This window comes from Schistocerca nitens, chromosome 3 (genome assembly GCF_023898315.1).
Source record: "Schistocerca nitens isolate TAMUIC-IGC-003100 chromosome 3, iqSchNite1.1, whole genome shotgun sequence".
In the NCBI taxonomy this organism is placed as follows: Eukaryota; Metazoa; Arthropoda; class Insecta; order Orthoptera; family Acrididae; genus Schistocerca; species Schistocerca nitens.
Window position 1 is genome coordinate 779,002,171 of NC_064616.1, and position 144,179 is coordinate 779,146,349.

General features: G+C 38.1%; 1 protein-coding gene across 2 annotated transcripts; it reads right to left on the bottom strand.

Moving 5' to 3' along the window:
- Window positions 1-8,708: 8,708 nt before the first annotated feature.
- LOC126248787 (ubiquitin-conjugating enzyme E2-17 kDa) lies at window positions 8,709-98,278 on the bottom strand. Of its 2 annotated transcripts, none has more exons than XM_049950166.1 (4): window positions 98,008-98,278; window positions 79,236-79,316; window positions 47,908-48,112; window positions 8,709-9,012 (listed from the first exon to the last, which is right to left on the bottom strand). In XM_049950166.1, exons 1-4 carry the CDS (start codon window positions 98,049-98,051, stop codon window positions 8,842-8,844), a joined length of 501 nt encoding a protein of 166 aa, XP_049806123.1. In that variant the 5' UTR covers window positions 98,052-98,278; the 3' UTR covers window positions 8,709-8,841. The 2 variants fall into 2 exon arrangements, with proteins under 2 accessions (XP_049806123.1, XP_049806125.1); XM_049950168.1 differs by lacking the exon at window positions 8,709-9,012 and adding an exon at window positions 18,528-18,932 and having other exon boundaries at window positions 98,008-98,273.
- Window positions 98,279-144,179: the final 45,901 nt, after the last annotated feature.

A 144,179-nucleotide genomic window follows, 5' to 3' on the forward strand; every position in this document is an offset into this window, starting at 1 on the left:
TCTGGGTATTTTGACATTGGCCTCTCAATATATGTATTCCTTACCGTCATTTCTTGTTAACAATATTAGCTTATTCCCAAGAATAAGCACCTTTCACTCAGTTAATACCCAGCAGAAATCAAACCTGCATTTGGATCTGACTTCCTTAACTCTTGTGCAGAAAGGCGTGCAGTATACTGCTGCATCTATTTTCTCAATATGCTACCACTCGAATTCAAAAATCTTAGCAGCAATCCACGCGCTTTCAAATCGAAACTGAAGTGTTTCCTCATGGGTCACTCCTACAAGTATTCTGTCGAGGAGTTCCTTGAAAAATTAAGCTGATTCTTGTTGCATTGTTGATTGCGTTTACTTAAACTTATGGACTCACTTTTTTCGCGTTCATAAACATTTATTTTTATCTGTTATTACTTTTATGTTGTAATTTCATGTACTGACACGTTCCATGACCTTGGAGATTTGCTCCTCAATTTGGTCCTACGGAACTTGACGTGTAAGTAAGTAAATAAATAAATAAATAAATACATAAATATCTGTAGAACCATTAGCGAACTTCTGTAGAGATCAACCACTACTCTTTCCTGTTATAGATGCTGTTCAGGACAAGCTAATATGGCTTCAGGAAGTAGGCGTTATTTGACTGGTCTCAGTCATTTAATAGGTGACGCCTATGGTTGTCATTAAAAAACCTAAGGAGTGAGACCTGAGTTTCTCCCGGCATATACAATGTTCACGTAATTTACGATATAATGCAACCGACTGAAGTTGTCAACAAGCGTTGGTAGTTCAATAAATGCACATATTGTCATTTTCACGGAAAAACTGTAGCAAGTAAGCGCTGCGCAACGGAATTTACAACCAGGAGTGATGGTTTGGGGCCATTTCTTTTCGAAGCGGGATTCCTTAGGTTTTCATCCACTGCACTCTTACAGCACAGTGGTCCATCGACGACATTCTACGGCCCCTCCCTTCCCCCCCCCCCCTTGATAGGAAGCCATCCAGGGCTTATATTTCAGCAAGATATGCCCGCACGTACACGGCGAGAGTTTCTATTACTTGTCTTTGTGCTTGCCTCATGGTACCCTGGCCAACAAGGTCACTGAATCTCTCTCCAACTGAGAACATTTGGAGCAGGGCCCTCCTACCAGGACTCTGGCGATCTAACGTGCCAATGGGACAGAATTTGGCATGATATCCTCCAGGAAGCATCCAACAACTCTATCGATCAATGCCAGGCCGAATAACTGCTTCCGTAAGGCTCGAAAGTGGTCCAACTCATAACTGAGTTGCTGAATTTGTGGATCTCTCTCTCTCTTGAATAAATCATCTATTTTTTTCTAAAATTATAATCATTTGTTTGTCTGTACATGTACATGAAACCTGCCAATTCCGTCCTTTTCGGTTAATTCCTTCCTAGTGTGTCCATTTATTTGTCTTAGAGTGTATAATTGGGACACTTGAGTGGATGGGTTCACTCTGGAGCTGCAAGCCATAGGGAGAGATCACACCCAGACAGATATGTAAGTACTTTCATTCATCCACAGTTTTATGTATTTATCCATTTTTTCGTATCTTCTCAAAGTTTGCGTATTTTTTCGCCCATTTTCGTATTTTTCCATATATTCCACAATTCGTATTTTTCCATATATTCCACAATTTTGTGTGTTTTCACACAATTTTTCTTTTTTATAAGAGGGACATTTGAGTGGATTGGGTTATATCTGAAGTTGGGCTGTATTGGAAGTGGTTGCAGATTGATTCTATTTGTTAAATTACTGTTGGAAAGGCCAAATTCTCTTAACCTTCTCGTTCATCCACAAAAATTCCTTGTATGAGACTTGAATTGAGTAGACTGTGAGAGTGCCTAGCCCCCACTATTCACAGGTTCCTTTCTCTTTGCTTATGGTGCTACCACTTTTATCTTTTATTAGCTGCTTTTAGAGCTGAATGGCTTTCTTATATCTTCTCCTGAGAGTTTTCTTGCTTCATTTTGATTCAGTAGTAGCCCCATTAGTTCAACATCCATTTTTCTTTTCTGTGTGTGGTTTTTTTTATTCTTCTTTTCTCTTTGTAATCTTGCTTTATTCTTCTCCTACAGTTTCCTTTATTCTTCTCAAACAGTTTCCTTGTAACATCCTCCTCTACACTTTCTTTTTGTTGCTGCCTCATCAACACTGAACGAACCAAGGGTTCTACTCCCAGTCCCTCATTTGCTGCAGTTTCAAATGCAAGCCTAATCATTTTTCATATTTCTCCAACACTGTTGTGCTGCCCTGCTCCCTCTAATGTCTGTTAATATTTCTTGATACTGCCTTTTGATTTAAGGTGCCTCTAGGCCAGCTATGTTGTATTTTTGAAGGTCTATTGTACTTCCTTTTGAAGAACTAGATATACTTGCCACAATTCCTGCCCATGACAGATAGTGATCTAATTCTGTGTTGGTACCCCCGAGCCTTCTCACATCGCAGAGGTCCAATTTATATGTTGCATTTTTCAGTATGTGGTTTAGCACACTGTCTTTGGAGATTTCCATGTCCACTAACGGATGTTTTTATGTAGGAGCTGAGACGATGCAACAACTATATTACAAGACGTTGCAAATAAGATTAATATAACTCAGTTATCAGAACTTCTCTTGTGTTCACTATGTGGTCCGACTGTTTTGAACACCTTTCTTTCCACACATGGATCTTGAGGTCTCAAACAATTATTTTGATATCATGACTTGGAGGGACATATATTCTTTTCGGTAGTTCATAGAATAAATCTTTTTCTTTGTCCTCGGAGCATGAGCATTAACTATACTGTGATGAAAAATCTCTGCTTAATCCTCAGTTGTGAGAGCCTTGAAACTTTGGACATAAGCCAAATCATTAGGTGTTTATACTTACTGTGTACTGAGAATTATAATGTTACAAGTATGTGGGCGAATTGCTCACCCACCTAGGCCTGGTATTGAGGAGATAGGAATTTGTTGCACGGCTAAATATTAGCACACCCAGGGCACAGGACACACCACGGCCAGCTTGGTTAGTTGAGCGTTTCCATTCCACACGAGTTCAGTTGCAGAGACAATGACCACATTGCTGGAAATGGGTAAATCCCAGAGCTGGGAATTTGGGTGGCTCATGTTGCATTAGCTTTGTACCGAATACCCTGCAGGACATGGCGGCATGTCACACACTCTTAAAGATGGCCAAGTTACAGCTCTTTGAGAGCTGACAGGACCTCATATCAAGTATTAAAGGAAATCAGGATAAATTGGCAACCCTAAGAAAAATGATGCGTATCCAGTGATACAATAATATTTCAATGCCTTTAAAACTAAAAAAGTTAGTATTTCACAGTGAGCCTCTGAATTAATAACTTTTAATTCCTTCATATGATTTCAACACGATATCTCACATGATAGCATTGCACTATAGCTATCATCGTTGAAAGATACATATCGGTATCTATTTTATTTATTGATTTACGACATTTTTTTATATCTTTTTCATTATGCAAATGTCTGGCAGACCATCATATTCTCCACATTTACACAGCAAATGAACACAGCATGAATACCTCACATTTTGTCATACTTCGGTATTTATTGAACAAACAGTTTAATACTTTGCCAATAATTTTATTTAAATGTTGACTGCAAGTGCTATTGAAAACTGCAAAATTAAAAATGGTTAGTCTCATATGTTAGCAGACACTGCAATTCAAAACAGGGCCAAAATTCTGCCAAGAAGGCATAAAGAATAGTTAATATATTATTTAAGGACACTTGTCATTTAACACAAGTACACTTGCACAAGAATACTGGCTTATTTATTTACGAACTAACAATTACTTATATTATTTGTAAATGATCTGAAGTTATTGAACTTTTAAACATTTCTTTTATTTAAATATTGTTATAATATATTATTTAGTGGTCAAGGTGAGTCAGATCATGTATGTGCAGTAGAACCTGAGAATGATGTATTTTTGGTGGGGACAACCTTCAGTCAATGAGAGTTGGACAGTAGCAGAGCACTGCTGGAATAAAGTGGGGACTGGGACTTTGAGTGAAGAGCTCAAGGAAGCAATTCTGGACCCGACGTCAAGTTCTGGAAGCAGGCAGAACTGTCTGCACTTATTTGGTTGGATTCAATCATGAAGTGAATGGACATATATTGTTACCATCCTCATAACACTCAGTGTAACTTTACTGCATTTCATACAGGTATTTTCTGTCTGTACATTAACTTAATATCATAGGACCACTTTCCATTTATCTGAGATGTTCTTTCTTGAATAAAGAGTATTCAACACAATTCTCTGTTGCCTACATCAAATACAGACATTACAACAGAACCCTTGTTATTCAATTACTCATTTAACTTTTATTTTATGTTTCTGTGTATTTTATTACATCACAATTATAACTAATGCATAGAATATTTGACTGCAGGATCACAGCTAGAGATTATTATTTGCAGCAAGTTAGTTGCAGGGCATGAAAGCAGACGTGCATGACTTGACCCTATGACTACATCGAGCTATTCTTTTTAAACAGAGCCATGCATAGCCCAGGTATCTGAAGTATGAGTAATCACAAGTTAAGATGCAACTGGTTTGCTCGTACGGAATGCTGTTTAGAGAACAACTACTAAGCAGTAACCGTCAGGTAATTCTGTGCCTAATTCACATCTTTCCTTGGAGCCACAATAAAATCAGTTTGCTTCTTGTTTCTCCAGGATTCCACTTCCAGTTCAGTGTATTTCTTGGAGGGCTATGATACCAGACTTGAGAGAAAGAGAAAGAGAGAGAGAGAGAGAGAGAGAGAGAGAGAGAGAGAGAGAGAGTGTTCCATCAAATAATATTTTTTAGGCAAGCAGACAATACAAAGATTGTATGTCATGTTCCTATATAACTAACTATTTTCATTTGTTTCCTTTTGTTTTCCCATAATCCTGTCCTTTTCTGTGCTGAGTCTACTTTGTTTAATTGGTATGGCTTTTTCCATTGTAGTTTGACGAACTTTTTGTTTTTAGTGATGAGCTGTCAACTTGTCGACCAACTCCCTGCCAATTTGACTGAGATTTGTATTTCAGGTTAACTGCCCTTGGCATTTTGGCTTGATCATGCCAAAAGATAACCTCTTTCCCTATTATGCAGGACACATTTTGTCTGGCTTCTCGGTTGAGGACCGTTTGGCACTGGTGGTCCTGCTACTGCCAGCACAGACTTCTGTTTCATTGGAGCATGCAAACCCTCCTGCCTGACAATGAAGGTGTCTTAGTTAATGCAATTTCCTATGAGAGGGCCCTAGTAGCTGTTTCTTCAGAAGTTTTATAACACTGTGTACTGCAGACAGTATCTCTAATCATGAAGTGTTCTACTATGTACCTTTCTCTCCAGCGGTTGGACAATTCCTCTTTTAAACTTGAGTCACAGTTCCTCTATATGCTCCTGTCCAAAGCTAAATATTTCAATATCCTCCTTTGTACTTTTGTCTGCCCCTGTAGGTCAGTGTTCAGCATGTCTGCTGCAATGTGAAGGTTCTGGATTTGATTCCAGGTTTTTCCTTGGATGGGAGGTCTGGAACAGGCTGCAATCAGATTCGTGATGGCAACTCAGGAGCTACTGAAGCAAGAAGTAAGGCTCCAAAGTCAAGAATGCCAACAATGGCTGGGACAGTGGTGTGCTTACACCACACCCCTCCATATCGCCTCCCAATGACACTACTGGCAGTTGATGAAATGGCAGGCTGACAGTTCTGAATGGCCAGTCTGGTCTGCTTTGTACTTTGATAAACACTGTTGGTACAACTGTCTCATGGTCATTGACCCCAATTTCAATGTGAAAACCATCAAAGAGGTCAGGTCTACTTGTTGGCCGAGCGAGTTTCATTGAGCCAAGAGTTTCATTGCACTGTGATACACAATATTCTACTGTCACACTCAAGAGTAGTTGCTGACACATGCAAAGAGCAGTAGGGTCTATACATTCACATATCTGTAAGCGAGCATGGAGATCCAATAAGCAACAGTAAGCACAATGATACTCTATGCACTGATGGTAAGGGCTGTGACACACACACACACACACACACACACACACACACACACAGTGCACTAGAGCTGTGTGTTTCAGACATTACCACCCATCAAATGGAACCCATTTCACATGTACCACTAAAATGCACATGTCACAACAGGAGACTATGCTGGCATTGGTTTGTGGCATGTGGTCAGTCTTCCCGTATTGTCGCTGGAAGTTTCATCACTCCCACAATATTCTATACAACTATGAAATTGTACTACCAGAAACATACAACTTCCTATCCATCTCTGCAACACATGGTCAACCTTCCCATACTGTCACTGCATTTTTAATCACCCTTACACTATTCTGAACAATTATGAAGGGACACTATTGGTGACACACAACTTCATATCCACCTTGCACTGACTGTGATTGTTTTCCACTCTGCCAATGATTTAGCTATGTTTAATGTCATCCAAACATATTCTGCGCCACCTTGTTTTGCTACAACTACATTATTGTAAACCAAACATAAAATATTCTGTAAGAACCACTATACACAAGACCATTCCCATACATACTATAACAAGCATTCTAAGCCGTCTCACAACGTCATTCCATACAGGTCACTTGTTTATATGTTGGCGTCTCACATTTTAGCCCACAGTGTCGTCACAATAATTATTTGTATCCCTGAATTTACGAATGTGTGTGCACAATAAGATACCTATAAGTTCATGTAAATGATATTTGTTAAAAAGAGGTTTATTTTTTAAAATTTCAATAAAGCCAAGAAATTAGCAAACCCATTTGCAAATCATCATTATCAAATTGAGACTGTAGCAATACTAAGTGGGTGGTGGAGCATGCAGTAATGAAGTGGTGTCTGGAGACATTCAGTGAAGATTTTCAACTTACATTGTAGATTACTTAATAACCGACTTACAAAATGTTGAAAATTAACTTGATATTTTTGTCTGATACTGGCAAGTTTGATGTTTGTAAAACCAAGGACTGCTGTGCATGTCAATGAAAAATAAAGGTCCGGAGCAACTGCAGTAATAATTTGGTTCAAAACATGAACTGATTGCTATTGATTGCTATTTGTCAAAAACTGATAAAATATCAAGCATTTGCCCAAGTGTGAAGACAAACAGATGGTCTATTTTCCAATGTAAAAAGCCAATAGTAGCTTCCTTTCAATATTAATAAGGTAATGATTTATCACTTTCAAAAGAGAGGATACTCATAATATAGTGTGTGTCTCAGACATCTGCAAGCAGCAATCTACTATATGAGGTATGCAGAAAAACTGTTTGGGTTTAAAAGGGTAGGATGACTGTGCTGGCAGATTTAAGTTTTTAACTAGTTTGTGAGGCTTGATTTGGAGGTATGGTAGCCATAAAACGCAAAGCTTTCATTTCTGTTTCTGGTATCTCTCAATTTTAATGTTAGTAAGAGTTGTGTAGATATTCTAATTCCGTTTACATTTGAAAGTAATATTTTGATAAGAATCACCGACAGATTTTTTAATTAAAATAATCTGTTACATTATTTTCATCAGCCTATTACTGCAACTAATAAATATTCACAAGAAAACACAAAAACTGTAAAATCTGATAATATATTAAAATATCTGCAATTTGTTTACACTCATTATAATTCATGTTCCTCAAACAATACGAAGTTTCACCTGACAAGTTCTCAACAAATCAATCTTTGTACTGATAATAGAACAATTCTCTCTCTCTCTATTGGAATGAAACAGTCTAACCAAAAGTACCTGGATGCCACCTGAAAAACAGTATGCGTGGACAAAATCTGTTGCCAGTTACATGAATGTTATACTTTTAATAAGTCAGTGTAGAACATTTGTCACTGTTAAGAAGAAGAAGAAGAAGAAGAAGAAGAAGAAGAAGAAGAAGAAGAAGGAGGAGGAGGAGGAGAAAGTAAACATGGACTGACCGAAGCCCAAAACTGAGTGTAACAATTTTTGATCTCCAGAGCCTGATGACAGTACAATGTATTAACTATAAACCAACAATCGTCCACTGCTCTACCCCATGTACTCCATCACTGCAGTTTTTCACTATGGAGAGTGTTGTAAAGGTGAAGAATATGTCAAATGCGTTAGATGCCATTAAACTAATTCCCCTCCCACCCCAAAAAAGGTGCATGCGCCACACACGCAACTGATAGCAGTTTCAGGTGGTTGTCTGGGTATTTTTGCTTATATTGTTTCACATATGTGTTAAATGATTTGCCATTTGTTGTAAATCACAAAAACCTAGCAGCAGCAGTTACATAAGTAAAAAAGGAGAGAGACAGTCATATTTAATACTAAAGTGTTTGAAATCAGTTACATCCGATGGAACTCCAATAATGTTAATCACACAATTAACAAAAATTTGTAAGTAATCCACATGCATGGCTACAGTACTTAAAATCTGTAGGCAGATCAGAAAACTCAACTTATTTGTCACAACATTTTGCCCTGCACAGAAACTATCAAAAATTTAGAAACTTTTACACAGTTTAAGGAAAGAAAACAAATTGTTGCCTCCTGCACACAGTGTGAAAGCAGTTCTTACAGGTTCAAATGGCAAGAAACATATAAAAAAATAAAATTTTGAAAGACAGCAGTAGAGAGCAGTTCTCTCTATTTGAAACAAAAATACCTCTGCATATAAAAACAAAAGTGAAATTTATTTTTGTTATTCAACAAAAGAGTTACTTCATTCTCACTACATCATCATACATATAACTTTATATAGTTTGTAGACACTGGAGACACCCACATACAATGTCTTCTGTTACTCTCTAAGGTTGGCCATTGTCATCCACAGTTTCTTCTCTGCTTTCTTGGTAATTAATCCAAGACTGTTCTACTACAGCAGAAACTCTCTTCTCATATTCCCGTTTGTTTTCTTGATATAGTTGTGCAGCAACAGAATTTGCAGGAGAATTTGGATTGGGCTCATCTAAGAGAGACTAATAAAAAAAAAAAGTTCAGTTTATTCATTTGTTACTTTCATGTCACATATACATGGGAATTTGTGGTAGTATATTGCGTTAAAGAAAGACTGGTGATAATTCAGACAGCTCACAGGTAATGATATACCAACTGACTTACTTCACGCACATACACAATCATACTGCAGATCATGTCATGAAATTTTTTCAGTTTTCTTATCATTTCACCACTTACAAACATTGTTTCAAGCACATTACAATATTATGGACATACAAAAAACCAATGGGAATGAAATATCTTATCCAATCAGATACAGGTCTCTAAAGGTATTAGAAACAAGAGATTCTGCATACAACAGTTAAACAAACATTGCATTTGTTTGTGAAGTTGACATCCGGTTGCACTTACCTGGTTTATTCATCATATTCTTGCACAGTATCCCATTCGGCCACTGTCATTTCATTAATCCCAACCGTTTGGTATTAATTTCACATAAAACAGGCAGTCAGTTACACTGACGTGACAAAAGTCATCGGATACCACCTAATATCGTGTTGGACCTCCTTTTGCATGTATAGTGCAGCAACTCGACATGACATCGACTCAACAGGTTGTTGAAAGTTCTCGGTGGAAATATTGAGCCATGCTGCCTCTACAGCCATCCACAATTGCAAATGTGTGCCAGTGCAGGATTTTGTGCATCAAATGATCTCTCTATTGTTTCCCATCAATGTTTGATGGGACTCATGTCGGGTGAATTGGATGGCAAAATCATTCCCTCAAACTATTAAAAACTGTGACTCAGTGATGTGGGGCAGTGTCATCCACAAAAATTCCACTGAAGTCCATGAATGGCTGCAAATGGTCTCAAAGTAGCCAAAAATAGCCCTTTCCAGTCAATGACTGGTTCAGTTTGACCAGAGGACCCAGTCCATTCCATATGAACGCTGCTCACACCATTGTGGAGCCACCACCAGCTTACACACTGCCTTGTTGACAACTTGAGACCATGGGCTCGCAGGGTTGCACCACACTCAAACTCAAACATCAGCTTTTACCAACTGAAATCGGGACTCGCCTGACCAGACTATGGATTTTCTCCAAACAATACGGTCACGAGCCCAGGAGAGTTGCTGCAGGCGATGTCATGCTGTTAGCAAAGGCACTCTCATCAGTCATCTGTTGCCATAGCTCATTGACACCAAATTTCACTGCACTGTAGTAGCGGGTATGTTTGTCCTATGTCCCACATTGATTTCTGTGGTTATTTCACGAAGTGTTTTGTCTGTTAGCACTGACAACTCAATGCAAACAGTCCTGCTCTCAGTTAAGTGAAGACCATGTGCCACTGCATTGTCTGTGGTGAGAGATAATGCCTGAAATTTGTTGTTCTTGGCACACTCTAGACACTGCAGATATCTGAGTACTGAATTCCTTAATGACTTCTGAAATGGAATGTCATATGAATTTATCATCACCTACCATTCCATGTTCAAAGTCTGTTAATTCCTGTCATGCAATCATTATCACGTCGGACACCTTATCACATGAATCATCTGAGTACAAATGACAGCTCCGCCAATACACTGCCCTTTTATACCTTGTGTATGCGATACTATTGCTATCTGTATATGTGCATATCACTACCCCATGACTTTAGTGATCCAGTGTATTATATTTTACTTGCCAAAACCTGTCCGATTAAAAGGGATGCACATCAAAGATGCAACACAGGACACTACAAATAATGAACACACATACATATTATTCCCTCCTTCTTCCTTCCAATCATTTAACACATATTTTTTGTTTGAGTCATGTTCTAGCATCTCTCTCTCATCCCTCCCCCCCTCCTCCCCCACCACCACATGCATGCACATCCCTGAGCGAAGTGGCAGAGGCGAGACATTGACTCTATATTTGGGAGGACAGTGGTTCAAATGCCCACACAGCTATCTAGATATATGTGTTCTGCAATTTCCGTAAATCAGTTTAGGTGAATGCCTAGACGGTTCCCTCAAAGGACACAAATAATATCTTTCCCTTACCTGAGCTTGTGTTCTGTCTCAAATGACCTAGATGATGAGACATTAAACTCTAGTATCCCCACACCCCCCTCTCTGCAGACAGATGAGATTCTTCCGTGACAACATGTTTTTCTAATACATCATTAACTCCAAAATAATGGTCTGTAAAACCATTTACTTGTTTTATCACATTTAGCCTTGCAGCCTCATTCCAGAAATGGTAGTTGATATTGAGTACTTTTCATGATCCCACATGTTTGACATAGAAATGGTACCCAATCCAGCACTGACATTTTCGTGTAGCAAATATACAAACACGTCACACAAATTAGAGAACACATCAGATCAAACCAGATTTTCACTTCCATAATGGCCTTCATATTACTAACAGAACCCTGAGAGATTTTATTACGAAAGTATATCAGCAGCAAAGCGTTCTAGTGAAAGCACTGCAATATAATTACAACACTGCCATGTAATGATCGGATAGTTGCCACATCACTGAAATTTACTGCAAAATATGAAGCTAATGTAAGGACTAAAGCAGTCCTCGCACTGAAATGTGTGTTGTACAAACTCCTATACAATTACGTGCAACTAATATTACCTATGTAATGTAACTGGATAGATAAAAAAGTCTACTCACCAAGTGGCAGCAGGAGAACACACATTGAAAAAAAGTTTTACTTATGCAAGCTTTCGAAGACAGTGACTACTCCTCCCAGCACAAGGGTTGAAGGGCAAGTAAAAATGGTGAAGGAAAATGACTGGAGAGGTTTAGAAAATGGGACAGAGTTCAGAAAATTCACTCAGAACCCTTGGTCAGCGGAGACTTACTGGACAGGATGAGAAGGGAAGCCTTTCCTTCTCATCTCATCCACTAAGTCTCCCCTGACCTGGGATTCTGGGTGACTTTTCTGAACTCTAGTGCCTTTCCTGAACCTCTCCTTTTCCTTCACCACTCTTCCCTCCCTTTCAACCCTTCTGCTGGAAGCTTACATAAGTAAAACCTTTTTTTAATGTTTTTTTTTCTGTTGCCACTTTGTGAGTAGATTTTTTTATCTATCTAGTCACATTATACTGTCAAAATTGATTATTTTTGCTGTTATAATATTAGCTATGGACAATTACCAGAATGCTGTAAGTTTCAAACAACCAACAGAACCCAAATGTCTAATGAATTACCCTACTTTCAGCTTATAATAGACTCTAAAATTTGCTTTACAAATACCAAAGTTTCAACAGATGGCTTGGCGTAACTGTCCAGGAGCTGTTGATTTAGAAGTACAAACCTAAGTGTCTTAAATTTATTAGCAAAAAAATCATTATTATGGGCTTTCTACAGAATTAATTTTTTTGTTAACCAGTTTTCAACTTGCAAGGCTATCATCGGACTTTAACATACTATTGTTGTTGGAGATGATGGCCTCATAAGCCAAAAACTGGTTAACAAAACAAATTATTACTGCAGAACATACATAATATTGTGGTTTCCATTTATAATTATGAAGTTTTTGTACTATGAAGTTACAGAAGAACCAGTCTACAGGTCTTAAATTTCTTTAATTTTTTATTGGAATTCCTGTGTGACAGCTAGCGGTGATAATTGCATGTAAAAGAGCAGAACTTTACTAGTTTACTTGGTTTATAGTGTCCAACACAAAGACAATGAAATAGTCTATTCACTGCTGTTAGGAGGTGATACTAAGTTGATAGCACCAGTAATGGGGTGTATTCCATTAGTTGTGGAACTGAAGGAAACTGGAAATTATTCTAATAGTGTAACACAGCAATGGACTCACAGAAAAGAATTTGCCAAGTTATCCAAGATTTTCTCTTCATCAGATACACTACATAACTTAATCTATAACAATTATTTGTCTTCTGCCTTTAACAAACCAAATTTTAACACAATTAATAGATAGAAGAAAGATGAGAAAAAAGGCATGCTTGGGTCTGCTGTAAGTCACTTCTACACAGCTATATCTGAAAGTGCCACCAGAGCTATTAACACGTAATCATTAGTTTACAATCTAAAATTGGGAAACCATGCTTTTTATTGGGATTAACAGATAATCTCAATATCTTACTGAAGATGGTAAGCACTGTGCAAGCTGGAAAATATGATATATCTGTATATCTGTTCAAATCACACCAACTCTGCCTAACGCATTCGAAACTGATTACATATGACAGGGTGTTCAAGAAGTAATATTTGTCAAAGCTAGCAGAAAAATTCCTATAATGATATGTCCGGAAGCCAATACCTGCTGGGATATGGGTCTCAGTTCACAACCTGCGTTTTATTTACAATTGAGGCAGGATTCACAAGAGATGGCATAATAAATTACCACAATCCACACATGGGGGGAGATGCAAATCCTCAGGCAGCTGTGGAGGTGAGACATTAGGATCAAGTATGGGCAGGAATTGTCAGTGACACTCTTAGAGCCGTACACATTACCAAACAGATTAACAGGTACTGTGTACCACAGATTTCAGTTAAATTACCAGTGCAAAATTTAGTACTTTACACCTGCAGAAAGACAGTGACTGGTTTATGCACAACACGGCACCTCCTCATTTTCTACGGATCATGCGGCAGTACCTCACCTCGATGTTTCCTGGCCAATGGCTTGGTCCAGGTACTGTAGCATGGCCTTCCCAATCACCAGACGTGAATCCATTGGATTTACGGTTAAGGGAACATTTAAAGGCATAAAGGACATTTGAAACCCTCGACAACATGCAGATGTTACAGGAGCATGTGACCAATGCATCCTATGCAATCTGACTGGAGCCAGGTGTATATGAAAGAGTGCACGATTCACTTCAAAGATGGGCTGACGGCTGTGTCAGGTTGCATGGTGACCACATGCAGCACTGCCCATAGCACCTACTTCTACATTACAGACACATGGGAATGAGAGGACAGATTGGCCCATATCTCAATTGGTATTGGTTTACAGAAATATCATTACAGGAATTTTTTGTCCAGTTTTTTACAAGTACTACCTCCTGTATGAATATGTGACACTTTTTTTAAACATCCTGCGTGTGTTTGGGGGGAGGGGGCGGGGGGGCACAATACAGTTAGTCAGCAATATGTAACATTATTTGTACTCTCTAAATCAAAGCAAGCGTTTAGAAAGTAGTCAAGATGGAAATTGTAACACAAGATTATAAAAATATGTTCACATTATACAATGATGTAATCTACATCATTCAAATAATGTTCACTTCTAAGGTGCACACCAGATGATTAGTTGGCTATATATTATCTACTTACCACCAGAAAGCAAGGGGCCTACATTCAGGCAGTAGAAAGGACATAGCGCGCATCCTCTATTATAGCACCACAGCAGACTCAGTGGTTTATGTTAAAGTTGTACTCAAAACTGTAGCTAACTTAAGAGTTTTTACAGATGGCATTACTTCTCAGAGTTCAAAAGGCTTATTAATGCAGAAAGTGACCAATAACTATAACAAGATTTATTTGTTGAACCTACATACTGATACTGCAGCCAAAAATGACGCTTATGTTGTCCTAGATACCCAACCTATATTATACCAATATTTTGTAAGACAACAATAAATTATATAAAATTTGTGGAATGCATGAAGTTTCCACACAACAGATATTATTCAAAACACCAAATTAAGATGTTTAACTACACTGCAGGAATCCACAATACAAAATATACTCTCTCAGTACCTCAATATGTTATCATGTGCACTTTAATGAGTCTGACTAAACCACCATGTACAGTCATAAGAACATATAAAATGTATGGCTACTAAAGGCATGTTTGCTGTGATTATTCTGGCTTTATAGTTCTCTCTCTCTCTCTCTCTCTCTCTCTCTCTCTCTCTCTCTCTCTCTCTCTTTTAAAAAAGGAAACTATAATGAAGGAAGCAGAAGTACACACTGAGTAAGGCAAGCCTATGTATCATGTTTAAGAGATAATTTCAAATCATTTTATCACACACTTTTTTCTGATGATCGTACACATATCCTTAGCTTAAGCACGTTATCAGACAAACAGCAATGTTTGTTTTCGATAGGCAAATACATTACCAAGATAATTTGTCAAGTCATCATTGAACACAGAATTTTATTCAACTAACATCCACAGATAAAATAATTCATGTTGAGTAAAAAATACCATTGTAGCTGTATGGTTGCTTTATTTAAAAAGCATGACCAAATTTGTAATGTTAGTTACATCATCAGGTGAGGGCCTCAACAAGAAGACACTGTGAAAAATACAGGAAGTGACAATCCTGGATAAAACGAATGTCAGATCATTGCCAAAAGTGGCTGAACACAAGTGATATAAAATGTGACAACGACCAATACTTACACTTACAACATAATACTGGAACACAAAGTATATTAAACTTTTTGCTCTGATTCCTACAATTTCACTCCATTTTAAAAAACATGTTGGAGTTCATAACAGATTAATGTAGAAGGGGGGCCAATAGCCGTAACCTAAAAAGGAATATAAATAAATCATTAAAATACGATGTGTTTAGGAGAACAGAAGGAAAAAGAAAATATTGGAGAATGCTATACCATGTATTTAGTGGATCAGACGAGTGGAGTACAGGGCTGCGCCACTGCTGGCCGCAAACTAACACGGAAACATATGGCGGACCACTAGACTGGTAGTGCATGCCCAGTGGACGCTGAGTGTGAGAAAAATATTAGAAATTGGTTGCACATGAGATCTCAAAGTCAAATACTTGCAATAGAAAATCTAAAATGGATACTACTGAAAGACATAAATGGTGTGACTATTACTAATGAGGGGAAAAGAAAGAGAAAGAGAGAAAACAAAAAAAAAAAACAACACTAAAGTATCAAACTATAAATGACCAAAAAAATGGAGGGGGGGGGGGGGGAGGAGGAGGAATATAGAGAGTGAGGCAACGCATAAACAGGTAAACAGGCTGGATTATTCACCGAGATAGTCAAAATTAGCCAAGATCAATCTATGTTTCAATTCAACTTGGGTGTTGAGAGTATGACTATGAGATAGCTTTTAGGCACCGTAAAATCTATAATTTTTCTAGAACATTAAAAACATTGCCTTTACATTCTCTATGCAACACAGGAAGATTGGATGAATACTGGTAACAGAGTGAGCATCTAAACTGGTACCCAAAGCTGAGTTAAGAGTCCTGGGCAGATGAATATTCCCTAAACCTAACCTCAAATGTTCTACCTGTCTCGCCAATATATTTGTGGAGGCTGTCATTACAGAAATATATTTTTTTATGGTTTGATACTTTATGGGCCCCCTCCTTTTTCCTTTTTTCATTATTAATGTTTCCCACATTATGTCATTTATGTCTTTCAATAGTAGCCAGATAACATTTTTTTTGGCTAGTATTTGACTTTATAATCTCATGTGCACCCAATTCTTAGCAATTTTCTCACACAGTCTGCCTTAGCTCTTATGGGCATGCACCACCTAGTGGCCCACCATATGTTTCCATGTTAGTTTGCAGTCAGTTGTGGCACAGCCATGTACTCCACTCATCTCATCCACTAGTACAGGCAATGGTATTCTCTGATATTTTCTGCTGCCTTCTGTTCCCACAAAAGCACCATAGGTTCCGGCTATTAGCCCCATCGTGGGCTGTGACATGATTTTTAAAATGGAGTAAAATTCTAGGAATCAGGGAAAATGTTTAATATCATTTGTACTTCAGTATCATGTTCTAACTGTAAATACTTGTCATAGTCAAATTTTATATTACTTACATTCAGCAACTTTTGGCAATGATCCAAAATTCTTTTTATCCAAGGTTCTCACTTCCAAGTATTTTTCATGATTATTTTCTATTCAGGACGTCACCTGATGATGTAGCTAACTTTATGAAACCAGCTGTGCTTTTTAAATAAAGTAACCATACAGCTGCAGCAGTGGTTTTAACTCAACACAAGTCATTATTAAGATGTTCACACTACCTGTCCACTCATCAATTTATCAAGCAAATGTCAAAAACTAAGTCTACACTGGACAGATTGATATGTCCCTAAAAAAATAAACAATTATTCCTTGTTATTACTGAATTCTCCTGTAAGAATAGTGGGTCAAATATCTATTCTTCCATTAAATTACAACCACTCATATAAGGTACAGTTATACACACAATACTTTTAAGATATTGCTTAAAACAAGTATTTCCTTGACCGTAAAAACACCACGGAATCAAGTTCTTTTCAGTATCTGACACACGACATCACATTAACATTGCACAAATACAAAGTATTTTATGCTTCAGTGCCAGATAGCCGCCAGGTACAGTCCTTAATGGACATGAATAATATGTAGTGTGGTCTTAATTGTGGTCCCGGAAACTGCAGTTTTGGAATGTAGGTTACCTTCCACACCCACGTCCATAACCCCTCCCCCTCTCCCTTTCTCTCTCCCTATAAGTATTAAACTTTCAGCTGTGGGAACAAATTTAAGCTGCTGTAATATTTCAGTCCAACTTTGTGCAATGTTGAACATATCTCCTGACAAAAACTTGAGTCTACAAGAGCGTAACATGCTAAATATATTGCTGCAGGGTCACCTATGAATACACAGTAAATTCACCAATCTACATTTTAAAGGTATGTTTAGAAAACCTGTGACTGTCTAGCAGCTCTCATATACACCAACTTCATTACATTATTATTGTTGAGAGTTTTAACTCTGGATTGTGAATGTACAAGTATCCTCCAGAACATTTCTACTGATATATAAGGAAAACGATAAGACTGAAGAACTACAAGCACATGGCCCTTCAACTGTGTGTCACAATTAACCACAATACAATGTGGCAACTAGTTTCTTATAATTGCTTCTGTTCATGGAATAGCCAATTCTTTGTATGAAAGAAAACTCAGAACTTTGGAAGACAAATATGAATGCACATTGTCACAAAGTTTACTGCTGAATAAGTGATTTAGCACCATGACAACAATAAGAGTGTATAAAATCAGTGTAAATTTAAATGACAAGTAAAGTACCAGCACTTCATTACCATGGTTTTTTTTATTTTTTACATGATTTGGATTTCAGTTGCCTCTGAAGAAGGTATTCAGCACTACAACAGAGCCACAGCTGAACTGTGTTCTGATCTGGTTGTCAGCACAATCTAGTAATCTAGGTCATTCAGATCAATGAGGGCTCAACAAAGTGACAATTCGCAGTATTTTTTATATCATTAGGTATATATTAATAAACTTTAGATAAAAAGGTACATCTAATACAGATTATGTGATCGAACAATGAAGTAAATTTTACTTCATTTTCTAATAAACTGTTAATTCATTTGATACTAATAAATCAAAGCAATCTTTGATAAAGCAGTCAAATTGGAAATTGTAAAAAAAGATTAAAAACATATGTTCATATTACAAAATGATGTAATCTACATTTTTCAAATGATGTTCACTTTTCAGGCACACATATGTGACTTTAATGTTAAAATATTACATTAACATTGACACATACACGATCACAAAACCATTAACGAGTTTCACGTAAAAGATCACAAAAATAATTACAGTATTAGTAAATACATGTAAAGCAAAATAAAATAATAAATCAACAATGAATCAAAACCTAACTAAACATTCAGTTAAATTATTTGACTATTTCAATAAAACTGGTGACAATAAATACGTCTGAACGAGTCAGTTATAAAATTCAAGCACTCTGCAGTTTATATAAACGTTTTAAGCCACTATTAATGTCTTAAGTGGTGTCAAAAGGAGAGCACTAATCTAAAAAACTCTGTTCCACACTTGCTTTGACCCTCTTCTCATATTCTCTTCTGTTCTCTTTATAAAGTTGGGCTGCCATAGAATTTGCAGGAGAGTTTGGATTTGGATCACTTAATAGTGACTGAAATTAGAAAGAATAAATTAGTCTGTAAAAAACAAACAGCATACTATTATTACCCTGTGTGTGTGTGTGTGTGTGTGTGTGTGTGTGTGTGTGTGTGTACTTTGAAACAATGATTTTAGCTACAGCATGTGATCACATGTAGCAGAAGCTCACATTTCACCACCTTAGGAATATACTGACCTGAACACAGCAATACGTTTACCATGCCTAAAATACTTAAATTTATCTGAAATCATGTCACTATCCTGAGGATGTCAATATATATTTGCTGCCTACAAAAAACATCAACAATACACTTCAAAGTAAATGTATACTCCTGAAACAATTTCTTTCTCTGACAAATATGTATCTCAAGCTTCTAATGTTTCCTCTAGTTAACAAAGAGATATACACTTGGCTACATATGATTATGGTAATAGTGTATTAGCAGCAGTTCTTGTCCAGTGGTTATTTGAGGAAACGTACCTTGGGCGGAGTCCACACAGCATCCTGAAGACAGAAACCACTGTTTCTGTGGTACATCCACTCCATTTTCATGTTAGTTTGAACTCAGGTAATATTTGTGAGTTACAATTATATTTGCTTATCATCTAATTTTATGGACGACAGTTCTGACAGTTGCGAACCACTGACTAAAATCACTCTTCATACCTATTTTAGCAACTTAGTTACTCATAAGAAAATACCTTTCAAATGCATTTGTTGTAAAGCGTCCATGTTGATTAAGTATGTCTTGTCAAGATATACTTGAAACAGCTGCTCATGAACCACAACACTGCAATTTGACTATTCGCAATTTTTTTCTCCTCCATGATTGTATGTGGTATTTAAAATAATGAAATTGTTATACACACTGAATATGCCAAAATGGGTCTACAGGAGGAGGAGACATGCAACCACAAAAAGAAGAAGTACCAAGGATGAGAATTCTCCCTCCCCATCTCCCTTTCCCTCCCCCTTCCTCTCCCCCTCCTCCCTACCACAATGAAGCAATGTTGGCATGACAAAAAGTCAAAGACCTCAGAAAGATCCACAATTCCAAACTAATCTAAACAGAAGAAAGAAAGCTAAGGTAGAATAAATGCCATCCTTAAATGAAACTTTAACTTTGACTCTGGCCAAAGTTTGGTAGCTCAAATTTATAATTACCAAAACAATAGTGACTATAATGTGACCATTAACTATAATGTGACATTTAACTATTACATCTGTGTTGGGTGTTACTGTATTGGAAGATCTTGGGTTTTGAACAGTTTTATGTTAAGAATGCATCTGTAACTGGCATATAGAATAAAAGAGTTTTAATGTAGTCATTTGAGAATTATCAAGATTCCACTTCATATCTATTCAGGTGCCACAAAAGTATGTACAGACAAACAGACTCCAAGATGCTGAAACAAGAGTTTCAAGAGAGCTTTATTCAGGTAGGGATTGTAAGAATTTAAGATCGACTCATCCACAATGCATCAAACTACGTATATAAAAAATCTGACATAGACAATATCAAAGGGTTATCAACTACTACTCTGTTACCCCTCAGCATTGAGACTTGCTTCCATATGCCACTAAGGTTGTAGTCATAGTCCCAGTTATAGTAGCTCTTATACACATTCTGATCTCAACAGCCTCGTTTTATTATAGAATCCTGATAGTCAGTAAGCGGAACAGGATTGTTGTGATTTTTTTGTCAAACAGTTGTTTGTGAGGCTGTGTTCAGTAGATGCCAGTTTATCCAAATATCAATATTTAATACGTTGCAGTTTAGTACATTCCAAGAATGTGTATGGACCAAACAATATGGCTGCTACCAAACCTAATAGTAGTGTTACTAATTCCAGGAACCTCAAGGACAAGACTATCTCTTACAGAGTGTAAGCATCTCATCATGGGTGGGACAAAAAGCAAGTCTAATACCTCACCTGCACAGGACCCAACCATTTTACTAGAAGTAACCCCGCAGACAGGAAAGAGCTCTATATGTGGGTCATATCTCAACATTTTCATATCTTAAATAGTATTACATTAATTTCTATTCAGCACACCCATTCCCATTATTTCAAAACGTGTGCAGTGGAAGTATTCTGAATCCAGGTGGCCTGTTTCAAAAATAGTTGTAGCTTTATGAACCAACATATTTAAAACTGATCATTCTGGGCAAGCTGGTGAAAGTTCTGCACGCCAAGTCAGTATGTGTTTACTTGTAGGACACAAAACATTTAACTGACTGTCAACTTTCTTTCCCAAACCATCTATTACTATGTTCAGTCAGTTTTTACAGTGAGGTCCACAGTTTCTAACTATGGGTACCAATAACGGGATTAGACATTTGGCTTGTGTGTAGGTGGGAGAATCAAGAACACTAACTACAGGTTTCAACAAAACATTTTCATGGAATACAGATCTCATCTATGTCAGGATAATTTTAAAAGAGAATGAAACTGATTCTGTGTGTCAATTTGTCACTTTTGAGAAGATATCGTTTTACTTTACACCAAAAGAACTAAACAGTAATCAAACCAGCAGCCGGAAGACAGTAAAACTGCACAAAAAATACCAAGTTTATTTCATATGTTGCAAAATTTAGAGCCACCATTTGCTGGGACACAATTAACTGGTAAATACCACTTGATCTTCTGGAACTCCAGCATGAAAGAAAGTTAGAGAAGAGGATTGGACAGCAAAATGGGGGAAAAAATCTTTGATAATATGAAATCAGAAGTATGAACTGTTGGAACACGCACACACTGCTATTCACCACATATAACCGTAGTTCCACCTGTAATCTCACATAGGAAACTTAGGTTTGTTTCTTGACGTTTAAAAGGGGTATTTATAACAAGAAAATGATACAAAAATTTAGTTGGCATAGTGCGGTGGTAAGTAACTGACACCATAAAAAGTTTTGTGGAAAAGCATAATTTCAATGTTATTAACTGAAGTGTGTGCTCAAACTTTCAGCTGGTCAAGTATGGCATTCCTGAAAGATTAGCATTAGCGTTGCTGTTCTTCATTCTATGTGCTTTCGGCGCTAGATGACAGTACAATACTGTATGTAGACCACACTTCAGTCATACGACTCTACAAAAGAAATGGATCAACAGATTCACTAAAAATGAAAGAGACTACATTTCAGTATGAATAATGAGTCTGTAAATTAAACAACTCCGCACACATTCAAACAAAGTCAGGTACGAACACACTTGGAGCAAATATGTGCAACTGTAGGTTGTGAGGTCAGACAGGTAGAGTAGGGCAGCTCTTATAAGACAAGTTCGTAATTGTAATATCCCATCTATTACCTAACAACATGAGTATCCAACCTTGCCCGGATACGTATTTATTTCAATCTTCTTTTAGTCCACCTCCTCCTCCTCCTCCTCCTCCTCCTCCTCCTACCCCCCCCCCTCCATCTGCCCACCTACTCCTCCCTCTTCCCCCCCCCCCAATCTGCCCACCTACTCATCCCCCTTCGCCCCCTCCGTCTGCCCACCTCCTCCTTCCCCCTCTGTCTATCCACCTCCACCTTCCCCCTCCCCTCTCTCTATCCACCTCCACCTTCCCCCTCCCCTCTCTCTATCCACCTCCACCTTCCCCCTCCAGTAAGTAATGTGTATTAAGTTTGGCTGAATCCGATACAGGGGTTTAAGGAAGAACTTTTTAAACATATTTCACACATATTTCACCTGTATCTGTTGAAAATTCTGCTCTGCAGTTTTGTTTTTATGCTGCTCAATGTTTATGATATCATAGCTCCTGAACTGTGTGTTGTACAATGATATAATTTTGCAGGTACATCAAGTGATATATGTGGATACCATCTCCGAAATGTGTTGCTCATAAAAATAGTAATAAAGAAGTAATAAATTAAAAGGTTATTCCTGATGCACCAGTTTTACTGCACGAACATCAAAAATGTAGTAAGTGACAAACTTTATTTCTTTCATCTTTCTGTGAGGAGTGTTAGCGAGAAAAACTCTCAAAAACGTTTGAAATTGTGTGTAAAGTTGGTTTCAAGTTACTGAGTGCTCTCATTCTCAACATTTAAAGAAAAAAATTATTTGCTCTGATGTTAGTAGCATAAAATAACTGGACACAAACTGTCTTCAGTGTTAACGGTTTCCTTTTACAATCTGAGAGTACGTACAGTACCTGTGCGAGAAAATGCTGCACTAGCTGCACTGGAATCAATGATATTGTGAGAAAAAACATGAATTCTGATACATGAGCTGAGAATAAAGCACTTTTGAGGAAAATATGAGCTGTACACATACAGATATGAGTACTCTATTCTTGAAAAAATTACAGAACACTTGGTCTGGAACCAAAGTTGATATATTCCAAAATGGCATTTTGCATGAAATGGTCATGGAACACTTTAATGAACTCGACATGCCTCCAAATCCTTTATTTTGTTTGAGACACTTTGAGATAACAGCAGCTTACAGAGAATTACAGAGAGTTTTTAGATTTAACTTCAACCTTTCATAATGAAGCAACATGTCACAGTACCTTACCATGCTCCAGTATCTACACCTTCATGAAAAGTGGATAGTAACAGCAACTTATTCACTCAATAATGCCTAAATCAAACAATGGAAAATCTGAGATAGAATAACAACAATATGAATTAGAATAAATTGTTACTCACCACACAGAGGAGGCACTGAGTGGCTGACAAGCACATTTAAAAGAAAACTAATCTATTGGACACAGTCTTCCTTCAGATATACAAAACGAACTCCCACCCCCACCCCCACTCCCACCCCCACCCCCACCCCCACCCCCACCCCCACCCCCACTCCCACTCCCACTCCGTGAAGAATTTGAAATATCATATGGAGAAACTGCAATTTGTCATAATTGTATTCTCCAGACCTGTGTTTGTGAGACGAGGCCTGTACCCTTTTTGCAGCCAAAGCACCATTTCCGACGCACAAAAGAGAAACTTTAACACAGAATACACAATTTTAAAAGAAAACAGTTTTTTCATATTTTGTGACACAAACATTATACATATTAATATAACAGAGGGAAACATTCCACGTGGGAAAAATATATCTAAAAACAAAGATGATGTGACTTACCGAACGAAAGCGCTGGCAGGTCGATAGACACACAAACAAACACAAACATACACACAAAATTCAAGCTTTCGCAACAAACTGTTGCGTCATCAGGAAAGAGGGAAAGAGAGGGAAAGACGAAAGGATGTGGGTTTTAAGGGAGAGGGTAAGGAGTCATTACAATCCTGGGAGCGGAAAGACTTACCTTAGGGGGAAAAAAAGGACGGGTATACACTCGCGCACGCGCGCACGCACGCACGCACGCACACATATACCAATGTGTGGATGGATGTGTGTGTGTGTGTGTGTGTGTGTGTGTGTGTGTGTGTGTGTGTGTGTGTGTGTGCGCGCGCGCGCGCGTATACCCGTCCTTTTTTCCCCCTAAGGTAAGTCTTTCCGCTCCCGGGATTGGAATGACTCCTTACCTCTCCCTTAAAACCCACATCCTTTCGTCTTTCCCTCTCCTTCCTTCTTTCCTGATGACGCAACAGTTTGTTGCGAAAGCTTGAATTTTGTGTGTATGTTTGTGTTTGTTTGTGTGTCTATCGACCTGCCAGCGCTTTCGTTCGGTAAGTCACATCATCTTTGTTTTTAAACATTATACATAGTCGTTTTATAGAGTATCATACAATGAATGCTTTCACGACCAGCTGTCTTCATAGCTGGTGAATCTTCCGGGTTGTATGGTCATAGTCCATGAAACTTTATCCACTCCGATATTTCCATCTATAGATGTGATGGACATCTTCCGAGGTGCTCCTAGGTCTGCTGAATTTTGCAGACCAACAGATCAGATATTGGAGGGAGACATGAATATAGCTTATTCACTCTAAAAAGAGTTACGGCACAGCAGCTTACAGGAGTAGACCAATATTCATTTGTTTCCTGACACAACCTACTTCAGGTTTCAATAATGTGGGCAAAGATTATCCTTGTTGAACATATGAACAAATTATATTTCTGTGACCTATAACTGTGTGTGTTATGCCAGCTTTTGTTTACGAGTATGTAGACACATTGAAAGCTTCGTCACCTGCTAACTGTGGTTGATTATGTCAGCTGCACCAAAAAAAGTGTCAGCACCAAATGAGACCACTCGAAACAGCTACTCCCATCAGCCATCATACTGTAACTCTTCCTAGACTGAAGAAGTAATACCATGAAAAGGAGGCACGATAGAAGTTTATATGTGATCGGCAGAGATAATCATTGTCAAAGATCCAACTTGGATACTGATTATTTAGAGCTAGTGTCCACACATCACTAATTTCCATGGCTAAATCAAACAATGGAAATCTGAGATGGAATACAGCAATATGAATTATAATAAATTACTACTCACCACACAGAGGAGGCACTGAATGGCTGACAAGCATATTTAAAAGAAAACTAATCTATCGGACACAGTCTTCCTTCAGATATATAAAAAGAACAGAACAGAACAGAACAGAACTCTCTCTCTCTCTCTCTCTCTCTCTCTCTCTCTCTCTCTCTCTCTATCTATCTATCTATCTATCTCTCACCCCTCCCTCCCTCCCATCCACCCACCCTCCGATCTCCATCTCATCTCTAGGTGCTGTGCGTGCTTTTCTAAATGTGAAGGACAACTGTGTATAATACAGACAAGAAAATTTAGTGTAACAGAGAGAATGAAAAATAATGAGAAATCTGATTTTTTAGCAAGATAACCCAAAATCAACAGTTTTTACAAAATGTGAAATTTGGCATTTTCCCTATTCCCTGATACAAAATTTAAATCTGAGGCCAGCAGTTTACTAATATTTGTAACTTGATGGTTAGTGAATCAAAAATTGAATTTGGACTTCCTTTATCAATGTGGAAAACTGTGTACCATCAACAATGAAAATCGTGTATAGTAACTGTTGATTTCCCACGTATTTAACTTTGGCTCTAGATGTGACCTCAAACTAAGGTACCCTACTTCCAACACTCTCCATTCCATGCCGTTAGACTTTTCCGATGTAGTAATTGTTTCATTGGGTCACGGGCGTCACATCGGATAATGTTGTGGAAGTTGCACAATATTTCAACAAGACGTCTGCTCATCATCTTCAAATGCTTATTGACGTGTTGCTGCAATGGCTCGCCAATATATACACTAACTAGCTTATCAGCAGAGCTCAGCCATCTTCACTCTGTGTTTGTACAAAAGGGTACTCTGATAAACAGATCCATAACCCATTTAAACCTGTACGCACTAAAGCTCAAGAACAGCCATAAGAAACAGAGAACTCCACGAGAATGGTTTTTCTACCAAATATTGGTGGCATGTCCTTTAAGATTGGCAGGCTGTTCAAAAAACATCAAATAAAATGTGTCTTCCGACCTTCAGCGTGAGTGCAAACTATGCTGGGTTCTGTTAAAGACGACCTAGGTCTAAGGAGACCAGGGATATATAAAATCCTGTGCCAGTGTAGGAAATCATACATCGGCCAGACATGTCGCACTGTTAAGGATAGATGTGCTGAACACAGACATCACACCACACTGGGTCAGACAGAAAAGTCTGCTGTGTCTGAATACTGTCTTGACACTGGACACAGCATGAACTTACAGAGACAAAGATACTTTTGTCTGCTTCCACATACTGGGACTCTGCGATTAAAGAAGTAGTCGAAATTCATATGAGTAACGACATGATCAATAGACACACGCAATTTCAACCGAGCAACGCATGGGAACCAGCAATGGTAGTACTAAGGCATCGCCGGCCACAGACTGACGAATCCGAGTCAACACAGATGGAGAATCATAGTCCACACACTTACACTGGGCACATCGACACACTGCCTGCAAGTGAACTAGGCCGCTATTTGTGGCCACGCTTTTCCGGCATTGCAAATGATTAGCCTATTGCCCGTTTGTCCGGCAGTAGGCACTAGATGTCGCCGTGCTCTATGATTTGTCTACGATGACATTATAGCCTCAACCCTTGGCACCTATGCTTTTCTAACGAGTCAGCACATATATTGGCGAGCCATTGCAACAACATGTCAGTAAGCACCTGAAGATGATGAGCAGCTGTCTCGTCGAAATTCTGTGAACCTTTTACAACCTTATTGGAAGTGAAACCCGTGAAACAATGAAGCTATCTCCATTCCAATTACAGTTTTAGGCATGCTTTTGCACACCCTATCGTAAAAAAAAAAAAAAAAAAAAAAAAAAAAAAAAAAAAAAAAAGACGACTCATTTTTGAGAAATCTTTAATGTGGAGCATCAAACAACAGAAAAGCTTGCTTGCTTGCTTGGTTTCTTATTTGTTTCTTCTAGAGACTATTGGTCAAAGTTTTCCGTAAAAAAATTAGTAATCCCATGACTCCGTAGATTTTGGGGTACTTTGCTACTCTTTGCTTCTAGTCAGTTCCAGTGAGATGATGAATTCTACGAGCAAGTCAATGGTGTCTCAATGGATAATCTATCGAGTTCTGCAATCACTAATTTTTATACAGAAAAATTTCTAAGCCAAAATTTTATCTATTAAAATGACAAACTATTATCCATACAATATATAAACATGGGGGCCAATTTTAACAGAAAACAAGCCATGACAATTAGTGATACATGAACAACAGCTCTAAAGATTCGATAGACAAGTTTTACCTCTGAAAGATGACAGTTTGATATTTAAGTTTTACCTCTGATAAGAATTCTTTCTGTCAATAAAGTGTAAATTCTATCTACGCTCCCTTTCACAGTCTTATTGTTTTACTCTGACTCCCAACCTGTCAGTCAGCAAACCTCAGCAGAACGAAGAGCACATCAAACTAGGTCCAATACTGATGAAATGTCAGGAAGCAAAATTTCAAGAACTATAATAATACAACCCGCAAAATTGAATTATAAAACCTTATGCAGCAAAATTAATAATTAAGTCGAAAAGCGAGGGTTGGGGTTTGTAAGCGAAGGGTATCACAAGGAAAAAAAATAAAACAAGAAAAAACAGGAGCCATCCTAAGGTACAGTAAAATTGTCTGTGCATGGTGTAACAGATTTTTTCCCTATTACTTTCCGATGAGGAAACCAAAAACTGATGAGTGTCCTTAGTCTCAGATGCAAAATGCATTTTTTCCTTTTTTGCAAATGATGATAAAAAAATAAAATACTTTTTATTGATGATAGTCTTGAAGCATTCTTCCCTACAAAGAGCTAACTGTTCTTAGCAAATCTGATTATAGTAGTGCAATTCATGACATTTCCTCTACTGACCACACACACTGCACGGCTTTGTTAGTCGTGCATTATCGGCGGCAGGTATGGTCTCTAAATAATGAAAGCTGCCTTCTGTTTTTATCTTCATGGTGATTAGCACCTTGCCCTTAACAATTCCTGACTACATTTTTCTTTAAAAGAAATACCTGACACACTTTCAAGTTATGTGAATGTAAAACACATTAGCATTGTGAAAACATATTGTCACAGAAGAAGCTGAGTAGCACTGTGGTGTAGTGGTTATGATACTAAACTGTTGCATGGAGGGTCGCGAGTTCATATTCAGTTCGAGTACATTCTAAAAGCATTCACAAATGTCAAGAATCTTACTGGAATGTTCTGTAGCTGTATATATACTATATGTGTTCTGGTCGGAGGCAGTTTGCTCCGCACTCTTGTACGTGCAAGTGCTGAATAAACCTTCGTCAAGTGAAGTCAGTGTTCATCATTCATCTAATTACACCTTCTTCTATGTGACATTATTCTGGTGGAGACGCTGGGTATTGGAACCTGTGATAGTGCACATTATCGACGACACAGTGGCTCCAATCATGCCACAGAGCCGCCGTTTACGTGGCGAGAAACCCAACTTCGAGCCATATTCAACAGATCGCAATCTATCGGAGACAGAAGAAGAGGAGGATGTTACAATGACAGCAACTGTGTGCCACCACATGAGACATCCTTCTGGGTTCTCTGGTGATGATGGCCAAGATCCAAACAAGTGGCTGAAGGTATATGAGTGTATAGCCAAATTTAACAAATGGAATGACACCGTGTGCTTGGCTAACATATTTTTCTACTTGGAGGGCACTGCCAAGAAATGGTATGAGAACAACAAGGAGAAGTTCACAAGCTGGGAAGTATTCCAGTCGGAACTGCACAAGTATTTTGGTGACAGACAATGAAAGAAGTGCAAGGTTGAAGATAAAGTGCAGGACACAGCCTACAGGAGAAACTACAGCATCCAACATTCAAGACATCTTGGAGCTGTGTAAAACAGTGGATCCTAGAATGGAGGAGGAAGATAAGGTTGCACATTTCATTTCATGAAGGGTGTTGCTGAGGACATGTATCAAGCCCTACTCCTGAAGATGGTTTCCACAGCAGATGGCTTCATAAAATGGTGCCAGTATATAGAGACAATGCATCAAAAGAGAATTACACACAAGTAGTTTGAATGGCTTCCAAACGTCATATCGATGTCTGCGATGGAGGAAGCAACTGATTTCACAAGTGTTCATCAGATAGTGAGAGAGGAAGTTCAGAAGGTACTTGGATTGCACGGCAAGCAAAAAACTGAGACGCTTCAAGAGGTCATAAGGGAGGAAGTGGAACAGACATTGAACCCAATCTCATGTCCTTCATTTCCCTTTAAAATGGTGAAAAAGTGGAGACCCAAGCGAAGTTATGTTGGGCACCAAGGAAGACTGACGTCTGGAGGACCCAGGATAACCAACCAGTATGTTTCCACTGTAGACGACTGGGACATGTGGTGTGCTATTGTCGAGAAAGGCAGCAGATATTTGATGACGCCCACACTAGAAGACAGCAGACCAATCTTAGCTGACGCCAACTCCGGGACGACTAAAATGAACAAGAAGATGTGGGTGCAGGATGACGTAGGTCACCATCGCCGCAAGCTAGGCACTGGAGAGGACACTCCCCAACACACTGATCAAGGTCTACATCGCTGTTTAAAAGCTCCAGCCAATCACCTAGCCATAGCAACCTGGAAAACTAAAGGGTGCAACCACCCTTGGAGGTGAGGCCACTTTTTGTGGACTCTGGAGCATCATATTCTGTCACTTCGGAGAAGTACCATCGCCAGTTGCAGAAAACCGTATTCATCGACAACGAAACATCTCTGCTGAAGGTGGCTAATGGGAAATATGTAAAACCTACAGGAAGATGTACCATTTGTGTGGGTATAAATGGCCATACACAGTCCTTAGAATTCATTGTTTTACAAGAGTGGATGGGACTTTTTGAAAGCCTCTCAGGCAATTATAGATTGTGGTCACTAGGCGATTATGCTAGACGAATGGATGGGAAGATGCGCATCCCAGTGTGTGGAGAATGTGTGTGCTGGATGAAGTGACCATTCCTAGAGTCAGTACTAGAAAGGTAACTGTCGCATGTCATGCCATACAGCTACCCATGGATCTTTTAGTGGAATGTAAGAGAAGTATACCACTGAAGAATAACTTGGTCATCCCAGTCTCTGCCACCTCTTTTAAGAATGGCATCGGTGAACTGTGGATTGTTAACTGTCGCCGAGAACCGCATATCCTTTCAAGACACATGTGCGCAGCAAACGCTGACTCGTTAATTGAAGAACAGCTGAGCGTCACAGAAACCTCCCATGCCGAGTCTATGAGGGAAATTAGCGCTACCACTACAAGACACGATCTTCTAGCTTGACTATCACCAGAACTCACTAAGGAACAACAGAAGAAGCTACCTGCCATTCTTCAAGCCAGAGAGCATACCGTGTGTCAGCGACAGAACGTCTAATAATTCGCGACGAGGTAGAGAAAATGATGAAGAATAACATCATTTAGCATTCACAGAGCCCATGGTCGTCACCAGTGGTCCTCGTCAGGAAGAAGGATGGCAGTTGGCGCTTTTTTGTTGATTACAGGACACTTAACAAGAGAACTAAAAAGGACGTTTACCCTTTTCCACGAACTGACAATACACTAGATTGTCTGAAGGGGGCTAAGTTTTTCTCAACCATGGACATGAACTGGAGATACTGGGAAATTGAAGTAGATGAGCCTAATCATGAGAAAACTGCATTCATCACCCCTGAGGGCCTGTATGAGTTTAAGGTAATGCTGTTTGGTTTGTGTAATGCACCAGCAACTTTCGAACGGATGGTGGATAATCTTCTAAGGCACCTGAAGTGGATGATGGGTCTTTGTTATTTAGATGAAATTATAGTGTTCTCAGAGACATCTGATGAACATATAAAAAGACTGAGGGCCATTCTCAAGTGTCTCCAACAAGGCGGACTGAAACTTAATGCAGGAAAGTGTCTCTTTGGAGCAAAAGAAATCAAAATACTTGGATACCTTGTGTCAAACGAAAGTGTGCGGCCAGACCCAGAAAAGATGGGACCTGTAACAGAATTTCCTATTCCTAAAAGTATCGAGATGTGAGAAGCTTCCTCAGATTATTGCTCTTATTACCATTGTTTTATCAAAGATTTTTGTACAAAAGCCAGGCCACTCCAAGAATTGCTAAAAGCTGATGCTAAATTTATCTGGGGTGGTGCTCAACAAAGATTCTTTCTATGTGTTGCAAAAAGCTCTGACAATTGACCCTGTACTTGGTCTGTATGATGAGAGAGCGCCTACAGAACTACACACAGATGCCACACAATGGAAAAGAGAAGGTTATAGCCTATGCTTCTAGGACACTTACAAAAGCTGAGAGAAACTACTCAACTACAGAAAGAGAATGTCTTGCTGTGATCTGGGCCATGTGCAAATTTCGACAGTATCTCTATGGGAGGTCATTCACAGTTATTACAGACCATCATTTACTTTGTTGGTTGACAGGTCTTACAGATCCAACCGAACGACTCACCAGGTGGGCACTACATCTTCGAGAGTATGACATTACCATAGTGTACAAAAGTGGAAGAAAACACCAAGATGCCAACCGTCTCTCAAAAAACCCTGTGCAAGACCATCAAGACTTTGATGAAGATAGTGACTGTCTTGCTGCACTCCAGGATTTCTCTGCTGAGTAAAAGAAGGATGCCAAGATAATTATGTTTGCCTTAAATCGGTAAGAGGATGTGAAGGGACAATTTAAGATATTTAATGGATTACTTTGCAAGAAAAACTTTGATCTGTTTGGAAAGAGGTGGTTACCAGTAATTTCTAAACATATGCACTTAGATGTTCTACAGAAATTCCATGACACACCTGAGGCTGGACATTTAGGATTTATTAAGACATGCGACAGAATCCGCACGAGATTTTTCTGACCAGGTTTATTTAGGAGTGTCCGTCACTATATGTCACACTGTGGAGCGCGTCAGAGGAGAAAGGGAGTTCCTCAGAAACCACCTGGCCGACTCACACCAATTCCACTTGCCAAAATGTTTGTCCAGCGTGTTGGGATTGACCTCCTCGGACGATTTCCAATGTCTGCTAGTGGCAATAGATGGATTATTGTTTCCACTGATTATCTGACATGCTATGCCATTACAAAAGCCGTGAAAACAGCCGAAGCAGCCAAGGTAGCCAAATTCATCTTGGAAGACATTTTATTAAAAACACAGTGCCCCAAGGTCATTACATGGATTGAGGGAAAGTTTTTCAATCGCATCTTGTGACAGATAAACTGTCAATGCAACATTACTTATCACATGACGACTGCCTACCATCCGCAAACTAACAGGCTTACTGAACGCCTTAATAAGACCTTGGCCGACATGCTATCAGTGTAAATCAATGTTGAGCAGAGCTACTGGGATGAGGTGCTACCTTTCGTGACATTTGCTTACAACACTGCCGAACAAGACACCGCAGGCTTTACGTCATTTTTCCTGGTGCATGGGCATGAGGCGACTATGACAATTGACACTGTGTTTTTGTTACGTCCTGATGACGTGGACGACGACGGCATCTACGTCAGCCAGGTGTGAACCAGAGCTGAGGAAGCGTGGCTGTTAGCTCGAATCTGCACGCTGCAGGCTCAAGAAAATGATCGCTAAAGGTATGGCGCAAGCCACCGCCCTGTTGTCTACCAGGCTGGTGACCTCGTCTGGATGTTCACTCCTGTTCAGAAGGCTGGTCTCTCTGAGAAGCTCCTCAGGCACTACTTTGGACCTCGTAAGGTTGTAAGACCGTTATCTGATGTTACTTATGAAGTTGAAGATTTCGACCCCAACACAAGACGAAAGATCAGAGACACAGTCCACGTCCTTTGAATGAAGCCCTTTAAGGATCCTGCAACCCAGGGTAAATTCGAAGTTCCAGTGACAGGCAACAAGTGGAAAGGTGATGAAGAGCATAGCGGCAAAAGAAGTACTAGGGACGGACTTATCAACCGAGGTTGCAGCTACAATCTCAGCAGGGCATGGGAACCAGTACCGAGTCCAATTAAAAAGATGCTCAGCAAAGAAAACGAACAGGCGACTAGGTGGACGAGGCAATTACACCAACGCCACCACAGATGCCGACGACAGTGTCTCACCAACCACTGACACGCAGACACGGACCGCGGAGAGAACGCCTCGCAAGGGGAGGGGATTTAATACGGCTGCCCGCCCTCAGGAGCTCAGTTTGTCAGCGTACCTGACGATGGTGACATGTCTGACCACCGAAATATTGTGCCCGTTGGACACTATGGACGGGCAGTACACCCGAGGACTGTTCGAGCATGGAGTATGCAGGACCGATGACTCATTCCCAGACTAGGATGACATAACACTGAGATGCTGTTCTCTTAAGGAGGTAGCAATGTCACAGAAGAAGCTGAGTAGCACTGTGGTGTAGTGGTTATGATACTAAATTGTTGCATGGAGGGTCGCGAGTTCAAAACTTACCTGGACTCTACAATTTTAATTTCTATATTCAGTTCGAGTACATTCCAGAAGCATCCACAAAAGTCAAGAATCATTGTACTCGAATGTTCTGTAGCTGTATATATATACTGTATGTGTTCGGGCCAGAGGCAGTTCGCTCTGCACTCTTGTACATGCAAGTGCTGTATAAACCTTTGTTAAGTGAAGTTAGTGTTCATCATTCATCTAATTACACCTTCTTCCATAATATGCAGACCAATCTTTTTCACCTATCTGATAGTTCTTTGCAGAGCTGAATAACAAAGTATTTGATGGATTGAGTAACACTAGACATACCATTAATTTAGATTCAAAAAACAAGCTCACAAGACAAAATACAAGTCATCCCCTTGAAAAAGCAACCTGATTGCTTGGAAGGCTGTATACGGTGCAGAACTGGTGTCAGGGAGTTATGTGACTTCCAAGGCTGATGTAAGTGATGGCGGTAATTCATCATGCAAGCATGCATGTGCCAGTTGGTTGTATGGAATCAGCACTGCAAGATGGGTCCTTGTGGAAACATAATGGCAGAAATGAGCTAACATGTCTAGCTGTGAGTGAAGTTTCCCTGATTTATTGGTTTATCCACTCACATCGTTCAACATGTCTACAAGTAATTATGTACCACTCACAGCCATGTAACACAACATTGGGAAAGCTATCATAAGAAGTTCCTAATTGACAGGGATTGGAAACAAGTGTCACGCCTTGGCAATGAGAATCAGTTTCCAACCCAACAGTACTTACAGCTGTCAGCAGATGCAGGTTTGTCTAAATGAGTTTCCAAGCAAACATTGTCAATGGAACTGCATGCAATGGACATTTTGGAGTCCAAAACTTCACAAAAGGCATGTCTTCACATGGCCAAACAACAGAGAAACTAGAGAGTAGATGACTGAAGATATGTAATTTAGTCTAATGAGTCAATTTTTTGCATCTTTTCAAATAAGAATAGAAGGCCTCAAGATCACAAACAGCTCGATGTAGCATTTAACCCACAGTGTGTGGAGGGTGTAGTTTATGACAGTGGTGGTTCTGTACTGTTTGGGGGGTGTTTCTCGTATCACAATTTTGGCCCATCTTATTCAAGTTATTGCGAACATGAACTAGGAAATTTATTTCAACATTCTCGATGACATTTTCTACATCTTCATGAGAAGTGTGCTGTGAACATTCCTGTCTTCCAAGATGATAACAGTAGTGCTGCACACATACATTCCTGACCTGAGGAACACTGACACCCTTTTGCATTTTGACTGGCCCGTTAAATTGCCCAATCTTAATACCATAGAAAGGTGTGGTACTATCTGGAACAGTGGGTGAAATTTAGCAATCAACATCCCCACAATTAGGTAGCTCTACAAGATCCAATCATCAATGAGTGGCTTCTGCTGGGTATCATACATAAAGAAAAATGTGGACTGTCTTTCTCACTAAGCTTCTGTCACTACCAAAGTTAAAGGTGGTGTTCCATGGTATTAGCTTGATATCTCTTCGAAGTAATCAATGTTTTGTCCATTGTACTTATTAGGTGTGAAGGAAACTTTACCATTTTGGTTATGAACTTCAACAGTCTCAGAACGGTGAATATTAAAATGGCAAATACTACCATTTTGTCTCTCCACCTGCAAGCAACTACTGAGAAACCTCTCTTTTACACTTTATAAGGGATGAAAGTGGTGTAAGCTGTGAGAAAATGTAAATGTTGGGAAATTACTTTTTAAGCACATATATAAGTTGTACATTTCATGAACACATGGGCAGTTCAGACTTTTTGACAAAACATCTAGAATTCTAGTTTGATTCTATTTCTTCGAGAGAAAATTTGTATATCTGGTTTTCTAGTTCATAAATACATTCAAAAGTTTTGATATCAACATGAAAAGTTTAATAAAAAGTCCAGAAGTTATTACAAGACCTGGACATATTTTCCATATATGTGTATGAAAGCAAACTGTAGTGATGATGGCTGATTACATAAGGTAACAGACCCAATCAGATAATTACATTCTTTAACCTTCGAGTGGACGCTCAGTACCCCACTGCAGAATTTCGAGTGCTGTAGTGTAACACAGACTCCTGCAATGTGGCAGTTCCTCAGAGCCCTCAGTATTGCACTGATTCGTAAGGAAAATGGTAATGAGGCACTCCGTACCCTGCACCCTCGCTCGTGTTGTAATTATTCCTTTCTCACAATTTTGAATGTGTGTGCCATTTTCAGTTTATCTAAGCAAAATAATGAACTGTAGAAGTACCTTTTCACAACAGTATTTATTACAAAGACCAAAAAACATGCAAGTAATTTCTCTTCCCTTTGTTACGTATTTGTATCGTGAATACCTTCATTCAGGTGCTGTTTAACACTTTTGAAACAAAAGCACATTACTATCACTGCAACATGTAAGTATTTAACTGATTCCTACAGAAATTATAACTTATCACAGAAGGTCGGGTACTGAACACTCCACGTACCTACTCATGCAAAATGTCGGCATGCCTGCTCAAAGATTAAACATCATCACAAAGTTAAATGTACGTAGACACAAGGCGGTGTAATGAAATATGATTCTGTATGACATAAAGCAGAATGTGCAGTTAAATTCTAGCTGTATTTACAGGTCCCATCCTAACCAACACCATGGAAATCAGAATGTATTTTGAAAGTGGCAAAAGTCTGTGACAGTTTTGACTGTATTTAAATTGTTTGGGCTTTGTTGTTAGCTCCCTGCCTAACCATCTCTTCAAAAGTCACTAGATATTACAAAAATCTGAATACCACACCGCACTTATTATGTCTCCCTGCAAATCAAAGGTAATGCATTTAATTTTTTATGACCTCATACGCCAACAACTCCAATATACGAGGGTGGTTTGAAAAGTTCTCAGAATCACCATGAGAGGTCAGCGCTAGCGCACCGAGTTGACCACGTGATATTCATTGGACTGTTGCCTGCAAACATGTGTCACACGTGTCAAATCAGTGCTCTTGGATGAATTTAAATTTGGTCGGAAGAGTTTAGATGATCTGTGCAGTGGTCGGCCAAGATGTGTCACTACTCCAGAAATCATTGCAAAATTGCACAAAATGGTCATGGAGGATTGCCGATTGAAAGTTCGTGAATTTGTTCACGCTTGCCAGATGTCATCTGAAAGGGTATATTTTAACTGAATAATGAGATATGAAAAAATTGTTTACAAGATGGGTGCCGCGACTCTTGACATGCGCTAACACACATGCCGTCACCATGCCAAAATTACACAAACTAAGGTATGAACTGTTGCCACACCCGCCTTATTCACCTGATATGGCTCTGTCAGACTTCCACCTCCTCCCAAAACTGAAAATTTTTCTAGGTGGGCGAAGATTCACTTCAAACAAAGAATTGGTAGCTGGAGTTGACAACTATTTTGCAGGCCTGGAGGAAACTCATTTTCGAGATGGGAACAAGGCACTGGAACATTGTTGGATCAAGTGCATTAATCTACAAGGAGACTACATTCAAAAATAAAAGAAGATTCAATGATGTAAGTGCTTTTTTTCTATTCCATTCCGAGAACTTTTCAAACCACCCTCATAGTGCAATGTTTTTTGCAAGAGGCACCACATATGTGACAGTTGTAAGGTAGTTCGTATTTTATCTGGAAGAGCTCTTGTTTACAGTTGCCAACATTCCTTCCGTTCAGAATAATATCGAAGTTTTAGCCCAACCGAACACTTCCTTCAATAAAGCAACTATGAACAACACTGCACACAGTATAGTTATTATTAAGTTGGCAGCGTTTGGAGACTACACACTAGCAGCACAAACACTCCAAACTTTTAAAATCTTCTGTCTATTCAGAACTAAAAAGACGAGCTCAAAAAAGATTACTGCATAATGTTTCTCAACACAACAATTGAAAGCCAATGCATTTCCAGCATCATCATATCTCAGTTACTTTTTTTTTTTTTTTCCATCAATTGTAAAGAAACTATAATTACGATAATGCAAAGTGGGCCTGAATTAACATTCAGGACACACAGAATTTGATGGTACATGTATAAAATGTCTCAAACAGTGGGAAAACTAATTCGAGACCATGTCAGAGTTACAGATTCATAAAAATTGTTCGTTCACAGCACAGACCCTTTATCGAAGTAGGCTTCCACTAAGTGTAAAACAACTCAAGATGCATGACTCATCATTACCTTTTCCTTTGTCTTACCAAAGCATATTTATATTTTGAGAACCACACTATTGCACTCAGAGTTCATAAATTTTCACACTGTACTTGTGTTTAATGTTTCGCAGTACTGCTTGCAAAACAAGCGACTATCTCAAGACCCTAGATTCCTCTATACAGAGCTTCTAGCCTGGAAAATGATTATATCACTCATGATACTATTTAAATGGTCCACAACTAGTCTAATTTGTGAAGTCATCTGTGGATTGCAATGAGCTGTCTGTCATGACACTGCCAGAGTGTTACAGTGTAAAAAGGACTTTTACTACAGCATATGTATCCCTCCAACTGGTGAGCCAGGTTGATCTACTGCCACTTTTCTGCTTCTTGGCTTTCATATATATTTATTTGTTCAATCAATAACATAAGGAACTCTTCCGGAGGACGGAGCGGGACGGGGGGGGGGGGGGGGGGGGGGGGACATCAATAAGTGCACTGCACCAAAAATTTTGCAAGTGTAGTTTCAAACTTGCCTTCCCACAGAACACAAACGCCAATGCATCTTGAAGAATTTCACTTCCCTTGGTATTTGTGGCACCTCCTATTTGACTAACCTAATCATCCTCTTCATTGCATTCACTACCATTTGTGTCTCAGTCCTCACTACAATGCTTACTTGAAGATGGTTCTTACACATATCATCTGATAAGATCATCCCATTCCGATTCATTCACGTTAGCTATGTTTTCACATCAGCTTCTGATTATTACTACACAACTTAGAAGGAAAACTGACCACAGGTAATGACAAACACCCGTGAACCACTTAAAGCAAATACTGGAATAGCTACTTATACAGTTATTAGAAAGACATGAACTGTATGTCAAATATGCAAGCTGGGGACTGTTTGTTGACACTGACTCATCTTGTTCTTGGCATCTGAGCAGAACTTTTCACCCTGTACACCAATGACAAAACAACTCACGTCTCATTTTACCACATTTTTTCCCTTTTCTTTTCAGATTTTGATGATGGAGACCAATTACAAAATAGATAACAAATCAAACTGGATGAACCATTTAGCATGGGTTCTGGGAGCAGTCTATTCATTTTGACTGATGCAGTCAACTTTTTTTAAGTTTGGAGACAATATTATAAAAGTAGGCAAGTTTACACACTTAGTTATTACAAATAATGGTCAAAAGACATAGGAAAAACATATCAATAAAATTTGTTCCAAAGTCAGCGCATTTCTCTACCACAATAGTCGAGTACTCGGCATTGCCTGAATATGTATGTATTCTGGTCTTCTATTAGTCCACTTCCTCCAGGCCCCCAATCTCTGTCCACCTCCTCCTGCCCCTCTCTCTATCCATCTGCTCCCCATCTCTCTCTGCTCATGTTTTCCCCTCTCACGCTGTTCATCTCATCCCCTTTCCTTTCTGTATACATCTCCTCCTCTCCCCTCTCTCTGTCAATCTCTTCCCCTTTCCTTTCTCTGTCTACTTCCTCCTCCCCCTGTTCATCTCCTCCTCCCCATCTCTCTACCTGTCTCTTTCTCCTCTTCTCCCCTCTCTCTGTCCATTTTCACCTCTCCTTACTCTGTCCTCCTCCTATCTGTGCCTATCTTCTCCTTCCCCCTTAATGTCTGCCCACCTTTTCATCCTCCCTTCTCTTTCCACATTATCACACTCACCCTAAGAGGGGGCTGGTGATTCTTGCTCCTGAAGTATTTCTTTCCAGACTGCAACATGTGTACCTAATTTGATTGAAATCGTTCCAGAAGTTTAGGATGAGCTTTTTACTCACGCCTTTGAAACATTTGATGTGTGTGCATGGAAGCACACATATTTAACATATTTCACTTGTATTTGTACACACATTTCATCTGTATCTCCAGTGAATTTCTCCCTGCAGTTTCATTTTCACACAGCTTAATGTTTATGACTTATCTCCTGAAGTACGTGCGTCATACGTAAAATCGCTAAACGGGTCTAAGGCTTCCATTCAGTTCCTTTTTCTCCTGTCTGGTGTGGCAGTAGAAGATAGCAAAATGAAAGACAAAGTTTTAAACTTCACATTCATGACATTGTTCATGCCAGAGAACCATACAAACACACCATCATTTGACCATCAGGCAGACTCCCCTAAGGACGACACAGAAATTAGCATACCAGCTGTAGAGAAGTTAACTTAAAGATTTGAAAACAAATAAATCACCAGGTCCAGATGCAATCCTGGTTCAATTTTACAAAGAGTACTCTATGGAATTCGTACCTTATCTAGCTCACATTTATTGTGACTCTCCCACCCAGCACAAAGTCCCAAGCGACTGGAAAAAAGCGCAGATGACTCTAGTATGTAAGAAAGGTAAAATAACGGACCCGCAAAATTACAGACCAATATCTTTGACTTCTGTTTGTTGCAGAATCCTTGAACACATTCTCAGTTCAAATATAATAAACTTTCTTAAGGTTAAGCAGCTTATGTCCACTTATCAGCATGGTTTCAGAAAGCATCGCTCGTGCGAAACTCTGCTTGTCTTTTTTCACATGATATGCGGACAACTATGGATGAAGGGCAACAAGCAGATTCCATATTTCTAGATTTCCAGAAAGCACTTGACATGCTGACCCAATGCAGGCTGTTAACGTAGGTACAAGCATCTGGAATAAGTTCACTGATATGAGAGTGGCTCGAAACTTCTTATATAATAGAACCCAGTATGTTATCCTCGACAGCGGGTGTTCAGCAGAGACAAGAGTATCATCAGGAGTGCACGAAGGAAGTGTGATAGGGCCGCTGTTGTTCTCTGTATACATAAATGATTTGGTGGACAGGTTGGGCAGCAGTCTGTGGTCATTTGCTGATGATGCCATGGTGTATGGTAAGGTGTTGAAGTTGAGTGATTGTAGGAAGATACAAGATGACTTAGACAAAATTTTTAGTTGGTGTGGTGAATGGCAGCTAGCCCTAAATGTGGAAAAATGCAAGTTAATGTGTAGGAATAGGAAGAACAAACCTGTAATGTTCAGATATAGTATTACTAGTGTCCAGATTGACACAGTCAAGTCATTTAAATATCTGAGCGTAACGCTGCAAAGCAATGAGGTGGAGCGAACATGTGAAAACTGCGGTAGGGAAGGCAAATGGTTGACTTCGATTTATTGGAAGAACTTTAGGAAAGAGTGGTCCACCTGTTAAGGAGACCACATGTAGGACACTGTTGTGACCTATTCTTGATTACTGCTCAAGTGCTTGGGATGTGTCAGACTGAAGGAAGACATTGAAGCAATTCAGAGGAGGGCTGCTAGATTTGTTACTGGTAGGTTCGAACAAAATGTAAGTGTTACAGAGATGTTTCGAGAACTCAAATGGGAATTCCTGGAAGGAAGGTGCATTCGTTTCAGGAAACACTTGTGAAAATTTAGAGAACCGGCATTTGAAGTTGACTGCCGAACAATTCAGTGCCCCCCTCCCCCACATACATCGCGCGTAAGGACCATGAAGAGAAGGCACGAGAAATTAGGACTCATACGGAGGCATACAGACAGTCGTCTTTCCCTCACTATTTGCAAGCGGAACAAGAGGAGAAATGACAAGTAGTGGTACAAGGTACCCACCACGACACACCTTATGGTGGCCTGCAGAGTATCAATGTAGATGTACAATGAACATGACTTTGAAGGTCATCCAGTGTTATATCTGCCTACTGTCTGCAAAATGTGTTCTGAATAGAGTTAGCAGTAACAAAGTAATAAATTGAAATGTCCTGCATTCAATGTTTATGACGTCGTTTCTTCCAAACTAAGAGTGGTATAATGGTGCAATTTTTTTTAGTACATTCAGCAGTATGCATTAGTACTGTCTGAAAAACATGCCACAAATACAGATAATAGTAAAGAAATAATAAATTTAAAATTCATACTTCATGTGACAGTTTACTGCATGAACAGCGAAAATGTAGTAAGTGACAAACTTTTTCCTTCATTCATTTTGTGCGCATTGTCAGAGAGAAAAAATTTTGTAAAGGTTTGAAATTATGTGTAAAGTTTGTTGCAAGTCTCTAAGTGTTCTCCTCCTGTAATACTGGATGACTAAAATATGGGTAGTCTTGTGTTGTGGGCTACATTGTTTTTTTCACTCCCTACATTGTTTTTTTCACTCCCACTTCCTTCCCTTTGTTAGTTGGGTGGTACTCATACCCACACTGATTCTTTCCAGAAAGTAAATGATACATGTACCAAGTTTGATTGAAATCAGTCCAGTGGTTTAGTAGGAGATGTGGAACATACATACACACATTTTTATGATTTGTATGGATTATGGCCTAATTCATTGATATTTATCACACTACATCATACTATGAGAAAAGTACATATATAAAATTATATAAATATATAAAAAGGTGTGTGAAGATATGGAAGACGACTGTCACATCCAGTTTAAATTTTTTCCAGGGGCATTCCAGCAGAAATTAATTTGGAAAATTAAATTTATTGCCTGTGCCTTCATTAGATGTCTATGAAACAATTGTTTAGTTTTAAAAAAGGCCAAAGATTTGTTACACACAGTTACAGTACATGAAATAGGTGGTGACTACTACTATAGAAAAACTGAAAAGATCCCATAACATAGGTGCTTTATGTAAAAAATACACAGCACACAAAAAACTATATGATAAATAAAAATTATTGCACTGTAGCCTATATGTATAGCATAAAAGAATATTCAGAAACAAGTGATTTGGAAAGAACATACCTCAAGTAAGAAAAATTTAGAGTAGCCTGGGGTGATTTGCAGACAAAAATTTAACTTGTGCTATAATTATGAAAATTTTGGTCTCTCTAACATTTCCTTTTTGTGATAACCTCGCATGACTAACCAATATTTGGAGAAATTTTCACTATTGTCTCAAGATACTAAATGAAAAATGTAAAGGTATTTGGAAATTCCCCATTAAATGGGGAAAACTCAGATGTGGTTATTATCAAACAGCTGCTTCCTAGATTATTTAAAGGACTGTTATGAGTATCAACTGGGGCAATTGCAAGACAAAATGTATACTGGCTGAATACTCTATTGGGATATTTCTTACACAATAATTATGAAAAAATGAGCATCAAAAACCATAAACCTCTAAAACAGAAGTAGTATTTCAGAACCAGAATTTAATGTTTGTAAATTTTAAAGAGCTCTATGTGACACTTTTTCACATTGCTGTAGCTTTGATTTTCATCAGCAACGGCTTTAATATTAAAGGGGTCAATCGTAATGTTCGCTCAAACTTTTTTCGCATTGGTTTTGATCTGGCACACACTTTGTGGTAAATCTTTCTTACTGAACTGCATAAGCTCTTCTTCCTCTAGGCTCAATTACATGTCACTATCTGAAGTATCTGCAAGAACCAAGTCTCCATCTTCAGAAGATGAAATAGAAAAGTCTCTTTCAAATAACTTTTTTGACTTCTTTGTAACAGCTTTGGTTGTCTCCTTGGGCTTTTTTGCTTTATCAGGTAGCTTTTATTTTCTGAGCATACCCATCTGAAGTAATCACTACTGCAGTTACATCAACACGACTTCTTTTGTCGTCAGGCTGTGGAGAGTCTGATGATACTTTCAAGGAGCAGTTCTTTGAAACTTAACTTTTTGGGACTGTTCCTTCAGCTTCTTCATGGAAGAGTCAGACTGATGATTTGATACAACAGTATGCACAACAGCAGGCATGTGTTTTGTAGAAGGCCCAGATTCTACTGTAGCAGATCCTTGTCCAACAGAATAATTGTCTTCTGAAATATGTGTGTGTGTGGGGGGGGGGGGGGGGGGAGTGGGAGGGGGAGGAGGAGGAGGAGGAGGGGGAGGAGCAGACAGAAATTCTGAATAACAATTCAGCCTTTATCTCCATCCATATCTGCAGATGATGCAGAAGCTACATTGTTTTGATTGTCTGCTTGATGCTCTTGGCTGTTGCTGTGACTGCTGTTTGTTTCATTGTGTCTGGTCCATTTATCACAGTTAAATGTGCAACTGGATTATTTGTTGTGCCCAAGGGTTTATTACTTTGTGCAGAAAACCAGATATGATTATTAGCTTGAAGATTCTTTTATTCCACACAGTTTGAAGTATGTTGCTGAAATCAACTTTAGATACTATTCTGTTATTCTTCCTCTGCCATTATGCTAAATGTTTGTTCCACTGTGTCTTCTCAGGGATCCAAAGCAAGTTTTATCTAATAGCTGCAAGACATTGATAGGATGTGGAGGCACCTTAATGATGGGAATGTTTTCTGCTCTAGCCATCTCAAGGTGGCATTCCTTAATTTGTTGTGCAAATAGACAAAACCATTGTGTGAAAACAGCAGTGGTCATTGATCGTGTCGGTGATGTCCCAGAAAGGTTCCTTTCATCACAGCTTCACCTTCTGATCTTTTCCATGACAACTATAGGTAACTACCTCAAAAGCTATCAGCACTGGTAAGACATTTCCACTCACACTTTAACAAAATAGCACCGTTATGTTTTATCTTCCACTTCCCTGCATTAGGTGAACTGTTTTATCTCTGGAAGTTTTGCTTTAGATGGGTCTAGGCAGAAACAGGTCATGTCAAGATTGTAAATACATTCTGTATTGTCTTTTACACCAAACCCCTCCATTTTGTCTTTCAAATCATGACATTTCTTCTAGCTTGATGAAGGGGTTTGTGTTTCTTCAATGTCAAACCATGGCTTTTCTTACAGTTTTGGAACCAGTCTTCTGCTGATCTATTATTGGTAAAAGGACTATGAATACTGCACTCAGTCAATACATTTTATAGTGTCTTTCACTTCTCCATTTGTTGATCCAAATCCCCATTTTGGTGAGCTTGCTAGTTCCACTTCATCTACTGGAATAACTGGCTTACTTCCAGCTGTGCCATTGCTTATTCTTTGAGATGAGAAAATCACAAATCTTCCTTCAGTCCACATTTCCTGGCAGCACTTCTGGTGCTTACACTGGGATTTTCATTCACTTCAGTAGTCACTCTTAGTAGCTGGTCCTCTGGGTAGGATTTACCTTTCTTGCTGTATGTTTGAGGCATTTTCTACAACTGATGCTTTTTGCTTGAAATAAATCAAATTTACCTTGTAGAAGCACTCGATATGGCATATAAAAATTACCCCAAAACATATGAAAACACTTCAGTTTCTTTCAAAATTCCCTTCTCTGCCACACTATTGTCTGTAAATTTTATTTCTAGCTTGAAGAGTGTTTGATGTAGACTGAAAACACTGCAAAAAATTTAACTATTGTTGATGCACTGCAAAAATCAAAAGTTAAATTTGAAAATAATGAAATGAAAACTTTAATACAAATTTTTTGCAAAATATTCTATCTAAACCAATGCTGTTGCAAACATAATAGGAAAATAATTTTATTCAAAGTACATACTGCTGCATGAGAAAGACTGCTCAGACAGAAAAGTTATTTGGCAAAAATTTATTTTTCTGTGGGAGTGATGAAGCTGTCTGTTAATTACCTCAAATTTACCTGTCTGAAAATTACATCAGGCTACTCTAACAAAGCACAGATGCAAACTGTAACAACCATCTTTTATGTATGAATGTTTCAGCTAATGTTTTTCTCTTTCTTTCAGCGGTATGTGTGTGTGTGTGTGTGTGTGTGTGTGTGTGTGTGTGTGTGTGTGTGTGTGTGTGTGTGAGAGAGAGAGAGAGAGAGAGAGAGAGAGAGAGAGAGAGCATACAACAGATGAGGAGGCTGATGATATATCTTTCCAGACCTGATTTACTATAATATATTAGTTCAGCATCCAGTGCCTTGCGATATAAATTTTATCTAACCATTTTTGGTTACTCTTCCAGTTAATCTGTATTTCCATCACACACTGGCATTTAATATGCACTAAAGTCATTTCCATGTATTTTTTAAATTTAACTTATTTCTAACCATTCTCTCTCATTTCTCACTGATTTTAGAACCACTAATTTTGCTACCTGCATTCAGCTCTCATCCGTCCAAAATGAAATCATTTTATCTTCACCTCTATTACATAGGTACTACTTATATACACAAAGTACAGAAAGTCGTACGTTTCCTGCTTGTGTTTTTCACGGAATATTACACAAAGGCTGGTGCAACTGTATCTCACCCAGAGAAGCAATAATTTTCTGTGTATTATCACCTGACAAAATGTGTTGCATTACTCATGTTCTACTTTCAATCAACAACCTTTCCCATTTCAAGTCACTCCAACTACAAGCTTCACAACACATTCAAATACTCCAACCATTGTCTAAATTTGAAACTTCCTAGTATATTAAAACTGTGTGCCAGACTGGGACCTTTGCCTTTGCAAGAAAGTGCTATACAGATTGAGGCATTCAAGCATGACTCTTGAGATACCTTTCTCTTGCATACTTTTGGGACTAGCACTTTTGGAGGAGATGATACTGCAGAGAAATGGCTCAGCCACAGGCTAGGAGATTGTTTCGGAAAAGAGTTTCACTGTGCACTGAAATGGAACTTCCTGGCAGATTAGAACTATGAGAGACACTGGGAGTGGAACTTCCTGGGTACCCAGAACTTCTGTGAAATTTGGAAAGGTAGAAGGAGGACAGGCAGAAGTAAAAGCTGTGGTGGCAGGTTCTAAGTCATGCTTGGATAGCTCAGTCAGCAGAGCACTCATCCACAAAAGGCAAAGGTCTCACCTTCAAGTCCTGGTCCAGCAGACAGTTTCAAACTGCCAAAAAGTATCAACTCAGTGCAGACTCCACTGCAGAGTGAAAGTTCATTCTGAAACCACCTTAATTCAATACAATTTCCACTTCTTTACCCACTTTTTTTCCTTTTTCTATTGTGTTATTCTTATATCCAATATTTTGCAACTTCTGCAACTTTAAACTTAGTAATCCTTGTCTCATTGTTTTAGTGTTTACACCATCCATCTCCTTCCTAGTATCTTTTCATTAACAATTCAATTTTTAAAATATTCTGGGTTCTTATGCCATGAGCAAATGAATTTATTGGAGAAACCCAGTATTTCGTTCATATCTATGGAGAAAAAGTTCAAGGGTGGTTGTAGCTTCTATGAAGATCCAATTCACAACTTGACTCCTATTAGAATTACTCGTGCATTTAATAATCTCTAGTGTCTCTCCATATAGCCTATCTTAGTACTCACACATGGCTACCAGTACCTGAAGCTTATCAAATCGAATCTGATGGTCTCCTGGCTGCGAAGTATATCCTGCAACAGCAGATCTGTTTCTCTCCTTCCAAATTTGCTTTCTTTTCTTGTAGTCATTATTCCACTGTTCTTTTTGTAGTATACACTTACACATCCCCGCAACTACATGGATTCTTTCTTCTACTCACTCTCTTCACCCATTTTCATAATCTTAAAAGGTCTTTTGCAACAAGCATACAGTTCCACTTTTCATTGGCTTCCAAATATTGTCATTATCATCAAATAACTTCCTCACACTCATAAAATTATAGATTCCTCTCTTTTTCTGGATGAGCATTTGTTCTAATCTTAACATCTCATCTTATCTTTACTATCATACTTTCATTTATTTCAGCCCTCCTTTTTTTAAAAAAGCAAATAAAAACACTACAGGCCTTTTCCTTACTCTCTTCAAAATAGCTTCCACATCGCTTCCTTATTCCTGTTTCCCCTATTGTGGTTACATTTACTCAATCAACATATACGAGGTAGGCTAATCAAAAGATACTTTGGTATTTGTACTCTTCCCCTAGCTTCCACCTTATTTATTTCCCTTTACCCAGTATATTCTATATCACCTAACAAGAATTTAGTTTTGTGATGGTTAATAATTTTCTAGCATTTGCTTTAGTTTCCTTCCTTCATTTACTTGAGTTTGAAGGCAACAAGAGAAGTTTCAGACAATTTTAGAAATGTAGAAATTACTTACCTGGATGGAAGTAAGTATGGCTGAAACGTCATATGTGGGACTCCAACGATTCTGGAGTATGTCCAAACATATGCCACCATCTGCATACACATTCGGATGAAACATTTTGGACACAAATTTTACTGTTGGCGGTTTATTGGGATATTCTTCAGTAAATTCTATAGTTAACTTAAATGTGCCATCCTCAAATGGTGTGTCGTGTGGCCTGAAAAAGATTTTTGAGTTGTAAACAACAATTATTCAACAAATTACAGAGTTACTCTTGGCTGCCAAATGGTTCAAAACTTGTAAGCTAGTAATGAATAAGATCAGTATTTGAGAATGAGAGCTCTTAGTCACTTGAAACAAACTTTACACACAATTTCAAATCTTTACGAAAATTTTTCTCGGTACAAAAATTTCTTTTCAGACTTTTGTTGGCTGTTGTGGATGCAAATTGTAAATTCATTGGGGCTGATGTCAGCACTTATGGAAAAGAATCTGACAACTCAATATTTCAAAAATTGGCCATGGCGCAGAAAATAGCAGCAAAGAAGTTTAATATCTCTCCACCAATGAGTTTGCAAGGTGCCACTGTGATGCTACCCCATTTCTTGATTGGAGGCAAAGTCGATTGTTAGAGACTGTATGATGAAAGCATATTTTTGAAGAGTTTGTACATCACACTGAGAGAAACAAATCCAACTATAACTTATGCAGTGCTCACCTAGTGACAGACTTCTTTCGGCTGTTAAGCTATGTGTTTTGAATCTTACAGTCCTGTTGCTGTGATGTCTGACATGGTTGACGACTTGATATTACCAGTGGGTTGTTTACACGATTTGCCACGTGACGGTTACCTTAAAGAGAAAGCTAATCCACTTTATAGTGGAGTTTCTTATTAGAAAAATATTTGAAATTACAGAGAAACAACAGTTTATTCTGCAGTGAATATGGTTCTGTGGCATGACAATAGGTAGCTGTTAACATTGAATTGTAAATAATGATGTACAGAAGACAAAAAATATATACTCTTGCCTTTTTAACATACTTGTATAGCTGTCATGAACAATGCACATATGAATCTGTTCAGTAACAAATAACAGCTTTCATATACTTGTCTTATTTAACTCCAGTGCTACAGCTTTTCGGACTATTTTTCATTAAAACATTTCTGTACTCTTCATGTCCTGTGCCACAGATAAAAGAAAATTTTGCCACATTGTTCATTAACTTTTCTTCATCCTTGTCTCAAAACCTCATGAACTCACTGATGAAGATGGTATGTTTTGCCATTGGAAGCACTCTCCTGTCACTATGCAATACAGCAGAACTACTGGTCCTGAGCGGAGATGCAGTCTATTGCCAGAGGAGGTATACAGCAGCAGGTGATGCTGTCGCCACATTCCGCATGCCTCACACTGGAAACAATGGGAACCAGTGGTGTTGTCTGCGGATGGTCGGTGCAGTCTGCAGTCTTGTTTGGAATCACACATTTATTCTGACAGATATGGACTTACAGTGTGAGCGGCTTTTCGATTGTGAGGTGCTGTTGGTAACATAGGGTGTATACAGAGACAAGGAAAAAAATTCCCACATTTCCCGTTTAAGAAAGCACTTTTTCCCCATGTGAAAATACATTTCTTCCAAGGTGAAAAATACACTTCTTCCTTGATAAGTGACAGTATACTTTCCCTTCAAGCTGCAAAAATATCAATCCTTTGAATGGTAAATTTTTTATACACATGCGTAGAACTTCCCCGCACTTCAGAGAATGAATAACATTGGGTAAAAAAAGAAATAGATTTTGAAAGATCTTTGATGTGCAGCCACATTAACGTTGCATATTTTCGTATTCATATTATGAAAGTATAGAATCGAATTTCACCAAACACAGCACATCAGTTTCCAAAGCACTGAAATCAAGAATGAAATGCACATCTGTAAGCCAATCACAGCTCATGTCATCTGATCTCGCCAGCCAATGACAGCAGGTATTCAGAGAATAGGACACGTAATGTAGTCAGCTATATGGAAAGTTAATGGTTTTAATTAATGTACACAGTGTAGCTACAAGAAAAGCTAAGCTTTCACATACAATATTGGTCCTTTTGTATGTGTTACTCTTTCAGATACATCACACAAATGTGCCAGTAAAATTTTATATGACATTAATATCTGGTCTTCTGGGCTAGAAATTCCTGCAAGTGGCTGGTCCTCAATGTGTTACCGGGTAAGTTTTAAATGAGAGTCAAACGTAAAATAATTCACCGCGTGTAAAAGGAAATTTACTTTGACAGTAACGCTTTTCAAAGCACCATTCACAATAATTTCCCAAGACCTGTTAGAAATAGGTTCACATTTCAGCAGTTGCCAGAGTGTGCCAGAAAAAAGGCATTACTGCACGTGGGCAACTACGATGACGTAGAAAGCCTGTATGTTCATATATACAGGGTTGAGAAAAATTATATCACGAAATTTTAAACCTGTATAGCTGATGCCAGTAGGAACCAAAATTACTACATTGTATAGGTCAACAATTCACAATTTTTAAACTACAGAAACTCGGCACCACGCACTTTGATTGGCCTAGGGATTTCCCTGTTGCCGGATGCTCTGGACAACACATGACCGCGAATGCTTTGCCTGCCAGAGATCACAATGCATCAAAAGCGGCCCATACACTCTTGGAAGTGCGCCAGCCTTCCACTCTGGTGGCAAATCCGCCAGGGTCCTGACACATCCATTGTAGTTTCATGATAAGATGTACCAGGAACAAACCCATCAACAGCTGTTAGTTCGTGTACAGGAAGTCTTTTACAAATTGTGTCAGCCCTGAAAAGGGACTTTTTTTTAGCTTGGACATTGTTTACTTAAAGCAGGTACTCAAACTGGTACCCTCTGGCATGACACAAGTTTGGTAATGTCGAACGGTGTTTTGCCGAACACTCAAAGATTCTTGGCATAGCCCTGATGTGATTGGTGGCATCTTGAATGCAATCCATTAATTCCTCTTCGTTTCTAGGTGGTTCACATCTGGGTAGGTGAACTAGAACCTTGAAGAATCCCCACAGGAGAAAGTCCTGTGGCATGAGGTCTGGTGATTGCGGTTGCCATGTCCTACAAGCACCTCTGCCAATCGGCCAATTACCCGGCCACCTAAGAGTTCATTTAAATATCCATGCACAGCACGATCATTATGTGCAGGTGCTCCATCATGCTGCAACCTCATGCATAGCCGTTTGTCCAGGGGAACATCTTCCAGCGGGCTGGGTAGAGTTTCTTGCAAAAAGTGAAGGTAATTTGCCCTGATAAGCCAAGGAGGTAGATGGACCAGCCCAATCAGAAGGTCACCCACAATGCTTGCCCAAGTGTTGAGCAAAAATCGTGCCTGGTGTCCGTGGACATACGTGATGTGAGGATTTACGATTTACCCTTGCCCAGTAATGAACGTTTCGAGTGTTGAAAAGGCCATCCCGATGTAAGGTGCACTAGTCGATAAACAACACAATGGTGGGGAAGTCAGAATCTCGGGCGACACATTGCAGAAACCACTGGCAAAACTCTAGCTTGTGTTCATAGTCCACTACAGGATTTAGGTCTTTGACAGGGTGGGAACTAAATGGATTCTGGCTGTCATTCCTCAAAACCTCCCAGACTAACTGACAAGTGACCCCTATGTCATGCCCAACCGCTCGAGTACTTGTAGGTGCTTCCTCGAAGCGCTGGAGAACAGTCCCCTCAAATGCATTATCCCATCGTGTTCGATGTCTTCCAGCATCACCACGATATCCCGCTAACGAGCCTGTTTCGCCAAGTAGCCGGTTAATTGCTGTTAACATTTGCAGGTGTGGGTGGTGTCTTGCTGGGTACCGTTCCTCATACAACCGTCGAGCTTCATGCGCATTACCGTCAGCTAGTTCATAAACAAAAACCATATCTTGTTGTTTTTCAAATGAATACTGTGCCGCCATGCTTACTGTATGACTAAATCCAGGTGACGTGTGCGCTCCAAAGCAAAGCTTGTGTGGGAATGCCTCTGACAAGAGGTGGAGACAAATAGCAAGAGCTATCTGACACGTGTGCATATCACGTTGGGGCAGTGACGGGGCGAGGGACGTTTGTATGAGTGAACCAACAACCATAGCGCTGCACTTCAACAAACGAATGGCAACAGGGCAATCCCACGGTCAATCTGAGCACATGGCACCAAGTTTCTGTGGTTTAAAAATGGTGTGTTGTCAACATACACAACATCAGTAATTTTGGTGCCTACTGGCATCAGCTATCCAAGGTTAATATTTCTTAACACAATGTTTACATGAGGTCATAAAAGAAATAGAACATCAGAGGATACTGAAGCATCAGAATTTTGTAAACCATACTAAAATGCATGACTCAGCTTAAAATGCACAATCTTATGTCCAGATTCACAATGAAGTAGGCTCAACCTGACATTAAGCTTTTCAGTGTGGTTTTTGGGATGCAAATTTTCTTGGTGTACCAGCACTGTATTGTCCCATGTTTGGTTCTTTATTATGGCATAGTGCCAGAAGATGAAAATGTGCACTCTAAATTCAGTGAGCAGTTGAAATTATGCAATAGTGTGGAATGAAACACTTTGTTTCTAATAAATTGACTGCCTCTGTGGAAAAGATTAATAAAAGCCACATTTATTTAGCAAACCGACAAAAATAACTTCATTGTTCTGCAAGGCAATTAATGCCCGACTGCCAAAAACATGGAAATAAAACAAAATCAGGAAACTGAAACTAATAACATATTTTGAATGTATTTTAATTCACTTGACGGCACCCGGCCACAGAAATCCATTTTGTTTTCATTTGACGTGAGAAGTGTAAATGAAGAGGAAGCAGCAAAATCACTATATGTGAACATGGCTTACATGCAAACTAACCCCCTCCCCACTACAACCCCAGACTGTTCTGTGCATGTGCGAATCTAGCAGCTTGGGTCCACCAGAAAAATTTTTCCAGATAGCATCTGGCTGCTTGTTATTACTGCTGCTACAGCTAACAGCCACACTTCAAGTAGCCAGAAGCAGGAAAATGTACTACCCATATGCACCTCAACTGTGCATTCGCATGAGCCCGCTGGCAACTGCTTAAATGAACTTAACGTAAACAGTTGTGGCATCACCCTCATCAGCAGCAATTTAATGATAATAAGTATTCCATAGTCTTTGTCCTAAAGCCTTTGAAAAATTTTGCTTTTATCAGTTCTTCAAATCAAAATTACAAAAATGTAACTGATGGCTAAAACAACCAAAAATTCCCAGAATTATAAAACATTCCCGGGTTTCTCCCGGTTTCCTCCCAGATGAAAAGATTCCTGGGTTTTTCTCGAACTTCCCAGTTGTCCCGGAACGCATACACCCTGTAACAGTTCTGGTGATGAACAATGAGAAGCACATACAATGAATTATGAGCTAGATCTGAGCAGCTAATGACATTACTCATTCGTAATTTTTCTCTGCTTTGTAAATTAAGTTAACTAGTATTTTGTTTCACTTGCAACAGTTTGAACTGAGCTATCAGGTATTCAACAAGTTCTAGCAGGAACCATGTTTATAGAATTTTTTTTTTTTTTACTCCAGGCCCACCTAATAAAGAAACATTTTTGGATTTACATAAAAAATACAGTTGTTGCATATCAGGTAGACCTGAAATCCAGTAAGTTTTGGGCTATCACATCCCATTTCAACCACCATCTCATAAAAACAGGGAGGAGCGGGGAGGGGGGCATGAACAGCAGCACCCGGTCAAATATTCATGGCAATCAAGAGTGTAAGATTTACCGATTCTCACTGGCTACTGTTTACTATCACCCAACTGACTATGAACAATGATAATGAACTGCCAACACTAGCACGCAACTGAAGAGCCACAGACACCATAATTGCACTTTACATTTAATTCTTAATTTTGTGTAGACTTGAGGATCTCCTGCGTGACAGTAGGTAGTGAGATTACCTGGTAAAGATTGGTATGTTTTGTGGATGTATACTGCTGCTCTACCCTCCTCATTCAGATCACCCTTCTTGTGGCTGATGTAGCCTTTAAACACATTGTTGTCTGAATGTAATTTGTCAGTTGTATACATAGGCACATGGTTCCATCCTGTGTCAGAATCTTCAGTACTTCCACATATATCCTTAAATCATTCACATTCTATCGCACTACACAAGCCATTTATCTGAAGAAATTTTCTTTCACCATTCTTCTTCTTCTTCTTCTTCTTCTTCTTCATGTTGGACACATCGTCAGCATCTGTATGCAATTCTATTTCAGAGAAATCTTTGTTGGTTAATACTGACCACCTCCTATTTAATGGTCTTGTACTAGGTTCATTTGGACTTTGCTTTTGGGCATGGATTTTGCCTTTTCTTGTTGTAACACAGGCTATTTGGATAAAATTGAACTGGTTTGTGTAAATAGCTTTGTGGCTTGGAGTTTTCTCCTTAGTTTGGTAGTTACCTTTGCTGGAACTGGATTAGAAGCAGCTGTAAGCTTAGTAGCATGGGTATTATCACACATACATGCCTTTGTGCCAATATCTACTGCTCATGTTTACATGGCAGTATGACTTTTATAACAGTTTTTCTCTGTGTGGCAGCAATGGGAAATTGCAGGGTTTATATTCTTTTTTTGTCTTAATATATGTAATTCTCCCAGTTACATCAATTTCTTGAATTTTCTTTTCTTCTGAAAACATTGGGCAATTCCTACTCCAAGCAAGGTGATCACCTGAGCAGTTATACAGAAGTCTGCTGTTGAGCATGATGGTCCTGCTTTGTGGACATCTTTCCCACATTTGCCATTACACCCTACTGTGGTGTGACCAAATATGTATCATTTATAGCACAGCATTAGAATAGGTACATAGAGGCTTATCTTCAATCAAGCAAATCCAGCCTTAATGTGCTCTGGAAGGACAGGGGAAATGAAAGTTAAGTTTTTTGTCAGAATTTAATATTGTTAATATTGCAAAACCTGGACAAAGCATTTGGGGATGGACACCTTCCGTATCTTTAAGCATGACATGCCAAAATAGTGGGGAGAGCTTCACTCTAACCAACAACAAACACCCCATTGGTGGAGACATTGGGAGACAGTTTTAAAAGACAAACCTTTTACATTCTTGATAAATGTATAAACGTACATAAAATTAAACACTAAAGACAAAAATATAGAAAGTATTATTATGCTACATTTTGATATTTCCACAAACTACACGAGTGTTAAAAGTACTTAAGAAAATGAGCACCTCAGAACCAACTACTAGAAGAGTATCCTGGGACTGAGGAATGGTGGAAACACAACAAGGAAGCTGCTATTTGTTAGAATGCAGGGAGAAGCTGAGAGAGTGACACAGTAAAGAGGCAGGCTCAGCAGTGCATGTGTATATGGAGATGGAAGAACTAAGCTGGCATGGTGTCATCACTGTGACATCTGCCGTGACCAATCCAGACAATATATTTGGAAACTTCATTTAGCAGAGTTACAAATAATTAATACTCATTCTGGATGGGAGGTGGTTGTGCCTAAAGGTGTTTGTACCAAAGTCAAAGGCAGATGGATGTCACTCACATAACAATGTAGGAACCTTCCACAATTTCACAGTTGAAATTGTAGTCATTCAGCATCGGAGATAATTTAACAGCTGCTAATAGTCGTGTATGCAAATGTTTGTGGTTTAATAGAAGTAAGCTTCACAGATTGCTCTGAATACATTCACATTTCATAAAAATAAATAAAAATTATCAGTGGATTTCCTTTAGAACTGTTCTGGTGTTATAACAAATTACACTGAGAAGAGTTATACTAGGATTTCAGCTGCCCTTGATGTGATGAGAATGGTATAAGAACATATTACTTGTGAGAGAATACAAACTACAATAAGTGACAAGCACCACTGACTTAATTCACTACATTTAAATGTCTTTTCTTGTGCTGCAAGAAAGTAGCTCTGTCATGATAAATGTCCACTACATATCACCTGCCTTGTTTGACAGACTAATTCTGCCATAGCAAAAATCTAAAATATTTGTCAAAACAAAACTTAAAAATGGTAGTTCACATTTAATAAATGTAAGAGCTTATTTAATGTGTAGAGAGAACTTGCAGTTTTAGTGGATTTTGATTATCAGCATTGGTATATATACCAATACATGTATTGTGTTCAGTGGTTGCATCAGTCTGAAGTAAATTCATGACTGCAACTGGGAATGTTTAACAATAGTACATAGAGAGAAAACATTTAGTAACTGTTGTTAATCAATAAACCAAGATTTCTTAAGCAATATTACACCAACATGGTGCCCAGGTGATGGGACATGTGTGTACTGGGCTGTGATAGGCAGAAATAGTGAATGGCAAGTAAACCCACAGTTCTTTAAAGAATCAAACTCACGCGGAGATAAAACAACTTAAAGCATCTTATTAATTTACAAATTAGTTAATGTGTTAAATACTTTAAGCAAGTAAGTGAGAAAAAGTTTAGGAAAGGTTTGAAATTATGCTTAAAGTTTGTTTGAATTTACTAAGGCTCTCATTATGAAGCACTGGATGAATACAATTGGGGTAACTTGCACACCATGTAAAAACTAAAAATAAAAAATAAGTCAAATTTAAAAAAGCTAGATTTTCATGCATCTCAATTTTTATGGCATCATGTCTCCTGAGCTATATATTGTACAATAATATAATTTTGAAGGTACAGTCAGTGGTATATGTGGATAATGTCTACAAACTGCATTGCAAATAATCGGTAGTAAAGAAGTAATAAAACAAAACATCATGTCTGATGCTGACGTTTGACTGTATGAACTGTGAAAACATAGTACATCATGATAAACATTTTCCTTCCATCATGTTAATGAGGGTGTCAGCAAGAAAATATTTTGTGAAGGTTTGAAATTATGTGAAGTTTCTTGGAAGTCACTGAAAGTCATTGTCAAATGCTAGATGAATATAGTCTGGATACATGCACACAGTCAGTTACACTGCCTCACAACAAACACAAAGTTTGTAACTGGAATACTTGACTTATTGTGCTAAACATTTAATGTAAGACTATACCTCCTATTAATGACAGCATTTCAAATTTTTAAATTAAGTCAATAACTACATGAAATATTGAAAATCAAATTTTGTTGCTCTTGGAAGCCATTATATAGGCAACCTGCAATGGTTTAGTAATACAGATACCTGCACGGGCAAGAATATGTTTTCTTTTGTGACCTCTGCGTAACTGCAACCATTCAAGAGGTAGCCAGGGATCGCTGGGTCATTTAAATCAAAAAGTTAGCCTTCCCTTGTGCTCAGTAGTTACACACCTACTGGAATAACAACAATATGATGACGTGTGTGTGTGTGTGTGTGTGTGTGTGTGTGTGTGTGTGTGTGTGTGTGTGTGTGTGTGTGCGCGAGCGCGCGCGCGCACACCTAGCACCCAAGTCCAATCATGTAAACACACAAGTCGCATCAATTCAAGGGAACCTTTTACAAATTAGTTTTCCAGTGACAGAATATGTTTGTAACAGAAAGAATGGCAGTAGAGAGAGCAGTTTTGTGACCTTGTACTCAGGCAAATGCAGTAAAGTGTTACAAGCTCACCCTTCACTACCTTCATAATGTTTCAGAGCTCCATTACACATTACACATCCTATTATTTTTTCAGGTCAGTCATATCTATGTCCATGATATCTCACCAACTTACGACACCACTGCTGACAAAGAGAATATTGTTTTTCTACAGTTACAGCACACAGAGTCTGGTGCCTGGTTTCTGGTGAGACATAGTAGTTTCAACCAAAAACATTCCACAGTGGAGTCATTTGACTGACTTTTCAGTTCAGCAATACTTTCCAACAGTTTGTTAATTCAGAAGGAGGATACTTTCTCAAAAAAAATTGTCTACAATTAATCACAATAAAGACATTATGACACTGTTGTGCCATGTTGTAATTAGCATAGTTCGCATTTAGAGATTTGTTTTTGTGTTTGAGAGATCCCATGATGATGTCAATTACAATTGGGGATCTATATAGCCCATCTGAGCAGAGCCTGCATGCTTGGGTAAAGTTATATGTCTAAGGTATGGCAAGTTTCCCAGAGTTTGCCTGATAACGACTGCTTTGCCTCAAAAGCCACCCATTCCATTTGTGCACAGCATACCTTGAGACTGACAGTTTTGTTTTGAGCTTCATACCTTTTTCGCCATATAGAAAGTTAAGCCAACACCACATGCTCTCCAAAACATCATACAATGGTCCACTGTTGTGCTCCATAGTAGTTGTTGAAGCATGGTCAGAGCACACAGTAACAGAAGACTGGCAGTGTTTATGAGCCCAACAGTTAAGGGGGGCTCCAAGTTAAGTATGCCCGTACCCAGTGTACTGGCAGACCCCAGGAGGGAGCGTGGGGAAATCAGCTCTGCCTCCCCCCCAACCCCAGCCAATTTAGGGTAACAATGGAGAACCTTAATCCGATTGGTCAGGCAGGATTTTGAACTGCCATCCTCTCAAATGGAAGTCCTGTATCTTACAACTGTGTCATTTCGCTCAGTAATTTATCTCAATGATCAGAAAGTCTTTTTTTTTTTTTTACAAAATCAGATCAGAAATCGTCATGTTTCTTGTCGCAAAAACAAACTTATGGCAATACACACTGTTTACGAAGAGGAATTGCACCTTGAAATCTTCTAAGTAACAGTTTTTCTCTATTAACAAATGCTTCCGTTTATACTCCAAGGTATTTAAATTAGCTATTTCGAGATCAGGCAGTAGTCTTAATTGTTACTTACACATATGGACTAAGGTCTGCAGCTTCCTTCCTTCCTTTTTTACTTGCAATTCTGTGAAAGTTTTCCCTTCCCCATGTGTTTTAGTTATGTACATTACTGTTTGTTAAATTATGTTCTGGCTTTAGTTTCACAAACATGATTGCTTGCAGGATGTACATAGAGTAGATGGTAATTATTTTATATTTGAGAATTTCTTTACAAAGCACTCTCTTGTTTACCTTAGCTACCATTCCGGCTGGCTCATTTGGTAGTCTAAAAAGCCTGTGTGTGTGTATAGACTGCTGGTGCCCCACCCCGTATCTCAGTACCATCATACTGAAGATGCAGCTGTATCAGCACAAAAAAATATATTTAAATACAGGTACTGTGGATGAGGAAGGCTAAGATCCATTCCAGTACACACACACACACACACACACACACACACACACACACACACACACACACACATTTGGACTGATTTTCTTACAGATATGATGTATGGGCTCATGGAAAGAGTTTGGTGTTCCTCAACAATAATACCCAAAAAATTATGTTTTTTGTATACACATGTGCCAATGGAGGTGTAAATGGAGTAGGGAAGGTTGGGGTTAACTGAACCCAGTTAACTGGAACATCACATTAATTAACAATTGAAGAGATAAAACTATATTTTGGTACCATAAAGCTGTTGTCTTAGGTTGAATGTACTACTTGACCGTATGTGGCTACTGTATGTTAGCTAAATATGCAGATTAATATAAAAATGTGGAAACCACCAGTAAGAGTAATTTTTTCTCATATCAAACAAATTCTCCTACAATTTTAATTACTAATACTACACAATTTTGTTTGTTCAAGTTAAATTAAGTGTTTATTGCTTTATGACAGTCCATGAAATAAAAGTTGTGAATGGAGCCATTTTCCTGCTATTTTGAAGATTTCTGATAACATGAAGGTGGGAGAAAGTTGCTCATGAATGAATATAAATGAGCAATTCTAGAGGAACACCTGCCAGTGCCCCCAGAATTACCATATAAGACATCACAGCCTTTTAGGTATAGCATATCATTTGGCTTTTACTGTCTCCACCATCTTGAAAGATTTCAATGTCAATGGTATCGAAATCCAACATAGTTACCGACCAAGATTTTTTTTTGTCATCATATGTAACAGACATATCTCTAAGAAGTTCAGCAACAAATAGCAGATCACTCAATGGCAGAAGATACAAGCAAACTTGCACATGACAATGTGTACTATCTTGGGCATCAGACAAGGTCAGCAAACAGAAATTACACATCATGTAGAAGTTTAGTCATATTCTAAGACTGGTGTAAGAAAAACAAGAAATAGAAAGAAAGGAAAATCCACTGTCCTTACCAGTGAACTAGTTAAACAACAGTTAGATGCAGCAGCAGAAGACAAAAAATCAAAGCAGAGGTAAAAAAAGCATACATTCAAGGAAGTGAAGCCCTCTGTCAAATGCCAAATATTCAAAGAGAGCAGCAGCAGCTCTGCAGATGCTGGTCATGTCCAGTACATTGATTACTCTGATAGTGATTTGCACACAAGCAGTGATGAAAATATCAAAACAATGAAGAAGGGGACTTCACTGTAGTCAAAGAAGAAGGGAGAACTGCCATGAGTGCTCACTACTATGTTGCTAAAGTTACTGAAATGTACAATGACATCTAGGAAGTAATTTTTTTAGTAGAATTGTTTCTATTACAAAATTTGGAGCTGCAGAAGATGATTCCTTTGCTGCTTCAAATGAAATAATTGGTAAACTACCCAGTCCAACAAATGGCACTAGAGCTTGGTTCTTGATTGATGTCACTGGATTCATTGTGAAATAGTTTTGTTATTTCAACAATTTTTTCATTAATATAATCATAAAGGTGTGTTTAGAATTGTTACTAATGTTTCTGCAATGAATTTTTATATTTTGAGTCCTGCAATTCATTTAGTTACCCGAGGGATCCTGTCAATCCTGTCATATGGTTCAGTTAACCCAGCCATTGGGGTTAAATGATCCAAAAAGTAGGGTCAAAGTTATTTTCCACTTCTGTAAAATGTGAGACATTGCACAAATGAGAGCACCCATAGTTTTCATAGAGGGCCTATGTTTTTCTCCAGATTTGCAAATAAAAATTTAAAAGAAAACCATTCTTGAAGTAAAATTTCAAGGAAAAAAGGTACAGTTAACCATAGCTTCCCCTACAATTTATGTTCAGATTATAGCTAAGCATTAACTGTATCGTCATTATCTTCTTTTTATTTATCAGCAGTATGGTAAGTTACAGAATACTGTAACTGATTTCACTACTGTTGGCAGTAGTTTGCATATCACAGTCCCAGCTGACAAAGGATGGGTTGTCAACATAGCTCATGACCTTGCAATTTTGTGGTTCAGGTAAATCATTATCACATACAAGCAGCAGATAAGACCCTAACATACTTCCTTGACGTACACCACATTGGAGTATCCTGCAAGTTGATTTAGATGTTAGCTACTGTTCATTCTTTTTATAAGTTAACTTGACACACTGTTTCCTGTCTTTCAAACAGGAGGTAAGCAGTTGTAAGGCTACTCCTCTCACACTGTATTCTTCTAATTTATATAATGTAATGGTATGATTCAGGGTATCTAAAGCATTACACATATAAAGAAAGTGTATACTACCTTTTCTCCTTTATCCAGTCTGTTTAATATTTCATGTATAAAAGTTTCTACTACTGTTACAGTAGATCCTCGTTTTCTAAAACCATATTGTAGATTGTTGGGTGGCTTCTGTTTGATTAAATATGCCTCAAACTGATTTAATATTACTTTCTCTACAATTTGCCAAGTTCTGAAGCTAACAATATTGGCCTGTTGGGTCTTTTTTTGTTTTTTGTCAGTTCTTATTCCCTTCTTATACACTGGTAGAGTTTCAGTGACTTTCAAGAGACCAGGGAATTCCCCATGTCAGAGGGAGGTATTTATTAGGAGCATCAGAAGCTTCTTTTAGCAGCTTAGTCATTTTAGTTTGAAGTTTGAAAGGATTTCTAGGTCCTCTTCAGTAATACCATGGTTGAAAAAATATTAGCTAATGTTTCTACCTTTAAAATTTCGTACCCCATCATGTATTTCAATTGTATTAAACTTCTGTATGAATTTCTCACACACTTCTTTCATGTCATTTATTATTTCATCATTTTCTTTTAACATTAGGCTGTTGTGTTCACGATTTTGCTCTTTCCAAACTACTTATACATTATTTTCCTGGTTGTTTTACGAACACAACTGGAGTTGCTTATTTGACAGTCTAATTTATGAGCTTTAAGGTGGTCGAGGAATGTTCAGTGATTTTGCAAGGGATGATTTACAGCTTTGCTTATGTCTTTTATTAATGGACATGTTTCATTTAACATTCTACTGAATAGCTTACATAAATTTTCCCATTAACACTTTGCCGTCCGGTAACACCACAGTGGTATCATGCGCAAAATAGCGGTCATCAGCCGGCGACACCACAGTGGTGTCATGATCATAGTATCACACAGTGGCCGGTGACAGCGTTTTAGTATCTTTTTCATCGTGTTTGTGTTTTGTTTGCGTAACAGTAAGTTACACACGTAAACAAGGTTTTTGTTTTGTTTTTATAAGTACTTTTGCACTTTCATCATGGCAGATGAAAGAGACGATACGATTATTTACGATGAATGCACGAACGTCTTGTCTGACATTCTGCAAGACTTGGCCGATTGGGAAGAAGACATTGGATATGTGTCAATCCATGTGAAGTGGCCCAGTGATGGTTGTTTGACCATTTTTAAATATTTTAATTTTTTTGTATGTGATTGCCCTATATTTGAGAAGTTTAAAACAGTTTTTTTTTTTTTTTTTTTTTTTAATTTACGTTTCACCTTTACTGAATAGCGGCCATTTTCATTTGTAAGCGCGCAATGATGATCCAGTTTAGAGACATTAGCAAAAATATGAATATCTCTGCACTGGGTTAAGTTACAACATTGCAATTGACATGACTGTTTTTAGGAAAGTGTCCACTACAACATTGTCTATTATACAAAATACCCTACATTCAGAAATAACCAGTGAAAATGATCTCCGAAAGTTTGGTATCCAAATTTTCAAAAATCCACTTTTTAGGCCCAAAAATAACAAACAAGGAGTGATTTATGAGAGTCTTTTTTTCCTATACTTAGATATCATTCACTACTAGCCTCATATAGAGCAAGAACACTTACAAATGTTTCCTTAATTATTTATGAATTTTTGAAATTTGAAAATTTTCATTTTTTGTTAAGTTTGGGGTTAGTTATCTCAGGTGGGACTGAATATAAAAATATGATTTTTGCACAGTTTGTACACCTATATGACAGCAATGTACAGTACAAATTTCAACATTAATATCTGACTGAACAAAGATATGAATTTTTGAAAATGAGGAGATAATTCACATTACTTTACAACTGATCTTACGGCAGTTGCTTATTTAAATGGTTTATTGTTTCATTGTAATAAAATTTAATTGTGACACATATTTAGTTAACACTGTCACCCAGTATTCATTTAGTTTATTTATTTTTAATAATGCAATATTAAACAATAGGAGCTTTCACTTTTGTTCTATGGTAATAAAAATGCCATTTATGTTTAGGTTTATTGTCAATAAACAAGTACATTTTGTTGGGTTTGGCATTGTTGTAGTCAGTTTATTCTGAAACCTCTGTTAAGAGTTGATGTACATATTTCATCAAGAGTGTAGAATGTGTTATGTGCTTTATTCTGTGTGTAATTTGTAATTAATTTTGAGAGATTAACTGGAATGCAATAACATGGATGAATAGTGCTCTGTTGGACAGATAGCTAGTCAAGTGTGTCACAAGACAGTTTACGGTTCAGTTTCAAAAAACTTGAAAAATGTCAATGACTTTGATGAAGTTAGACAAACTTTATTTAAATTTCGAGTAAGTTCTTCTGTAACATTGGTGTTTGAGTATCATGAGAAGAAATATATTCTGAAGTACAACCACATCTTTGGAAGAAAGTGCTGTGATCCACTTAAAGTTCATAAAAAGCCTATTACTAAAGGTTTGAGATAAATAAAACTTTAACACTTGTCCTTGTTACATGAGAGTGAAACAGCTTCCCACGTGAAACATAATGTGATTCCTGGAAATTCTCTGTGCCCAAATTGTTACTCAAAAATATTTGTTGTGAATCCAGGGCCAGAATCATGTAACCTTGTTAATGTCGTTTATATTCCTAATGAGGAAACTGTTAGCATATTGGATTTTGCTTGTTCTAAGTTAGACTTATCCCCTGCTTCGAAAATAATAAAATTAAGTAGCAGAAAAAGAAAAGCAGCTATTGAAAATAAGGTACAACAAATTTCAGACAAAATTAGAAAATACTAGGAATCATGCTTTAATAATACAGATACCAACATTATTTCTAAAGAAGAAGAAAACCTACCACCAGCATCATCTGACACTGAATATTTGAGCTTAATAGAGAAATTAAAAATTAAATGTTGAGTGACATCTAAAGAGGAAAAAGTTAAAATTTTAAGTTTGCTCCCTGACTCATGGTCAAGAGAAAAAATAGTTCATAAATTCAATTCAGGGCTAAACAAACCCAAAAATTAGTGAAGAAGCAAGGCATTCTTCCATATTTAGGAAAGAAGAAAGGAGTACATATAAGTGAAGACACAATTAAAAAGATCCAGCAGTTTTCTGACGATGATGAAAACACTAGAATGTGCCCAGGTTGCAAAGACAGCAAAAGAGTTGTTATAAATGGAGTTAAAGTAACAATGCAGAAACAACTAGTGCTGTCAAATTTAAATGAACTTTATGTAGCTTTCAAAAATTCTCATCCTGAAGCAAAATTGGAAGGTCAAAATTTTGTGACCTTCGCCCTAAGTGGTGTATTTTGGCTGGATCCTCATGCCAGACAGTATTAACTTCAAACAGTGGGTCACAACTGACAGGGCAGAAATGATAACAGTGGTTAAATCTCAGGAAGAGTACTTGGAATCTTTAATAGATAACTTACAAAAACTCAAAAGTCACCACTATGTTTCTAAAATCTAAAGTTAGTTTTTGAAGGACAAAAAAGCAAAACTTCATGAAACTAAATGCATAGTGCTAGTTGATTTTGCAGAAAATTTTACATTTGTGATTCAGGATGCAATACAAGGGTACCATAGGTCAATTAACAGTCAACAGTGCATCCATTTATTCTCTACTTTAAAAATGAGAAAGATGAAGTTTGCAGTTCTTCAACTTTCATTCTAAGCAACTACTTTGAGCACAACACTTTGGCTGTACATGTGTTTCAAAAGTACGTAATAAATTACACAAAAGAAAATTTTCCCAAGGTTGAGAAGCTGATACACTTTTCAGATAGAACTGGTCGTCAGTATAAGGACAAAAAGAATTTTTCAAATCTGTGCAACCACAAAAGTAGACTTTGGGTTGGAGGCTGCACAGAACTTTTTTGCATCTTGCCGTGGTACAAATGCATGTGATGGAGTAGGAAGTACAACAAAACATAAAGTAAGTAAAGCCAACCTACAAAGACCAACCACAGACCAAATTCTCACAGTACAGGACACTGCTGTCTGCTTCACATCTCCTGTGCAGCAAGCTACGTAAAATTAAGTATTAACTGTATTTTTCTTACTTGTTGCTTCTTTTTCCATGTGTTTTTGCTTTTAGGAAGCTTTAAGTTTCGAGTACTAGTAATAGTGTTCCGTAGATTTCGTGTTTCTTTTGAATACAGTCCAGAGACAGTTAGTGCTTATTTTCATTGTTTCCAACAAGTAAGCACAGTTTAGTCAGCTATCAGCCGCCTTTAGTGAATTAGCAGTCTAGTTAAAAGTTGATTACTTACCTCTCTACAGTAAACTGTTGATTTCTTAGGATGGATAGCATGTGTGACTGCTGTATACGGACGCAGGAGGAACTGTTTGCGAACAGCTGAACATGCTGATGGCCACGGTCAGCCATCTTCAGGCTGCTGCCCCTGAGAGTAGTAGCAGTGGGGAGTCTGGTGTGTCGCATGGTACACCCCAGGTGTTATATGCTTCACCCACGGTCCCTACTGTCTAGACATCTTCGTGGGTACCGGGCGCGGTTGGGCCACCTCTCCCCAAAGGGAGTGAAGGGTTCAACGGCGTTCACGTTACACTAGGTGGAGGGTCAATGTGGAGGCTGGCCATGTGCCATCGCCCGCTCTGCCTGTGAGTGGACATGTGACCACTCCTGCAGCAAGATAGCAAGATCCGAGCAGGCACAAGGGGGGGTGTTTATGAAGTGATTGGGAGCTCCAATGTTAGGTGGGTGATTGAGCCCCTTAGGGAAATAGCGGAAAGGTCGGGGAAGAAGGCCAGTGTTCACTCTGTCTGCTTGCCGGGGGGGGGCCTCATCTGAGATGTGGAGGAGGCCCTGCCGGCGGCGATAGAGAGCACTGGGTGCACCTGACTGCAAATTGTTGCTCATGTCGGCACCAATGACTCCTGCCATCTGGGTTCAGAGGTCATCCTCAGTTCATACAGGCGGTTGGCGGAGTTGGTGAAGGCGGAAAGCCTCGCTCGCGGTGTGGAATCTGAGCTAACTATTTGTAGTATCGTTCCCAGAACCGATCGCGGTCCTCTGGTTTGGAGTCGAGTGGAAGGCTTAAACCAGAGGCTCAACACGATTCTGCGGAGATCCGGGGTGCAAATTTCTCGACCTCCGCTATCGGGTGGAGAAATGTAGGGTCCCCCTGAATAGGTCAGGCGTGCACTACATGCAGGAAGCGGTTACAAGGGTAGCAGAGTACGTGTGGAGTGCACTTGTGGGTTTTTTAGGTTAGAGAATTCCCTCCCTAGGCCCGACAAGACGCATCCTGATACGCGACAAGGTAGCAGTAGGCAAAATGCAACAGGGAATGACAATATTAATGTGGTAATAGTAAACTGCAGGAGTGTCTAAAGAAAGGTCCCAGAACTGCTCTCATTAATAAACAGCCACAATGCCCACATAATACTAGGGATGGAAAGTTGGCTAAAACAAGATGTAAACAGTAATAAAATTCTAAACTCAGATTGGAATGTATACTGCACAGACAGGCTGGACAGTGAAGGGGGAGGCGTGTTTATAGCCATAAGAAGTGCGATAGTATCTAAGGAAATTGACGGAGATCTGAAACGTGAAATAATTTGGGTGAAGTTCATGGTTAAAACAGGCTCAAACATGGTAATTGGATGTCTCTATAGGCCCCCTGGCTCGGCAGATGATGTGGCAGAATACCTAAAGGAAAATTTGGAAAATATCTCAAGTAGATTTCCGGACCATGTTATAGTTATGGGTGGAGATTTTAATTTACCAGATACAGAGTGGGAGACTCAATCGTTTATGATGGGTGGCAGGGACAAAGAAGCAAGCGAAATTTTTTTAAGTGCATTATCTGAAAACTACCTTGAGCAGTTAAACAGAGAACTGACTCGTGGTGATGATATATTAGACCTTCTGGTAAGAAACAGACCACAACTATTTGAAATGGTTAATGCAGAACAGGGAATCAGAGATCATATAGAGGTTACAGCATTGGTAAGCAGAAATATATAAAGCAGTTACTGCATCGATGATTTCAGCTGTAAATAGAAACATTAAAAAAGGTAGATGCAGTGTTTCTTGACTTCCGCAAGGCATTCGATACAGTTCCCCACAGTCGTTTAATGAACGAAGTAAGAGCATAAGGACTATCAGACCAATTGTATGACTGGATTGAAGAGTTCCTAGATAACAGAACGCAGCATGTCATTCTCAATGGAGAGAAGTCTTCCAAAGTAAGAGTGATTTCAGGTGTGCCACAGGGGAGTGTTGTAGTACCGTTGCTATTCACAATATACATAAATGACCTTGTGGATAACATCGGAAGTTCACTGAGGCTTTTTGTGGATGATGCTGTAGTATATCAAGAGGTTGTAACAATGGAAAATTGTACTGTAATGCAGGAGGATCTACAACGAATTGACGCATGATGCAGGGAATGGCAATTGAATCTCAATGTAGACAAGTGTAATGTGCTGCGAATATATAGAAAGAAAGAGCCTTTATCATTTAGCTACAATATAACAGGTCAGCAACTGGAAGCAGTTAATTCCATAAATTATCTGGGAGTAGGCATTAGGAGTGATTTAAAATGGAATGATCATATAAAGTTGATCGTCGGTAAAGCAGGTGCCAGACAGATTCATTGGACGAGTCCTAAGGAAATGCAATCCGAAAACAAAAGAAGTAGGTTACAGTACACTTGTTCACCCACTGCTTGAATATTGCTCACCAGTGTGGGATCTGTACCAGATAGGGTTGATAGAAGAGATAGAGAAGATCCAATGGAGAGCAGTGCGCTTCGTTACAGGATCATTTAGTAATCGCAAAAGCGTTACGGAGATGATAGATAAACTCAAGTGGAAGACTCTGCAAGAGAGACGCTCAGTAGCTCAGTACAGGCTTTTGTTGAAGTTTCAAGAACATACCTTCACCCAGGAGTCAAGTAGTATATTGCTCCCTCCTACGTATATATCGCAAAGAGACCATGAGGATAAAATCAGAGATATTAGAGCCCACACAGAGGCATACCGACAATCTTTCTTTCCACGAACAATATGAGACTGGAATAGAAGGGAGAACCGATAGAAGTACTCAAGGTATCCTCTGCCACACACCGTCAGGTGGCTTGCAGAGTACGGATGTGGATGTAGATTTATGTCTTTTGCGAGGATAATATTGAAGCATTACCTATTTTCTGATCAAGAAAGAAGAAGTGGTTCTGCATATGAAAACAACACGTCAAACCAGTTTTGAAAATTGTATATCAATAAAAGGAACAAGGCATTTCCACTAATTCCTTGGCATTGCAGAAAACTTAGTTCAACGCTATGTAACATCAGAAACCGAAATTTGTGAGGATCATTGTGTAAGTAAAATTACATCTCTGTCTTTAATGCTGAATGACATAGTGGCATGTGTGTATGACTGACAGTGGTGGCTTGCAGAGGTTGAAAGAATAAGTTTGGAAAACAATGATGTTTCTGTGCATTTTTACCACCCTGCTGGCCCAAGAACGTCGTTCAAAAAATCTACCAGTGACAAAGTCTGGACACCAATAAAAAATGTTTTACGGAAACTTTCAGTGCTTGAACTTACCACAGCAACTGGGAGGTCTTATTCAATATCACAGAAGTTGTCTGAAGAAATAATTGTTCTTAACATTCACCACCAGGCTTAGGAACAGTCGCACCTCTAAGGATGTTAATTGAAAATATTTATTTTACGTATGTCAAAATAATATAAATGTTAATTTCAGTAATGTTTCCACTTTTTGTATATAATTCAGTGCCTTACTTCAATAATAATTGATTATTTCCCGCCGATATCACACATGAATAGGCAATAGCCATAATATCTGTTGTAGAGTAATGTGAATTATCTCCTCATTTTCAAAAATTCATATTTTTGTTCACAGTCAGATATGAATGTTTAAATTTTTACAGTACATTTCTATCATATAGGTGTACAAATTGTGCAAAAAATCATATTTTTATATTCAGTCCCACCTGAGATAGCTAACCCCAAACTTAACAAAATTTGAAAATTTTCAAATTTCAAAAATTCATAAATAATTAAGGAAACATTTGTAAGTGTTCTTGCTTTATATGAGGCTAGTAGTGTATGATATCTAACTATAGGGGAAAAAAAAAGACTCTCATAAATCACTCCTTGTTTATTATTTTTGGGCCTAAAAAGTGGATTTTTGAAAATTTGGATACCAAACTTTTGGAGATCATTTTGACTCATTTCTGAATTTAGGGTATTTTGTATAATAGACAATATTGTAGAGGACAATTTCCTAAAAACAGTCATGTCAATTGCAATGTTGTAACTTAACCCAGTGAAGAGATATTCATATTTTTGCTAATGTCTCTAAACTGGATCATCATTGTGCGCTTACAAATGAAAATGGCCGATATTCAGTAAAGGTGAAAGGTAATTTTTTTAAAAAATTGTTTTGAACCTCTCAATTATATGGTAATCACATATAAAAAATTTAAAATATATAAAATTGGTCAAGCAACCAACTTAATTTTTATTGGACCATTTCATTTGGATTGACCCATATCAAAAAACTGAAAGTGAAGAAGAATCGTTGGAAGATAGTGAAATACATCCAAGAAGAATTCGGCGAACGCCATGATTGCCAACTGATTCGGATGAATCAGACGAAGAGGACAGATTACAATTTACTGAGGACCAATAATTAATTTGAACGATCTCCGGGTCCACACATATTTCCTAAAGATACACAGAGCATCGTGGATATCTTAGAATTATATACTGGGTTTGAACTATTTGAATATATTAGCAACGAAACCAAGAAGTATTACAGTCAAAATTGCAATAGAAGGAACCTGGATACAAAAATGCCAAATTGTTGACGTTACGGGACCCGAACTTATAAAATGGTTTGGGCTTGCTACCCTTATGGGAACTGTATAAAAGCAAGGATTGAGGATAATTGGTCAACGAATCCATTGATAGACACACCGATATTTCACAAAATGATGTCCTGCAGCAGATTCAGACAAATATCATTTTTATATTTTTCTGACAACAATAATAAACTGGAAAATTCCAACTGGTTTTTGAAAGTGCAATTCATAATTGATTATTTTTTCAAAAAGTTTAAAGAAACGTTTAATCTAAGTCAAAACATCTCAATTGATGAAGGAATGATACCGTGACGTGGACAGTTAAATTTTAAAGTTTACAATCCATCGAAAATTGCAGAATATGGCATAATCATTCAGATGCTGTGCGATTCGAGTACAGGATACATTTCCTCATTCAAGAAATATTCCGGCCCTGGACAACCTTTAGCAAAAAATGTGATGGAACTATTGACACCTCCTTATGGAAAGTGGTATCACCTCTACATGGATATTTATTGTAACAGTGTAGGACTTGCAGAGAAGTTACTTGAAAAGAAAATTCGAGTTTGTGGAACGATACGGCAAAATAGAGGATTTCCAGAAAAATTAAAGCGCGCAAAAGGTCAATGTGTTTGAAGCTTGTCTTCAACGGAAAGGTGACAAGTGGCTGGCGACAAGCCAAGTAACCTGAATTAGCAGTGCAGCTGCCAAACAAATAAATTTGTACGAGACGTGCGGACAGCAAAATGTTGATCATTCACATCAGTTGCTTTGTGTACTGATCCACATTTATCATTCCTTAATGCCATCTTAAGTTTATTGTAATCAAATTTTCTTTTTTATGCACTTCTGTGAATTGAATTGAGCCTGCTGATGTTTGACAACCAGCAAGAGATGATGTACTACGCTTAGCCACGTGTCATCCACCCTGATACCACCCACTCCGACCAAGGGCCCGACGGGCATCTCCTCCTTGGCATACGTGGGGAGTTAATGGCGCAGGCATCAGCAGAATGATTCCTGTGTGGTCAGGGGGCCACAACCAACAGGGTACATGGCAGCTCCACCAGAACAGACTGGCTACCGTGCTGGATATCAGGTGCAAACGAGCTAATAAGTCCCTCATCATCGACAGCACAGAAACAGATACTGCACAAAGGATGAAGGAAAATGCACCCAAGAGGGTCACCTCGCCCAACAGCTAGAGAATGGGTGGAAGTGCAGATCCACATCGACGAAGGATGTGAGAGGTCTCAGCACATGATGGACACTATGCACCATGTACGGGGTCCTTCCCCAATAGGCTCACTCTTCGGGAAAATTTTGAAAAATGGAGGTCAAACCCTACAGGGGACCATCTAACCCCCAGACCCGCTGGGCGGGAGGGGTGGGGATGGGGGTGGGGGGGGGGAGGGGGGTCATTACTGAAGTGGGTTTCTTGGAGGGCAATACAGACTACAAAATAATGGGAAATAAGTTGCTGCAGTTCTAGCACAAGATGGCAGTATCCATTATACTTTCGTTACAGTGCCATTGTTCTGATTAGGTATGAAGGGATCAGGAAGACCAGTCATATCCCAGTACCACTGTATGTCACTAGTGCAGACAAGGCAACATGAATGAACATTGGCTCAGAATCTATCTCTGTGGGGTGATCTGGCACCTCCAGGATCCCTGGAGTAACCTTCTCCCAATTCATCTTCCTGTTGTTCTCCTGTTTAAGCCTTGGCAGCAGCGTCAGTGGCCTCACTTCCTGTCAGACCAACGTGACCAGGAACCCACATAATCATCACATTGGTCCATGAAGAGTGAGCAAGCGACAGCTTTCCTGCACCCACTGCACTAAGGGATGGATGGTGTACAGTACACAGAGGCTTTGAAGGGCACTAAGAGAATCTCAGCAGATGACGCAACTGAGAAGCCTGTGTCGCCAGATGTACTGCATAGCCTGATACAGGTTGAAGAGCTCTGCTATAAACTGAGCAGTGTTCCAGAAGCCACAACCAAAAAACATTGGCGCCACTGATAAAGGCACACCTGACACCACAGTCAGTGCAAGAGCCATCAGTGTACACAAAGGTACTAATGTGAAGGGAAACTGAAGGCGATGGGCTGCTGCACGAAGCCAAGGTAGTGAAGGGTTCACACACACTGGGAAAGTGGCAGGTAGAGTGAAGTTTATCTGCTGGAGAAAGAGCCAAAAGTGAACTCCAGGAGGTAACAGAGAAGAGGTACACACCCCATACTGGAGATCAAAGGAGTCATCAAAGAAGGAAGCATAGGATGAGTGGCCATGCATGGCAGACAAATGGCTTGCGTATCTGCCGAGCAGAAAGTCGCAGGAGTAGCTCGGCAGCTTAGGCGTACAGACGCTCAATCGGGCTTGTGTAAAAGGCGCCAGTGGCCAAACGGATGCCACAATGGTGCATAGTATTGAGAGGGCATAAGAGGGACAGATGTAATAGACGCACAAACAAAGCACCCATAGTCTAGTTTCGAATGGACAAGGGTCTGGTACAAATGGAGGAGGGTAGTTTGATCTGCTCTCCAGGAAGTACCACTGAGTACACATAGGGCATTGAGGGACTGTATACAGCGGGCTGCCAGGTAAGATACGTGGGAGGACAAAGGAAGTTTCCTATCAAGCAAGAGCATCAGGAATTTTGTAGTTTCAATGAATGAAAGAGTGGGTGTTCACGTAGGTGGGATAGGTGTCAGCAAACAGATAGCACACAGGAAATGGTCACTCAAGTATGTGTCAGAACAGACCACTTGAGATGATGGGCAAGCTGGGCAGTGCAGAGGATAGGTCCAAATGGGAATAGGCGTCTGTGGAGTCTGAAAGGAACCTGGCTGCTCCTGTGTTAAGGCAGAAGAGGTTAACATGATTGAGAAGATCAGCCAAGAGGGCACCTCTCTTGACAGGTTCTGGGAGAACCCCAAAGGGGATGGCACACATTAAAGTCACAAAGCAGCAGGAAGGGGTTAGGTAGCTGCCCAATAAGCTGGAGTAAGTCTGCCCTGGTGACAATGAATGACGGAGGGATGTAAACAGTACAAAGGAAAAAGGTCAAGTGAGGAAGGAAAAGCCAAACTGCAACAGCTTGGAGGTGGGTAGTCAGGGAGATGGGTTGACTATGAACATCATCTCGTATGGAGCAGCATGACTCCCTCATGAGATGGAATGCCATCCTCATCCTCAGAGGGAAGGTCAAAACAGGCCGTGAAAAATGCGGGAGCTCAAAGCCGCCATGAGGATGCAATTTTATTTCCTGAAGGTAAAGAACAAGTGGACGCTGCAAATCTAAGAGCAGCCGTAAATTCTCTTTGTTGGATCAAAGATTGTAAATGTTCCATTGGAAGAGAATCATGACAAGGAAAAAATGAAGGGGAGGCTGCCGAATGCCAGCCTTTGAATACTCGCTGCTACAGGGCACAGAGGCAGGAGGATCCTGCTCCATAAGGTCTACAGAAGCGCCAGCATTCTTCTGTCGGTGCCTGTGGAGTCCAGGGCAGAAAAACTGTTAGTGGTGCGCACCAGTGACATGGAGATCAGGTGGGCGAGGGTATCACGTGGCGACACCATCATCAAAGAGGATCTGCAAGTCAGCGAGGGGGCATTTTTTGGCTTCTTAGAGCCTTTCTGGTTGGCAGAGGAAGACTCAGATGTTGGCTGGCTGGAGAGGCATAGGAAGTCTTCACGGGAGCATTACTTCTGTCCTTTCTGGGCTGCCAGTTGTGTAGCAGGTGACTTTGCCCCATAAGGCCAAAGTCTGGTGGCGCATTCCACAACTGGAGGAGGAGATGGGGACACTACCATGATGCTCGGCAATTTCACAAGTGTGATGCTAAATTTGAGGTTGCATATCTGCGTAGTCACGTCCTCCATGGAGTGAGGTGTAGCAAGAACAGTATTGTAGGTGCCAGAAGGTAGAACGCAGGGCTTCCAACTAGCCAACAACTTGCGAGCGACCAAATAAGGCACTTTTTCCTTCACCCAGATCTCCTGTACAGCCCACTTATGGGACAATCGCGGGAAGCGGCAGCATGGTTGCCATTTCAGGTCATGCAGTGGGTAGGCGGAGGCAGACAATTGCACTTGTGAGCATCCCTATGACAGGTTACAAATTTGGTTGGGTGTCTACAAATTTGGCTGGGTGTCGGCAGGATTCTCGAGTGTGGCTGTAACAATGACATTGGTAGCAGCGCATTGGGTTCGGAATATACGGTCCGACCGTGATAATTTCATAACCTGCTTTGATCTTTGATGGAAGATGCACTCTATACCAAAAGTGAGAAAAAGAATGCATGTGGACACTAAGGAGCCATCAACTTTTTTCATCACCCGATGGACTGCAATGACACCCTCATCAGAAAGTTACATTTGGATTTCTGCCTCGGTCAGACTATCAAGCAGCCTAGTGTAAATAACATCACAGGAAGACTTCAGCATTCAATGGGCCTCGACACAGACAGGATAGCCATGGAGGAGCCAAGCTACAAGCAGTAGTTGTGCTCGAGAATCAGAACTAGTCTATAAAAGCAAAGTGCTACTGCATAAACGAGTGCAAGATTTCACACTGCCAGCAACTGCATCAACACCTTTCTGAATAATAAATGGATTTACCGTGGCAAAAGACTGACAGTCTTCAGTACATGAAACCACGAGGAACTGTTGTGCAGCTGGAAGGGTCTTTCAATCATTAGCCTCTTCCATTTATATTTACATTTTGTAGCCGGTGACTGAAGATCATTGGCTCGTTGCAAGAAAATCCCCATATTTGCCAGCATCTCCAGTGGTGCACCCCTTCGAACTGGTGGCCGCCTTCAGAAGGGGGGCGCACCCACCTTAGGTGATTGTTCACACCTCAGGTCACACATCCCGAACACCTGACAGAGGGACCAATCGGCAATTTGGGAAGGTAGCAGCTCAGGCAATCACCCCTCCCTGGCCTGGCCTGTACCAGGGGGTACACGCAAACCCCATCTGTCAACCCGGGGCTGGGAATTACACATTACCCAGTCACCTGTTATGTGTCACATGGGCGAGCTGGCCTTCAGGAGCACACAGAGAGGAAGAAGAAAAAGAGGAGCCTCAAACACCTAAGTGGAAGAAGGATAGAAGAAGATGAATGAAGAAAGAAAAAAAAAGGAATGAAAAACAATGGACAGTATTCCAATATTGACTACTGAAACTGCAGAATACATTTCCAAAAACAGTCCACCCATGTTCCCCAAGGGAGAGGAAAAGAACAGCAAGAGGATAGACATGTAGCATGGAAGGGAAAAGATGCTGAAGCCTCATTTGGGGGAGGGGGGCGGGGGGGGGGGGGGGGGGGGATGGGGAAGGGATGTCCCAGGGTGACAGACATCTACACCTTGGCAAGCATAGGGACCTAGAGGTTCAAGCATCAGAAGTGTGATCCTTGTGTTGTCAGGGAGCTCTAAAGCAAAGGTACAAAATGACCCCACCATGTTGGATTGGCTACTGCATTGTCTTTTAAGTACACATGTGAGTCTGTGCAGTTATTGTGTGCAGAGTGTCAACAACATTGTAGGCGGTAAGCGCTAATTAGTGTTCTGAGCCAGTTGGTCCAAACTACAGAAAAAATTTTCAAAATGGTTGTCAAACTCAGAAAAGAGACCAAAATTACTTAGCCAAAAAATGATGCAAGGAAAATGAATGAAGATGTCAACAAAGGAAAGCAGAACCTATGGAAATAGCCAGGTCAACATCAAAGGCTGCCACCAGCAGAAAGAAAGAGAAGAAAGGATAGTCAGAGATGGGATATTGTAGCATAAGAAATGAAGTAGGTGCTGCAATAGCTTTGGGCCTCATGCTCGCAATGCATGTATTAACGAAATAGTTGTGAGCCTCCTAAAGGGATCAAAGAAAGTAAACAAAGGTAATGGAGTGTAGCCTAAGTCATGCAATGGTGAGGGGATTAGAAAAGACAGTGGGAGACTAAAAATAGCAGACAAGTTTTGCTATTTAGGCCCACATGTTCCCAAATTTGTTTTGAGTATGTTGCAGAAGTTTCACTGGGACACCCTTACAAATCCTCCATTACGTCCCCATGTGGTTTCCATATTTTTGGGGCCCTGAAGAAAGACATTCACAGTTGTCTATTTGTTTTGGACAAACAGGCACATTCTTGGGTACACTCATGGTTCCATACATAGCTGTAAACATTTTTTGTGAAGGTACTGACCAACTTGTCTCACACTGAGATAAATTTATCAACAGATAAAATTCATTTTAGTCTGTTTTATCTTGAAAATATTGGTTTCAATCACTAAGATGTATGAAAATTTTAAATTTTAATGAAAATATGCCCGCGTATGAAACAACATTAATGTCCAAGCCAGAGAATGAAAAACTGTCACAAATTTGAAGAATATCAGACAGTGCCCCAGCAGTATTGTCAGCTTCAAAAGCACATTTACTGTCTGCAGCGTTGTTTCTAAAGGAGGTCACTTCTTGTTCATTAACACACAGCATTAAAAGTCATCCTACATACTGCTTAATTGACTTTTTGGCTGCAAATTAACCAACAACAAAGGAAACCATACGAATTTCTTTCTTTTATTCACCTATTTGACACCTGACTTCATGATTTACAGTGTGATCAGGAATCACTGTTGTAATTTTCCTTAAAACAAAGTTGAACACAAAATCATTTTTGGCAATGGAATGCTTTCTAAATTATTGTGTAATCAGATACTGTATGAATTTCATGAAAATCTGCATCAAATAAGGAGTGAAGTTCAGCTTTATCCTTAGAACTAAATGTTGCCAAACTTGATTTTCTTTCTCTATTTTAGACAACCTCATAAAAGGACACTGTGTTTACAGCCTGATATTTTCCACCCAAAACTGTATGCCATACCATTCATGTGAAAACACCACCAGCTCCTTCAGCAATGCCTTTCCCACAAACTCACTAGCATGATATATAACTTTAATATTATATTGAATGTTATCACTTTAACCACACTAGGGTTTATTCTTCATTGAAGAACTATTTTAAAAATGACACACAACCTAACGAATATCAATTATTAAGAGAGAATTTTTTAACTTCTTTCGTTTATAAAAGTTTTTAAATTTATGAAAATAGTAACTTGAAGCTGATTAAAATTAGGGAATAATTAACCTTTCTCAGAGTTTCTTCAAACAATCTTTTAAGCTGTGATGGGACAAAGTTACAAAAAATTGATTTGAAAGTTTCCCCATTTGTTTTGTACTTGCAAATCATATTTGCATCAACAATGTCTTTAATATTTTCCATTAATACGAACTTATTTGTTTTATTGTGACAGGATGGGACAGTAAAATTTACATTTTTGGTTGCGTTAAAATGCACGTTTTCATTAGAGCTCAACAATGAAATTTTACCTGTTAGTAATAAAAGCACTACAGAATTTTTACAAACAAAAATGCACAAAATTGACTGGAACATACTGTAGAAAACTTTCCTTCTGAAACTGTTATTCAAGAGCTTGCCTTCTTACCAGCAGATACCTGGATTTGCATCACCAATTACAAAGAAATTACGGTGTTTTCATGTGTATTTTATACAGAGTAGACAACTTTGAACTCTTTTGCAACAACTTTACATGCAGCAGTTAAGGATTAAAAGTTTTTTTATGAGTCTAGTTTCACTTTTGGTGGAATGGCCCTAAAAGCGTCCATTGATAGGATAAGAATATGATTTGATTCTTATCTATTGCCAGAAGATAGATCATGCCTTGCACTAATCCCCAATGGTCTCCTTGGTTATGAAATTTTATTATACTGAGAACAAACAACAATATTAGTATTTCTGTGATGTGGTAAAGACAAAAAAAGCTCACTGCACAACATAAAAAAAGGATGTTAATGTGGGTCCAAGATCATAATGTATTTATGATTGTAATCTGTAATGCTTTGACATTTTCAGGCATACTTCCTAATGACTAAGTGGTCAGTATCAGTTAAAAGTGGAACTGAAAGGAACCATCTCAGCATTATCCTTCACTGATGCAGGAAAATCCACAGTAAACCTGAATGTGGATAGCTGGAATGAGATTTCGACATCACTCCTCCCAAGTGTGAGACTCGCGTTTAACCACATCCCCAGCTCATTTATTACAGTAAGATTATATGACATACTGGTCTTGCTGAAACATCCACCCACAGGTAAGCCAGGAGCAGAAGGCCTTGGACCAGACAATAGGCTCACAAACCTTACCAGTGTATTAAAAATTAGACTGGTATGATGAAAGTACAATAAGTTGAAACTGGCAGCAGTCTCCACTTTATCATCATCCGCTGTATGTGACAAGTTTTGTTATTAAGACTGGAAGAAGAACAAGACATTGCAAAATCGTGCACAAATAAGAAGAATTCTAAAAGACCTTTCATGCTACTGACTGCAAACAACAGAAAGTTACCACCACACACAAAAGTGAGAACTGAGCAATCTATTCCTCTTGCTAAAAACTGACTGACAATATGTCACCTACACAATATTAAAACAAAAAGAAATAATGTGGAAAATAGTGAGACACTGCCTCTCAAGATTTTGGGAGGGCTGCCGGTTAGCCATCTTAGTAATTTTCTCGATATGATTGGAAATATGTTAGCCATATCCTGGATGGTGTCTCTTGTTCAAACACAGCCAACTGACTGAAAACATGTGCTAAAAACCCATCTGGAAGGCTGTCTTATGGAGGCTATTCTATCTAGTAAATACATTCAGACTGGGAACTGCCTCCTCCTCCTCCTCCTCCTCCTCCTCCTCACCAGTATCAACAACAGTGTAATATCAAAATGACAGATTTTAATCAAACACACTGCTTAGCTGAAGTGCACAACATCTCAGTGTTTAAAACTGAGACACGTACACATTATGGTTCCCTAGCCCTTGGACAGGTTTAAATTTAACTTGACAGCATACTGAGTGCACTAAAATTTCGATGTTCATCAGTTTATCCTTAGAAACACATTCTAATTTTAAAAAAGGAAAAGTTTACGGTGACTGGTCTTCATTAACTGAACAAACTTACCCAAATATAACAGCATTCCAGATCAATATATTATTGTCAGTTGGAGCTCCACTTACACCAGTGGGAGGATCTTCCTGTAATCTGAAATACAAGAACAACGAACGTTAAGAGCTTTATTGAACATAGTAAGTAGCCCCCCCTCCCCAACCCAGAGTCAGTCAGAGTCAGAATGACACAGCTGCTGCATTGTTAACTCTCCATTTAATCTTTATTACTCCAAACAATATGCATATTAACCATTTTGATTGTAAGCAGTCTTAAAGGATATGATGGATTTATCAAGGAACAGACTGAATTTGGAATAAAATATGTAGCACGGCAGAGATAAATTTAAAAGAAATACCTTAAATTTGGTATGGGCTGACATGACAGGCATTTTTACAGCTAACACAACGCAAGTTTCATCTATATGTCTCTGTTTTCACCACACACCACTGGATATCCCTGAGCTTCAAATTACATCTATACTGCTAATAGACTATCCTAAAACCCAGTACCATTTGCCAATTGCATATGTAACAGCTTCCTGGGGCAACAAATATCTGACTTTCAGTTTTTCAAATAATTATTGATCTAATTTAAGAATTTAAAATGCTATCATAATCAACTCATAAAAGGAATACTCTTATGTTAAAAGTTCAACACAATAAGTATTACAGTTAGAAACAGTGCAATTGCTTTGAGGAAAATTCAGACTTTATTCATCCAGTATTTGAGAATGAGAGCACTTAACGACTTCCAACAGACTTCACGGATAATTCCAAACCATTTCTAAGTTTTTTCTCATTTACATGCTTAACATCAAACATTTAACGCATAACGCATTAACGCGGTACCTCAATTCTGTACAGAATCTGGGATTTATTAGTATCTTTCTTACGCAGAGAAACAGCAACGACTATCATCACTTCCATCATAAGTCACAAACACCCATTTGATTTATGTTGCTTACTCTTTTATGCAACTTCACCTTCTCAACCTTGTTTGTAAACTGAATGAGTACCTAATAGACTACAGTTAATGCTAGTGTAAAGAGACAAACAAATACACAAGATACTTTATGCTTACAATCACCAAACTTCATGTGCTCACTAGAGATGAATTAATATAATAAATCTGCTATCTTTTGTAATAAATTTTGCTACAGAAATCTCATTAAATTTCCACACAGAAATGCCACAAGGCCTGTAACCACAAAATCTTTATGTATTACAATCCTTTACCAAGGATTAAGTGATTGTTGAATTAGCCCAATTACAGAACATTCTTCTAGCTTGCCACTTTCCTGAAGGACAGTACCTTTATCTGGCATCTTTGCATCTGCATGTAAAATCTAGTTTGATACCTATTTATTTATACTTGGGTTACAGATAATTGCTTTATATATTCTTGCACACAATTTTTTTCTTGAAAATTCTCTTACCAAGCATAAATTTATGCAGAAATACTGAATCTTCCAATACCACACCTATACTTGGGCCAATGACATCATCATATTACCAAGCATAAATTTATGCAGAAATACTGAATCTGCCAATACCACACCTATACTTGGGGCAATGACATCATCATAAATTTGGCAGACACACCACTCATTTAAATGAAATATTCATGAAATATATGCCATAACAAGAACTACAGTTATTCTCATGATATCACATTCATTAACTCTGTCAACTAAGACTTTGGGGCTGCACTATAGAGTAGCCTTTCATGAAAAAAATTTATGTTCAAAAAATTTATGTCCGCTCTGCACATATGGCACCGCATCCTACAACAGAACTGTGTTACAGGGCAAATCTGACACCTGGCATTGTAAGGGTCAACCAACCCACATATTCTTATATACCTGTGTCATGCCAAATTATATTTTGAACTTATGTAGGATCCAATCACTTCACAGAGAAACATCAGCATGCACCAATGTGCTATTAGTCACCAATAAGTTTTCTTTTACGTATCCACCGATAACATTGGTAATCCATCAACGACTATAATGAAGCAGAAAAATTAAAATGACATTTAACAGGCAGCAAAGAGCACATCAGGGAAGTGACAGAAAAAGATCAAAACATTGTGTCTGACCATAAAAGTCTCTCTCTCTCTCTCTCTCTCTCTCTCTCTCTCTCTCTCTCTCTCTCTCTCTGTGTGTGTGTGTGTGTGTGTGTGTGTGTGTGTGTGTGTGTGTGTGTGTGTGCGCACGCGTGCGCATTTCAAAGTTACCAACCAGGAAAATCAAATATCACCAAGGCAAAAAACATTCTTACTAAAAAAAGTAACTCATTATCACAGTATCACTTTGAAACAGGCAAATAAAGACCCCTATTTTCAAATCGGGTATTCCTTTGCTCACATTATACACTTTCAACTGTGTCCAGTTGTAACTGTTTTTCATGTAATATAACTATCAATCTACCAGGCCTAAATCTGAGGAAATAACGACACACTGCAATCCTCTAGCTATCTCCCTGATGTACTCACTTTCAACAATATTCCCTCAGGAAATACTCTCAGCATAGGTATAGGATCTCAGATTCACAGTGCCTTGGTGGAAACACATCTTGGGATGGACAACACCACCTATTTGCTATAATCACAAATGAGTGGGCACATTAACTGAATTAAATTAGTGGAGATCAGAAATGATGCTATTAATTCACATGATTTTTATATTAATCTTAACCATTAATAATTGTTCGATGAAAACAAAATATTATACACAACAACATTTCAAATGTATTTTTCACTTCTGAATTAGTGACAGTCCATTATAGCGCAATCTTAACCCCTAATACTCTGACAAGTCCAACACATGGAAACAAATGAGGACCAAACATAAGCATCACAGGTCACACGCGTGGATGAAAGTCTTGTCCAAACTTCTCTTTTTATATGTCGGATAAGACTATTCAATATGCACATTATTGAAAAACAATACATAATTAGAGGAAGGAAACATATGTTTATTGCCAAAAAAAACTGCTAGAGCATCGGTCCCTCGTTCCGATTAAAATAATTCCACAAGGATGGGAGTAAAATAATCGAGACATACAAAACACAGCTGGAAGAAAGAAGAAAACCACAAGAATGACATAAGGACAACAAACACTAAAATGAACAAAATCGGACAAGTAAACCACAGAGACATACAAGAAACATGTAAAAAGAGCTCAAAACAAGAGAGCAGATTACCATGGCTGGCTGACTGTGAGAATAAAACTGAGAAGCCAGCCACTCCGCAACACATTAAAACCTCCACCCTAAAATCACTAGGGTTGAGGATACAGAGAAACAAAGGACATGCACTACAACTTAGATCAAATGATAAAACCCACCCCCACAAATAAAACATAAAACTGAAGCTGCTGTTGAGGCATTGTCGCCCAACACCGAAGGTGTGGTGCTGGGGAAGTTAAAAGTCTGCCGCAGAGCGGCTAAAAGTGGGCAGTCCAGCAAGATGTAAACGACCGTATTGGTGAGCCACACGCACACCAAGGTGGGTCCTCGCAATGGAGGAGGTAACCGTGCGTTAGCCATGTATGGCCAATGTGAAGCCGACAGAGGACAACTGATTCCCTGTGAGAGGATCGCGTGGAAGACTTCCACACATTCGTAGTCTCCTTACCCCGTAACTTGGTACAACTGGGTCCTAGGGACCTGAGAAAAATTTACATTTTCTAGCACTGCAATGTGTGCAGCAGCACTGACTTACACTCCTATGTACTCTTCCAGCATTCAGTTGGCTACCAATATTTCGGATTTATTGTACCAGATTTCATAACAATGAGTGAGGAAGATATCATCGATACTCTGAACGAACCAGTGGACAGTGACATTGATGATATAAGTGGAAGTGACAGCGACTGTGAAACTAGTGAACATGCAACTGAAAATGATGAAAGTGCTGATGACAGCATGTAGGGCAATCTACAGGTAATTATATCTATGGGAGGAATAGATTCAAATGGTCAACAACGCCCAGCATACGTGGAAGAACCCCTCAAAGCAATATCTCCTCTCCAATTCATCTTTCTGGTATATGTTTGCCCAGCTAGACACGTAAACAAAAAGACCCCTCTAGCATTTTGGGAATTACTTTTCACTGATTAAATGATTGCAGAGAGAGTACTCAGAACCAATGAAAAAATTATATCATTGCCATCCGAGTCTAAAAGAAATTCTTTTTCAAAAGTAACAGATAAAGTGGAAATAAGACCCTTATGGGTCTTTGTTATCTCTGGGGAGCCTTCAAATCAAACAATGAAGATCTGGATGATTTATATGCTACAAATGGCATGGGTAGACCAATTTGTAGAGCAACTATGTCTTCGAAACGTCTATTATTTTTATTGTGTTGTCTTCGTTTTGATGATTCAACAACCTGTGATGCCAGAAAACCCAGAGATAAACTGTACTACATCTCTTGGCTATTCAATTCATTTGTAAAAGCTACCAAGAAAACTACTTAGTCTGGAAATATGTCACCATGGACGAAATGCTTGTTGGATTCCATGGCAGATGTGCATTCAGGATGTACATTCCTTCCAAGCCACGTAAATATGGAATAAAAATATTTATCCTGGCTGATGCCAAAATGCATTACTGTTTGAATGCAGAAATTTATACTGGAAAATTAGCTGTAAACACCCCACAGCGTATGCTCATTCCAACAGCAGTTGTCTTGCGGCTGGTTGAACTAATTACAGAAAGCAACAGAAATGTGACTGGAGACAACTGGTTCTCAAGTGTAGAACTGGTTAATGAGTTGTTCAAATGCCATTTGACTTATATTAGCACTATAAGAAAGAATAAGGCTGAGCTACCATCAAACTTTTCAACAGCGAAAGACAGAAATGCGTCTTCCTCAATCTATGGATACTCTGGTTGTATAACGCTACTTTCACACATCCCAAAACAGAACAACGTAGTGAACATATCAACAATGCACCATGGTGAATGTGAGGTGAAACATAAGCCTCAAATTATATAAGACTACAATAGAACAAAAGGGGGTGTTGATGCTCTTGATGAAAAGACTAAATTACATAGCTTCCAGGAGAACAAGGCGATGGCCTATGGCAATCTTCTATACCATATTGGATATAGCTGATGTAAATGCTTTTGTTTTACTCCATCGCAAAGAAGATGATAATGATGTGACTTGTTGAGAATCCCTCGTTCAACTAGGAATAGAACTTTTAAGTGATCATATGAAAAGAAGACTGGATTCTCCATTTCTGGAAAAGATGCCAGAAATTCTATTTATGATATTTTAGGAATGAATCCTAACAAGGCACCAGGAACATCCCAAGCCCACCAAGAGGCCTCTGCTACTAAAGCTAAGATAAAACGGTGCTCAATGTGTCCATCTAAGAAAGATAGGAAAGCATCACGAGAGTGTGCCAGGTGTCTAGCACCATTAAGCTTGGAATGTTCCAGTCTTTTGCTCAAAGTGTTTAGGTGGTTTGGGCGAGTAAGAATACTGAATTTAACTGGTAAAAACAATAAATTATACAAAACCTGAGATTTTTAAGCAATTGCTGCTATTTTTTACCATTTTCATAAATGAGGTACGTATGTCATTCGACTGAAAATGTTACCATAGAATCTTCCCAGAAGCTATGCCTGCAGAAATCTTTATACTGTATTTGAACTTTTCTTTTGGGTTACAGCTTTGAAGAACAGTCCATTTGATTGTAAACGTGTAATTTCATTTATATAGGTTAATGTTTGTAGCTCATGAGCAGGACTTGACAAATGTATGTTTTTCATTTTTTGTGCTTTCTCTACTTCACTGTCTTTTTGTACAGTTTCTGAAAGATGACTAGAAATGATGAAAATAGTTTATTAGCATTAATACTACCATATTAAATAGTTAATATTTAAATTATATCAACTTTATTATTTTCTTCTAAAATCTGTTCAAAATTTATCTCGGTCCCAAGGACCCAGGTGTACCTTGTGCGTTAACATTTTTGGATGTACCAGTTAGGGATTAATGACACAGTTTGTTGTGCATACTGTTATGGCATTCTGTCTCCCAAAGCTGAAAAACCCTGCAGCATAAGGCAGAACGCAGGTCATTTTCAGAGATGCCCATCTCCAGAAGCGGTTTCCGCATAGCTTGTTTGGCCAGGCTGTCAGCAAGTTCATTACCTGGGATTCCGAGATGTCCTGGGGTATACACAAACACCACTGAATACCAAAGAAGGGTGAGGGTAGCATTGGTTGATAGCTTGTAGGCTGCTCAAGGACTAAGTACACAGGAGAAATGACTCACCACGGCAGGAGCGGATGTGCTCAAGAGCACAAAATATGGCCACCAGCACTGCAGTGAAAACCCTGCAGCCATATGGCAAGTAGTGTTGTTGAATATGTTGTCCATGAACATACGCAAAGCCTACGTTACCATCAGCCATCGAGCCACTGGTGTAAACCACTTCATGGCCCCTGTATATGTCGAGAATCAGGAGGAAGTGATAGCGGAGAGCCGCAGGGTTAAAGGAGTCCTTAGGGCCATGCAAAAGGTCCATTATAACCTGTGGCCTAGGTGTACACCATCGAGGTGTACATGAATGGAGGAGAGGAGAGGTGGTAATGGGAAGGACTCCGGTTCAGACAGAAGGGACCGGACGCGAACTGCAATCCTAATTCCTGCGGGAGATGAGCCGCTGTGGTTGGGAAAATGAGACAGTAATTTGGATGCACATGGGAACTATGAATGTGTGCAATGAAATTCATGAGCAGTTGTGCCCGCCTTACCTTCCATGGAGGGTCTCCGGCCTCCACCGGAGCACTGGTCAGCGGACTTGTTCTAAAAGCTCCCGTCACTGGGCGAACGCCACAGTGGTGCACTGGGTCGAGTAAACACAATGCTGAGGGCGCCATTGAACCCTAAACCAGACTTCCATAGTTAACGTGGGATTGAACAAGGGGTCTGTAGAGCTGCAGCAGCTTAGAACAATCTGTACTCCACTTGGTGTGGGTCAAGCAGAGGAGTGCATTGAGGTGCTGGCAGCACTTCCGCTTAAGCTGATGAGGGTGAGGCAGCCAAGTCAACTGGATGTCTAAAACCAGTCCTAAGAATTGATATGTCTCCACTACAGTGAGAGGATCATCATTAAGATAAAGTTCTGGTTCTGGATGAACGGTGCGATGTCGACAGAAATGCACGACACACGACTTCGTGGCTGAAAAATGGAAGCTGTGGGCTAGAGCACATGACTGGGCCTTATGACTGGCTCCCTGTAGGTGCCGCTCAGCAACACCAGTACTGGAGGAGCAGTACAAAATGCAGAAGTCATCCGCATACAGAGAAGGTGAGACTGACAGCCCTACAGCTGCTGCTAGACCGTTAATAGCCACTAAAAATAGAGATACATTCAATATGGAGCCCTGTGGAACGCCATTCTCCTGAATACAGGGGGAACTATGGGAGGCACCGACTTGGACACGGAGAGTATGGAGCGATAGGAAGTGCTATCCCTGTGTTATCAGGGGGTTGCCACCAAATGGGTACATGATGGCCCCATCACAATGGACTGGCAACCATGCTGGATATTGGGCGCAGAGAAATGCAATACTGTCATGGGGGTGAAAGAGGACAGGAGACAACGGAAGAAGATGACATAACCCGGAAAGTCTCCTCACCCAAACAGTTGAATTGCACGTGGAGATGCAAAGCTGTGACAAGAGGTTCAGGAGATCGAATCTAAGGGCACTATGGATAACGCATGCACCACGTAAGGCATCCTTCCCCATATTGCCTGCACTTCTGTAGAATTTGGAAAGTGGCAGGTCGAACCATAAAATGGGACCTGAACTTATAGGGCCGAAAAGTGAGAGACTCCTTTCAGTTGCCTCTTACGAGAGGCAAGAATACCTCAGGCCTATTCTAACCCCTGGACCTACAGGAGGACAGGAAAGAAAAATGAAGTTTGTGGATAACATTCTAATGCTGTCAGAGATGGCAAAGGACTTTGAAGAGCAGCTGAAAAGAGAAAAGAAGTTTTAAGGTGAATAACAAAAGTAAAAAGAGGGTAATGGAATGTAGGTGAACTAAATCAGACAATGGTGAAGGAATTATATTAGGAAGTATGATATTAAATGTAGTAGATGAGCTTTGCTATTTGGGCAGTAAAATAGCTGACAATGGCCACAATAGAGAGGACATAAAATGAAAACTGGCCCAGGTAACAGTACCTTGTACAGGTCACTTGCCAGGGTTACAACAAAATAGTCAACAGTAAGGAAAGCAGAGAAAGACCAATAGTATGGTAGAGCTGATGGGAGAGGCAGCCCTGCTCTTAGTGACATGCAAGCTGGAAATTAAAATCCAAACATCTCTGTTGCCAGATTGGGCAGTGTTTGATCAGTGTCTGTACCCCACGTTAATGACTGAGGGAAATAACACTCAGACTTCGAATCATCTTTTTACCTCTCACAGACAAATATTTAAAAATTGCTAAAATACGATAAGTATGATGTGTGATGAGAACACCAATATTATTCTAGGTGGCCAATCCATCATTCCTGATAGGAGAGCAAGCAGACATTCAGTTTCTGTGGTACCATAATGTAAATACCAGCTGGGGGATCCAGAAAACCTTTGTAATGTGAAATTCAAATTTAAAAGAAAACAAATTTGCAGTATGAACTCACTCTGCAAAGTGGGAAACTCAAGCAAATGACGAAACTTTCTGAACAGCAATAACATCCTGAAAGCAGCCATCAAAGGAACAAGCTACACTTATCACCTAACAATGGATCACAAACACTATTTTGAATGCAAACCGGCAGTTAGATTTTCCAACACAAATCTCAGAATTTGACATTCCTTTCAGAGGTGACATGCTGAAGCAATGGATAAGTAAATAAAGTTTCTGCAAATGTTATTTCAATGAAAGGAATTATTCTTATTATTACTATTTCCCGATGATCAAGTTGTGATTGCTGATAGCGAGAACACACTCCAAGGAGCTGTTCAAATTTTATGTGCAACAGCAAATTACATACTAATATTAGCATCTTCAAAGAAAACAAAAGGTATGTCTTTCAGGGGTCAGGAGCCAATTCCCAACAAAATAATAATAAATGATCAGAAAACAGAAAGTGTTAAGTTGAAAAGTCCTTAGGAAATACTATCTCATTCAAGTCAGAAATGGACAAACAAAAGAAAGTAAAAATATTTAATTACATTAGTGGAACACTCTATAAAACCCTCAGAACTAAAGTAAGGAAAGAACTCTACTTATGTTCTACAAGAGGATGACAGTACCAAGGGTGAAACCAGTCATATACTGCAACAAAAATAAATGAACAAAGAATACAAGAATCGGATATGTGACACCTAAGAAGAAGAGTAGCTGGGTACACACTAACTGACAGGACAAGGAATGCTGACATCAGAGAAGAACTGGGAGTGAAAAGCTTAAATGGGCAGTTATGTAATACAGGAGTGACTAGAAGGACCATGCCCCAAGAATGGATGATGACAGAATACCGAAATTAATGATGAATTTTTACCCAGTCTGCAGAAAATCTTTGTGTAGGCTTAGGCAAAGCCTAAGACATGCAGAAAGAAGAAGAGGATTCCAGAGTTTTAGGAACAACCTGTTCAGTTCACAGAGGTATAACCCAAAATGTTGTTGATTCGTAATACTTTAATGAAACATCCTTTTGTTTTTAACATTTAAATGCAAGAATAAATAATATACAATATTCAACTGCCATGCACCAACAAATGACAAGAAGAAGAAACAAGAAAAAGTACAAAACTTATGGGAAGTTACAGAAAACAGGCTGTCAGAAGTTCATAGAAACAATATAATGATCATGAGGGACTTCAATGCCCAACTGGGTACAGAGAAATCATTCTGAAAAGCTATTGGAAACCATCCTGCTCACATGACAACTAATACAAATGGCTCAAGATAAGTAGAGATATGCAAGTCAGTCAATCTTATAATCAAAACAACACAATTCAAAAAACCACCTACAAAGCAAAAACATCAGTATCACCAAAGCCCAAATTGGCAGAGTTCCAACCACCTCCGTGTATAATTTTCATGAAATCAAGAGTCAAGAGAGGAATGGAAGCTGATTTAAGTTCACTATCCAAGTAAGATCAACATGAGACTTAATCCAAAACGAAGTCATAAAACGAACTAGCTGGCATGTTCCACAGCCACGAGAATCATCTCATTTTTTGGATCTATAGAACAAAAACTGAATCTAATCTAATCTAATAATAAGAATCTCTATTAGCCGTTCAGTATTTTCTTATACAATGGGCTTCGTCAATAAATTCAATTGCAGTATAAAGACGGTTAGAGACTTAGTAATGAAACTTTGAAGGAAAAGGAATGTGATTTTTCAAAAGATGCTGAAGAAGTGGATACTAATGCTAACAACTTTACAGAAACAAAGATAATGCATTAGAAATAGCTCCAGGGCACAACCAACGCAAGATAAAATTATTTTGGCACAAAAGACATGCTTTGAAGAGGAGTAACTTATAACTATAAAAGAACACTAAGAACTATAATACAACAGATTATTAGAAAACATTCAACGAACAGCCTACAAAAAATGTTAGGTCCAATCAAGAATGAAGATGTCAATGAGTTGGGAGATCAAATAATGAAATATAATCATTCTACCCAACAATAACACATTAGATCCCGAAATGTGTGTTACACTCTGTGGACATCTACAGAGAACAAAGGAAGACAGATTAATAAAGCAGATACAAACACATACTACCTAAACAGGAAAACAGACAAAGGAAATGGGTGACAAAAAGTTGGATCAGAACAACAAAGTGACTGACACCTAGTTTTTTTACAGGACAGCTGCCACTGAACAAGTATGCAGTGTGCGAGTTTTGTCCCACCTTTTTTCTTGTATATAGCTGTCATATAGCTCTACTCTCAAAGCTGCTGGCTACCAGTCAGCTGCAGGTGACAGCTGTGGTCTGTAATATAACTGTTATATGTTCTGATACATTTTGTTTCTTGTGGAGTACTTTTATTTTACAGAATGTGTGAAGTTAACTGTGAAATTGCTAAGGAGAATGATAACACTATTATGATCCTACAAAACAAGCTCAACACTCCATGTTACGTTATGCTTATCCAAGTACAGATGACATACAGACTCATCAGGGGACCTCTCTCAACAAAGAAAAGTTATGACTAGAAGTCAAGAAATTCCAAGTTTTTCAGGAGGCTAAAACAAACAGAATAACAACTGGTGGGCCTTCCACACCAAGTGGTCCAGGGAAAAAATATTGGTAGCTTGACCATCTCAGAAAAAAACTGATATTTGCTGGGTGAATTCCCCAATGTTTAGTGGACTCAAAAGTATTTTTAAAAGCTTTTTCTTGTAAATAAAAAGCATTTAGTTCAGCACACACTGCTCTACAAATTAAAACCATTGTCACTGAGCTGAATGCATCCCTTGAAATAATAGCCCAAATTTATGGTCACACATTAAAAAAAAATCCATTTTTGAACACCACTTTCCACAGAAGGAGTAATTTCTAAGCCTTAATATCTTTTGTGCTATTACACTATAAGTATAGTTACTTTTTTATGGAGTATCAAATGTGAGAAGCTTACACATAAAAATACACTATTTTAAAAAACAGATTTTTTAATTTTTTTAGTTTTTTGGCCTGCAACATCTTTGGGAGCAGATAAAAATCTGAAATTACATACTTCAGTATAAATTTCAACTTTGAGATTCAGTTGGAAATTATGAAAACAAAATACAAACATGAGTCAAAAATGCATTTTTTAACCTCTGCAATAAAGTACACCAATTGTATAATTTAAACATATCTATAATACATTTTGTAACCTCTGCAATAAAGTACACCAATTATATAATTTAAACACATATATTGATATTTTTTATTGAAAATAACCCATCTAACTATATCATCTTGTTCTCATCTTGTTTGTTTTTACTACATTATTCATTGAATATCTGAGAAATTTCTTCATGAGGTGTGGGCATTTGGTTAAAAGTTTGCTCCTCACGGTTGTAAATTCCAGTGGAGACCACTTGTTCAGGTCATTTTAAACTGGCATCCAAACTTCATCCTTCTCAAATTTTTTTATGAGGTCCTTGGTTCTGGTGGATGGCAAAATTTGACATGCACATCTTGGTTTTGACAATCGATATCATCAACTTTGGCAATCCACAACTGCTCATTGTAAACACAAGTCACTATGTCTTTATTGTGAAGTGTCAGTGACACTAGTTTTCCACACTGACGAAGATCACTATCAGGAGATGGAGATAAGTGTTTAATGTCCCGTCGACAACGAGGTCATTAGAGACTGAGCGCAAGCTCGGGTGAGGGAAGGATGGGGAAGGAAATCGGCCGTGCCCTTTCAAAGGAACCATCCCGGCATTTGCCTGACGCGATTTAGGGAAATCACGGAAAACCTAAATCAGGATGGCCGGAGACGGGATTGAAGCGTCGTCCTCCCGAATGCGAGTCCAGTGTACTATCAGGAGATGCTGATGTGATCTTACACTTTAGCAAGCTGTGTGACAGGGACAAAAACAATGAAAAGATCGCGCACTTCTACTCTTCTGACAGACGTTGAGCTTTCATTCAAGGCACTGGTACAGGATTGTTGTATTTCCTTATGTTTTACAAAAATGTAGGTAATCCCTTTTTCATGTTCTTTCCAGAATTTAAAAATTTCTTGAAATGGCAAGATCTGTTTCTTCTACGTCTGTTGCGTATTAGTTTATGTAACAGCTCACTTTGTTGCACCTCCAACACCGTGACGTTTTCTTCTCACGACGTGATGTGAAACAGTGCCATTCAACATCAAGTCCAAAGTCTTCTTTGTGAAAGGAGGTGCTAATAATTTCTTTTGTTTATATTGGCCTGCAGCACCAACAGATAAGTAATTCAGTTTGTGAACTGCTGATGAAAAGCATGCTCTTCCGTAGTGTTGTGTTCCAGGTGGTCACTTATGACACAAAAACTGTGGTTCTTTAGTTTATCTTTACAACAGAACACAAATGGATGAACTGTGGCCTGTTTGTTTACCCAGTGGTGCCCTTGTACTTTGTCTTGAACAACAAAGGAATAGTTTTCCAGAAAGTAAGCAAGAACTAGGCATTCATAAACTGCCAAGGTTGGTTTTTGTCTTTGATGAACTTACCTTGTTCTTTGGCAATAAAATGTTGCATTTCTAGATTTTAAAGATTAGTTTCCGATGCTCCAAAAACTCTTCTTGTGGTTTTATGATTGTCATCACTTCCATTTTGTCTTGTGTCACCCACTGTTTGTATTCTATACTGCCAGGCATCAAATCATCTTTCTCTGATGAGCACTTGCCCGCGAAAGGCAAAGGTCCCGAGTTCGAGTCTCGGTCGGGCACACAGTTTTAATCTGCCAGGAAGTTTCATATCAGCGCACACTGCGCTCCAGAGTGAAAATCTCATTCTGGAATACTCAGAATGCCCAACTCCTTAAACAGATGTCTACAAGATAATCATGGGTGAGCAACACATATTATTCTTACAGCACATTTTTGAGCAATGAAGACTTACTTTCTTAAAGATGATTTACTTCAGGGACATTTTCCATTGGTTGGCTATGCCATCAATCCCACAAAACTTCAATTTATCCAGGAGAATACTGTGGCTCACACAATCAAATGCCTTAGACAGGTCACTGATAATACCAACTGGCACTTATTTAATGCTTGTAAAATCTGGTGAACGAACATGTAAATAGCATCCTCAGTACAGCAACCCTTCTGAAACATATAAACTGTGACTTGCTGAGGATAAATTGTTGCCAAGGAGAGATACTATTCTACAATACATCACCTTCTCAAAAATTTTGGAAATGATGTCCACAGTGAAACATGTTGGTAGTTATTGATATGTCAATTATCAGGTTTCTTAGAGGGAGGTTTAACAATGACGCACTTCAAATCTTTCTGGAAAAGTGCCTTGAGTTAGTGTTGCATTACATATTTTGGATAAGACTGGGCTTATTATATGGGAACAAACTTGTAGTACTCTATTGGAAAAATCATCAAAACCACATGAGCTTTTATTTCCGAGAGAATGTATTATTTTCTTAATTTCAGAAGAAGTTGGTGAAACATTCATATGACTGAATTTTATGAAAGTTACTTTTTCAACATACTGCTGTGATTTTTCTCTTGAACTGTTTGTCCTTATGCTTTCTATTACATTTAAGAAATGATAATTAAATATGTTTGCCATCTGTGTCATCATTTATAGCCCTTCCATTCAGTTCAATAGTGATGTTATCCTGTTCTGTGGCTGGTTGTCCAATCTATCATTTCACAACATTCCATGAAGCCTTAAGTCTTGTCAGAATTACCGATTTATGACATAATGTGCATGTTCCTCAATTCTTAATAACCTTCCTTAGTAATTTTGATTAGTTTTTGTAGTATGAAACTACAGCAGGATCCCTACTTGTTCTTGCCAAAAGATATGTTTCTCTTTTCATTCCACAAGATACTTTATACCCTCTAGTAATTCCATGGTTTTTTACATGGATGTATCATGTCCTTTCTGATTAGCTTATGGGGAAAGCTATTTTCAAATAATGATATAAAATTATCATGGAATAAATTCACTTCTATGCTAGCATTTGGTTTGTAATAAATTTCATCCCATTCTATCTCCTGAGATTCTTAAAAGCACTTGCCCTGGAGTCATTAATCATTCTGACTGACTTCCACTGAGGAGTATCCATACTGTAAGGCACTATTATTTATCATTAACTGTGCATCATGATCAGAGAGAGCATTTGTTACTAGGTAAAGAGTTATTTTCTTGCTTTGAAATTCACCAAAGAAAACATTATCAATTAGGGTTCTACTGTCTTTATCCACCCATGTTGGAAAGTTAATTACCGTGGTCAAACTGTAGGATCCAAATAAGGTTTCCAGATCATTTATCCTATCAGAATCCTTTAGAAAATTTGCTCTGAAATCACCAGACTATTAACTGCTTGCTGCTCTCCGACAGATAGCGAACTCCAACATAAGCTGCATCTATCATCAAATTTACACTCTAGTAATACAAACACAAATGTTATTGGTGCCATACACTCCTGCAAGAATACACCATTTTGGTCTCAACTCAAAAAAAAATTATCTTCCAATTTTAATGTCAGGATCTTCATTTTTGAATTCAGTGAATAGATCATTTAAATTACACGATAGTAACCTTTTTCTTTGAATTTTAGTACTGTTTTCTTTCACAGTAACATGATCTTTCTTGCCAGGCATCAAACGGCTGTTACTGCCATCTTCATAAAAGCTAATAACATTTAGAAACATTTTCACATATCAAATTACACAATTTTTTTCTTTTTTAATGCAGGTAAAGTTGCATGTTCTTTTACTGAATGCCTTGCTAATTTAATGAAACTTTCAGACACATTAAATTCATCACTAGCTTTTGCTCGATTCCAAGAATTTGGCAGTAAACTGATAACTTTATCCTCTTTGTTTGAAATATGGCATTTAGTTTTTAGCATTCCTATCAAATTATCATATTTGGTTGGTGAATTTTTCAAATTTCTATCTGGTTTAGTACAAATTTGATTCTGAAATGAAACTTCCAAATTATTTTTGACTGCAGTTTCCATTTTCTCAGTTTTTGCATTCAAGGCAAAAAGGTCTTTTTTTCTTCATTTATTTTTGTAATTTTATGAGCAGGCAATACACCTATTTCAAAAGCTGAATCTACTTTTTTCATAGTTTCTGATAATTTGCAAAATTCTTTATGCGGACCTTCACTGGACGGAAGGATTTTCCTAGTATTGAACCAATAAAAGAGCTGTAATTTTTACAATAATGATTAATGATTACTTCTCTCAGACCTTTTGTTATCAGCTTCTTATGTTTCTCAAAAGGGTCCAAACAACACTGGCCAAAAGGTGACAAATTATTATTATTTTACATATTTCATTTCATGGTACTTTAAAGTTGATTTACGCTTTGAGCCAACTCTCAAGTACAACAGTTTTTCTTCTTCACTGTAATCTAAAGGAAACATAAGCTTCATTAATAAAAACACCAATAGAACACACAGACTCCCCATACTTCAAGAGGTCATTGTTAGAGTGTGAGTGGACAGAAGACAACACACAAGACTTTGTACAGGCTCAAAGACAAGCCCATAAGACTTACAGATGCTGTCTGCTGGAACTTTCAGAAGAGGATTGTCTCAAGAAATAACTATCAGTTACTTTAATATGCTGTATTGAAATTATATAATTGATATACTTTATTCCATTAGCCTAGATATCATAGACATCGAACAACGTATTTTGAGACATCTTTGCAATTTTTTTCATAGTTTCCAACTGAAACTCAAAGTTGAAATTGATACTGAAATCTGATGGCATAAAAGTCTATTAAATGTGTCATTTTCAGATTTCTATGTAGTCTCCCACCAAAGATAGTGCAGGCAAAAAATGAAAAATCCAAAAACTCTTTTTCTTAAAAAAGTGTTTCTTTTTAAGTGTATGCTTCTCACCATTGGTACTCTATAGAAAGTAACTATACTATACAATGTTACAGCAGAATCAGTATTACTCTATGTGGAAAACTAATGTTCAAAAAATTGAGTTTTTTTAATATGTAACCAATAACTATGAGCTACTAAAAATGTACTAAGAAATACTGTCACCTAGGAGACAAAACATTTAATATATAGGTCAGAGTTTGCTGAGCTAAATGCTTTTTCTAATGGCCACCATTTTTAAATGATGAACAATAAAAAATTTTAAGTTCACTAAACCCTAGAGAATTCACCCAGCAAATATTAATTTTTTTCTGATATGGTCAAGCAACCTGTGCTGGACCATTTGGACACTGGTGAGAAATGGTCAAATGAGAGGAAAAGAGCTCACTCTGGGAAAACAGAACAGTTTTGGAGGAGGATGAAGGAAACAAAAAATAAATATTTATCTTGGCATGATTGTTAGTTACCCCATAACAAATTAAAAAAAATTAAGGAAGGGAAATAGCCTAAGTGTTAGGCAGTCTTAATAAAGAGTTCAGACAAGAGAATACAAGCTTTTGAAATGCACATTAATGAACAATATTGATGATTAGATTGTTAAATCAAATAAATAATTAGGTATCGCATCAAATTCAGGAAAGAAGAAATTTGTGGCATACCTTAACTACAAGAAGGGGTTGGTTGACAGGACACATCCTGGAGAATCAAGTAATTGTCAAATAGGTGAAGTACAGAAGTATGGACAGTAGGTAAGAACTGCAGTATGATATCAAGGGTTGTATACATTTAGAATGTTCAAATGTATGTGGGTTCCAGTAGTTACACAGATATGGTGAGCCCTGCATAGGACAGAACTGGTACACCTCTATATCTGTGAAATCTTTATATTCATCAATAATGTCCACTTAATTGAAAACATGTCCACTCCTGTTAGTATAGCATTTCATTAGATTTCCCCTTCTGTTGCAATTCTGAACATTTGAGTGTTTCAGCTACAAGTAAAACATAAACCTTAAAGTAAGAAATATATAGAACACATGCAGCTATTTTACAGCTCCTGCCAAAGAAAAAACTCCATTTAAAAATAAAAAAGTGTAAGTACAGATAAGGTCATTTGCAACACCAAACCATTGCAACATTTGTTAAAATAGACATTATGAACATATAGGGCACATATCTCAGTTTTTTGCTACTGTAAGTGAATATGTTTTGTATCTCCATATTTAGAGAAACGATACAATGTGAATAGTACCTCACAAGCAAAACTTAAATGCAAACTTCACCACTGTACTTTATTTGCATGTACAGACACAATGCCTACACAATCTTCGATTTTACTTCCATATTTCTACTTTCAAAACAGGTGGGCAATAATTTTGTCAGTGAGACAATTATTCTAATAAAAATAATGAAAGTGAATGTGAAATCTAAACACAATGGTTACTTGTCTACAAGCCACCCAGCAATTGCTACATTGGAAACCTTCTAGTCAGTCAGTCTCATGTTCCATGGTTCATGTGGATGATAAATAGCAATGATGGGGAATGAGTCACTTTAGATTCATATCACAAATTATTTTATAAATATTGTTACATATTGATCAATTACAAGTTTTTTATTCATTTATTTTAAGAAAGTGGGCCCTCAGATGTTGGTTAGTAATTTCAACCTACCATCTTTTACACATTACAATAATTGAAATTCTTCAATGGAATAAAGGGAATTGTCAAGATGAACCTTTTCCAATTTGTTTCCAAATTTTACACTGATATCGATCAGACATTTTATAAAACTGGGTAAGTGATCAAAAATTTTGGTTGCAGGATTGTGCAACCCTTTTTGTGCTAAAGACAAGCTTAATGTGGCGCAACGAATATAACTTCTTTTTGGTATTGTAATTACGTAAGCCATTGTTACTTTTGAACGTTAATGTATTATTTACAATAAACATCATGTAATACGCATACTATGAAACAAGTCAAAACTCTCAACTCATTTTGAGCAATAAAGACGCTCTTTCTTATAGATGAGTAACCCCAGAACACTGGTACTTCGTGAAAATACCTCCGACTCAACATTCGTTAATGCCAAATTACATCGATATTCCATACAATAATAAGCTAGCGCAGAAACTATTTGCAAATCGTACACCATACGTGCATGTATTGTTAGTCTGATAGAATTAATAGATGTAACTCCTAGATTTTTTTTTTTTTTTTACCTTTTAAAATCTCTCATCAACCTCCGCCTTGCAGGTGTAGACATATCTAGTACCTACAACAGAAGTCTATCAATTATAAATACTTCCTACACCGTTTCCCCACAACGTGAACTCATAAACTGACAGTGTTTCATGTCATTTGTTTACGGGTTCACAACAACCACACTACTCTGTCGCCATGGTTCGCTATAATAACAACAGTACTGCCAACACCATGTAGCGAATTTACGTAATGTTACCGTTCCGTCTATCTCCACCCTTTGATGGCGACGTCGCTTGACGTTGATTAATTACATTTCCGTTAATGTCTAGTGTGAATTGCGATGAGTTCGAGGCGTGTGTGTATGTGTGTGTGAGAGTGCGATGAATCTCTGGGTTATCAATGCTGTTATGAAAAGAGTTTTACAGACAATGCGGTTAAAATGTCTAAAACTCTACATACAGTGTACAGTATAACCCCAGTTGAAATCGCGTTCACTTTCTCCTACTCCCACTCACGTCCACGCGCACATAAACACTGTCACTCAAAAAGTAAAAGACAATAATTTTGGTCATTGTTTTCATACTTTTTAATGTAGATAATATAATGACTCATCATCTGGCTATTCACTTACATAGTACACTGATGATATACCCACCGACATAATAAATTAAAAACTGCTCACTAGTATTTTAGAGAACAAGTCGGATATTTCACAGAAATTAAAATTTGTATCACATTCGCCACATTGTTACCTAAAACAAAGGGTAGATCTCCAAGGAAATTACTCTCTGCCTGTTCTCCGATGCAGACATCAAAGGGTCGTTTGACTGGAGTAATAAGCCAAAGCTGAAGAGCAGACTATGGTCTTATTGTATCCCGTTCGTAGATGAATGAGAAAGATGTCATCTTATCTTTGAGGCCGATGCAGATGAGCTACAGCGAAGTTCTTGACTTTACTGGTAACCACTCATTATTCTTCAACACTAGCCATTCTTCTTTCCATCTAAACATGACTCAACATCCTGGTGATAGCACGCAGGGTTTGCGATAGCAAATTCAACCAGTAGGTTATTAGCACATATCTCCTTGGCTGATACATCTGCTGATTTGTTGTCCTACATTGCCATGTGCTACGGAAGCCAGCAGGACAAAACTACTGCCTGTATCATTATGAAATGGAGAAAGTAGTCTTGTAAATTCCAGATTATGTTATTTGCTGGATAAATGTGTTGTATAAATTGAAGAACACTTAAAGATTTGGAGCGGATGACAAACTAATCAGCACAAATTCACCGATGAAGTTCCAGTGAGACAATATAAATGGCATTAAATTTTGTAAATTCATTTGATAAGTCGGTGTTGACGACACGCACCAGGAAAGCCATAGAGCAGCCAGTGTGGGTCTCCTTGCTTAGACCCATCTGTGAACGCTGTTATTTAGTTGCAGTACTCACTCAAAATTTCATAAAACATCTAAATAAAAACGTATGTAGTAGTGCACACTTTCTGTACCTTACTACATCTAAAATTACTCTGGACCTCTTCACTAACCAGACTGGCAGTCGATTCTGGGAAAGTGAGAATCCTTATACTCTTAATGCACCATCATGGAATTCCACCAGGTGATGACAGGGCCCTACCCTCAGTCCAAATGGTGAGTGTAGGGTTCATCCTGTGGGTACCTGTTACCAGACTGGACCCATCAAGTCAGATAGCTTCACATATCTTGGGACAAGTAGGTCTCACTAATATACACACTTCGCACCTATAATATAGCTAATATCACACAAAAGCATTATAAAACAGGAGTGGTTTTGCTTTGTCTGCTCCCAAAGACCTGTGGCTAAAACACATCAAGACGTTTAGTACTTTCAACGTCCTTATTTTCATACTCTTGAGATTCATTAACATGACAGCCTAGAATAAAATGTGAGAATCACCAACATCACCAAAAGTTTGAAATGTTGAAGAGTGTCCCACTTTTGCATGTCCAGTTGACTGAAACTCTGACAAGTTTAACTAAAGTCAACAAGTATACATTTACACTGATAAACTGAAACTTTATGATCCTGGTGGCGTTTTGGGTACATGATGAGGTAACAAAAGTATGTAAGTGGACCAGACATGGTCGGGGGATCACTCTAGCGAAGATATGTACTGGAAATGGGGAAATCCATTGAGATAAGTAACTTTGACAAAGAGCAGATCATTATTAAGCAGAGCCTTTGAACGAGTATCTTGATAATGGGGGAGTTGGTCGAGTGTTCGCGTTCTACTGTCATGAGCATCTAGAAAAAGAGGTAGAAGGACAGTGAAACTACCACAGGCACTAAATGGTTAGACGTCCATGAGACTTGTGTGCTCTTTAAACTAGGAGAGATGGTGATCTGTGGCATCTCTACAAAAGAGCAAAATGTTGGTGCACCCACAAGTGTTTCAGAGCACACTGTTCATCATACATTGCCGAACACGAAGTTCCACAGCATACTGTTCCTACGTCTTCACATGTTGACGCAACGACATCGTCAATTACGATTGCAGTGAGTACGGAACCATCGGGATTCGACCGTCGATCAATGGAAATATATTGCCTCTTTGTGTGAAACGCATTCTTGCTACACTAGGTCGTTGGTCGTCTCCACAAACGCCGTCATCGAGGTGAACGGCGGGTCGAAAAGAGCAGCGGGCCACGTACGCAGGCTAGTGGGAGCAGCATTATGCTACTGGAGACATTCTCATGTGCTTGCATGGGACCTACGGTAGTAATAGAAGACACGCTGACAGCTGCGAACCACCTACATCCCCTCATGCTCAGAGCCAGCACCGTTCTACAGTTGTTTGAGGAGCACTGTAGTGAACTCACGTTAAGGTCTCGGCGACCAAATTTGCCTCGTGTAAATCCTATGGAATCCATCTGGGTCGCTGTCGGGCGCCATCACCGCGCACGCAAATCAGCGGCCTGTTATTTAAGCGAATCAAGTGACCTGTGCATAGACATTTAATACAACATACCTCCACAGACATACCAACAAACTGTCAGATCCCAGATATGCAGATTGAATGATATATTTCGTTTCGAAGACTGACAATCAAGCTATTGAGCAGGTGGTCATAATTTTTTCGGTCATCAGTGTATTTGTAGAAAATTTTAAATCTGTCTCTGTAGCCCACTCCTCCAGTTTCCTAACTGTTAGTTGTAACCAACTAGCTGCTGTTGCAGAGTTTGAGGAGATGCTTCTTGCTATATACGTTATAAACTACTTAAAAAAACGTTTTGCACTGCTGGAATATCTACAAATGGATATGGTCGTAGAAACAAGGGCAATAGAACGTAAAAGAACAGTCCTCATAAAACTAAAAAAGGGCCTTAATTGAGAAATAAAAACACAAAGTGACCAATATAGTAGCCAACTGTTCGAAAATGCACGTCTTTGAAGCAGTAATGTGCCGTTATCTAAGGTCCTACGCTGCATTATTCAACTACATGCATTGCAAAGTGCTTGAGTCTTCCTTGGCATACTTTCCACAAGGTATTTGTGACATTGCTGCTCAGGCACTCTTCGACAGTGTCCCTTCTAAAGTCAGTGTGTGAGGATAGTTCTTGTAACGATACACTGCAAGTGCAACTAGTCCCAAGCATGTTAATTCAGGTTCATGGTAGCAGTTACCTCAGGCCATTCGATTCAGCTGTTTCTCAACTCCTGGAGGAAAGTGTTCATGAGATGGGCATGGTGTACTCGTGCATTATCGTCTCGAAAGGCGAACCTATTACTAAATAGTTGTCTTAGGGCTGGATGACAGGTTGAATGATCCTGCCCTGATATTGCTCAGGCCTCAAATAACTCTTGATAACGACAAGGTGTCTGACATCTGTACAAGATATTGGTGTAAGACATGAGTGACCCACCTCCCAGCTGAACCCATGTGACTGCATGTCTGGAATGTACATTGGTGCCTGACCACCACTACATAGTAATAGGACAAGTGACTGGTTTTACCAACGATTGTACAGTCAATTATTTTTTTCGTTCATTCAGTTTTTTCAGTCGAATGAAACTAGTCTTTGTGACCATGTCAGCTACATGAATGTTTTTCACTCAGTCTTTGGGCTTGAGTGATTTTAGTTATACATAAACCATGACTAGTGTTGAAATTCTTCTAGAAACAAATAATGCATCTTATCTCAAGAAAAAATGAATAAAATCCTTATTCCTAAAAAAGAGTATTTTCCAAATTTATGTATTTATTTACTTAAATACGAATTTTTCGTATTTCTGGCATTAAATAAGTATTTTCTGTTGGTTTGCGAATGTCAATAACAGGTGCTACATTATAAATTTATGTTTAAATAATTTAACAGTTACTTTTTTATTTACACTTATTGAAGCTCTGTCTCTCTGTTCCTACTGGTTTGCACACACCACAAATAATCCTCTTTCAGTAAATGTTAATGTGATGTGAGCAGAAAGTACATGACACAAATTTTATGTTTGGTGACGTAATGAATATCTTTAATTAATATAGTTTCAGAATATGAATCATATTCGTAGGTACTGTACATCACATTGAATTGTATCTTGAGGATCGTTTTTCTCTAGTCATATGATCTCTTCCATTCCGAAGTCACTGAGAGTTTTGGCATTTTGATCCAGATACAAAATTGACTACTGAGTAAAGGCTTTTCATAAACATGGATGAAAACTAAAAGGTACTTATTGTCACTCAATAAAAAGTAAATATCGAAACGACAATAACAGTGACGACATGCGATAACACAGTTCAGTCAGCAATAATGTTTCAATAATGCTAAAATGATTGAATGTTTCCGCTCAGACCTGAATGCGCCAGGGCTCAGACGATTTCAGTTGCCACTCTGGCGGTTCATAGTGGCGCAAACATGGTTGCAGACTGTTTAAAATGAAGACTAGAGATATAGTTGACTGTGAAATTCAAGTATCAATGTATGAATTTGAATAGCTCTTCTTCATGCCCGCAAAATACTGTATTACTCGGAAAACCAAACTGGTAACATGGGCACAGTGGCAGCATTGTTGTATTCACATTGACATGAAGGGAGGGGAGGTAGCAACAACGTATATTCCAGTACTCTTACAATTGGAGCTTTATGATGCACTACATATCTTTAAGTGTTACTGAATGTAGTGCACATTTAGAACAAGAACAGAAACATGATGTACTGTATTTCTCACATGAGCTGCTCATGACACTTGCTGGCAGTATCTACAAAACTGCCTTCTCCGGTGATAACGCTACTTTCCATAGTGGTGTTGTTGATTTGTCGTCTGTTGTTTCAGTCAAGGATGATAACGCCAACTCTTTGTTCAAATCCATGCTTACTAATTTTACTACATTTTCGGTCTCCTCGTCCATCACAGTGCCACACCTCCAGTAGACATCACATAGTTTTTTGGTGTGATACACAGACATTCAAGTCTTCTGATGTCACAGTAGTAAAAGCTAATATACCAACTGTGAAAGCAAATTAACCACATAGGCTAGTAGATAACGCTTTTGGGTAGTAACGCTGATGTCCCAGGTTAAATTTTCAGTGATCACTTGCGAATTTATTGTGTCAGGATGGTCTGGAAGAATGTCCACACAGTCTTGTGAGGGCCGGTTGAAGTGGCCGAGCGGTTCTAGGCGCTACAGTCTGGAACCGCGCGACCGCTACGGCCGCAGGTTCGAATCCTGCCTCGGGCATGGATGTGTGTGATGTCCTTAGGTTAGTTAGGTTTAATTAGTTCTAAGTTCTAGGGGACTCATGACCTCAGCAGTTAAGTCCCATAGTGCTCAGAGCCATTTGAGTATTGTGAGGCCCAGTGAAAAGCAGTGACACTTATGCACAAGTCACCAAAATAGTGTTAAGCCAAAAGGCTTGCATTTGAGGTTACCATTCGAAAGCCGTTTCCTTTCGGCTACTAATAGAGTAGTTTTGCAGAATCAGCTGTCATTATAGGTCCCTACTTTACATCCACTGTTGCGAATGGACATTGCACCACGACACAGACACAAATTTGAATGAAGCGAACAGTGAAAGAAAACTGGCACAAGGGAGGTTTGAACAAGGCTCGCCCATGGGAAAATTCAGTACCATAACTGCTTATCCACTACGCCGTTTCTCTTCCCAGCTGCTCTATATTGCACTTCTCGTCCTTGGACTGTTCACTGTTTCTACTTTGCTTTTTTCATGATTGAGTTGTGTTCAGTTTTTGATGGGCTGTCTGCTGGGCTCTCTTACCACTAAAGCTAAGAGTGGTGTGATGGAGAGTTTCTCTTGTAAGAAGTACGCATATCGTGTCAGAAATGTTGAATGTAAAAAATAAGAAGGTTTAAAAAGGTGATAGTGAATAATAAGATCACATAGACTACCACTAAGCATGATTATTCAATAATAGTGAAATATTTAGATGGATAAATTTAATTAGAAATAGTAAACGTCAAACATAAATGGCAAAATTAAATAAAAGGGCATTAAATAAACGTGATGATGAAAGGGACATTATGAGTTATGGAAGACATACACTTCCATTGGGGGCTTATAGTTTACTGTAGATGTATTGTTAATAACATATCCATCACTAGTTTTATATATTTCATTAATCATTATAATTAGTTGTACATATTTCATTTGTTATTATCATTATTTGTATATATTTCATTTATCATTATCATCAGTATATATATATTTCATTTATCATCATCAGTTCTTGCATTATATTTAATTCATTTTCAGTGTGTGTATATTTCATTTATGATTAGTTGTATTTATTTAATTTATTATCATCACAAGTTGTATGTATTTCATTTGTGTACACTTCCGTTATATTTCATGGTGGATACCTGGATTAATTTTATCATCGTCAATATGTTATGTTTATTCAGAAATATAAGTTGTTTTTGTGTAAAAATGCGGCGCACCGATGGTGTCACGCGGTTTGTGGACTTATTTAATAGAATTTGTAAATTTCGATGAAAAATATCTAAGAATGACTATAGTCATATAAAAATTTGTCATTTTGGAGATTGGGGTCGAACATACATGTCACACCTACTGCTAGATTTAAATGACTTTTTATTAATGGTCATTACCACACTTTTTCAGTAAAACAGAATGCAAGTAGTCGGTAAAATTTAGCAATGTTCCTGTCTTCTTCACTAACCCCTAAAGGAACTTTTATACTAGACTTTGTACCGTCAATGATACTTCAGTTCAATTAGTTACATGTTAATTGCATCTGGAATAATTTAACCCACAGTAATATGTTAATCAGGTTTCGATAATGAAAACAAGAATCTGTGATTTTAATTAGTTGCAACTGTGGGTTCCTGCTGAAACATTGTGTATTGTATCAACTGAACGAAATACCTTTTAGACTTCTTTCTCAAACTTTATTATTACTTTATCGACTGAACGCAGCATGACTCGTGTCTCCCTTATCTTCATAGAAGAAACATTTACATTAGCCACCATGAGTTGCTGCTACAGTGCGTTCATCAGACGTTACCGGGCAGTGTCACCAGAGAACACCAAATTCGCATCACTTTACACCTGCAGTTGCGATTGGTCCTTGCGTCTTTCTAAGCTGCCGTACTTAGGGCTGTGAGTCATGTTGCCCTCAAATTATCCTTAGACTACTCTGCATTCACACCAAGGTTATGCCAGACAGGGCAGTGAGATCTTAGGAACATAGCATGAATCCGATGATGACTTCATGAACCTAACATGACACAAGTGCTACGATGACTGCTAATGAATATTGATAACCAGTACTAGTGGAACAGAAAGAGAGGCTGCAGAGAGACAGGATACAAAGTTATATATGCTTTATATCGAATATATTGTAAATAAATATATTTATGTTTTAATCATTATATAGTGTTTTAGAGTGTTTAACCACCTTGTTCCACAAACACACAGCAGTTACCTACACTCCTGGAAATTGAAATAAGAACACCGTGAATTCATTGTCCCAGGAAGGGGAAACTTTATTGACACATTCCTGGGGTCAGATACATCACATGATCACACTGACAGAACCACAGGCACATAGACACAGGCAACAGAGCATGCACAATGTCGGCACTAGTACAGTTTATATCCACCTTTCGCAGCAATGCAGGCTGCTATTCTCCCATGGAGACGATCGTAGAGATGCTGGATGTAGTCCTGTGGAACGGCTTGCCATGCCATTTCCACCTGGCGCCTCAGTTGGACCAGCGTTCGTGCTGGACGTGCAGACCGCGTGAGACGACGCTTCATCCAGACCCAAACATGCTCAATGGGGGACAGATCAGGAGATCTTGCTGGCCAGGGTAGTTGACTTACACCTTCTAGAGCACGTTGGGTGGCACGGGATACATGCGGACGTGCATTGTCCTGTTGGAACAGCAAGTTCCCTTGCCGGTCTAGGAATGGTAGAACGATGGGTTCGATGACGGTTTGGATGTACCGTGCACTATTCAGTGTCCCCTCGACGATCACCAGTGGTGTACGGCCAGTGTAGGAGATCGCTCCCCACACCATGATGCCGGGTGTTGGCCCTGTGTGCCTCGGTCGTATGCAGTCCTGATTGTGGCGTTCACCTGCACGGCGCCAAACACGCATACGACCATCATTGGCACCAAGGCAGAAGCGACTCTCATCGCTGAAGACGACACGTCTCCATTCGTCCCTCCATTCACGCCTGTCGCGACACCACTGGAGGCGGGCTGCACGATGTTGGGGCGTGAGCGGAAGACGGCCTAACGGTGTGCGGGACCGTAGCCCAGCTTCATGGAGACGGTTGCGAATGGTCCTCGCCGATACCCCAGGAGCAACAGTGTCCCTAATTTGCTGGGAAGTGGCGGTGCGGTCCCCTACGGCACTGCGTAGGATCCTACGGTCTTGGCGTGCATCCGTGCGTTGCTGCGGTCCGGTCCCAGGTCGACGGGTACGTGCATCTTCCGCCGACCACTGGCGACAACATCGATGTACTGTGGAGACCTCACGCCCCACGTGTTGAGCAATTCGGCGGTACGTCCACCCGGCCTCCCGCATGCCCACCATACGCCCTCGCTCAAAGTCCGTCAACTGCACATACGGTTCACGTCCACGCTGTCGCGGCATGCTACCAGTGTTAAAGACTGCGATGGAGCTCCGTATGCCACGGCAAACTGGCTGACACTGACGGCGGCGGTGCACAAATGCTGCGCAGCTAGCGCCATTCGACGGCCAACACCGCGGTTCCTGGTGTGTCCGCTGTGCCGTGCGTGTGATCATTGCTTGTACAGCCCTCTCGCAGTGTCCGGAGCAAGTATGGTGGGTCTGACACACCGGTGTCAATGTGTTCTTTTTTCCATTTCCAGGAGTGTACTTATGAATGAAGGCACCAACGTTCCTATCCTCTGTAGAAGTTGTACTAGTGTTTAAAAGGGGTGATTAATTGAACAGAGTTTGCTCATTCAGCGTTAGATATGGTGATACATACAACTGTTTCTTAATTTCTAATATATCTAACTGACTGAACTTTGTACCCTTTCCCTCAGTGTGTGGTATTTCGAGATATGTTATGTATTTGTGGTTTTCGTTTAAGCAATGTTTGGTAAAAGATGAATGTGGCTTCTTTTGTCTCTGGCTTATATGGTGATCGATTTCAGATGACCAAATAAACCTCACTTTTCAGGATGGCTGGTTGTTTACAATTTTAACTAAGTAAGCATCTACCTAATGTCTTTGGGACATAGAAAAACATAGACAGTTGCCTTTAAAATGTCACTAATCCCACTTGTGAAATTTTACCTATAATAGGTACACGTCACCATTTCCTTTCCCATCTACCTACATTGTTCACTGCGTGCAGTTAGTATCTGGCTTGCATCTTCTGTTTCTTTCATTGATAATTTTGCCGATAATATTTTATTCAGATTCACTATTTGTGGCTATAGTCTTTGTTGTACTAAGTCCCTGGTCATAGTCTTCTTGGGGCCTGGGGAAAGAAAGGGATCAGAGGATTATCTGGTGAAATGCTGCATGTTTTTAAGTTGTTGGATGTTGAGAGGAAGCTAGGATGGATGTGTCACTAAAGGAGTCGTTCCAGTAATTTTTAAAGTTTTAGTTGCTATTTTCTATATGTAAGTTGATATCTAGGAAATTAATGGTGGAACTCCCCAACCCCACAGTGCCCTTAATGATAGTATGTCACTGATTTATATTTTCCAAGAACTTCTGGAGTTATCTAGTGGAACCATTCAATATACAAAGAATATCATCGAAATATCTATACCAAAACACAACATGATTTGCCAGTGGTTCATTCTAAAGAAAATCTGTCTCTCATTAATCCATGAACATTTCTGCTGACATGGGGGATAAGGGTGAGCCCATTGCCAGACTATATGCTTTCTTATAATAGCGCCCTTGAAAGTAGAAATAATTTTGATTTACACAACATTCTACCACAACAATTAAGCTTAGATGTTCTTATGGATTAATGTTGTGTACGTATAATGATTGTGAGACAATATCTACACAAAGTTTCATAACAATCCTCGAGAATGAGCTGTGTACATTAAAAGAGACTAATTTCGAATTTGTTGGAATGCAAACATCTGTTAACTTGATAATAAATCTAAACTGTTCTTAATGCTATGTTTCCCTTTGAAGTCCACTTTTTTTATCAAGATGGTGTTACCCTTCCTTGCAATATGGTGCAATGATGCTTGTATTGCAGATACCTCTGGTTGTACTGGCATTTCTGATTTGTGGAGTTCTGGTAGGCTATGCAGCTGTGGAGCCCTAGGATTCATTTGAAGATTACTCTTACAAACTTATTCACAAAAAAATATTGGAGCACTTGTTTACTAACTGCTTAGTCTGATCGCTATATTTAGCTATTAGATCTTTCTGTAGTTTTAATAGTTGCACTGACTGGATAAATTGTTCCACTTCGCTTGAGTAATCTGTTTTCTTCAAGATCAATACAGTCCCTCCTTTATCAACTGTAGTCACAATCAGATTACTGCTTTCAATCATAGTTTTAAATTTGGAAATTTGTGGTAAGGTCTTATGGGGCCAAACTGCTGAGGTCATCGTTCCCTATGTTTACACACTACTTAATGTAACTTAAACTACTTTACGCTAAGGACGACATGCCTGAGGGAGGACTCAAACCTGCACTGGGGGGAGCCACGCAGACTGTGACAAGACGCCTCAGACCGCACAGTTACCCCGTGTGGCCATAGTTTTAAGTTTCTCCATAATAAGAACTCTATGTCCTTCCTGTACTGAAGCTGTTGTTGTGTCTGTGCCTCCGTAATATCTTCTGCACACTGTACTTTTGTAGCTATATCTTTCCACAGAACTAATTCTAGATCTATTCTTGGATAGTCTAACACTTGGAGTTTCGGTATCTTGGATGAGATGTACTTGTGGCCTTTTCAAAATAAGTTTTCTTCAGGTTCTGTTGATAAGTTCTTAATTCTATCTTAAACCGGACTGGCTCTTTTGAGGTTATACCTCTCGCCTTCACAGACAATAACTTTTCTAACTTCTTCTTTTGACAGGAAAATGCATTATAAATTATGTTTGAAACAGTTTCTATAACTTTATTGTTCAGCCTGATGAATTCACACGGCTGTAGCTTGTGAGTAAGCTGCACAAATACGAATTTCAAGTGCATACTCGTATTATCACATACCTGATACCAATTTGACATTTTTTGTCTTATCCATAGTTTTTCTGCTGACTTCTTCACATATCTCATGGAAGCTTTATTCCTTTTGATTCTGATGGTAACGTACTCTGGTGTTATTTCGAAATCCAGGCACAGCTTTTTAAACCAAAAACATTGGCATGCATTTGTCTTCCTAGGAAAGAATCACAATTAATATTGGTTGATTTGCATTCTTAATCTTTTTAATTGATTCAACTGTGGGTTCTTTGTGAAAAATGATATACTGTATTAACTCAACGAAACACTTTTTCAACCTTGTCTCACAATATTATTACTGTATGACCTTGGTTTCAGGTTGTAACCCCATTTTCTAATAAGTAACCGATCCTTAAGATAGGAAACAAGCAAATATAAACATGTCAACTTCTTAATCTGTCGTTTCTTGCCTTAAAGTATAAAAGTTACACATGTTGACAATTTTGACACAGTTGCATATGAATTTTAGAAAATTCATAAAGACAGCATTTACAATAACTATGAGCACACATACACTGATGTAAAGTTATGTGTACAGGAATGGGAATTTGAGTCACTATCTATTTATGAATGAAGGCACCAATGTTCTTCTCCTGTGAAGAGGTTGTAACATTAGCCAAAAGGTGTGAATAATTTGCCTGAGTTAGCTCACTCAATAGTAAATGTAGGGGGTACACATATGTATTTCTTAATTTCTGATATTTCTAACTGACTGAGCTTTGCACTCTTTCCCTTTAATGTAGGACTTTTAACATCGATCATGGATTTGTTGTTTTCGTTTAAGCAATGTTCAAGACTACTGTGATACGTTGTCCTGTCAAAGAAGTAAGTTAGAACAGTTATTGTCATAGAACGAAATAACAGCCAATCCAGTTTTCAGATGTAATTGTAGACTTACTAACATTAACTGTCCAAAGACCATAAGAAAAGTTAATATCAAAATGCTACAAATACGTCCCAGGCATGATAACAAAACACCAAGTTTTAGACCAAGTAAGAGTAGATCTAGACTGAGCCCTACAGAAAAATGTAGTACAGTGTATAGAAGAAATGAAGAAAGCACAGCCATAACAGCAGCTTCAATATAAGAAGAGCAATGAGTTTTCGATCATGGAGAAACTTAAAACTAGCGAAGGGTAGAAAGGTCAGTCAGTTCGAAATATTAGAAATTAAGAAACACATGTGTGTAGTCCCACATTTGCTATAGGATGAGCAAACTGAGCTCGGAACTCAGATAATGTCACAATTTCTACATAGGAGTAGAACCTTGGTGCCTTCATTAATAAATAATGATACAAATTCTCATTCCACAGCAAGTACCTCTACCCAATGGATGTTTCTTCACAGTCCTATTGTATTCTGTAAAATACATATACAACTGTGTCAAAATTGTCAACAGAGCTAACTTTTATAGTTTAAGTTACGAAACGATAGATTACAAAGTTGACTTGTTCATACCTTCTTCGTTCTCAGCTTCAGAACCAGTTATGTACTAGAAAATGGTCTTATAACCTACAACCTAGATCATACAGTAATAGCAAAGTTTGTAAAATACAGTTAAAAAAGTGATTCATTTAGTTAATATGAAGAATTAGTCAACTCAGTACATAATTAAATGTGATAATAGACTCACAGAAAACTTCACTGATTCCCACTGTAGGATAATGACAAAATTTTATTCACTAAATTAATACAAAAACTTGATACATAAAGTACAAAATATTAAAAGAAAATTGTGGTCCCTGTACCACTGAATTTTTTGTTTAAGTCCCAGATAGCAGCACCATATACGCAAATGGAAAAGTGCACCAACTACAAATGTGAAACTATAACACTATTTTGAAATATCAGAGAAACAAACAAAACAACACTATTATCTGATTATCTCAACGTTCCACTTCAGTTACTAAATGTTTAACACCTTCACTGTTTTTTGTCTTTGAGTTCTTCAGTTCTTCTATTGAGAGGCTTGGTCAGAATACCTGCTTGCTGTTGTTGACAAGGCCACCACCTTCTGCCTTTGGGAGTTCCAAGCTATGGTGGCTACATTATGTTTAACAACAAAGCTTGTGGTTGATTTTAGAATAATAGTAGGGTACCATATTCCGAAAACCCAAAAAGAGGACACTCTCAATGGGATTGATCAACATGTTTTTAGGATGGTTCTTTTCTGTATCTCAATAAGAGTTTAGAGTAAGGTAAACATTGCTGATGACATATCGTGTATAGTGGCGCTACAATGATTTTTAATAAAAAAGTAGGGTTGCTGTTCGTCTTACCTGTGGCACAGGTAAGTTGGGACGCTTTTTGGGCTTAAACAATAAAGTGCAATTGCCGTAAAACAATGACTGTCATGTTCCTTTTGAGATCCCTACTAATAAAACAATGTTTCTGTGCTATAGGTTATATTTTGAAAGCCATGAAACTTTTGTTTCAGCCTAAGAAATATGTTGATTTAATGGGTGAGGAATGTGTAATTTAGAGAAAATGTAGGTGGATGAATAAACTAGTTCGCTAAAATACGTGTACTCCACAATATTAAACTTTTAAGTAAAAATTGGTGCTGAAGAATGCACTCATTGGAGCTATGTCTAAGCATAAAATGATCGAAACATCGAATGTAAGCATATAACAAATGTAATTCGATAACATCAGTAAAAGGTATATAAACTGTGTATGATACAAGGTGAAAATAAAAATGAAAAGATTTAATTACTGAAAATAAAAAATGTGGACATTAGCAGAAACTGTAAAAAGGTTTGCAGACGCTACATTAAAAGGCGAAATTTCAGACATGTCTGCATAAATAAGGATATGTTGTAACACTAAGTAAAAGATGCTCTAGCATCTTCTGAATCACTAAAAACAGGAAAACGGATATCCCTGCTCCTTGGATAATATAAGCCAGACAGATCGTTCCAGTTTAGTACTTCAAAATTCTCTCCACTTCATTCCAGTGTGTCTTTTAGGTTTTTCGAGGTACTGACAAGCACTATGCACTGCATACGTGATATTCAGTTCTGCTTGTCATTAAAAGGTAGAGCAAGCTTCTAACAGCTTGATGGTATGGAGTATTCATAATTTTTGAGCTGAGTTCCAGCTGAGAGTACATGTGACCACAATCAGTGGGTACTGCCATGGCATTGACATTATCCATATAATACCATTGATTTAAGAAGACAGAGAGACTGCTCTATTTGCAAACCAAGATAATCGCTAGCACCACTTCTTGTTACATTAGATTCCAGCTCCAAATCATCCCGCAATAGACTAATTATTTCTCAAGACTCCAATACAATTGGTCCATCATCAATGTGAGACTGCCATTTTTGTTCACAAAAACGCTGGGATCTGCTTCTGTTGCTATCAGGCCGAATTTTTTTAACACATGGATGAATAGTTGATTCCATAGTGCAGATGTTTGTTTGATTCCATACACAGTTTTATTCCACTTGCAAACCCTTTTGGTATCATCCGGTGGCCGAGCGGTTCTAGGCGCTACAGCCTGGAACCGCGCGACCACTACGGACGCAGGTTCGAATCCTGCCTCGGGCATGGATGTGTGTGATGTCCTTAGGTTAGTTAGATTTAAGTAGTTCTAAGTTCTAGGGGACTGATGACCTCAGAAGTTAAGTCCTATAGTGCTCAGAGCCATTTGGAATCATCCTCAAAGTCTTTGGGTTGTTGATATATCTCTTGGTACTGATTTCACAGTATAAAAATGCACTTGTGTTTATCAAACTGCCTCATGCCCATAGCTTTGGATGCTATGGAACATAAAATTATTCCTATTACCATTGGACTAAAGGTTTCTGTATAGTCCATGCCATGCCTCTGTCGAAATACTCTACCAACAAGTCGAGCTTTGAATCTGTCCACAGTTCCATTTGTTTTCCTCTTCACTTTGAATACACATCTATTGTTAAATGTTTCTCGGTTTTCTGGGGGTTGAATCATGATTTAAGTTTCATTAAATGGGCATAGATTTCTTCTTGCGTGGTCCACTTGCCAGTTTTCTGACATGTCACAGTCCACTGCGTCTGGGTATAAGGCAGGTTCATGACAGTGTGTCACCTATGCAGACTTTACATTACGATTGGCATATCTAATAGGCTTATTGATTTTTGCTCTGTCTCGTGGGAAACTTCCTATTTGGTTCATAGATTTTATGCAATCCTCGTTGATATTCTATTTAGTACAATTGATTTCAGAATTTGGTTTTTCAGATAATTTGATTTCCTCTTATTCTGGCTGATTCAGGCTTTCCTCTTGAGTGGGCTATTCTTCTTGAATGGTCTCAGATATTAGGAAACATTCATCTTCTTTCTCTACAATTTTCTCAAATTGACAATCCTTGTATAATTTTCCCATGAAAGCACCAAGATAACTTGACCTTTGCGAGGAAACCAAATATGATATCTTTTTACTTCTGTATCATAACCAATCAGATAACCTTTCTCAGCTTTGGAATCCCATTTCTGCCATATCTCCTTTGGGATCTGTGTGTAAACCATCTCTCCAAATATCCTGAATTTGGACACATCACAGTCCAATGCAGTTCATAATTTGTGAGGTGATTTCCCATCAACATTGCTTGTATATGTTCTGTTCAAAGTATAAACTGTCATGTTTATGGATTCAACAAGTTATTATATTGGTAGCCAATTTGAGTGAAGCATTGTCCTTGTAGTCACAACCACAGTTCTGTTCTCACATTCAGCTGAGCTGCACCATACTGTTTGGGACTGTAGAACACTGATATTTGATCTATTATCCCATGATTCTATATTATTTTATGTAACTCTTGATTGATGAATTCTAGTCCACGGTCAGTTCTGATCACATTAATTTCATGTTCAATTTGTTTATCACTGTTGTTATGAAATAATCCAGGTGTCTTATCACTTCAGATTTATTTTCGTCCTGGGTATAGTCATCTTTTGACAAAATAAAGTACCACAAACCACCAGCTGAATTAACATGCACAGGGCCACACAAATCACTGTGAATCAGGTCACCTGTCTTTGTCGACTTCGAATCACTTTTGAGGAAGGGCAACTTGTGAATTTTGCCCACAATGCAATCCTCACATCAGTTTTTATCTTCTTCATTGCACTGACTTTGTCTATCTTTTAAAATTTTTATTACATGGGGAAAGATTTGGTGTGCAAGTCTTTTGTTTCACATTTTCTGATCTGCCTTAGGAGTTATATTTGCCTGAATAATGTCATTTTCGCTCAATAAAAGCATCATCCTGTACAATTTGTCTTCACAAACGCCCACTGCAACAACATTATCTCTCTTGAACAATCTGCATGTTGCCTTATCCTCAAGCGAGGGAAAAGATCTTCTGTCTGTGAAATAATAAGTAGTCATGTCGCTTGAAACATCATTTTTAAGTTGCACTATTGCTGCTAGAGTAAAGTTACGTTTACATTGTTTTTCTGTCTGTAAATTGAATGCAGTTTGTTCCATATGCAGCTGAAGATTCGAAATTAAAAATGTGTAGCTTTGGCTTCTCTTCAATTGCTGCTCCATCAATTTTAAGAGCTGCATTGTGCATCTTTTTCCACGTTGTAAGATTCTTTTCATATGCCTGTAAGTGTTGAAGTGTTTAGGCCGTCGTTATGTATTAGTGTAACTGTTTGGTGTATGACAGTAGACAAGATCCAAAGCTCCTACGACACTTGAGGTTACACGTAGTTGAAATCTGCAGGCCAGTCATTGCTTTGTATTTCTTCCAATGTTCCTTTCCATTATCTTAAGGTTACATTTTCACTTGCACCTGGTGGAAATAACCTCAAAGCTTCTTTCTCACCCTCGTCTTTGGTACTATTCCCAGTATTCTGTTTTATTTACATCACAAAAAACTCCTCACTCAGTGACCTCATATACGAGGCACTGCAAAACAGCACTGTTTCTCACTCTAGGATAATGAGAAAATTTCATTCAATAAACAGATACAAAAACATGATACATAATGCACACACATTATATGAAGAAGACAGTCTCTGTACCACTGAGTTCAATACGGAAGTCCCAGATAACAGGACAGTATTAGCAACTGGAAAGTGTCCAAAATACAGATGTGAAAGTACAGCACTGTTTAGGCCTATTAATATCAGAGAGACAAACAAAACCCAAAATTTTTAATTGAACATCACAACAATCCTTTCTTTCAGGAGTGCTAGTTCTGCATGGTTCACAGGAGAGTTTCTGTAAAGTTTGGAAGGTAGAAGACGAGATACTGGCAGAAGTAAAGCTGTGAGTATCAGGCGTGAGTCGTGCTTTGGTAGCTTAGATGGTAGAGCACTTGCCCGCGAAAGGCAAAGGTTCCGAGTTCGAGTCTCGGTCGGGCACACAGTTTTAATCTGCCAGGAAGTTTCATATCAGTGCACACTCCGCTGCAGAGTGAAAATCTCATTCTGGAAGATTTATATAGCTTATTTTAACTTCGGTGCACTCCGTGAGAATTCCTCATCTACCCTTGAGAGTAGGACTACACTATTGTTCAAGAATCAAGAATTAAGAATTTTATTCAGCATAGATCATTTTACAATGATATTGGCTTCGTCATACAGGATGTACTAGTACATACAGAATAAAAAAATAATGAAGTGTAAGTACATTATAGAATACATTTCAAGCATGGCAGTGTATCATATTACAGCAGGATAGCTTCTAAAAGTTAATGCAATAAGCTATACTATAATCTAATGTAATACACTATTGAATTGTTTATTGTATACACTATGTAATAATACACGATTAACAACAGCACACAATAATACGTTTAACTACAGACAACTATTAAATTCCAATATCCTCCTCAGACATCTCAAAGAATTCTTTAATGTCATAGAATGCATGATCTGACAGCCAGCTACACCACTTAATTAAAAAAAAATTATACCCTTAGACTGAACATGAACTGGCAGTTTATTGAACATTTTGAGTGCGTTAACTTTGTGGGAATTTCCTGTTCTTGCTAATATGTGGCGCTGTATTTCTAAATTACCCGTAGCCCTAGTGTTGTGTTCATGTATTTCCCCTCTGCCAATAAATTCTGAAATATTATTTTTAATATAGAGTTCAGACACATAGATGTATAAATTTATAATTGTGAGTATTCTGAGTCTGGAAAAAAAGACGACAACAGTGATCTATGACCTCTTTTATATATTATGTGTAAGACTTTTTTTTGTAATTTCAAGATGTTCTTGATGTGAGGAGAGTGCCCCCATATAATCAGACCATATGAAATATGTGACTGGAATAGCCCAATGTATGTCACCGTAAGGTATTTGAAACTCACTACCTCCCTTACTTTCAAGAGAGGGTTTGCCACCCGAGATACACTCCTGGAAATGGAAAAAAGAACACATTGACACCGGTGTGTCAGACCCACCATACTTGCTCCGGACACTGCGAGAGGGCTGTACAAGCAATGATCACACGCACGGCACAGCGGACACACCAGGAACCGCGGTGTTGGCCGTCGAATGGCGCTAGCTGCGCAGCATTTGTGCACCGCCGCCGTCAGTGTCAGCCAGTTTGCCGTGGCATACGGAGCTCCATCGCAGTCTTTAACACTGGTAGCATGCCGCGACAGCGTGGACGTGAACCGTATGTGCAGTTGACGGACTTTGAGCGAGGGCGTATAGTGGGCATGTGGGAGGCCGGGTGGACGTACTGCCGAATTGCTCAACACGTGGGGCGTGAGGTCTCCACAGTACATCGATGTTGTCGCCAGTGGTCGGCGGAAGGTGCACGTGCCCGTCGACCTGGGACCGGACCGCAGCAACGCACGGATGCACGCCAAGACCGTAGGATCCTACGCAGTGCCGTAGGGGACCGCACCGCCACTTCCCAGCAAATTAGGGACACTGTTGCTCCTGGGGTATCGGCGAGGACCATTCGCAACCGTCTCCATGAAGCTGGGCTACGGTCCCGCCCACCGTTAGGCCGTCTTCCGCTCACGCCCCAACATCGTGCAGCCCGCCTCCAGTGGTGTCGCGACAGGCGTGAATGGAGGGGCGAATGGAGACGTGTCGTCTTCAGCGATGAGAGTCGCTTCTGCCTTGGTGCCAATGATGGTCGTATGCGTGTTTGGCGCCGTGCAGGTGAGCGCCACAATCAGGACTGCATACGACCGAGGCACACAGGGCCAACACCCGGCATCGTGGTGTGGGGAGCGATCTCCTACACTGTCCGTACACCACTGGTGATCGTCGAGGGGACACTGAATAGTGCACGGTACATCCAAACCGTCATCGAACCCATCGTTCTACCATTCCTAGACCGGCAAGGGAACTTGCTGTTCCAACAGGACAATGCACGTCCGCATGTATCCCGTGCCACCCAACGTGCTCTAGAAGGTGTAAGTCAACTACCCTGGCCAGCAAGATCTCCGGATCTGTCCCCCATTGAGCATGTTTGGGACTGGATGAAGCGTCGTCTCACGCGGTCTGCACGTCCAGCACGAACGCTGGTCCAACTGAGGTGCCAGGTGGAAATGGCATGGCAAGCCGTTCGACAGGACTACATCCAGCATCTCTACGATCGTCTCCATGGGAGAATAGCAGCCTGCATTGCTGCGAAAGGTGGATATACACTGTACTAGTGCCGACATTGTGCATGCTCTGTTGCCTGTGTCTATGTGCCTGTGGTTCTGTCAGTGTGATCATGTGATGTATCTGACCCCAGGAATGTGTCAATAAAGTTTCCCCTTCCTGGGACAATGAATTCACGGTGTTCTTATTTCAATTTCCAGGAGTGTATTTGCACGACATACATGAGAGCACGTGCTTCGATATGTGCTGATGTGATAAGGAATAACACTCAATTCATGATAAGAAAATTGCAGCACTGCATTGATACCAATGGTCATCACTTTGAACACCTTCTGATTTCCATTATGCAAGAATTTAAAGTTCTGAGTGAAACGAATTGTTTTCGGTTACTTAAATAAGAATTTATCACAGCTAAAGTGCTCCCTCTCACCCCATAAAACTCTAGTTTCCCCAGTAGTAAGTCAACAGGAAGACAATTGAAAGCTTTGCTTAGGTCACATAATACCAATGATACCATGTTATTGTTTTCAAAAGCTGTTAAGGTTTGGTACACGATTTCCAAGATGGCCCCTGTTGTGTTTTTCCCTTTGCGAAAACCAAACTGATTTGCTACATAGGATATTGTGTTTTTCAAAGAAGGTGCTTATTTGTGCGTACCAGTGCCTCAAATATGTTTGAGAATATTGGAACAATGGAGACTGTTCTGTAGCTTTGAGGAAGATGTTTGTCCCCTTTTTTAAAAACTGGGACAACTTTTGATACCTTAAGTGCATCTGGAAAAACTCCAAATTCTACACATTTATTAAAAATAAAAACTACTTGTTTAATGATTGAGTGTATTGTCTTTTTAATTATGTTATTTGATAACCAATAACAGTCCATACTTTTAGAACCTGAACATTTGTACAGGACTTTTACAACATCAGCAGGTGTGAGAGCCCTCCATTGAAATACCAAGTTAACAGGCAGTGGTGTTCCAACAAGGTCCATTGCAGATGAGTTTGTTGCTTTAATACCGTTACTTATTTCTTTAACTGAGTTTAAAAAGTATTGATTTAATTTCTCAGGTTCAATCAGGGCAGTTACTATGCATTTTGGTGTAATCTCTTGTTTTATTATTTGCCATACTGCCTTGCATTTATTGGGAGCCCTTTCTATATAGTTTTAAACTGTTTGCTTTTTTGCCAGAAGAAGTTTAGCATTGTATTTTTTGCATTTTAGATATGACCTATGAATGTTCACATTATGTTCTGCTCCTTTGTTAGCGGCTTGCTTATGCATCTGCTACAGCATATGCATGTTTCCTCTAATTTTTGCTAGCTCTTCTGTAAACCAGTTAGTCATTTCTCGTGGATATCTATTTTTTTTTACTGGTGAGCAAGAATACCATAAAACTGTATACTTTTTAAAGAAGTTATCAAAGGTAATTTCAGCTTCCTTTTTCCAGACTGACAATTATATATAAAGTCCCAATCTGCACTTCCTAATCTGTCAACAACCATACTTATGTATTCTTGCTTTTGTCTTCGTGCCATTACTACTTTAGGTTCTTCAGTTTTAACAGGCTGCATCTTACAGAGTGTAAGGAGTAGTGGCTCATCATCTGCAAGTCCACTTCCTGCAAGTCTGACTGTAAAATCTTCCCTATGGAAATTTACAACAATATTGTCTATGCAGACATTCTTACGTGTGGCACAGTTGTTTGTACAATAGAGGTCTAATGATCTGAGCATATTCAAAAATGTCCTAGCAACTGGCCTCTGTGTGTTTAGTATTTCTATGTTGAAATCGCCACATATAGCAATTCTTGTTTTACTCTTCAATATCTTTTTAACTATTAATTCACATTTTTCAATAAACAAATTTACATCACCATCTGGCGACCTATGTAGACTAACTATCACTATATTTTCATTCATTACTTTTACACCACTAAACTCCCCATCTAGTTCTGAGGAGTACATAGATACATCAATTCTGGAAAACTTTATTCCTTCTTTGGCAAAAATTCCAGCACCAGCATTCTTTCTCTGTTTTCTACATATCATGTCTCATACAACATACCCTTGGGGAACAAACATATTTACTTGTTCTTGGGTTAACCAGTGCTCAGATACACATATAACATCTACATGCTCAGTGTTACATAAATGTTCTAATTCTAAAATCTTATTCCTAATACAACATATGTTAACTTGTAGAAAAGTAAGTAGTTTGTCTCTATCTGTATTTCTCTGAGAGCAATTTGACTCTATATTTGAAGTTGTAGGTTCGGTTTATGTCTTTAATCTTGATGCACTGTCATCATCTGTGTTATGATAGTCACACACCTGTTCATCCACTTGATGACTCACTTTGTTAACTGTTTTCTTCTGTGAAACCATTGCTAATACCACCAAAAATTCTGGTTGTGGTTTCTTTCTCTGGGTTGACTGCCATATTCCACCTGTTGATATTCTCATTCCTTGAGCTTGAGTTGCTATTCTTCTTTTTGCAAGTAGTTCTCTTTTCTTATATGTCGTCTTCTTTCCCGCCACATCATTTGCTGCTTCTTCTAACTTCTGCACTGATCTCTTGGGTATATTTATTTCTTGAGTAATTGTCCTCTCCACACATACAGAATTCTCTTTTAAGGATTGTGCTGTTATTTGTACTGGAGTTGTGTCAGTAACACCCTTAGACCTTTTTGAACTGCATTCTGTGTTGTGGTATGCACACTGTGTTGTGAGTCGTGTTTTATGTTGGATGCCTCAAATCTGTAGCTTTTACACATTTCTTTCTTGGCTGATTCTCGCTTCTTTAGTTCGTTTGTTGGTACACGTATATTTGTTTCCGAATACTTAAGCACCCAGCTGGCCGCGGTGGCCGTGTGGTTCTAGGTGCTGCAGTCCGGAACCGCAGGACTGCTATGGTCGCGGGTTCGATTCCTGCCTTGGGCATGGATGTGTGTGATGTCCTTAGGTTAGTTAGGTTTAAGTAGTTCTAAGTTCTAGGGGACAGATGACCTAAGATCTTAAGTCCCATAGTGCTCAGAGGCATTTGAACCATTTGAACCAACTTAAGTTCCATTCTTACTATTGTGAGTTCATTCTTTAACTTTTCGCACACACACGTTTTTAACAGGTTTGTTTTGATTTCGTCCCTATCGTCACATTCAGAACGAAAACAACCACTATGTTTCCAGCTTTTCACTCTATTCGTTGCATTTACACACGAGTAATGGAATTTCTTCTTACACTTTGCACAACTCACCGCTTTTCTTGTTGTTTTGTTACAGGAACACGGATTATTCCACGCTTCGTTACTTATTTCGTGAATAGTATTCAAATCTTCCGAACTGGTTGCGGCCATTGTGCACGAGTTAGTAACAAAAAGCAATATGTCACTGCTCTTTCAACAGATCGCCGTATTTTTAATTACTTGTAGAGAATAATTACTAATCCAGATGTACACTGTGTACCTAAAATGTATACCATTGCTTTAGTTCAACTTTGAAAGTACTACAGCCTAGATTCACTGAGAGGAGTGACTGGATAGCTCAGTGAACTAAAACACTGAAGGGTGATTTCAGTTTACAGAATGAATACATCGTTCACTTGACAGGAGAGCTATAGATTGATCCATTAAATTTCGGGTATGCAGCCGCGCAAATATTAATTCTTCCACTGATATTTCCACTCGATGAACTACAGTAACATCAAGTATTCAGCATCCACCTTTTCCTTTTGGGATTCTATTTTCAAGGAAGCTACAGAAATTAGATTAACCAATAACTTAATAAACAGAGATAACGGTTTTAATTTCGATAAGGCATGGAATCCGGCTCTTGGAGTAATGAAATTGCAGAGAACTCGTCAAGGTGTTACCACTGCCAAACATACATCGATAAGCGGATCGAATGTCCGAACGCTTTTACATCAAGTGGTGCGTGTGTAAGTGAGTGTAGGCTACCTCTCTGCTGCCTACCAGCAACTGTGACCAGTATGCACAGTACCGCCGCAGTGGAGTATATAAGGCCTCACATGGCACTTTGGCGTCAGTCTTGCGACTCACTCTGAGTATGGGTGGATGGTACGCAGCCGAAATATCAGTGGAGGAAGTAATATTTGCGTGGCTGCTTGTCCGAAATTTAATGTATCACTCATTACGTGGCGAGAAGTTAAAAATATAAAACTATAGACTGGTTTCACTTGAAAACAAAGATTGAATAATTCAGTCTATAAGCTAAACCACAATGGATTGTGTCGACTGTTTTCATTCAGTTGCTCCCACAGAGTGGTTTCACTTGAAAGGAATGACTGAATAATAATCCAACCAATACACACTACTACAACTGACTAACTTGATTATTTTCATTCGGTTGCTCCAATGGATTTTGTTTCACTCAAAAGAATGAATGAGCAATACATGAAGCTGAAAGCAACTGAATCGACTATTTGGATTTGGTTCCTTCCATAGGCTAGTTTCGCCAACAGTCTGGCTGCACTGGTAACACTGGTTCCCGTCAGTTTACTGAAGTTAAGTGCTGCTGGGTTTGGATAGCAGTTGGCTAGGTGACCGTCTGGGTCTGTCGGGTGCTGTTAGTAAGTGTGGTGCACTCAGTTATTGTATGGCTAACTGAGGAGCTACTTGACTGAAAAGTAGCCGCTCCGATTGCGAAAAGTGACAATGGCCGGGAGAGCAGTATGCTGACTACATGCCCCTCTATATCCGCATCCATTGACGCCTATAACTGAGGATGACACGACGGCTGGTCAGTACAGTTGGGCTTTCTGAGGCTTTTTCAGATGGAGTTTCTAGACTGATTTCACTCGAAAAAAATAGATGAACAATAATCTAACTTATACATAAAACTGCTACCATCTCAATAGATTGTTTTCATTCAGTTGTTCCCATAACCTGCTGTTACTCAAAAGAATGAAAGAATAGTCTAACAAATACATGATGCTACAACCGACTGAATTAAGTTTTTTAATTCAGTTGCTCCCATAGACTCGTTTCACTCGAGAGGCTGAATTAATAATTTAACTGATATGTAAAACTGCAACTGAATGAGTCGATTCTTTACAAGCAACCGACTTTACCGATTGTTCCCGTAAGTACCTCTACACCCTTCAACGTCGGTCACAAGGAGTCGGATAAATTCTGCACTTCTCATTATCTCACTGAGGACAGTCGCACGCCACTGACCCAATTTCCATTCCTGGTGATGATGATGATGATGTTTGGTTTCTGGGACGTTCAACTGCACAGTCATCAGCGCCCGTGCAAAGTCCCAATCTTTACACAGTCCAATCTAGCCACTTTCACGAATGATGATGAAAACACAAACACCCAAACCATGGGCAGAGAAAAATCTCCAACCTGGCCGGGAATCGAACCCAGGACCCCGTGATCCAGAGGCAGCAACGCTAGCCACTAGACCACGAGTTTTGGACTCCATTTCTGGTGTTCCCTTGGCGACGTCCTTTGAGCATTGACGAGGGCTGGCCCTGGACCATCCTATGGACAGACGAAGCTCATTTTTCTCTGACTGGTGAGATGAGCACACAGAATTGCCGATTGGGGTATCTTCACCTCTACTAACTGTGCATGAAGTTCCACTGTATGGTGAACGTGTCACTGTACGGTGCGGCATCATGGCTACATTCATCATTGGCCCATACTTTTTTGAACAGTTTGGCGCTCAAAGACCAAAGACGTGCAGTGTGACTGGCCAGCGTTACTGCAATATGCTTTGCCAGCATATCATACCCGTCCTACAGGAGAGAGATGCATTGAACTCAACAGTTTTCATAGACGATGGCGTCCTGTCGCACATCGCTCGTGATCGAATTATCAGCCGATCATTTCCAAATGCTTGGCCAGCACGATCACCTGATCTCACACTCTGTGATTTCTGGTTGTGGGGCTACCTGAAGGACAGGATTTACCAGGGGAACGTTCACACATGCTGATCTGAAGCGCAGCATATCGAGAGAGGTAACCAGCATACCTACATACATGCTTCTTTCTGCTGTGCAGAATGCAGTCCTGTGATTTCAGACTCTTCTGTACACTGATGGGCGCATCATATTGAACCCCTTTTGTAGCACTAATGGTACCCGTATGTAATGGTATGATTTACCATAGTAGTACATTAAAAGTGTTTCAGTTACATCCAGTCTGCATTATTTCTCTTCACCATTAATGTTACAAAGTTTGGTACTTGTACAGTAATTAGTTTCTGTGTTATAACGTGTTGAATACAGAAAGTTTAATTATAACCACACTTTATATGTCTCTTGGAGATACCAGAGAGAGCAGTGATGCATGATGTCAGGAGGCAAAGTCATACCATACTAATGAAAGTGGCTAATGGAGATTTCTGTCTCTAGAAAACGTACCTACATTACAGACGTGAGAACGGTTGCCATACACGCCAGTAGAATTGGATGTTAAATGGGTAAATCTTACGTAAGTGTGAAATAAATCCTCGAGTGTAATCTGCACACTCAAATCCATTTGTGCAGCGCACGGCACGAGTTTCAGGCATTCTGAAACATCCTATTCGAAACACTCTCGAGCTTTCAAACAGCTGCCTGAAGGTGTTTGATGACCTTTACTTTTAAACTCATCTTGCACAGTGACATGGTAGCAGAAGTCTAGCTGTTGCACTTCGATTGATTCCACATATTTCAATCATGTATATGATCTCTGTTTTGGTGCAGGTCATCCCCAGAAGGTGCTGCTCCCACCAACACTCCTTCTCCATATCAATTAAGTGATGTCAGTCAATCATTATGTGGTAATCAACAGTGTACCAGTGGATGAATGTCATGGAAAAGAACGTCGATAAGGGAAAATGTACTGTAATAAGCACCACAGTTGACAATGTTATCAATTTTCCTTAATTCCAATGCCGACTAACGACACGACAGCAGGCTTCCCAATTTCTATGTCATCGCTATACTAGCCCTCCATTACTTTGCGGGTACCATATATTAGTTTGTGAATGTAGGTACATGGCTGTGCAGTACATTCATTCAAGGCTAATTCTCGAACACATACACCAAAGTATACCTGACAGCATCCTATACCGACCTGCACATTTCTAGCACTTCGATCATAGTGTGTAATTTACAATTACGATTGCCCATCTTTCCTTAAGCGAATGGGAGTCACAGAACATTCTCGCGTTCTTAGGATAAAATTGTAGATTGAAATATCTCCCTGCATTATCTTTGAACAACAATCTCTACAACATTATCCTGGATATAATTTGCAGATGATTGGAAGTAGGACGGTACTATACCTGCACCAGTCCTACTCATGGCGCCCATCCAGGTGCACAAGATCTCTTCATATGCTGTTAACGATCGCAAGAAGATAGTCCTCTAGGTAACACACAGAATGTGCTATTGTATACGAGTCATGCTGTGTCAGCCAACAAATACCTCACAAACAGATGCTGTATTGTCTTTTAATAACATTCTACTGTATGTCTATTGAGGTAATAGTTATATATGCAAATTGAGTGCACCTCCAACCACTTAATCTACAGTTGCAGTGCGTTTGTTCTGTTTTCTATGTGTCTGTTTCTGTATATGTTTGGCAGACGGCTCCCATGACCCAGTCCTCTAGCTGGTCGATCCAGCTTCAAACAGAGAAGGCAACTCTGGATGTAACACGTCATGTATCCACATTCGAACACTAACCCGTCTGTGACGTGCTGTATTGTGTATCTGTCTCTGAACATTGCTCTGGATATAATGCATGGCGCATCCACCTGCAAAACATATCCTACACATGGCATATTGTGGATCCGCATCCCAACATCAGTCCAGATATAACACATGGCTGATGCATGCTTGAACACTAACTTGTGTCTACTCTGGGCAGAGCAGAGCCATCTGCCTCTAAATTGACAAGGATCTGAGTTAAGGGATGATAGAAAGTAGACGGACAGAGATGTGCATCAGGCCTTTGTGATTCTCAGCTCCTCATATGGATTACTGAATGATAAAATTCATAACTCAATATACTATAACCCACTCAGAAACCCATGAAACAGGTTTACTGTCAGCACTAATTTAACATATACTCACGTCCGATCTAATTTTACTACAGTATACAGTGAGTGAATTAGCATAAATCCTGCAATCAATTAGTAAAATTTACGCCGAGCAAACAGGGATAAAAGTCTGCCACAGTGTACTACCACCTAGTGTCACTGATGTCAACTTCTAGCTGAGAGGCAGGGCTAACTGAGCACACCATGAACCATGCACGTTTTTTATCAAATCCGTATGTGTTTGATCCATAAGGCAATTACGTCACGCGAGTTGCGCATGTGCTAAAGCACCTTAAAGACGTGCGCAACTGAAGGTGGGCTCCTGAACCTGTTGCCAGTTTAACAGTCTAGAGGAACAGTAGTGCAGTAATTCTGTATTCTGTAATGTTATTTTATGGGTCTCAAATGTTTCTGATACACACATGCATAACAATTTATTTATGGACACTGATTTGAATGCCAGTGACTCTTTCCAACCATGTAATTTTGTCCATCAAACTGAAAGAGATCGTTATGCAATGTTCTGTTAGACTGTATGTCTTTTTCTGTGGAGTTTAAATTGTCACTTTTTCTTTGCTGTGGTGGAAGTTTCCAAATAATGACGACATACCAGTGGTTGGTAATTTTCTCAAAAAAAGTGGAAGATTTGTAAATTTTTCGGAGATGTGAGATAAGTTAATACATCTGTCTGAACTCTGGAGTTTTCTCATCTGTGATCAGCAGCACTCCTGTAATTTTTTGCATGTCATTCGATGTCACAGAATAACGTGATGCGGGGAGAGAGATAGAGAGAGAAATGTGAACCGCATCCAGCAGCAGAATGTAAAAAAGTTATGTAGAACCTATAAAAGACTACAATTATACTCTAATTTTTTAGATCTAACTCACTTATTCTCATTAAAAAACGTACATTATACAATAAATTACTTAGAAAATTGAGAAAAATGTTTTTTTTCTCATCAATTTCACTTGTTTTAAAAAATACTTAGTTCACACAAAGGTGAACGTAATCAAATAAATTTATTATTTTTTGTAAAAGGTGCACAGCAGAAGAAATTTAAATCGTTCTCCCAAAGAATAATTCATATTACAATTTTGCTGGCCAACTGGTTCAGTGTATTTTATTATAAAAGGTGAATGTAAGGAAATAAATAAAAACTGTTCTGTTCCTTACACAAAATTTTTCTAATCGTTTCTTCATAAGCAGCCATAAGATTTTTATGAACTATCGCTTGTAGATATTTTTGGTTTCTTTTTACCTACAATTCTAACGCATTCACATGAAACATTAATTTTCTGGTAATAAGACACACATTCCTAACATATGTTACGATATCCATCTTTTTGATACTAATCTTTATAAAATTCTTCAATATTTTTATCTATACAATTACTACACTGTTTTAGTTGTTTAGTATTATCCATTTAAAAGTTATAAAATTTACTAGGAAAAAATAAACTTTTTAAAAAAATTTTCACACATCGAATTCCAGTTCCTCAAATTCATTATTCCTACTTTTATGTATCTTCATTCCTTTATGTTTCAGTTTCATCTGACTTCCTTCAACTAATCGAAAATTCCCATCAGTTATTAATTTAGAATATCTATCTGTCAAAACAGTCTTAAGCTCAGTATTAAGTTCTACACAAATTTTTTCTCCATATCTAGTATTTAAATTCTCACATCCAGTAATAATATATAAGACATTTATCTTTAATTCACTTTTTTTAATCACTTTCGAGACACTTGTGTTGTTGAGCTTCTTGATAAGAATCTCCATCTATACAGAAAATTGTTATTAGACTTCTGTACAATTTGTAATGTCCATATGCTAATGCCTCTACCTGATTTTCCAAAATATGTCTTTTATCATTATGAGGACTTAATTATTTCTTGTTTATTTCAACTGTGTACGTTTCACATACTTTGCTTTGAATCATGTAAATTTTTCTCTACTGTTCCCTATTGTTAAACAAACAATCTTTATAATCTTCTATGCTTATTCCATTTTTAACAATAGATTTCTTAAGTTCTTTAGATTTTAATCACCACCTTTATAAGCACACATTTTTGCTCTCAAACCACAAAATTATTCCATTATTTTTCCATTGCATTCGTCTTTAATTTTTCCTGGAGCTTTCTTGCTTACTTCTGGAATTCTATAAATATTATCTTTTGAATAATAACTTGTATCAGAGTAATCAATCATCCATTTCATTCTTTATAAAAATCTCCATTTTTAATATTGTAAATATAAGTTACCATATCTTGATAACAGAAATCAATATTTACTCTTTATTTCGGTTGCATTATTCTATAGTGACAATAATTCAGCAGTTCTTTAGATAAATCAAGTATCCTCATACCAACATACATGGGTTTATTGAGCACAATTTTTGTTTTATTCACATGAGTAAAAACAAGATTTTCATTAAATATAGTTCTTTCTTTGAAGTTTGGTTCAGTGATAAGTTAATGACATTTATCTCCATCTGAAATTAATTTTATATCATTTCTGTTTCTTATGTTTTCCATCGTTTTTCTACACACTGAATTATTAATGATTTTACAGCAATCTTTTACAAAATCATTTTCAGCTTTAGTTTTCATATACACATTTATATCTATATATTTCTTCAACCAATCTGATTGATTGAAGTTTAAGACTATGTATTTTTGTTACTTTCATTACAGGAGACAGATACTGTTTAAGACGTCTATAGTGAACTAGATAACTCTGTTTGTCATTCAGAGTAGTCAATAACTTGTTTCCTTTAGTTCCTGGTACATCTTAAGTTTAGCAGCAAATGGTAAATATTTATGTAAATCTTGTAATCCTTTTCGATATTCTAAATCTAGTTTAAAAATACATCCAATTTTAGGAGTACCTGATACTCCTCTTTTTTTTGTACAATCAAAATTATTGGGTTCATCCCATTCAAAATCGCCATACAGTAAGTATTGACCCATAGCATAAACGTATATATGCTAAATAATCTGTTATCTTTTTAACATCAAAATGTTTCAAATATTTATTATTTAATTTGACATATCTTTTACATCACCGTCATATTCCTCCACTCATTCACTTTCATCTGTCAAAATCATATCATAAACATGTAATAAATCAAGTGGGTCTTTAGTCATTTTCAACATACAATCCCAAGATAAACCTGGTGCTGAAAAATACCAAGACAGATCGGTACCATATGCTTTTATACAAGTTTTTCTAAAATTTTCAAAAACATAATAGTATTCCTGAAAATTTCTAATATCAAAATTTTCCTAAACTAATTTTCAATGTTTATAATCTTCATCACTTATTTCACAATCAATCACTTTATTATAAAATGCTTCTTTTGCTGGTAATTGTCTCTCTTCAAATTTTTTCCAAGAAGCCATTAATCATATAAATGTACATTTTTCTGATCATTAGACTGAATAATTCTTGTGAGTAAAATTGTCTACTGTTTCTATTCTGACTCTTTTTCAAATTTTTCTTAACTTTGTCAAGTGAAGAAGTGATAAATTTAAATGTGTCAGTAAATCTAATTATCAAATTTTCTGCCCAGTTACCAAAGTTAATGTATCTATCTTCATTATTTGGTATTAAATCTATTTCTTCTTCGTTATAACCAAGTTCTTTTACAAACACATCTACACCATATCAAGATAAATTCAAGAAATAAACTGGTAAAAATCCACGATGTCTTAACTATAAAATACAATTATTACATACTGGATATATAAAATTTTCAAGTCAGATGATCATGATGAGGAATCTTTTTATTTTTCTGTTAAGAATGACATTTACACAATGTACATTTATTCGATTTTGCAAGCTTGATTGTTCTTCCACAGTTAATGGTCTTATTTCTTGAATTACAAAATTAATTATTAAAATTTCTGCTACTTCTTGCTTTATACATTCAATAAATATCCTATGACAATTTAGCCTACTATAAACGACATGATATAATGTTCATTTAAATATTTAATACAATAACAGAATCCACTTTTTTCATGTTTTTTATATTTCATTGTATACAATTTTTCTAGATTTGGTTGGCTTTTGACCATCTTTAGGAAAAAACATTCAAAATCAGCATAAATAACAAATGAAACTATTTATATGATGATAATTTTTACTACCAACATACGAACTTTCTTTTTGCATTTCTACTTTTAATGGTTTGTGAACTAAACAGTTTGATGTGTGTTTATCTATTTTTTATGTACTTGTGAAATGGAGTAATCACAGATCACAAATAAATTATGCTTCTTCATGTTTACTAATTTGACTCAAAACAAGTCTAGATAAATTTTTGTATAACAATAATATGAATTAATTAAATCCTTGGAATAAATTTACATGTTTGTCTGACTTAATTTTCGTAATTTTTAATGGATATATTTGATAGTTTTCACCTAATGAATAAACATTAATAGATACATTAATTCTACTCTCCATTTTTGGAATGTTATCGACCAATACAGGAAATTCAAAATAATTCATATGTCTGATCAACATCACGAATTCATTTTTATTATTAATTATTATCTATAAGCTCTAATAGATATCAAAAACATTTTCGATCATTAGTTTTTGCAGTAAGATATGCATTATCATTTTATCCAGTAATTCAATGTAAGATGATCCTCACAATGAAACATATCTATTCATACCTAGTCGAAAACCAATAATTCTATTAATGACCTCATGTTGAAAATTAGACATTCTTGAAAAAAAATTTTGTTTAACTTCCTTAAATTTTTAATTAACTTCTTTCATTTGTAATTATATAGTTTTCTGTTTGGTAATTATATTGCGTAACATTTTGCATTGGTACTCACAGAAATGTTTCGAAGTAGCTTTCAATATACGATGTGTTTTTAGATTGTCTTTCACACTTTTAATTGTTATAGGTTTTATTGAAGCCAAGAAATAGTTTCTATAAATTTTTCAAAATTAATGGTTTGTATTCTGTTCACAAATGCATTACAATTAGATAATCTATAACTGTTCTTGCCTTCTCGGTTTCTCAAATAAATCAGTATAAAAATAAAATAATTTTTCATCATTTGTTCCAGTTCTTTATTTTACAAAATCATTAGTACAAAAAGGAAATATTACGTTCAATGGTATAGTTTCATTATTTTGACAAATTTCATCATCACTTAAAATTTTAAAATAAGGTAATTGTTTCCAAACATGCCCACATTGCATTAGATGAAGTCTACTAATAAATATAATTAGATCAACTTAACTTAATTTACTGTAACCTCTTACATTATTTCTTTTACAATAATCACAAAGTTGAATATCTGTGAATTTCTCCATTTGGCCTTCCTACATATTCAAAATAGAATTTATAATATTTGTAAAAAAATTTCTAATTTCGGCCAGGTGGAATACTTGTTTAATAGATATTTAAATATTTAGTACAAGATTTTTCTCCTTCCTTATTTTTCATATATTCCTAAGTACATTTTTGATATTTATTACAGTATTTATCTTTATATGATAGATTAATGTAGAAACAATCTAAATTTTTAGTCTCTTGTTAAGCTTTACATTTTTTTTCAATTTTCATCAGTTTCTTGTTTTTATTATTATTCATCATTAACAATACATTCAAATGATTTAGACTCGGAATTAGTTGTAAATGATTTTTATAATAATATTTAGCAATATCATTCCACAAACGCAAGGAAGTCGTTAACTTGTGATTTTTTCATGATATTCGTATGTACCTTGTCTACATATTGTTTTTGAACCTGCTTTAGTGTATTTCTGCGAAGTACAATTATCGATTGATTCATCCCTCTTACAATATCTTCAAAATTTTGATTTGACAAAACACTGCTCTGATTATTGTTGAACGTTCTCCATTCATATGTAAATCTAACAAAAAGTTATGTATTAAATGGAGTCGATTGTAGACCTGATCAGCGACAAAATAACATATAATAATAGGCAAGAGTTTAAGATACTTCATGTAAAAACAAATCCATGGTTTTATGGAAAACAAGTTGTTGATCTTTTCTGCTTCCTAGGAAAGCAGTTAAAGACCCTGTTTAAAAAAATTGGAAAACATATGTAAATTTCATTAGCACTGAAATGGTGCTATCTAAATATATACGAAATTCAACAAAATTTGTAAATGAATCTGGTTTATATGATTCAGTTATGAGATACAGAATGCCTTTTGCAGAAAATTTTCAAGATTGGACTTATCTAGAAATATTCGATCAATTTGAAAACATGGAGAATAATAAATGTAAAAAGAGAAAAAGGAATGTATGAAGGTCAATAACTCATTTCGAAAATTTAAACAGAATTTGAGAAGATGACATTCAAGATTTAAATGGAATAGTTAATAGAGGTATAGAAACGTTGCACAAAATAAGTGAAGTAAATATATTATTACCTCATGTTGTCCCTCAAACAGTTAATGAAAGTTTAGGACCAGCTTTTGTTGTTTGACAATGATTGTGAATATACTTATTATGCAATTCGATCACAAATATGAAGTTTACAAAAACAACTCTATACCATCCAAGATAGATATCCTAATTGTGAGGAAATGTTAAACTTAATTATAATCCTAATTCAATATTTTTTAAATCAATGAATGAAAGAAACTTTAAGAATGATTTGTTGTCACTATTATTTCAATATTTTAAATGATTAATCTGAAGGACAATTGATTATTGACATAATTACTCTTCATCAAAATTATGAATCTGCATAAGCGTTCTTAAACTGTGTCTAAGTATATTTTTAACCACGTTTCTACACAATGGACAATTAACTTTTTCTTTCAATCATTCATCAATACCTTGCGTATGCAAAATATGATTGCAATATTATTTTACACATTGATAATTTTCATTACTTAAAGATATAGAACTGTCAATGTCTTCAGATTGTTCTATTATTACACACACTTTAGATATTTTTTTTGTATAAATGATTCACTGAGCTTTTGATATTTTAAAATACACTCCCAATTTAATTGATCCTAAAATTCTATTATAAAACCTTCGGGTAATGTTAGTTCACTTGATATTTCGTCCCAATTTTATTTATCTTGAAATATATTCCCAGTTTATTTTATCTTCAAATTCTCTAATGATATATTCAGACAGGTTTTGACCACTTGAAATATCATCCCCACCAAATTTATTTTATCTTTTAATTCTTGTATAAATATTTCAGAGAAATTTAACATTGTTCCTATTGCAAACCAGTTAACTTTATCTTGGAATTCTCTTGTAAAATTTTCAGATAATTTTTGATGTAATGATATGTAATCCAGTTTACATTATCTTAATATCCTCAAATAAAATTTCGCCTCAATTTTATCTGTACTGAATCCTCTTATAACTTTTTGAGATAATTTTTGACAGCATGCTATTTTATACCTGTTTACTTTTATTATGATATTCTCACTTAAATTATTTATGGTTGCCTTATGAAATTTGTATTTAAACTATGATATTAGATTCCTAATAAATTTATCTTAGAATCCCCTCAAAAATGTTTAGATAATGTTTTATACATTGACAAAAGGTAACAATGTAATTTATCCTGAATTTCTCTAATAAAATCATCATTCAAATTTAGTTCTAGTATTAGCATACTTTCGAACTAGAAATGTTCTCATATAATCTATAGATAATTCATAATGTGCTGATATACTTTTCAATCCCCATTCTCCAAATGGATCACTATTTGTAGTATATTAAAAATTTTAATTTTGTATGTTTCAGTTGTTGTCAAATACAATTTATATAATTCCATAAATTGTAAATTTTCAAAATTAAAATTATCCTGTTTAAAAAGTTTCTCTTTTTCATTGTAGAATATCCATTAATTCGTAGTTCTTTTACGATGTCCTTTAATTATTTAGTCTAACTTTTCACTTCATTGTTGTTTTATTTTTTATGTTAAATAGCAAAAATCTAATCAAAATTATTTTTATCAAAAGGAGCAATTCTAATGAATCTCTTTAACAGGTTTGTTTATAATAGTAAGGAAATACTTGTGAGAACTCATATAGAGAATAATCCATTTTTAAAGGGAAAGATGTTGTACAAATATTGTAGTAGAAAGATACTAATGATGCACTTGTAAACATGTGGATGCTGAAGATAAATTAGAATATAATGATATTTTTAACCCTGGCGAATCACCAGGGTTAAGGGGTAATGAAAAATCATCAATACTTAACAATGAATTTGTACTACTCAGGCTAATATTTAGATCAAATGTGCCCCTTGCTGAAAAATTTACAAAATGGGTACCTAAATAATTTTTACCTTCATTTCGTAAAACTAGTCAATTTAAACTAAAATCAGCAATTGAGAATTTAGAAGTATAAAAACTAGATTTACAAATTGATAATAAATTGACTATGTGCGTTCTAAAGAAAAGAAGAGAAGAAATTCAAAACTTAAGACAACAAATTAATGAGAAAGATAAAATAATTAGAGTAATAAAACCACATGTTGTATCAACTGATAATACTGATGTGAGACATATGTCTGTTCTTTAAAAATTATTTGGTGATGATTGTGAATATGGTTATTATCTCATTGCAATACAAAGGAGTAGCTTACAAACACAGTTAAATGTAATTGTAGAAAGAAATCTGCGCTATAAAGAATTGTTTAGAACCAAGTGATAGTATTGATCTTAGACATACATTTATTCTTTTAAAATTATTTGATGATGACTTTGAATATGACTATAATGTCATTAGAATACAAATTATAAATTTACAAAGACAGTTATATGTATTATAGATAGACATCCAAACTATGAAAAAGTGTTAGGACTTCAGTATAATCCCAATTCAATAAATCTATACCAAAGAATGATAGAAAAAGGACTGTCTGCCATCATAACTATTTTAATATTATGGATGACTATACACAAGAACAATTTATTAATGACATAATAAAACTTCTTGAGACAACTTTTATAAAATTACATTACTTTAATTTACCCAACTAATATGTCAATTATCGAAACCTAACCATTTAACATATACTTTATCTCCTTTCTGTGTCAAAACTTTTTCAACAGGATATACATCAGGATTTTTTTTCTGTAATTCATATTTTAAAATTTTCCTTTAACTTCTTCAACATTTAAATCTCTTAATTCATACATCATTGGATTAGAATGAATAATAAATTCAGTTTCAAAATTTCTGTTGGCCAATTAATTGAGTATCTTTCATCACAAAAACCCTTTAAGCTTACTGATTCTAACTTTATCTCCTGTTTTAAATATCATTTTTTCATTAGATACAGCAGTTGTTGATCTATAATTCTTTTCATTAACTTCTATTGGTTTCATTTTTATAATTGAATGTCTTGTGGTATTATATTCATGAACTAGTTTTGAAACCACTTCTGTCCATTTGTAATATGCTTGTAAGTCAAACATTTTCTTTAAGTGTTCTCTTAAATATTTCAAGAACAGATGCTTTTAATTCAGTAAAAGTTGAATAATGAATAATATTACATTTTTGATTAATTATTAAAAATATTTATTATAGAAATATTTACCATTATGTGTTTGTAAATTTTTTGCATTTTTTGGTTTAAAATTTTTCAAAAAGCGTCAAGTACATACTTGCTTGTTTTATCTTGCACTAGAATAGCCAAAGAATATTTTGAAAACACACGAATAACAGTTGATAAATATTTATATCCTGTATATATTTTTGAAATTCCTTTCACATTTCTTGAATCCATTTCAAGTAAACCAGCTTGCCATAAATCATCTATACTGAGAGTACTTACATTTCTTCTTTTAAAATTTTTTCTCATTGGTTTATGTAAGTCAGTTATAATTCCTTCGCCAATGCTTAAACATTCGGCAAAAAATTTTTTTTATCAAGATTACTCTTTTCCGTTCTGAATTCTGTACAAAGATCTTCGATTCTTTGTCTGCCATTTTTAGTTGTTACTCTGTGTGGATTACGAGTTTCACCTAATTAGTTACATTTAAAAAAGTAAATATGATTCCCCATTAATGTACTTGAAAAATTTAATAAGATTTAAAATATTTCACCAAATATAATTAATTTTAAATCTTGTGTGTTTTACTTTATTCTTTAATCTTACTGTCATAATACTTGATTTATGTAATATTTTTATTGATTGGTTAGCATTACTTATTTCACACTGATTACCAAAAGCAGTTAAAGAAATATCGAAATCGGTAAATGATAAATTTTTCTATGTTTTCGCAATTGACAATAACTTTTTAAGGGTAAATACGTACTTAAAATGATGTATTTTGGTTCGCTCCCAATCATACAAGTGAATTCAATTATTTGTTTATCATATACTTTATCTTTAAGATTACTTAACTCGTTTAAATATGCAGTTAAATCTGTTTTTGAGAAATAACCTGAAAAAGCTTTTCAAGTTCCCTTTTTTCTAAAGCAATTAGTTAGAGTATTTTTATTAAGTTGATAAATCTTTTCATTAAAATCAACTTTATTGTTAATATTTTATAATTCTTCTTCATTGACGTATCGCTATATGAGTTAAAATACTTGTATGCTAAACTTTTGTAACAAGATTTTTTATTCTTTTACTACATACGGTTTGTCTGCTATATCTTTTTTATCGACTGTATCACTTACACTTACTATTCTTTCACCATTAAAACTAACATAACTCTTGTTAATATCAAAAATTTCTTTCACTTCAATACAAACTTACTTGATTATACCATTTTTTGAATCTACTGATGATTTAAGTGCTATAACTGTTTTCAGAACATTACCTAACTCATTATTAATATGTTTCATTAAATTATTGATTTTTAAAGTTAATTCTCTCTTACTTTCTTTTGGTTGTAATGAGTGAATGTCTTCAGATTGAGTATAATCTATAATATTCAAGTTATTTCCAAAAAACATCCATATATTAGGTTCAAAATACCGTTAAATTTGTAGTTACCTGAACATAGTTTTATAACAAACCGACACAAATACTACAAATTACTTTGTGTTCTTTCAATATTGTAGTATATATCATTTGCCCCTAACAGTTGACTAGTTGTTCTGATATATTACCACCAAATGAATCAAAAACTAATTTTGTTTCCTTATTCATATAATAATAAATTCAGTGAGTACCAGGCTGATCAGATGTATCTAAATTTACTATTCAAGATTAAAATATTTTTGGTTCATTAGGTAATTCATCAATGATGTGTACTCCACGAAAGTGGAGAATTTTAATTGTTTAGGAAGTTCTGTGAGATCAAAATTACTTCGTTGTTTTAGGATATATATGGATTATTTGTTGCAATTTTTTTATTCGATTCATTTCTTTTCCATTGCTAAATTATGTCTTTTTTGTTCTTCTAATCCTTATCAGCTTTCTTTTTATTTATGACTGCATTTGCAACAGCAGCTGTTCCACCAGCTAATGAACCAATGGTCATTAGATATGGCAATGCAGCTAATAGCAATGGAAGTAATCGACTTTCATGTTTTAATCCTGAACCTTCTTTCTTTTTTGATAGATATTCAGCACTTTTTTGACAACCTTTATCTGTTGTTACCTTATCTGTTTTTCCCTTTTGTGCATCAATTAAGAACTGATCAATACTACCTGGTACAATATTATCTTTAACTTTAATTTCTTTTGATTTAGTTTTGCCACTTGGTAAGAAAGTATAATCACTGCTTAAGTTATTCATTTAAACACATAAAAATTTGTAAGGGTAATATTAGTTAGAAGATGAATTCTAATTTTTTCATTATATTTTTTCAGATAGCTCCTGTCATGTAAATTATGTTAGCACTTTGAATTTTCAAAATCGGTTAATATTTGAGCGACATCGACATTTTCTCACCACTCATACATGTAAATAGCATAGGTCTTGCCTATGTGAGCCTTTTCAGGCAACTGACAGCTTGGAAATTGCAGCTTGTATTTAACCAGCAGTTTGTGCCCTCTAGATAAGATAATACTGACCTAGTGCAACAGTTTCCTCAGTGCTAGCACCAGAGGAAATGAGATAACACTGCCTGCTGGCTGTATGCTGCTTTTTCCTGTTTGCCCCATCTCGCTTACACATTCTATCTGCACCATTCACTAAGCAGTTTATAGTTTCATTCAAAGATGGCGCTGAATCAATCGACTTTTACAACAGTATGGGAATATACTTCGTTTTTGACATGCAAGTTTTTTTTTAAATCTTGCTTTGAGTTTTGTAAAGGAACATTACATGTTATTTACATTTCAGCACTTGAAATAAAATACAAAAATGTGAAGAACATAGCTTATATACATGCAAAATAAACTGACAAAATTAGCACTTGTAGAATGTACTTTGTCGTTCAGATTCCAGCTATATATGAAAACTGCAAATCGAACACATTTGCTCCCGGTGTGCCCCAGGCCAGGAGTGGGCTGGCCATCCAAGCAATGGGGATCAGCGATCATCAAGTTGCTGCTGTCTGAGCTCTGCCCCCTCAATTAAAGAAGATGGGATCAGATGTAAGAAGGACAGCTACCTGGACTTCGAATTTGACTCCGAAAAAAACCCAGAGGGTGAAATGAAATAAAGAGAGCAATATCAAAAACAATCCTCCAGGTTTCCTTTACATGGCACTGAACGTTTTTGCACTGAACTGGAGAACTAGTAAAATTTTAATATGAATATTTCTTTGTGTGAACGAAATAATTTTTTTCTTATGTTCATGTTTTGTAAAAAAATGTTCAACTCATTTTCTTACATTCACCCACTGTGAGAAAGAAATAATTATTTATGATAATTGAAACTGATAAGAAAAATATTCATTTTTCTTAATTTTCTAAGCAATTTATTATAAAATATACATGAAAATAAGTGAGTTAGACCTAAAAAATAGGACTATAGTAGTAATGTTGTATAGGTTCTAGGTAACGTTTTTACAAGATAGTGCATTTTTGGCTCACAATGTAAGACAAACAGTGAGATATCTTGGAAAAATGTGAACTAGAATCTACATAAGACTGCTACTCTAAAAGAAAATGGACTACATCTGTTTTCATTGAAACAAGACTTTTATTATCATCGTGATTGTGCTTTTTTTTTAAATAGATGCTCACATATGTTTTCTCTCTCAGAACGGCGTCCACTTACGGGGGTTCGTACCAGCAGTGTGGGGTGTGCCTCATAGCTGCAGCTGCACCTTTACACAAACAACACATGGTTGGGATAGCCATCATTTATTCTCACTTTGTTCTGTGGCCTGCTGGAGTCGCAGCCTATTGTATATGTGTAGCTTTTGTCAGCATCTATAGCACTGGACACCCACAGCCTCATGCTTGGCTGGAGATGCTGTCTCCAACTGTGGTTGGCCGAACACTGTGCTCTCAGCTATGGGAGTTGGTGCCGGATGGTGGATGGCAGTGGTGGGCGGCAGTGGACATTGGAAAAAGCGTTCTGGGGAGTTCTCTCGAATTTCGTTGTTGTTGTTCTAGGTGGGGCCAGTCTTTCTAAGAAATACATTTAACAGCTTAAGAAAGCATCCTGTTCTTGAGTCTTATGTCCATCTGTGACTGATTTCTGCAGACCAGAGACAATATATCACAGCCACCAGGTGGATCTCTTTGTGGACCATTAATGATAGCATAGAACAAGCCCGTATCCCTACCTACAAGAAGGTGAGGGAGGGATGAGGGGCGGTAGGAGGGGAGTTACGATGAGCTCTAACCTGGTTAGTCTGTGACCACACTTTGAAGTGAACACATGTGCTGCTGCCACACCTCTCTCCTGGTGCAAAATTTTGGGGTCGGTTTTTGTGCAAAATTTTGGGGTTGGTTTTTGTAGCAGTTGTGCTATTATAATGATTTTTCTCAATACCCATTACATGTGTTGGATTATGACCTGTTGTTAACGAGTGCTGTTTATTTTTACGACAACTTCTATGTGTAATTAGGACAGTGAAGCATTTTCCATCAGTTGTGGTAGCATGTATTGGCCTTCCTATACTTCAGTGATGGTTTGCTGCCCTATCCTTTCTTATTATGTATTAGTGTACAAGTTACACAGCAGTTATACCAAGGTGACACCTTGGAGGCAGTGGAATAGGGTGAAGTTGTCAAGAAGTAAAAAGAGTACCATTTATTTGAATTTTGAGTACCAGAGTATTTGTCAATCAAAGCAATGGGAGGCATCTGTAGCGAACTCTGATGTCAAAAACCAAGACACACATGTGGCCGGTAGAAAGGGTTGGTAGTGGGTGCGTGAAGTCGTCTCCTGCACTGTGGATTGCCCAGCCATTTGAGAAAGATGAACAGCTCCAGCACATGAAATATTCTCCATGAGATGCGAAATGCATCTTCAGTCCATCCCACTGTATCACCATTATTTGCTAAAAAGCATTCCTCCTATGCTTGTCCATTACTGCCTCCTTCCATTTCTCATGTAGAAGGCTATAGACTCAGTCCTCAGCTGGATGCTTACAGGTAATACACTTGACTCGTCTCTGTCCAGCACCTCGGCAGTTGAGCACATTTCCCGCCAAAAATAAAGATAGTACCTTCCACTCCAGCCTTTTCCCGCCAATTCACAAGTGGAGCACAGAGATTTATTTTAACTTGTAGGAAAAGGGATCATGATGTGTAGAGTTATTACCTATTCTGAGTACATCCGCCACTAGTTTTGAATGGAATTGTGATTTTTTTCCAGCAGGGTAACACCAGTTTATGACATCGCCAGTTTTTGAGCTGTATTGTGAATTCAGGCGTTCCTTGTGCAGGGCTATACATATAAATGTGTAATTAGGCCCGATTTTTATGATTAATTATATTTAATTATGACCGATTTTTACTTCAGTTTCCCACCCATAATAAGTGAAGTACACCAACCCTACCTTTCTCCACCGCAGGTGGACAAAGACTGACTGTTTCCCTGTGTCGGCAGGTGCACTTGGGCTCTCTGCCCAGGAGGACTGGTAATTGTGTCCTGGAAAGGGCACCCACCATTTTCAATTTCCTTCCAATTCTCAGGTGGGGTGTGGGGGTGGGACGTCAGCACAGCCCTGGGACAAAGAAATTCCCAACATTTTTGAAATACACACCATTTTTTGAATTTCGTGTCAAAATTCTAAATTCCCAGAAACAGGGCTGGTGGGGAGGGGGAGTGGTAGTGGAGGGGTGGTGAGGGGAGGTGAAGGGATTTTGGGAGGGCTAATTTCCATAATTAAGTTGATTAATTTGCATAATTGCATTGCAACATCTATCATTACAACCCTATACCAGGCTGCAGGTGGTGGGGGGGGGGGGGAAGAAATTTGGCAACAGTGCAAACTGCAATTGTATTGGCTTTGCTCTCCTACTATGGCTGAGATACAATGGAGAGATGTATGGCAGGTAGTTGCCATCAAGTCTAAGATAAAGTAGACCAAAGTCAAGAGTGAGAGAAGGGTGCATGTTGTTGTGCTGGAAGATGTGGCAGAGTAGCAGGATACCTGAGCCAAAGCATGTGTTATCACGGTACCGGTACGTCAGTACAGACTCCAGAGTTCTGCATTCGTGTAGTAAAAAATGACTTCATTCAAAACCTGACAATGACCTCTGATAATCCTGTTAACGAAGTGAACAAGTTCTGTATGATGCAGAGAACATGTGGTTTTGAGTTCACCACGAAAATGCATCTCTGATTCGTGTAAATTTCAGTGTATGTGTGTTGCTTGTATGGGAACAAGCTTGCGAAAATGGCTACAAAGCTGCTGGAGTGGGGAAGTACATTTGTCAGTGTGTAGGTTTGAACAGTTGAGGCGAAAAGTGTGCAAGGAGAGGGGGAGGGAGCTCAGCACAGAGCTTAATCCTGAGCTAATTTCCTCGATACGTTTCTGGCGATGTTTCCCCTCAGCATACCCACAGCTCGCACATCCAAGAACCTGTCCTGGCAGCCAGCACTTTAGGAAACAGTCCTCAACGAGTAATCCTGACGCAACGGCCTTGGAGCACTGTTGCTGGAAAGACTTTGCTACAACCCCTTTAAATACCTTATGTTAAGGAAACTGTACTAAAGGCAAGCGCAGCAGCGAATGGGGCTAAGGGGTGTGGAGGAGAACAAACAACAGCAGGGTTGCAGCAGGACGCAGCTAGAGCAAAGAAGTCGCCTTGTCCGACACCAGTCAGTTCGCTAACTATATTACTTGCTTCAAATCAAATTCACGTTCTGCATTAGGAAAACTGTGACATCTATACACATGTCCAAAAAAGAAACAGCACAGAAGCCACTTCGTTCAATGCCTGATAGGTATTTCCTATACTTTTGTGTTGTTTGAAGGCCAGCTAGATGCTTAATATGTCATTGCACTATTACGAGCTGAAAAAGTACTTATTGCAACGTCATTACAAAATTCAAATGGCTCTTCTGAGCACTATGGGACTTAACTTCTGAGGTCATCAGTCTCCTAGAACTTAGAACTACTTAAACCTAACTAATCGAAGGACATCACACACATTTATTTATTTATTGCCAAATTATAGACCTGTTACCTGATGTTTAAAACAGGTCGTACATCTTACAATTTAGTTTTTCATCTTTTTACAGTTTTCTTTCCTTTTGTTTTATCTATAACATTTATAAAGAGTGATACTTTTCAAAATAACAATAATTTAAGGTTGAAATATAAATAAAATTTTGTTGTGTTTTTAAGAAGAATATAAAAAGAATTTAGGATAGATGAGAGATTTGTTAGTACCATCACCGAGTGTGACTGACGGTGAATACCTCGGAATGGTTTCTTCGAGCCGTTGACCACCAGTCACACACACACACACAAATGCTTATTAGTAGAGAAATAATGTTGCTTATCCTATTTGTTACTAATCCTATGTATTAACTACTTTAGGTGCGCATTCATGTACAGCATTTGGTGTTTTCTTGGCTAGATTGCCAGCAATTTGCTTATTTACTGTCACATCTCAGCTTCCTCCTACTGTTCCTCCTCATTGTCACTATTTTCGCTGTCACTGTGGGTATCGCTGTCCATCCTCTGGAGATTTCTGTTACGCTGCACGTAGGCATGTCTGTGATGTCGTGTCCGCATATACTCTTCACGTGTTGTTTTTGAAATACTGTTTGTCAGTGCGTTTAATTGTGCCCATTGTTCTTCGTCTCTTATTGCTGTGTATATATCTGTGTAATCTAAGTGTAGTGTATGTCTATTGTTCGCGTATTGCCCGCAGAAAAAGACAGTGTGTTCTGGGGAACCTTCTTCCCCGCTTGTGCATGTAGGTGTCTGCCTCAGACTCACGCGGTTTAAGTGCGTGGGATAAGGTCCATGCCCAGTTAAGAAATGTACCATACCGCGGCTGGGATCGATATGTCTCATTCTCAACCGCTCCCTTATGTCAGGGAGGTAGTCGTGCAGTCTACGTCCCTTATCGCTTACATCCCACTCACCTTGCCATGTATCTAAACGCCAACTTTTAAGGTGACGTATCGTCTCTATGTGCACACCGGTTATTGTGTGTACCTTATCTAGTCTCCCCACCTTTAACCAGTACCTTGCAGCTCTGTATTTGATCGTGATATCTATGGGGCATATTCCGAGCACCACACACAGTGCATCCGCTGAGGTGGTACCGAAGGCTCCAGATAGCCTAAGTAGGACACTTCTCTGCCCTCGTCTGACGGATGCTTTGTTGGTGACCACGTTCAGTCTATGTGCCCACAAGCTAGCTGCAAAGCTGAGTACTGATTCGAAGAGCGCACAGTGGTATGTATGTATGACTGGTAGAGGTAGCCTGTACTGTTTTGAATTTAGCCTCACCAGTTTGTGGAGTATTTTTTCTGCTTTGTCTGTTG

Coding starts and splice junctions, on each gene's coding strand:
- LOC126248787 (XM_049950166.1), bottom strand. CDS start 98,051: ATGTCTACACCTGCAAGGCGGAGGTTGATGAGAGATTTTAAAAG. Junction 79,317..98,007: donor TTGATGAGAGATTTTAAAAG/GTAAAAAAAAAA, acceptor CTTGTATTTCAG/ATTACAGGAAGATCCTCCCA. Junction 9,013..47,907: donor CCATACTTACTTCCATCCAG/GTAAGTAATTTC, acceptor TTTTTTTATTAG/TCTCTCTTAGATGAGCCCAA.